Here is a 142,026-nt window from a genome sequence, read left to right on the forward strand (position 1 = left end):
TCCTTGGGGAGAGCATGGGAGCTAATAAGGCAGATGATGTTGAGTATTATAAAACAGAAACAAAGAAAAATGGTTTGGAGATTCAGAGGAGGGATAAATGTCATCTGGATAAGGTTATGAATGTCTTCCTAACAGGGGAGACTTGTAGTTTGGGCCTTAATGGAATAGTAGTATTTGGACATACAGAGATGCACTTGAAGTAATTTCAAGTAGAAGAAGAAGCACATTAAAGATATGGAGAGCAGAATTCATGTATTATTCTTTATATCCCTGCCTCAGTGCATAGTACAGAGGTGGGCACACTATAATAACCTAATTATACTTGTTAATTGATATTTTCTGACACAGGCAACCCTCTTTACTTGATCTGGATAGGATGTCATCTTTAAGAGGACCCTACTAGATGGCCTTGGACAAATCACAGAACCTTTCTGGGCTTCTGTGAGTTTGTGGTTGTGTTTCTGTCTCTATCAGGTGGTTCTTTCCCCCAGTTTTTAATTATTTCTATCATGCTCTGCTTTCTGCTGAGAGATAAGCATTTCCATGTATCTTAAAATTTTTTAAATATATCTTATTGATTATGCTATTACAATTGTCCCATTTCCCCGCTTAACTCCACTCCACCCTGAACACCACTCCCACCCACATTCTCCCCCTTTAGTTCATGTCCATGTGCATAAGTTCTTTAGTTTCTACATTTCCCATACTATTCTTTCCCTCCCCCTGTCTATTTTCTACCTACCATCTATGCTACTTATTCTCCAGACCTTTTCCCCCTCTATCCTCCTCCCACTCCCCTGTTGCTAACCCTCCATGTGATCTCCATTTCTGTGGTCCCTGTTCTAGTTGATTGCTTAGTTTCTTTTTGTTTTTGTTTTAGGTGTGGTTGTTAATAATTGTAAGTTTGCTATCATTTTACTATACATGTTTCTTATCTTCTTTTTCTTAGATAAGTCCCTTTAATATTTCATGTAATAAGGGCTTGGTGATGATGAACAACTTCACCTTGATCTTATCTGAGAAGCACTTTATCTGCCTTTCCATTCTAAATGAAAGCTTTGCTCGATAGAGCAATCTTGGATGTAGGTCCTTGCCTTTCATGACTTTGAATACTTCTTTCCAGCCCCTTCTTGCCTGTAAGGTCTCTTTTGAGAAATGAGCTGACAGTCTTATGGGAACTCCTTTGTAGGTTACTGTCTTCTTATCTCTTGCTGCTTCTAAGATTCTCTCCTTCATTTTAATCTTGGCTAATGTAATTATGATGTGCCTTGGTGTGTTCCTCCTTGGGTCCAACTTCTTTGGGACTCTCTGAGCTTCCTGGACTTCCTGGAATTCTATTTCCTTTGCCAGATTGGGGAAATTCTCCTTTATTATTTGTTCAGATAACTTTTCCACTTGCTGCTCTTCCTCTTCCCCTTCTGGTACCCCGATAATTTGGATGTTGGAACATTTAAAGATGTCCTGGAGGTTCCTAAGCCTCTCCTCATTTCTTTGGAATTCTTGTTTCTTCATTCCTTTCTCATTGGATGTTTCTTTCTTTCTTCTGGTCCACAGTGTTGATTTGAGTCCCAGTTTTCTGTCCATCACTGTTGGTTCCCTGTGCATTTTCCTTCATTTCACTTAGCATAGCCTTCATTTTTTCATCTAATTTGCAACCAAATTCAACCAATTCTGTGAGCATCCTGATCACTAGTGCTTTGAACTGTGCATCTGATAGGTTGGTTATCTCTTGGTCGCTTAGTTGTATTTGCTGTGGAGCTTTGATCTGCTCTTCTGTTTGGGCATTTTTTTTTCTCGTGCCTGTTATGTATGAGGGGCAGAGCCTTAGGTGTTCACCAGGGCGGGACAACCCAGTTGCTGGGTTGTGACTTGTATGTGGGTGTGGGGTCTGAGAGGGAACAATGGCATTTGCTCCGCGCTCTGTCAGATCCCTGTCCCTTCTGCTGCTTCCCCCAAGCAAACTGGTCCCTTCTGGTACTGATTACCGTGTGGGTGAGCTTGTGTTCATTCTAGGACCCTGTGGGTCTCTCCAACAAACTCTCCTGTGAGGCTGGAAGTCTCTCCCGGCACCTCAACCCCCACAGGTGTTTTCAGTTGGTGTTTTGAGGCTTTATTTCCTGGCACTGGGACCCTGGGTTGCATGGTCTGTCTCACTCCCCAGTTTTGCCTGGTTTATCTGTGCATGTGAATGTAGGACTGCCTAGTCAGCCAGCTGCCTTGCACGCCATGCCCTGCTTCACAATTGCTGCCTCACTGGGTCTCCCCGTTGCCATCCCACGCCCAGGGTCCACCTGCTGTCATCTTGCATGCCCGGGGTTTGTCAGCTGCTGCTTTGTGTGCCTGGTGTCACCACTTTTTTTTTTGCCATGACCCCTCTCTGCCCGGCTGCCGACTCTGCCCCTCCTACCTGTCTGGACGAATGTGTCTATTTTAACTCCTTGGTTGTCAGACTTCCATACAGTTCAATTTTCTGTTAGTTCTGGTTGTTATTTTGTTTCTAAATTGTTGTTGTCCTTATTTTGGTTATATGAGGAGGCACAGTGTGTCTACCTATGCCTCCATCTTGGCCAGAAGTAAAATTTATTTTCTTTTGTCAGCACCAGTGAACTCAATTCCACCTGTCTTCAACTTCCTCAGCTTCATACCTAGGCAATGAAGTCTGTGATGTGGATGAAGGGAGAAATTCTGTGCAAGTGAAATAGGGTTGAAGTAGACACCAGGAGCCACAAATTCAAACCCAGCTTTGCCATGAGCTTGCTCTGTGACCTCAGGCACCTCTCTTTCCCTCTCTGTTTTAAAGCTCCCTCTTCACAGAATCTTAACACTGAACACAGCATTTAAAATTGTCTAGTGTAACACCCTCATCTTACAAATGGAAAAACTGACTCATAAAGGCCATGTGACTTGCTCTAGGTCATATCTAGATTAGTGGCAAAGCCAGAACTAAATTTCAAATTTCCTGACTTTTGGTTCAAGGTTTTCTTTACCCAACTACCACATTTAAGACCCATTCACAGCTTCTGTTTTTCTCAGGGCAAGTTTCCTCTCCCAACTCCATTCCCCAGGATAAAACATGTGACTCTTCCAAGTACGTGTTCTGGCTGTGTTACTGATTCATGCCCGGGTGGAGGCTGGGCAGGCAGTGTTTAAGAGCAAGTATTCCCAGCCTGGCAGAGTTAATTATGTTCATCAGGAAGAGAGAAGAGAACGGAACAAGGCGCTCTGGTTATCTACTGGTCTTTAATCAAATTGAGAAACAAGGAAATCCATCACCCAGAGGCTAAGGGAGTTGGAGAGCTTGGCTTCCGCTGGCTGCGGAGTCCTGTAATGGGTTGGGCGCTGTCCAAGGTGCTGACATCTTCACTTAATGCTCTGAATTGCTGGGAGGAGCTGGGAGGAGCTGGGAGGAACACACTTTGACAGAGGGCTGGCTTGTAGGAGATGGCCCAGATTAGAGCGAGTAAGGGTCTGGACATATTGGAAAGAGGCTTGAATTCCTACTCTGCCTGCCAAATCTTCCTCTTTCCATTCATTCATCTATTGGCATTAGGAAAAATATCCCTTCTTATGGCCAGAGTCCTGGGTTGGGATTGAAGGAATAGAAAAAGAGGAGAGAACTCTACACCCTTTGCTTTCAAGGAGACAACCCCCAATATGAGGATAGAAGCTTAGTCCTTGGCCTTGGGGACCTCCCCATTTTAAAGGGAGATGTGGCATCTGCTTTTATAAAATCTTCAGTGAAGATGAACTTGCTTTTGAGAATGTATTCATCTGGTAGAGGAACATCATTCTACCTTTAACTCTACTTCAAGTGTGGTACAAAGAAGTCATGGTTCATGTCTATGTGGAGCCACCAGTCTGATGGGGAAGACATGGTCTTTCTCTAGAAAACCCTCAGTCTGGTTGAAGAAGACATACTCTTGATTTAGGGGGAAACCTCAATTATGATCAAGGAGACAGGAAGGACAGATATAACTTAAAATGTGCAAAATAGCCAAACAAAGAGCTCATATCTTCACACATGTAATTGCAGTTATTGGTGCTAGATATTTAGTATCAATCAGGACATCTTCCTGGTAGAGGTGAAACTGAGTTGAGCTTAAAGAAAAGGAAGGGACTTGGGTCCTTAGATCTTAGGCCCCCTGGAAATCATGACCATACCTTGTCATTCCCTTATATCCCCTTTGTAGTAAGCACAAGCTGGGCATAGAGAAGGTTCTTGTTTAATGAACAATCACCAGCAGATAGAGAGACAGCAGAGTGGGAATGGAGTAGAGATCAGGGGGGAGGGTTGGTTGGGAGGGAGAGCCTGAGGCTGGTGGGGGCATGGGAGTGGAGTGATGAGAGGGACAGAAGGAGTAGCCCTGGGCATGTGCAGGTCACTGAAGCACAGCATTTAGAGCAACTCCCTCATGTTTCTGGAGTCGGTGAGAGGCACTTTATTGAATCTTAGATTGTTAAAGCTAGAGACTATTAAATTACAAAATCATAGACTGTTCAGCCTCTAGAGCCACACAATCATGGAAAGTTGGAGTATTAAAATCATAGCATCTTAACAGCAGAATCACAGTGTGTTGAAATTATAGAACTGTAGAATCTTAGAGCCAAAACACCAAAAATTCATATTAGAGAATCTAAAAATCCAAGACATCTCAGTGCCAAAGAGGAAAAGAAACACTTTTATGGACTTCCTCTGTATCACTTATGGTGCTGGGAGTATTCTAGTATGTTATCCCATCTGATTCCTATTACAAGTTTTAAGCCATTCAGTCCCACCACCTATTCAGTGCAGCCCTTCTGGCAAAGGTTTATCAAGCACAGGCTTCCACAAGCTTTACAGGGGAGTAACTACCTCACCTCTGTGCATAACCCTACCCCTCACAGAATAACAGCTGGAAAGTTCTAACTTATGTAAGTTATACTCTGTCTCCTTGTTCTGTCCCGACATTGGTCCCATTCATGTCCTCTGAGCTACACAGAATAAGTTTAATTTCCCATTCACATGACAGCCTTTCAGATGACTAAAGGCATTCCTTATTTCTTTCTTCTTTAGGATAAGCTGGTTTGTTCATCATGTAACTAGAAATGGGACAGCAAATCATAGAATATTTGAGCTGGAAAGGCTCTTAAGGTCATGTCGTCCAGAGACTGCCTGGCAAGGCAGTACAGCATTATGGTCAGAAGTCTGGGCTTTAGAGAGAGACAAACTTGTATCCAGAGATACAGCACTAACTTACTATGTAGCCTTTGGCAAATTACCTAGTGTTTCTGTACCCCTCAGCTTCTTTATCCATAAAACAAAGAGAATAATAACATTGACATAGCAGAGTTGATGTGAGGGTTGAATGAGATAATGCAAGGGAAGCTCTTAGCAGAGCGTTTGGCACACAGTAAGCAGTCAATAAATATTAGCTATAATTATTAGAGGCCCAAAAGGGCAGGGACTTGCTCAAGATCACAGAGCAACCCAGAGGCAGAGCTGGAGTTAGACCGAGGACTCCTGACTCCCAGGCCAGGGCTCTTTCTTGTTCCACATTTCCACTCTACCTTCCTCAGGAAAGGGGAATAACCCCAGAGGGAACTGGAATACTTTGCTCACTGAATGAGTTAGAATGCAAGTAAGAGAAAACCTGGTTTAGAGTGACTTAAACCTTTTATTTCTTTAAGAAGAGGGCCAGAGGAAGGTTAGTCTGGTGATTCTACATGTTTCTGATGACCCAGACTGTTCCCATCCTTAGCCTTGAGGGAGACCCCCCTCGTGGTTGCAAAATGGCTGATGTGACACTGAGCACCATGTCTTCCCACACAGGAAGAAAGGGCATGGGAGCAAAAAGGGTCTCCTCTTCTCATGCCTCTCTTATCCAGGAGGGGAGCTTTCCAAGCAGACCATCCCCTTATATGTCATTAACCAAAATGAGGTCACATGTCCACTCTGAGACCATTCACTAGCAAAGGAGACAGCATTTCCATGAACGGCTTGGATCATCCCTGTTGCTGGGCATCTTGCTACTGAAATAAGGAAGAGGGGATTGGCTGTGGGAAGGCAACCGATTGTGCCTGCCATACGTAGATTGGCCTCCTGTTTTTTCTCCATCGTCTGCCAGGAAGTCCTCCCTGATTCATACCCCTTTGTCCAGCACACCCTCTTCTATCATGTAATTGAGCAGTGCTCAATTCAAGTCAGTCTACTTTGACAAGGTCTCTCATCTTTTTGTGTCCAAATCTTGTTTTCTCAATCTATCAGCACTGGAAGACTAATACCAGCTACTACTGCATAAGTACCTATTTTATGCCAGGCACTGCCCTAGCCACTTGTGTAGCCAGCTCCACAATGTCTCCAATGATCCACATCTCCTGGTATTCACACCCTTTTGTATTCCCCTCCCATGTCTTACCAAGGTTAGTCTGTACGGCCAATAGAATACATCAAAGGTTATGGTATGTCATTTCACTTCATCTGGGTAACACACATTCCCTTTCTTGACTCATTTTATTCTAGGAGAAGTTAGCTACCTTGTCACGAGCAGCCTTATGGACAGACTTGCATAGGAAGAAACCAAAACTTTTGTCCATGGTTTGAGAATAAGCTTGGAAAAGGGTCCTTCTGCCCCGGTCGAGCCTTCTGATGACTGCAGCCCTGGCTGACACTCAACTGCAACTTCCTGAGAGATCCTGAGCCAGGATCTCCTAGTCAATCCACCTCTGGGCTCTAAGTCCCCATAAACTGTGTGAGATAATAAAAATTATTGTTTTAAGCTGCTAAGTTTTGGGGTAATATGTTACTCAGCAATAATTGACTACTTACTCTGGTGCCACATTATCACATTAAATCCTCATGACAACCTGGAAAGGTGGAGTTTGTTTCTTCCATTTTTCAGATGAGAAAACTGAGGCTAAGATGAGTGTAGTGGATTCCCACACCTAGAGAGTGGCTGGGCTGGGGTTTGCCCCATGTCTGTCAGATTCCAAAGCAGAGGGGAGCTGGTTCTGTTTTTCAGCTGTGGTGTCTCCAGTTCCAGGGTGAAGGTTGAGGAATAGAGGAAAGGAGGAGGTGGTCTCTTTGTCTGAGGTGTTTTCTCTCCCTTTTTCTATTTCAATCACACTACTGTAGCAGCTATGACATCTATTGTTTGTAAATGATTCAGTGACAAGTTTATTAGGAAAAGCACCAGAGTTTTGAGTGACCTTAGACAAGGTCTTGCACTTTTTTAGGCCTCAGTTTTTTGATGTACTACATGGGCATAATAACCCCTGTTCCACATTCCTCACCAGGAAGCCATGAGCACCAAGTACCAAGGGACTTTGTAAAATGTCAAGTGGTGTAATCCCAGAAAGGTTTGCCTTGAGTAAGGAGCACCCCTCCCCCATCACCCCCACAGTCTGCAGAGAGGTAGCCTTGCACAGCCATCTTTGTGCAAGTGGCCAGGGCTCCCTCTTCTCTCCCACCTAAGCCCAGGCTCAGAAGATTGAGAAGACTAGGGAAATTGAGGGCTCCAACCCACTTCTTCAACCTCATCCCTGACACCATGACCTCCCTCTCAAGCCACACCACTGCCCTACTGAACTAGTGGAAATTCCCCAAGCCTGCCAGGAGCTTTCTGCATGCTGAGCCTTTATCTGTGCGGTTTCTTCTCCCCGGACACCATTCCCAACATGTCCACCTGGTGTGCCACTACTCATCTTTCAAGACTCAGATGTCCCCACTTCCAGGATACTGCTCTTGACCTGGTTCAAAGTGTCCTGCTCCTCCTCTGGATTAGTGCACCAGGCTCCTGCCTGAGCACTTGGCCTCCAGCTTCTCTTTTCCACTCGAAGCCCTATGGTGCAGCCTTTCTAAAACACAAATCTTGTCATTGTCACTCCCTGCTTAAAATAACCAGCCAGTGAATGACCCATCAATCAATGCTTTAAGAGCTCTTCCTTGCTCTCAGGAAGAGCTCTTCCTTGCTCCAGCTGAAGGCTTGCTCCCTGCTGGTGTCTCCAAACTCAGCTCTCTTCTCTCCTGATAGCCCAGCACAGGCTGTGCTCTTGTTCCGTAACTCAGACCCACTCACTCTCTCATGCCTTCCTATCTGCTGGTCCTATTGTTTTCATGTCCATTCCCACCTTCCCCACCTGGTGACTTCCTGCCTAAGCTTGAAGGCCAACTCTGATTTAACCTCTTCTGGGAAGCCTTCCCTGGTGGCCCCAGGAAGAGTATGTGGCTTCTGCCTCCCTCTCCTATATGACTGCTCAAGTTTTTGTAACTGTTTGTCAGCTTGCCTGTGCATACTGGGAGTCCGCCGTATCTGACACATGGTCGTGTCCCCTGCAGGGTCAACACAGGTGCTTGGAGCAGCCATATAGGACTTTTGGTTGAATGAATGAATGAATGAATGAATGGTGAATGAATTCATCTTTGAGCCAACACTCCATGGCCAGCCTCAGACTGCTGTTTCCTAGGGGAAGCCCATTTTATAGCAAAAGAGGATGCAGAAGGAAGGGACTGCTCTGGATGGGAGAAAGAAAACCAATAAAAATGTGAATCTGGTTGAGAAAAGCTGTCCCAGGAAGACCAGGATGGCTGAGCCCTGGTGGATGGTGGAAGAGAGATTAGGGGATAAGCAGAGCTACAGCCAGGGCAGGGCAAAGGGAGTGTGTCCCCCTCAGTGGTACCTCCTCCCTCTGACTTCACCACTTTCCCTGTCCCCATGCTCTATGCACTCCTGCCATTCTCTCAGGGATCTGGGACAGAAAAGGGAACTTCAAGTGTTGATCGTCAGGTGCACTGCCTATGAGTGAGTCTGTGACATGATTTGGCCTTCACAGCTTGTGGGAGTCAGGAAATAGGAGTGACCAACCCCACTTTCCAGGTGAAGGAACTGAGATGCCAAGAAGTTAAATCACCATGAGCAAGTGGCAGAGGCAAGATTTGAATTCAAATCTGGCCCTGAAACTGTTCTTTTCCCTCCACTCCACTGGAGTCTGGAGTCAGGCTTCAGATGGTCCCCAGCCTCTGAAATCAGATGCACAATTGTGTGTGTGCCTGTGTCCATTTTTTATGTAGAGTCCTTATCTTTTATCCCCTAAGGTGATTGTCACCCACCCCCTGCCTATACCATGGTACCTCCCTGGAGGTGGTGGCCTTTGAGCTGGGTATAGAAGGTTGGGGTGCAGTGGGGTGGGATGAAGAAGGCTGCTGGGTAGAGAAGAACATGCGTAGGGGCATGTTAGGGGAAGGAGTTCAACAGGTCTGAAGATGCTGAGGGTGCTGTGGTTCTTGTTCCTCATCTATTTGTGCTCCAGTCATGGCTCCTGGCTCCCAGCTCCTAAGAGGCATCTACCTGCCCTGCAACTTGCCAGCATGGGTCTACAGGCCAGAGGCACTCCAGGCCAAGCATCGGGATATTCGTTCCAATCACAGTCCTGTCTTCTGCTGGATTTTATCACCATTCATAGAATCTAGCAGGGAGATGTCGCAGCTTCTCCTTCCAGAATCCGAGAACAAGGTGGGAAGACAGCACACAGGCACAATTGCCTGTGGCTCCTCATTGGCCAGAGGCCAACATCAGGGAAGAGGACTGCTTCCTGGGCCCTTCCACCCCTTCCGCCCTTCCCTGCTCCACTCCTGGCTCGCAGCTCCAAGTCTCTACTGCTCTGGGGTCTCCCCACCCTGAGCAGCCTGAGAGGTTTTAAGCACAAGGACCTGATCTTCTCCTTCAAATCTCAGCTCAACCCGGAGGTGGAATCGGTATGAAGCCAATTGAGCATCCGGGCCTCCGTATGTGGTTATGTCGTCCTGTTCCTGGGAAACTCACAAAGGTAAGATCTTTAACCACATGCTGATTCTTTTCACTCCAACTTCCCTCATGCCCCAACTTCCCTTTATGTGAGGGGGTTGGAGGGGCCCTCAGCACATCTGGGGTCTGGCTAAGGGGGATGAGTTGAGCCGGGGGTCAGTTTAATTTGGATTAATTCAGACGTGTTTATGTGGTTCTCAGTCACTTCTGCATGGAGATCAGTCCTGCCGGCCACCTCTATGTTCAGAACGGCTTCTAGGAATTTTCCTACCCACTGTCCAACTCACTCAGAATTGTGACTTCAAGGTGTCCTATCCAGCGGTCGGTCTCATGACATGAATGTGTTTTATGTCACCTGGCCCCGGAAGCATATGGACAATGGAGGAGAAACAAGAGAAACAGGCTTGAAATGTACAGAAACAGAAGCCAGTCTGTGGGAAATCCTTCCAATTATCAGGGGGAAATGTACTGTAGAGGTGCACACAGCAGTTGGTATAAACTGTGGTATTTTTCTAAATTGTGTGACGTAGTTGTTCTGACTTCTTTTCTCATCCTAGGTAAACAGTCACTTCCTTACCTCATTCTGTGTTCTTTTTCTTAGAGGGTTCTCCAAATTGTATAAGCTTCAGTTCCCAGAAAATCTGGACCTAACCCTGGTGATGCCTTTATTTCCCATGTGATCCTGGGCAAGTTACTTAGCCTATCTGAACCGTTTCCTCTTTGGTGAAACCTAAATGAGTTTGGGCAGGTGAGGACTCAGAAAGCCTCACGCCCTTGTTCCAGTTCTAAAACCGTCGCTGGAGGAAGCAGCCCAGCCTCATGAAGATGAGGCCAGAACACACGGGTAGGGGAGGATGTAATACACGAGAAATAATGGTGAGCAGCGAATCCAGTAAACCTTAAATCCAAATAATTGGAAATAATGTGGTTGTTGCAAATTCTAATGCAGTCTGTAAGTAGGGATTTTTATAATAGGAGAGACATTATTGTAAGAACAAATTTAATAACAAGCTGTATCTATAATTCCAGATTATTTCTGCCAAACTTGGGAAACAGGGAAGGAGAAGGAATATAAACATACAAAGTCCTTCATTTTGATGAGGATTTGAAATTCTTGGCATTGATAAATACAGGCTCAGATATTTGTTAAACATGGAAAGTATCAAAAATAGTGGAATGAAGCAGGAATTAGAATGTCTGCACGTCCCTCCTCTTTCATGTGAGGCAGCCTCAAGGCCTGCTGCTGGGCACACGCAGGGGTCCCAGCCGCTTATGCCCCCTGTGCCCTCAGCTCCCCCCCGCCCCCCGGCTGTCAGCACGTGGCTGGACACAGGGCTTGGGGAGCGGCTGCTGATGGCTCTGTGCCTCCTGCCTCTGGAGCAGCAGGTCCCAGCCAGGTCAGAGAGCTGAGGGCAACAGACTGGCTGGGGGCAGATCAGGGAGATGACCAGGCCCGGCCAGAAAGTCAGATAAGGCCTAACATGCACAGGCCCACCCTGCTCAGACCCAAACATTCCACAGACCGACCCATTCCACAGAGCTGGGCGTGACTGCTCCCAGCATTACAGGCCGGGCAGGGCAAAGAGCAGGTCCTTATACCAACCCGGGCATCACAGAGAAGCAGATGTTACCCCCAAAACATGGGTATCACAGAATGAGCTGTTATCTACATAGCCCCAGGTGACCCAGATTGAAGCACCCAGGAGGAAATGGTGAAATTAGGATTCTAGTTACAAAAATCACAGTGACTTATGTGGGGGTCACGGTCAAATGTGTGAAGTCTTGGCAATGCATAGAGTACCAGTGAGTGTGTGCAGGGTGCGTTTGGTCTTTGAAGTCAGAAAATGCCCACGTGAGGGGCCTGGGTGCCCCTCTCCACCAGAGTCCCTCACCCAGACTGTGGCTCCCTGAGGGCAAGGTTTGGGACTTCCTGAGTCCAGAGAGCAAGTGTCCCCACTGAGCTGAGACCTCATGGGGCCCTCACAGCAGATTTCCTACAGGCCCTGCCCCACCCGATGTCCTGAATGTGAGGCCACCTCCATCCGCAGTGGATCTCCCCTCACAGCTCAGGTCTCTGCCTCCAGGGGGCGCCAAATGGACACTTCTTGACAAAGGCTGTTCAGCCCCAGTTCAGGTTACCTGGGGCTGGGGAGGAGATGCTAGTGCTTCCTGACTGCACAGATGGCCACAGCTGAAGGGGCCCGAAAGCTGGTTAAGTCCATGTCCACCTGGCAGAGGTGGTGGCTGAGGCTCAGAGAGGATGCTCCAGGAAAGTGACAAGGCAGGGCTGGGATCTGGTATGCAGGGCAGCCTGGCTTACTGGTATCTACTTTGCTACCCTAAGGCCCCAGGAGGAAAGGTACACAGTCCCTCTGCCCAGGAAGGCCTGGTTTCAGGTCAGGAGGGGAGACCCTCTTGCTTCAGAAGTGGTCAACACAGCAAAGCCCCAAGTAACTCCTTGGTGCAGATGAGCAAACAGAGACCCAGAGAGGGTCAGCCACTTGCTTGAAGTCACACAGCAAGTTAGTGGAGGAGTCAGATTGAAAAATAAAGTTCCTGACAATCTCAAGGCTAAGGGCCCAGAGGAGGTACTTGCTGTGGCTGCCTCTCTTGGCCAGGGCGGGGCCCTGGGATAGCTCACACTCTGAATTCTTCAAGCTTCTTTTCTGGTCCCGACACGAACAATTGCTGCGGTGGGTCAGGGAGTGCCACCACCTTGGTCGCCTCTTCTTTGTCCTGCTGCCTTAGGATGGCCAAAATCAAGGCAAAACAAACCAGGGAGCCCGTCTTGAAGAAGAACTGGAGTCCAATGAACCTGGGAAAGAGCAAGGGACCCTTGGGCTCAAGACCTGCCCAACTAGGGCTTGGATGTCTTCCAGCTGGGGGCAGAATGGGGTCAGCAATCACCCCCCACTGTCAGGTCAGAGACACCGAGGCCCTGAGGGGAGGAGAGGCCTCCAGCCCAGGGCAGCGGACTCTGCGTCACGATAGCCTGGGTTGGGGAGGTGAGGGAGCCCCTGGAGTTGGGCCAGGGTGGCCCTTCCCTGGAAGAGGGGGTACACTGTGCAGGAGGAGCCCTGGGTGAGCAGCAGAAGCCTGGGCACCCTCCCCGTCCCACGCCTGGTGGCCTTGTGGCCGGGGCCAGCCCTGTCTCTCTCCAGGTCCTCTGAGGGCTCAGGGGGCCTACGACAGCAGCGTTGGATTGCACCCCCTCTGCCAAAGGAAAAAGAGGGTTTATTCTCCCCTGTTTGTCCCACTCAGGAATTTTCAACCAGTGTGCTGCAAGGATTTTCAAAATAGTTGGGGACACTGACTTCTTTTTCCTTAGATTGTCAGCTAAAAAAGTGACCACAGCCATCACAATACCCATCTGATGTGAATGAATCATAGCTATCACTTTTTTTTTGTCAGGTTGGCAAAAAATCTATTTTTTGGTGTGCTGCAAAATTTTAGTAATTTGTTTATGTACCATGAGATGAAAAAGGTTGAAAACTGCTGGTCTGACTCACCAAGTTTCCCATCTAACTGCCCCTGGCCTCCAGGATATCCCCGGACAGTCCTGGCCCACAGGGACCACGCCCCGCCCAGAGCTGCATGCAACCAGCTCCATGCTTCCAGCCTCGCTAGCAAGCGCCCCAAACCTCTCAACCCATCCCAGGGCCAGCAGCCTCCCTGCCTGCAGGCTCCTGTGGGCTTCCCACTATATAGGTGGGAAGACGGAGCCCCGAAAAGGCAGGTCTCACAAAGAGGGAGAAAGAGCTGGGCCTGGACCTCAGGCCTCCAGTGCTGCAGATGGGGCCTTCTTCCCACCCCACCCCGATTTCCTGTCCCTCTCGCTGCCAGGCTGCTCCCCTGGTTCTTCCCACACGCAGCCGTGATGATGCAGTTCCTGCACGGACTGCCGTCAGACAGCTTGGGTTCGAGGCCCAGCTTCTCTGGTTATCAGCTGTGTCTTTAGGCCACGTTAACTCCTAATCTTCCATCAGCTCAGCACTGGATACAACACTTGCCACCAGCAAGACTTCCTCCCCCAGCTGGTGTCCTGCCCTGGACCCCTCCAGTACTTCCAGCACTCTTCCCACAGCCCCCTGGCAGCCCCCGCCCCAGGTCTTACCGGTTCCGGAGCAGGTCATGGTCATAGTAGCGGCAGACGGCCCGACGCCCGCAGCTCCGGGCCCAGTGCAGGCAGGTGGTGTCGATGGCGCTGCCGTGGATCACAGGGCTGGGCATCCAGGCTGGAGGAGGACAGGCTCAGGACACAGTGGGTCTGGCATTCCCGCACTCTACCCCCTCACTCCCTGGCATACACAACCCCTTGGGGGCTCCAGGCTGCTGGAGAACTCTTGGCCCATGTCTTTGGCCCTCAAGCCCAACCCTCACCTTGCTGCCTCCCTGGGGGGCTGTCTAGCTGCTCACACACCCATCTCCAGTACCTGGGCCCGACCTGCCTCCCTATGGCCCTGTGAACCCCAAGGTCAGGACCTGGGTCCCACTCATCCCAGTGCCCCAGGCCCGGCACATAGTGGGGTCTGGACCAGTGGTCCCAAGAGGGCTCTTTACCCAAAACTCTCAGCAGCATGAACTGGATTCCCACGGCCAATGTCTTGTCTTCTTTCTTCACTCCCCTAACAAGCAGGAACATGGGTGACATGAGGATCCAGAGGGCTCCAGCCCTCACGGGACTCCCACCATCCCCTTCTCTCCCAGCACCCGCCAGCCTTCCCCTGGCCTCAAGCTCCTTGAGCAGGATGGGGCCAGGCCTCAGGCTCCACACTCCATTTCTGATCAACCTGCAGAGCTGGGTCCCCACATACCGGGCACAGCCACTGACAGTCAGGGCCGTGTTCTGAGCTCCCTGTGCTGGTCACAGATGCCTCCCCTCCCTCCCCACGCCCCAGCTCCACCAGCGTCTCCCCTTCCCCCTACACTTGACAGAGCCTGGAGCTGGACACCAGATGGGCCTCATCCACTGTGATGCCACAGCTCCGGGGGCCCTGACAACCACTGGCTCCTTTCCTAGGCAAGACCGGTGGCTGGCGTTGGTGGAGCGCTGACTACGGGCTCAGTCATTCTCTGCTGCAGCCCCCCAGGCCCCCATGAAGTAGGTGTATCATCAGCCCCATTTTACCAATTAGGAGGCTGACAGATTCTTGGACCGGTGAAGTGACCTGGCCGAGATCCCACGACTGACGGCCGTCAGGAGCTAGAGTTCGTGCAGCATATTGCCTGCCCTCGCTCCTCTTAAGCAGGCTGCCTGCGGGGCACCTGCTGACCCTGCTTCCTCTCTGCGGCCAGACTACGGTATGGGTCTGCTTGTCTTCTAGTGTTTGTAAGGGGCTCCTTCCCCATTCTAATTTTCTAGAAACCATGAAATAAACCAATCCCAGCATAATGAAAAATTGGAATCATCCCTTCTATGAGGTCTCCTTATTCAGTCCCCAACCTGAGAGCTACTGACTTTGGCCTCAGATGACAATTTGTCAGTCCCAGCAGGCACCCTCAGGACAATAGCCAGAAAGATCTTGGCTACTGCTCAGCCAAGAGGCAGTGCTCAGCATGGGCTGGGTCCACAGTGGGCACTTAATAAGTGCTTGTTGGCTAGAAGTGGCATTCACATTGTGGACAATACCGATAGGATTTGGTTTCCTGAACGAACCTCTCCCGGCCTGCCCAGAGCGGTAGGGTGGGGGCTGGGAGTCACGTGACCCTGTGTCAAGGAGGCAAGGGCAGGGCCTTAGGTGTGGTCTCCCCTCCCCTGGGACCAGTAAGGGTCTGGGCTCTGGGCCCCAGCACCAGTATGCTCCCCTTGCTACCCAACACTTGCTATGTGACCTGGGGTTAGCTCCTGAATTGCTCTGAGCTTCAGTTTTCGTATCTGTAAGGTGGGAAAAAACTTCATCTCCGCAGCTTGTCATGAGGACGAGGCAGGACAGCGGGAGCCTGGGCTGTTGTGGGGGCCCACCCGCAACCCTCCCTCTTCAAAGCCCTCGCTCAGGATTCTTTGCCCTGCCTGCGGTTAAGGACCTCTTGGTGTCCACCAGCTCTGGTCCACCCCTGCTCTCACCTTAGGATGAGCATGAAGGAGGGCGTGTGGGTGATGCAGGCCAGGGCTGCACTCAGGCTGACCAGGAGCATGAAGGGCAGCACCAGGTGGCTGCAGGCTGAGTCGCAGGAGCCTGCGGACACACTGCCGTCCCTCACCACGCAGCTGCAGTTGGTGTAGAGAACCTGGGGTGGAAGAAAGGAAAAGAGCCCTCAAGAACCTCCAGGGGCAAGTAGCTAGCCAAGGGCCCGATGTGCCAGGAGGCTGGTGAGAGACCCAAGGGCACCAGCCGGCTGAGTCAGAGCTGACAGGGGGATTTCTGACCCCCTGGCTGAGCCAGGGTGGCTGAGCAGCCAGGCAGGTGCCCAGACTCAGGCCATCTGCACCCAAATGGGTTGGGCCTGTGCTGCGGCTGTGAGGAGAGGGGAAGTGGCAAGGAGGGAAGGGGGAGGGGCCTAGAGGAGCACCACCCCCAACACTGCACACATACACACTCACACCTTTACACACACGGTCACACATACCTTCACACATGCATAGTCACACACATATACACGTACACGTTTGTACATACACCACACACATACATGGTCAACAGTCACAGAAACATTTACATATATATGCGCATGCATTTACATGTACATGTTCACAGATACCACACTGATGCACACTCACACATACACATTTACACATACATGCTCACACAGACACTGTATACACATATACATTAACATACACATTCACACACCATAGGCACACATACACACACCGTACAGAGTGAGCAAAGGTGTGTTTACAGTTGTTGGTATGGAGTACGATTATTGATAAATAAAAATACAAGAACAGACTCTGTTTTGTATACTCACAACTCTAAACCTACTTTTGCCCTACCCAGTGTATACATACACACGCACAAACACACCACACACACCACACACTCGCACGCAAACACACCCACACACAACGACACATACACCACACACACACAAACTCATTCTTTTACCGGGTGATGTCAGATGTTCAAATTCCTGACCATGTGTGCAAGGAATCAAAACAAGAAAGAGTTTTGGGGAAGGAACTCAGATTTTTTCAGCTGTGTTCCCCACTTCCCGCTTCACCGAGGCCTTGCAGTATGTCGGGCTCCACAGTGGACCCTCAAGGAGAGACGAAGCCCAGGATGCAGAGATGCAGCCTGCACTGCGGGAGGCCTGGTTCGGCAGGTGAGGGCCAAGGAAGGCTTTACTGGAGGGGGCCGTTGGACTTGGGTCTCAAGGAAGGACAGTTTGCCCAGAGGAAGAGTAGGATGAGCACAGGGAGGGACAGGTGCAAAATCACCGAGGAACGAGGAACGAAAGACCCAGCGACTCTTCCCGTCTGCCCAGAGGCGGAGTGCAGGAGCGCGCAGCAGAGGGCAGTGGGGCAGGGCTCGAGGGTGCGCTGGGGTGACATCGTGAGAGAAGAGTCCGGACTGCTGTCACCAGAGACACAGCGGACCAGGTGCCCTGCCAATTATCCTGCTGGCAAGGACCTAACATCCTGGACGAGGTACTGGACGTATGGCCCTGAGTGCACCCACAAGCTGGCAGGCAGTAAAAAACGCTGAGCACTCAGGCCGGAGCGCAGGAGGATGAGCAGACTCCTGAAAGCAGCTTCGGCCCCAGAATCTGGTGCAATGGAAGGCAGCCTTCTGAGGTTCGGGGTCTTTGGGGCCTGAGGACGAGTCCAGGCCCTCCCTCCTGCCAGGGTGAGAAATCTAACAGGGGGCTCCCAGGAAACTGGGGCCCCTTGAAGGACTGAAGTATGAATGAAAGCTGACCTCTTTCCAAACTGCCAGGAAATGCCCCAGGCTGGCTGAGGGTGTATTTCATTGCATTCCCACCCTCCAGGTGGCCTGGGAAACCTCTAGCCAAAGATTCTCAGACAAGTGGTCTAGACTGACAGTGCCCTCAGGTGCCCAACAAGAGCAAATCCAAGCCAGGAAGCCTCGCTTTCCCTTTTTCTTTTTAAAGATTTTATTTATTTTTAGAGTGAGGGGAAGGGAGGGAGAAAGAGGGAGAGAAACATCAATGTGTGATTGCCTCTTGTGCACCCTCTACTGGGGACCTGGCCCACAAGCCAGGGCATGTGCCCTGCCAGGAATCGAACCAGTGACCCTTTGATTTGCAGGCTGGCCCTCAATCCACTGACCTGCGCCAGCCAGGGCAGGTTTTTCTTTTGTTCCCCATATATCAGTTTCCTGACCAGTGTGCCCCAGGGACCCTCGGGCTTCAGCTGGGAGTCAGGTGTGCAGGGATTGATCCCAGTGTGGCCTGGCTGGCTGGCTGGGGACAGCTGGAACCCTCCGGGCCTCTCACCTTCAGCCCTGGCAGCCTCAGATACTTCCCAAAGTGAAAAGGTTTGGGGAGCCCTGAGGTGGATCACTGGGAGCCTCAGGAAGGTTCTAAGCACGGGAGAGAAAGGACATGGTAGTACAAAAGCTGCTCTGGCAGCTACAAGGGGAGAGGGATTGAGAAAGGGGTGCTCTGGAAAGGGGGCGGGGCTGGGAGGTCAGAGACCTGGGTTCTAGTCCCAGCTCTGGCACTAAGGCTCTGGGCAATGCCTGGTCCTTCCCGGGGCCTCCGTTTCCCATCTGTCTAATGGCATAAACAGGAGTGGCCATTCCTGAAGGCTTAAAACTCCCAAGGCACTAAGTGTTTTCCATGCATTATGTCACGTGGCTCCTTACCATTTAAAGAAGTCATCTGGGGAAAGCGTTTAGCACAGTGCCTAGCAGGTAGTAGGCGCTCACTGCCATCACCTCCATTTTACAGACCAGGAAACAGAGACACAGACTAATTTGCCGAAGGTAACAGAGTGGGTTAGAGGAGGAGTGGGGATTTGGGATTTGAGCCGTGGCCTGGCCTCCGTGCTAAAGAGCCCATATGAACGGGAGTACACTGTCCTCTGGAGGATTCTGCCTCAGACACTGGGGCCTGGAGGCTTCTGGAATGGTCTCAGGGAGGTCAAACCAGGTCAGGACAGTGAGTGATAGGAGGCTCCAAAGGCCGGATCACAATTATTCCGAATGTAAACAGTTTACACAGCCCGGGTGCCGCCTGGCTGACTTCTGAAGCACCAGCAGCCAGGTGCTTGGCTCTGGGGCAGCCAGTGGGGACCAGGCCTCTCCCTGCAGGAGCTGCAGGCTGGGATGCGGATGCCAAGGAGAACACAGCAGCAGGTGGGGGACTCTGGAGAGAGGGAGGTGTTGTCATAACAACAGGCCTGACACTGCAACCCCCACACACAGGCTTTACAACCTGGGGGCCAGATGCTGTCCCCATGTGTCATTCGGTGGGACTGAGGAGAAAGGGGAGGAGGAGCCCGCCGGTCTCGGTGGCGGCCTCTCTAATGTTCACACAGGATGCAGGACTGCTGGCGACGCTGCCCCCTTTTCCACCCTGAGAGCTCCTGGAGGGCAGGGCCCCTGCCTCTGGGTCCCGGGCCCAGAGGATGGCTGACTGAATGGGCTCCCTGCGCAGCCTCCCCTCTGGCCTCCCCATCTCCCAGCCTGCACTCTGCTCACCTTCCTCCACACCCAGGCCTCCGTGTGATCAAACCCAGGTCTGACGCTGTCACTCCCCTGCTTAAAAGTCACCCAAGTCTCTCCATGTTCTCTGCATAAAGTTCCCCCTGGTGGTCTCACACTGCAGGCCCTTCCTGATCTGGGCTTTGCTTTTCCTCCACGGACCCTTGCTTCAGCTCCAGCAAGTTGTTTGCAGTTTCATGAAACACTGTATTTGCATGTATGTGTGTATGTGCCATGTAACTCTCTGCTTCTGCTCCTCCCCCTGCCTGGAGAGCCCTTCCCTAGTCTGCCTACTCACCCTTGAAGCCTCTGGACCCTCCCAGGTGGGCTGTATCTCTTTCCATCCTCATCTGTATTTGTGGGGACCACTTCTCCTGCCCAGCAGCATCCCTGAGCTCTTTCTCTCTGCATCTCTCCTGAATAGACAACTGGGGCCAGATCTGTTCACCTCTGTGTTCTGGGCACTGGCACGTGGCTGGGCCCAAGCTGGCAATAAAAGCTTATGGAGAGAATAACGTTCTACATCTGCCAGCAGAAGGAGACAGACAGAGAGCCAGAAAATGCGAATGTTCAGAGTGGGAGAATGTGACAGGCATTCAGTGACAGGGAAGGGCAGAGCCCATGAGAGGCAGAGGGAGCATCTGGAGGCCTGACCCACCTGGCTTTTGTTTGGAGCCTCCTGGACCACCTGGCGGGCGCAGCCTGCATGGCAGGGTGTGAGGAACTCCACGCGGGTGCTGGTGTGGCAGACGGGGTTAAAGTCGTTCGTTGGGCAGGAGCAGGGCTCCATGCAGCCTGGAAAGAGCTCCAGCTCCAGCTGGGCACTGCAGGGAGAGAAGGCCAGAAGGGTTGGCCTGGCTCTGCCTCCCTCGGGCCACGAGCCGGATGTACCTCGCCCCCAGCCTGGCTCCCCACCAGAATGAGCAGCGGCCAGAAATTCCCACCCTGTACAGGTTTTTCACTGTCCGTGCTGCTCCCTGACACGGAGGTCGTGAGCTCCTTGCAGTGGAGGTGCGCAAGCAGGAAGATGGGCTGGAAGCTCCAGGGGACCTCCCTCCCGATGGGAGAGATGGGGAGCGGAGCCTGGACCAGAGGCCTCTGAGACCCCTTCCAGCACCACGGGCCTACGGCTGTTTGCACTGCTTCTGTGGCCATCTCTGCTCTTCGGTGGCCCTTCTTCAAGGAGCATGAGATAAATCCCGCCCAGAAACTAGTCTCAAGTGAAAAGTGCCTTTTTTCTCAACATAGATGGGCTACTTTTTTCTCAACATAGATGGGTTACTTCTTTTTCTTGGGAAATTAGAGCTATGTGTGTGGGACTCAGGATACCTGACCAGCTGGGGGATCTCTGACCCGCTCCTGACTCTCTCTGGGCCTCAGTTTCTCTGTCTGTCACTTCTGCGGAGGGTCCCCCACCCCATCATCCTCCTTCAGTCTCATGACCTCTCACTCACTGTCACTACCCTGTCACTGTGTCTAGGGCACGTTTTTGTCCCACCTGCCTTCCTTCTGAGATCCTGCCCCTCAAATCCCAGGAGAGCCTCCACCTCAGTCAGCCAGGACCAGGTGGGGCAGGAGATCAGAAGAGAGGCTGAGTCCCAGCAGCAGGTCACCCTGGGAGGGGCAGAGGTGCCCTGGGACTCAGAATTCAGCCTGGCTTCACAGCCTGAAGGGAGAAAATCTGCTGCAGAGCCAATGGCCCAGCTGCAGAGGGGCAAGCTGGAGGTGCTGCGGGCCTGGGGTGGGTGTGTGCGGGGCCCAGGCGGAGGGGCTGGCCTGGCCGGCTCCGTGAAATCTCAGTTCCTTGGAGAGGAGAGTCAGCAGGGGCTGGGGAGGCAGCCAGGACAACAGCTGAAACAGCCCATAGCCAGAATCTGGGGTGGGGGCAGGGAGGTGGAACAAAGGCCAGCTTGCTCCCTCCTGGAGGTGGGGTCTCCATCCGAGAGCGGACAGGCCTTGCCTCCTTTCTCCTGCCCCGGGGGAGGGGGGAACAGACTGGCACTGTCTGAGTAGAGGGCCCATCAGGAGGTGGCACCGGGGACCTCTGCCCAGGGTGCAGCCCTTCTCAAGAGCCCCACTGCCTGCAGCTGGAAGGCTGTGCGGGTGAGACCTGGGGCTCGTCCTCGGCCCCTTGCTGCTGCTGCGAGAGCCCTGGCTCTAGGCAGCCCTGGCTGCGTGACTTCATCTTTCTGAGCCACACTGTCCTTATCTGTGGCATGGGGATGATGGCAGGACCCTCTCTCAGAGATCCCGTGAGGGTCCAATGAGGAATATGAGAAGAGCTGGGTGGGGCACTGGGCGAGGGGTAGACCTCTGCTCTCGGCAGCTTTGGGTATTGTTAGTGGGAGCAGAGCCTGAGAACTTCTGCTCAGTTTGTTCCGCTGGTCCCGAAAGGTGTCTTCAACGAAACGGGACCCAAAATGCAGTGAGTGAATTGCAAGAATACAGATGTGAACACGAATGAAATGAGATGTCAGGGTCAAGGTGAGAGGGAGAAGAAAAGAGAAATACGGCATGTGGTGTATAGGCTGATTTTTTTTGGAAAATGGTGGTAACGTAGCCATTTACTTTTTATTCCAAAAACCAGTTCAAGGCCCTGGCCTCATCCTCAGACCTAGGGCCTGGCCGAGGCCTCCTGCTGCACCAAGAACAGGGCCCTGCACACAGAAGGCCCCGCCCTGGCTGGCAGCGATGCCTCCCTGGGGGGAAAGGAGAAGGAAAAGAAGGGGGAAAGAAGCGGAGAGGTCCATGAGGTGGGACCTGGGACAGAGAGGGCCAGGGCTGAGCACTTCTGGAACCTGAGCCAAGCCCCCACCCTGACCCCTGTCCCATGGGAGGAGCCCCAGGTGCAGAAAGCTGGCACCTGAGACGCCCACAGAGAGGCAGGAATGCAGAAAGCTGGGGAGTTCTCGCTGAGTGCTGGGCCAGCCTAAGCCTGGAGAAGTTCCCAGGAAAAATGAAATCATTCTGGAGAAGAGGCCTCGACGTAGCTTCCCACATCCTTTCCAAGATGCTCCCAAGGGGAGAAGGTATGTGTGGGGGTGGAGGCAGGCACTGCCCCGCATAGGTAGAAAAGTAATTCTGGAACTTTAGGGCTAGGGGACAACAGAATTTAGCGCCCAGGCTCTACAAACCAAGAATCTCCGAGGTCTCCAGGCCAATCCCTTCCCAGAGCACAAGTCCTCCCTGCAGTGTCCCTGATAAGGGCCCCCCAGTCCCTGCTTGCCCCCCAGGGATGGAGAGCCTGCTCCCTCCTTCCTTAGGCTGAGCTGGGCTCGGCCCCTCAATGCGCCCCACCTGCACTGGCACTCAGGGCTTGCTCACTCTGGAGGTGCTGTGCCTGCAGGTGGCTGTGCCCTGACCGAGCCTCCATTCTTCCCCAAGCTGGAGCTGTCCTGCAGGCAAAGTACCTTCCACCCCTGCCCCTTCCCCCGCTGCCTGACATCTCCACTGGAGAGACAAGTCCCAGTGAAGGGACAGGAGACAGGGCTACAGGGGAGGTGAGATTTGAGGTACCCCGCTGGCCTGGCCTTGTCTGGGCTGCCCCCCTTCCCTGTCCCACCCTCTTCCATGCTTTTGCTCACATGTGCCCTCTCTCTCTCTCTCTCTCATACTCACCCAGGCTGGTGGTTGATGCCCGCGATGTGGTGAGTAGGGCAGCCCATGAAGAAGAGAGGCAGGCTGAAAAGTAGGCAGGACAGCGCCCCCAGCAGGCAAAGGACACTGCAGTGCACAGGGCCCAGGTGGAGGCGCTTGATCAGGATGCCCCCCACTATGATGCCCACGATGGCCGAGGGGAAGGAGAAGCAGCCAATGAGCATGTTGGCATAGGACGCTGTGACGGAAAACTGGCGCTCCAGGAACTTGGGCAGGAAGGTAGCCATGCCTGCCGCCATGGACGACAAGCACACCTGGGACAGGACCACCAGTAGGAAGATGGGGTGGCGCAGGGTTCGCAGCAGCACGCCAGGAAAGACTGTGGGGCGAACGGGGAGGAGGTCAGAGTGGGCACTGGTCATTTCTGTTCCCTCCAGCCCGTTCAGTTGAAACTGTCCCTTTCCTTCCACCCGATCCCATTCCATGTGATTCTGTCACATTCAGTTCTATCTGATTACATCTGACTCCTTTCCATCGATTTCTATTTTATTTTTGAAATTCTGTTTCATTCTATTCCATCGACTTAGATTGCATTTTATTCAAGTGTGTTTCTTTCCTTCCTATTCTGTTCAGAATTCTATTCCACATCCTTCTGTTCCATCCCACCCTGTCTGATTCTGTTTGGCTCCTGCCATCCCATTTCACTTCATGTCTTCTGTCCTACTTACTCATCTCCTCTTCCTTCTTTTCACCCAGCTGTTCCCACCCTGTCCTGCTACAGCTCTTTCCAAGCAACCCAGGCCTTTGTCTTCTGTTCTGTGTCCCCAACAGGGGCCCACCCCCTCCCCTGCTTTCCCCATCCTTATTTACGTTTCTCCACAGCACTTCACCTAACATACTACACACTTGACTCATTTAGCCACTTTTTGGCCATGCCACCACAATGCCACCGTCACTGAGAGCAGGGATTTTTGTCTGTTGTGTCACTTGCTGGATTTACAGAGCCAGGGGAACAGCAAGCACTCAACCAAAGTTTACAGAATAAATGAGGGAACCCATGTGTGGACACACAGGTGAATGTGTGATCAAATACCCAAATGTTGGGGTGTCATCTAGACCTCAAGGTCAGGTGAAAGCTGAGCAGGCTGGCTGCTGGGCGGCTTCCTGCAGGTGGGCAGGGGTGGGGTCTGAGCACTGGGAAGACCTGGGGAGACTGGGCAGAAAGGAAAAGGAATTCCTAACAGGGGCACAGCAGGGGCAACCGCATGGAGACAAGGACAGAAGTGATGACCTCTCCAGGCTCTTCCTGTCTCCTAGCCCAGAAGTTCAGCATGCTAAACAGAAGGGCACACAACACTGGGTAAGTCCCGAGCTCTGGGCTGCAGGGCCTTCATCAGCAGGGGCAGCCAAGGTGACAGCCAGGAGTGCTTCTGTTCTGACATGTGTGACGCTCTCCACCACCACCAACAGAGAAAGATGAGAGGCGGAAGTTACACAGAAGGTGTGTGGGACAGAGGTGGACAGTCTGTCTAAGAAGAGACATCAGAGGAGCCAGCTGCTTGCCCGGCTGGGCTGGTCGGGAAAGATGGCCACGGCACTGCCCTGGGCCGAGTCCCCTTCTGTCCCTGCAGCGGCAGGGCCAGGGCCTCTGTCTTGGGAGATCTGTGCCCGTCCTCAGAGCACAGCCAGAGCCAAGCCAGCGATTCCTTAGCTCCTGGGTGGTGCCTGGAGCTGTTTTCTTGGGACAAACAGCCCAGGCAGGGTAGGTGGGAGCTGGGGCTGTGGAATTCCCCCTTCTTCACGTCCAAGGCCTGCCTCCTGTCCCTAGTCTCTCGTCACATACACGGAGCATTCAGCCAGGATTTGAAGCAGGGACTGTGACACTAGGCTTTCACCCCAAGTCACTTCCTCAGTCTCCCTCCCTCCGTCCCTCTCTCCACGAGCTGCCCTGTCCAAGATCGACCCGAGTCTGGCCCAAGCTGCACCGGTGCCCTCATTGTACAGGTGGCAGGGACTCACCCAAGTTCACCTGCAGAGGCCAGGGCAAGGCCAGAAGTTTCCGGGGGTTTCCTGACTCCTAGTGTAAGGGCCATTCACCCTTCTATACCCCAACCCCACATTCCTGGGCCTCTGGCTGCCTGACTCCATCTTTTAGTTGCTTCCATCCTGTTTTCCTGTGCTATTCCCCTGCAGTGCAGCCTGCACCCATTCTCTGTCTCCAGGCCTGCAGCCTGCAGCCTGTCCCTGGAACAGGTGGGAAGCTCTTAGAGGGCAGAGCTGAGCCTTTCACTTAGACAGAGATACCTGAAGGGCAACTTCAGGGTACACCTCTAACTCAGCGGTGTGTCTTCTCCACTAGATGGGGGCTTCCCTTGGCTTAGCACAATGTCTCCTCCCGCAGACAAGCCAGGGCCTCTCAACTCGATGCCTCCCCCATCAGACAGGGGCCTCCTCCAGCACAGAGGCCAGGTCTCCTCCATTGGACCGGGCAGGTTCTCCTTCCACTCAGGGACTGTGGATCTTCCATTGGACAGAGACCTCCCCCCAGCATAGACTCGTCTCTCCCCGCAACCAGGGCCTCTCCCAGCTCAGGGGCTACGTCTCCCCTATCAGACAGGGGCCTTCCTTCACTCAGGGACTGTCTTCCTCCAAGAGTTTCCAGGCGGTCAAGGCCAAGCCTCGGGATTAGACTGGCCCCTCTGGAGCTCAGCAGAAAGCCCAGCAGCCAGGTTGGCTGACCGGCCACAGGGTTTGTGGCCAGCACTGCCTCGGTTTTCTCTAGACTCATGTAGAAATTGAAACTACCAGAGACTAGCTGGCCCAGGACACCCACTCCAGGATTCAGTTTCAGCAACTGGTTCCAGCTTCTCTCCGGGCAGGAGCCAAAACATGATTAATAAGCTCTTCCACGGAGCCGCGTGCCAGAGCCCTCCAGCAGCGGAGGGCAGTCAAGGAGTCCAAGCCCCTGCCTCTAGGCTTAGCTCTAGGGGGTCCACCCCCACTTTCCCCGGGGCTGCTGGACAACTGGGAGCTAAGTTACTGGTATCCCAACATCATATTTTAGGAAACACTTCCCAAGAATTGGGCTGAATTAACTTCCTGTTGCAAAAGCCCTCCCTGAGGATATGCAGTAAACCCTGTGGTTCTCATCCTCAAACCGAAAGCAGTGCAATCAACTGTCCCAGGCACATCAGAATAGTAGCAGGAGGGCAGGCGTGATCATTGAAATAATAATTATACCTTCTATAAGTACAGTTTTTAAAAATAATATACAAAGGTCTTTCCATTCACCACCCCATTTGACTTTCCAATGGTCCTTGAGAGAGGCAGAGCAAGGATGAGAGGCTCCATCTTTCAGGTGAGGAAACTCAGGTAGGAGATGAAAGAAACTTCTGTAAGTTTACACGCGTGTCAGGGTGGGGAGTGGGCCACTAACCCAGGCCTCTGACTTGTCGCGCAGGGCTGTACAGGAGCCTCGCTCACAGCGGGCAATCAGTGGTCATGGGGTCAGAGTCTTTGGAAAAGGGACTGCCTGCTCACAACATGGACCCTGGTCACCGGTCAGCTGAGTTCAGAGTCTCGGGATCAGAGTGATCATTGAGTGTACCCCACACGGCACAGGCGGGGAAACCGAGACCCAGAGAGGAGCAGTCACCCAGGTCCAAAGTCCAAGTTTCTGCTCTTTAGCCCAGAGCTCCTTCTCCACATATCACGGTCCAGGAATTGAATGAATGTTTACTGAGAGCCTTCTGTTTGCAGGCTCAGCGGGAGCTGAGAGAAGGGTCCAGAAGGGCCTGGCCTTCAGGAGCTCCCTGCCTGGGGGAAGGAGTGGACAAGCATGCAGCACAGATCTGAGCTGACCTAGCAGCCCTAAGCATTCAGAGAGCTGAGACAGGGAGAACTAGGCTAGGTGGGCAAAGGAGAGAAGTGGCACTTCATTTTGACCTAGAGGGACAAGGAAGATTTTTTTTAAATCCTCACCCGAGGATATGTGTGTTGATTTTAGAGAGAGGAGGTGAGGGAGAGAGAAAGAAACATCCATCGGTTGCCTCCCCGATGCACCCCGACCAGGGATCAAGCCCACAACCTAGGCATGTGCCCTGACCAGGAGTAGAACCCTCAGCCTTTTGGTGTATGAGATGATGCTCCAACCAGCTGAGCCACCCGGCCAGGGTAACAAGAGAGATTTTGATGGATGGCGATAAGAAATGATGTTCCAGGCAGAGGGGATCATATGATCAAAAGCTCACAAGGAGTCTATGGTGTTCATGAAGGACCTATAGGGACAGGAGATGAATAAGGAAAGCAGGAATGGGCTAAACCCTGTAAGGTCTCAGATGCCCCTCTACCTCCGCTTCCCCATAGCTCGGCCTACGCTCACCTACCTTTGATGAACTGGATCACGGTCAGGTCTGGTGCAATCTGGGCTAGGCCATCCCGCTTCTTTGGAGACTCCTCAGGGCTCTGCTCAGAGGAGGAGTCTTCACCCTGAGGAGACACACCATGGGCAGTCAGCTGGATGAAACACTCCGTGCACAGATGCTTGTGGGCAGGGAAGGGAGCTCTGGGAGTGGAGAGGGTGGGGGCCTGTCACCTCTGCAAGGGCAGTCGGGGCCAGCAGTGCCCCATTTGTTCTTGGCCTAAGGGTATTTAAGAAATAGGTTTCCTTTTGTAAGAAAACAGATTTTATTGCCCATCAACTAAAAGTATTCAAACACATAATTTCTACATAATTTATTGCAAGGTGATCAATGTTAAATAAAATATTAATTTTCATCATGTGTTTCAGTTCATGTCTTCTTCACCAATTCTTTATTTTTCCTTCCAAAATGTCGCATGCCACACCTCTGAGGCAACGAAGAATTTTTGAACCCCACAGCTAAGAACATGAACATCCACTCCCCCGAGGTCACCCATGTGCCTGCTACATGCAGTGGTGCACCTGGTGGTTTAGTCATCTTCTATGATGAGTTTCTGGAGAAATTCATCATGACAGTGGTTTTGAAAGAAGAGCTAAAATTCCAGTGGCTCCCTTCTGTCATCACCACCATCAGCATCACAGTAATCACCAGCATCACCGAACATTACCACCACAACTGCCACCATCATCATCATTCCCATCGCCTTCAAATCACCCCATTCACACCACCAATTTTATCATGATAAATGACCAACATTGTCCTTACTATTGTCATCGTCTCTGTCATTGTCACCCACCACCAGCACAATCATTATCATTGTCACTGTCACCTGACATAATGAAATTATGAGTATAAGAATCACCAACATCGTCATCTCTGCCCTGACACCATCATTACCCCCACCGCTGCCCTTACACCATCAGCATCACCAACCTCTGCCCGGGGTTAACGCCACACTGCTCTCATGGGTTACTTTCACTCATGGCTATCATCACTTGCAAAGTCACCATAAGCAACAGCCCCCAGTGAGCTGTGCCTTCCTAGAGGTTGGGATGGTTGGAGCCCACAGGCGTGTCTGTCCTATCCTGTCCACTATGGGAGGAGGAGGACGGGCTTGGTGGAGGCAAGAGGCAGCGGCCCCTGTCCTCCTGCTGGGTGAGTCAGGCCACACTCAGGGCTGCTCTGCGCTACCACCTCACCACGCAGAAACTCATGGACGCCCTGGGGCGTGACCTTCCAGGTGTGCATGGATGGCCGCCATGCGAACGTGCCGGAGAGGTCTTTTATCCTGCAAAGTAAAAGACTTTGGGGACACAATCACCATCTCCAGACTGTCAGAAAGAAAGGAGGAAATGATGGCAATGATTAGTGGTTACTAAGCACCTATCACAAGCCCAGTGCATTACCTCATTGAAACGTCACTGCAACCATCTGGAGGAGATACTATTACAATCCCTATTTTCCAGGGATAAAATTGAGACCCAGAGAAAGGAGGTAACTTTCATGGTCACGCAACTTGCAAGGGATCTGGCTGTGATTCGAAGTCAGTTTGACCCCAGATCCTCTGTGCACTTGGCTGGTTCACCCTGAGGGCAGGGGGTAACTGGGGACACCGAGGCCTAGCTATTCTACCTGCCTCCCTCTAATACATTTTCACGCAGGTGTTATTGTGCACATTTCTTAGATGAGGAAACTAAGTCTTGGAGAAGTCTCCACTGGCACAGGGTCATTTGAACATGAAGTGATTGAGTGGGTCTGATTTGACTGCCTTTCTCTGTGTACCTAAGACCAGAATTAGGAGCAGTAGGTTCTACAGAAGGAGACTACAGACCAATGCACAGAGCACTCTGAGGAGGCTGTCCTGAGAGGGAGGGAGTTCCCCATCACTAAGAGCAAGCAAGCAGAGGCTGACTTCTCCATGGTCATGGGGGAGGGCAGGGTGGGCTGGAAAACATATGTGGGGGCCCTCTCATTCTGCCTCTTGTGGAAAAAAAGTGTGTGTGGGGGGGTGCTTCTGTAATAACACTGACGGGCCCAGTGAAGGAAAGTCACCTCACAGGGTGATCTGATCACAAATTCCTAACTGGGCAGGTCATGTGGTTGGTCCTGCCCAGACCTGTAACTTTTTCAGTAAAAGGTTACCTTTGCCTTAAGCCAGCCCTGTCTATTGTTCTTGTGCGTCTGGGTTAACATGCCTTAGCAATGCCAGAATAGTCCTTTTTCAGACAGCTCGGAGACATCCTCAAGGCAACAGGCAATCTTGTTAACTATTCTGTACCTCGCTTTCCCTGCCTTCCTGTAATCTTCCTTGCCTTGCTCCCTAATTCCCAATGTATTTCTAAAACTGCAGAACTGTCACTCTCCAGGGCACTGAGTTCTCTCTTCCCGGCAATTGTCATCAGGTCGGCTCCAGTAAGCCTTGTCATTCTTTACAGGTTTCGCTGTTTCTCATGGTGACACTCCTCTCTTCCCACGGAGCCTCTGTCCCCACAGGCCTCACCTGGTCTGTGACTTTCTCTTTCCTTTCTCACCACTTTCATTTTTAAGGGAATCTCTGGAGGCAAATACTGGACTTTCCCCCATATCAGAACCTCCTGCCGCCCCCACCCCAGGTTATACCGCTCTGAGCTCCTGCCTCCTGGCTCCCTGCTGCTGGTTGGCTCCAGGCTCCCGCCTCGCCCACCAGGGAAATTCATTCAAACGTCAATTCCTGTGTGTTTTTCCCTCTTGGGTGTTTCCCTTTCTTCTCTCTTTTTTTATTTCAGCAGGTAGCAAGGATTCTGGGTTTCCTGGCTTCCGGGGAAGTTTGTGGCAATGATACAGAGAGATCTGACCAGATCACTGGGGAGAAGTAGGAAGGGGCTGTAGGAGGAGGTTGCCTGAGGCAATGGTAAACGGCCCAGGACAGACCTGGCTGAGAAGCTGAATGCCTCCAGAATGCATGGAATTATGGGATTTGGAATAAAAGAAGGGCTCTCGGTGGGGTGCAAGCTCTTTCTGGCTCTCCAGCTCCCTCCCTCCACAATGCCTGGATGATGGTGCTGCAGCTGCCTGCATGTCCCAATGCACAGTATTCTGGATGGGAAGGAACTCTGGGCACAGCCTTGGATCAGGCTGGCCTGGCAGAGGGTGGCAGGTTCATTCTTTCGGTGTTGTAGAGGGGACAGGGTCTGAGGCAGAAGCCTGCCGTTCTTCCAAAATTGTGTAGCTTTTGTGTATTATGTTGCTTAAGTTTGTAAACTAACCCTATAGAAATAAGATAATTAAAACTAACAGGGGGAATGCTAGGAGAACTCAGGTGTTAAAGAGTTTAGCCTTAATCGATACGCTTAAGTGACTAATGCCTGTGGAAAGCTGTTACTACAAACTTGTGCAGCTGTTGAATAAAGACTCTTTTCCTTTATCACCAAACCTTTGCCTCTGGGATTTTGCCTAGAGGGTGGGCAGCAGGACCCAGATTGCTGCTCGGTAACAGCAAGAGGGAAAGCATTCCTGGGCTGCCAGGTTTTCCTTCCCTGCATTTGTTCCCAAAGGTTGAGTCCACTGAGACACTTTGCTGGGTGTTGCGGGGGCGGTACACAGAGAGAGGGCGGCCTCTGAGATGGGGGTGCAGAGGGGTGGGGACCGGGCAGTCTGTGGGTTCTGTGAATAGCCACCTAGCCTTGGAGACTGCCAAAGGAAGCAGTCTACCTTGAGGGGCAGGCTACGGGCTGGCCTGGGAAGGCTGGGCTCCCTCATCCTCAGTTATGCCAAACTCCCATGTGCCAAGCACGCTATGGGGGACCACATATGCCAGGAGAAATTTATACTGATGCCTTTTGGGTTGGGGCGGGTTCTCTCTGGTGCTTGGGCATCCTATAAGACTTCAGGACCTTTGCTTCATCCTGGGGCGGGGGCTCTGAGAAAGGCCGAGGTTGAATTTCTTGTTGATCTGTCAGGAGGGGCATTCACATTGGAAGTTAAGTGGATTTGCAGAGACAATTAAGAACTGTTTACCTTTCACACACTTGAGTCTGAGTCAAACCTTGTTCATTGTCTCTCCCCTGCTAGCCTCTGAGATCTACAAGAGCAGACACCACGTTTACCTTGTTTTCTGTCAAAACTCTGGTGCTAGCCCAGGGCCTGGGGCAAACTAAGCAGATATCTGATATTTATCTATGGAAAGAAGAAATGCAAGAGCTGGCTCCAATGGGCAGTGGGTGCAGCTCATGCCAGGCTCTTGGAAGAAACACGAGAACATCAATGGGAGATTCTTTCATGCTGCAAGCAAGCTCTCAGACTGCTGCTGGCTCAGGGGCGGGCAGAGGGCCCATGCTGAGCACCCCGGGGGCCTAGAAGAAGGGAGAGTCCAGGGGTGCCAGGCCACTGGCTCTGCATGTCTGCGCCTGCTCCATCCTCACAGGGACCTGCAAAGGAAGTACACTTAAACCCTCCACACACAAGCAAACAAGCAGCGTGGTTAGGTGACTTGCTTGACATCACACAACTAGAAAGTGGCAGAACTGAGATCGGAGCGCAAGCGTGCCTGAGTAGGAAACTCACGCTTTATCCGCTGAGCCCTGTGAGTCAGCGGCCCCACTGCAGGCCTGGCAGAGTCAGGAGGCGCCTTTGTGGTGTGATGCGAAGGGGTCTGAAATCCCACCGTTCTGTGTTGTTTCTCCTGGGGAGGTCCTGAGGGTCTGTTATTCGTTTGTATCTTAGAGCTACGCTGTCTGAGGCAGCAGCCGCCAGCCACACGAGGCCACTGAGCAGTGGAAATATGGCTGGGCCCAACTGGGATGTGCCATAAATAGAAAATACACACTGAATATCACAGACTTAGTGTGAAAAAACAAAGAATGGGTGATATCTCATTTTTAATGTGGATGAGAGGGGGCTCTAACCAAGTAACCTCATAGGGCAATCTTATAATAAATTGCTGACTGGACAGGTCATGATATATATTCTGTTTTTATTAAAAAAGATTTTATTTATTTATCTTGAGAGAGAGAGGAAGGAAGGGAGAGAAACATTGATCAGTTGAGGACGCCAACGAGGGACCTGGCCTGCAGCCCAGGAATGTGTGCTGACCGGGAACTGAACTGGTAATCCTTCGGCTCACAGGCCAGGGCGCGATCCACAGAGTCACACCAGCCAGGGCGATAACTTCTTTAGTAAAAGTTTGCCTTTGCCTTAAGCAAGCCCTGTCCACTGCTTTGGTTCATCTAGGTTAACACACCTTTGAAAAGCCTTTTTTTTTCAGACCCCTGGGAAGTGTAACCACCCTTAAGGGAGCACATAATCTTGGTAACTATCCTGTAATCAAATCCCCCCCTTGCTTCTCCCACCTCCTTCAGGCTTCTTCACTTTCCCTCCTGAATTCCGAATGCAGAACAGAAGCCGCGAAACTCTCCTTCTCCAGAACATTTGAGACCTCGCTCCTCGGCATTGCTGTTGGTTTGGCTCAAATAAACATGCAAAAATTATCTATAGGTTTGGAAGTTTCCTATTTGATGTTAATGTTTTTATACTTACAATATACGAAAATGAGGACATTTTAGATACAGTGGGTTAAAGAAAATATATTATCCAAATCAATGTCTTTTAGCTTTGAGTGTGGCTCCTAGAACATGTAGATTGAGCACAGGTGCCCACACAGCCTTTTGGACATGCTGCCTGGGGAGACCGAGAACCTCCTCATCCTGCCTCAGTCCCAGACAAGCCAGGAGGGGGCAGTGTGGGAGGGCCACCCCAGCCTGGTGGCAGGGTCCCGGGTACCTGAGGGAGAGGGGTGCTGGGAGTGAGGTGCTGCCCCAGGAAAGAAAGTAGGAAGGGCTGTGCCACACTGATAACTTCCCAGCCTTTCTTATCTCGCAGGGGCGGGCTTTCCCTGAGACAGGCAGAATCCTGTGAGTTCCACCGAGAGGCTCCTTATCCTCAAGTAAACAGTTAAAAAAACAAACAAACATGATGTCCTCTGCGGCAGATGGACGGCCAGCCCTGCAGGTTCTACACTGCACTTTCACTTCCACAGGGTCAACTAATTCCCTCAACAATCTGGGGCAGGGGTTGTTACTATGCCTACTTCACAGGAGAAGAAACCGAGGGCCGCGTGAAGAAGAAAAAGGGGCGTGTGACCCAGGGAGTACCTGGCAGAATCGGTGCTTGGACCCAGGCCCTCCAGCAGCCCCGCCCCGCCTGTCTCACGTTGTGAAAAGGAACCTGGGACTGGAGATGGAAGGGGAGGGACAGACTTTCAGGGGCCGGGTTTCAGGGAGGCGTCTAGGGAGAAGTGAGGTTTGAGGTCTGGACAGACAGGAGGGGAGAGGTTATCTGAAGCAGGGGACCAATGAGACAGGCCAGTGAGCCAGGACAGGCGGAATAAGGAAACTGGGACAGACAGTTAAATGGCCAAACAGTTTGCAGCCATGCAGTACATTGCAAAATCCTACGTTCCCTAACCAAGAACACTTAAGAGTGAGTGATTTATACTTCTCCTCCCAACTAGAGGGTAAAATAGCTTCAATCACCTTACTCAGAGAGACAGATAACAAAAACCCAGTCAGTGCCGTATGTGCCTCCACAGCCCAGGACGGATGAGGTCAGGAGGATAGACCTCATCTCGGGACACCTCCGGTCTGGACTATTCTATTGTATCAAGACCCTCCTCTGAGATCTCCCCTAAACTCCCAGCCTTTAAAACCCTCAAGACACAGCCCCCAGTGAGTGAGCGCGTTCCCTCTGGGGAGCACAGGCGTGCCTTCCCTTCCCCCCTTCTTCCCACCAGGCACGTCACCTTAGCCTTTCTCTTCCCTCAACTCCAAGGGCCCTTCTTTGGCTTCTGTGACTTGTTTCCCGAGCCTCTGCAGCCAGGCTGGCTCACTTCTACCACCTCTGTAACTTTCTAAATAAACCTTTGCTTATAATTTGAGTTCTGGGCTCTGAATTCTTCACCAAACTCAAGAACCAAGGTCCAGTTTCGCCACCAGCACCTCCAGTAACAAGAGCACAGCAAAAGTGTGAGGGAGGCAGTTGGTAAACCCACCCAACTATGGCCAAGGGTCTCTGGGGCATGGCTGAGTGGTGTGGAGGGCCGGGCTAGGGGACTCGGGCTTTATCCCACGGGTGCCGGGAGCACTGATCATCCCTCGCTCCCGTGCCTGTGCTCTCCACAATTTCTGCCCTGTCAGCCCCAGATCTGTTTTGAGGACTCCTGACTAAGAGTGGGCCCCAGAAACAGGAAATGCGCTTTCACTCAGAGCAGGGCTTGGAGGATGACCCATCTGGCTGTGGTTTTCCCAGGTCAGCAGGCCAGGATGAGGGAGCTGGTTAGAATTTCCCCTCTTGGGCCTATATGCTGACTGTTGCACGCCTGCAGGACGTGGGACACGGTGTGGCCTGGCGCACAGAAGGCCCCACTGTTTGTGAGGCCATCAGGGATCTGGGAGTCGTCCTCAGGAAAAGCAGATTCCTAGAAGGCTCTGACCTGGGGCTGTGTCCCCTGGCCCAAGGATCCGGGGCTGACCCTGGCGAGTGACGTGGAACCCTCTGTCAGCCCTCAGCTTCCATTCATTACATGTGGCACCAAGGATGGGGCTATCCACCGAACTTCCTGTCTCTTACAGGAGGGAGGCGGAGTGCCTGGAGATGCGAACTTCAGCGAGGAGCGGGACATGCTTCCACTTTCTTATAATGTGATACGTGCGCCTGGCCCTGCCTCTCTGTTCCTGTGGCTGCCAGGAAGCTCAAAACCGAATAAGAGGTTCAATTATACCAACCGAATGTATCTTTACGGTCCACGCTTCAGTGTTTCTGCCTCGCATTCTGATAAACTTTGCTGTTATTTCTCTTTCCTGCTCCTCGGTCTTGACTGAGTGGTGGGGCACAGCTCCGGCCACGCTCCGCCTGGGTCTGATTCCCAGCTTCAACCTTGACTAGGCGTGCGATCAGGGTATTCAAGCCCCCTGTAGCCCAGCCCCCCCCCCCCCCCCCCCCGGGTATCGTGGAGGTAGTAACCAAACCTACTCTACAGGTGGGCTATGAAGTTTAAGTGAGAGGACCCATAAAGCACTTCGAGCAGCGCGTGCACGGAGTGGGCGATGTATGCCAGCCTGATTCCCCGCTAGTGTACCAGGACCGTGCAGCACACGTTTGGTGCGAGCGGCCTGAAACCTTCTGTGGAATATGGAGAAGGTAGAATACAGAAAAGCACATAAAAAGAAAATCAGAAATAAAAAGTAAATTTCCCACTATGTTTCCTCTGAAGAGTTGGCCCAGTCAGAGGAAGGCGCTAGGACAAGCACTTCCGGTGACGGCACCTGCGCGTCAGGCGTCACACCGCCTGCCTCACCAACTGGCCTCCTTTCATTCGCACGAAACACTCAAAATGTGGACTTTATGGTTGTGCCCAGTTTATGGACAGCAGAATTAGTAAGTGGCGGAGCCGGGGCCCACAGCCGGCCAGTGTGGCGCAGACACCACGCGTCTGACCCCTGCCGCGGTGGGCCTCCCCCAGCCGATGCTGGGCCCCTGGCAGCGAGCTGGCTCCCCCATGAGCCCGTGGGCCAGACCAGCACCCGCCAGCTCTCTTCCTTAGCCTCAGCCTCCTCCTTCGTCAAATGGGGGCATTGAAGTAGACCAGTGTTTTTAAAACTGGGTTTTAGTAGCAGAACCTTTTGGTAATAAAAATCTCACTCGAAAGACTGGAATAAAAACACCTAAAAGTAGAACTTGTCTGACTGAAGTGCGCATGCGTGTCTAGGGCGCTAGAAAGTGCTCAGCTTTGCTGGGGGCCACCTCCACTCAGTCTCCTCATGGTGACAGGCTTGGGTGCCGTGGGGAGAAGTTTGAAAACCACTTGGGGTTCTGTAGGGAGCATGTCACCCAAAGGGCCCAATAGTCCCCCAGGAAGCTCTCCCCCAGGCTGGAGAGGGGAAGCCTCTCCCTAGCCCTTTGGGGCCAAGACCTGACCTTGTGCATACCGGTGCAGGGGAGGTGCTGCTGGCCACGCTCTGGGCACAGCCTCCACCACTCTGGGCGTCCGCCCCTTCATCTGTAAGAGAGAGGGGGCTGAACTGAATCATCCCACAAGACCCTTCATCTTAGAGAGTTGAGATGGGGTGAGGGTGGAGTCACAAGGCCTAGAGAAGGAACCAAAGGATTCTCAGGCCAGGGGAAAGGGGTCCAGAGGGAGTGATACTGGGCACAAGGAAGACCCAAGTCACCTCAGACCTCTCAGGGCCTGTGGAGGGAGCGCAAAGTCCCGGGAACAGGGTGTCCTGGCTGGGCAGACCTCAGTAGACTCATCACACGTCTCTGGTGTCAAGGGCCATTGTCGCTGCCCACCCTGCTGCCGTTCTTGACCACTCTTCCGACAAAGCATGTTGAGGTTAATGACTGGGAGACAGTGGCTTTCACAAACTCCTTGGTCAAAATTCTAGTCATTTAGAAATGTGAATTTTGGGAATCACACATCATTTGAGTCATAAAATCTTAGAATAATAGAACATAAGTACTTGAGAATCTCCAACTACTAGAAACACAGAACTTTAAAACCTGCCTGGTGTGACTCGGTTGGTTAGAGTGTCATTCCAAAAAGTGATTCCTGGTCAAGGCACACACCTGGGTTGCAGGTTCAGTCCCCAGTGGGGGGCATATTCGAGAAGCAACCGATTGCTATCTCTCTCTCTCACATTGATGTTTCTCACCCTCTCTTTCTCCCTTCCCCCTCTCTAAAATAGGTAAATAAGTAAACAAATACCTTTTTAAAAATAAAAATAAAATAAAATCATATAATTATAGAATCCCAGATTCTAGGAGATACTCCAGAATAACAGTGGTGCCTAGAGGCTGGGCAGGACCTGGGGATCTCAACAGGAAGGCCTCCCCAGTCCCGAGGGCAGGCTCTCAGAAAGACCTGAGGGTGTGGGGGGTACAAGACGGGGGCTGGCTGGATGGGGCCCTACCACCACAAGGACAGGTGGGGTCAGACAGCCTCCTAGGGAGCCCCTAAGAGACCATCTTTACTCCACAGGTTCTGCAGAACCACCTGCCAGGAGACCTGGGGCTTGACAGGACCTTAGAGATGGGCTGCTTGTAGATAGGGAGACTGAGGCCTGGAGAAAGGGACAATCTGTCTCAGTTTACTCCTAGAAAGGTGTCTGGCTGGCCACCAGAGCTCTGCAGTAACAGATACAGGGACAGAGCCAAAGGCAGGAAGACAGAGCTCCTGTCCCCTCCCATCCCCCATCTCACAGTCTTCTCTGTGGGAACTGTTCATGCTCCCCTTCCCCCAGGCAGAGAACATGAGCTGTCACTCCATCAAGCCCTGCTGTCTGCCCCCGGCCTTCCTTCACTACCTGAGGGCTCTCTGGGGCAGAGGCTGTGGGATGCATCCCTCTGTCCTGCTGTGAAAGTGCTCTAGAGATGGGGAGCCATTCTGAGGAGACATTATTGAACCTGCCCAGCCTCCTGCCCATTGTACAGACAGGGAGACTGAGACCTCGAACCTCATCTGGATGACACAGTCCTTGTATTATATACCACCATCTCCCAGATTCCATTAGAAACTGCACTTCCATCTAGGAGGGCATTTGGGGAACCCCAGAGTCTGGGAGGGGATGCCTGAAGGAATTTCAGAAGTAGTCCATTTTTCACTTTGTTCCCCCACCTGTGCCCACTCCCTGCAGAAGATAACACATCTCATGTCTGGGGACCTGGACTTTCTGACAGCCGAGTGCACCCAGTTGGGCCCTTCCCCTGGTCCATCCACCTCTCCATCAGCGGCCTGAGCAGGCCAGGCCAGGCCAGGCCAGGCTGAGTAACTGTAAGCAGACACAGTCAGGGTGGCCTCAGGAGGCAGGGGAACAATTCCTCCCACATCAATATTTATTGCCTACGAGCTGCTGGAAGATCATCGTGTTCTCAGCCTTTGCTTCTTTTTTAAGAACCTCTCACCCCCTTCCCTCTCCACTCCCCATCCCTGATGTGCTGGCAAAATGAATGCAGACAGCCAGACAGGTTCACAGCCTGGGAACCAGGCATCGCAGGGACACAGCTCTTAAAATCTGAATCTCTGCATCACAGCAGCTTCAATTCAAGGAGCTACGCATTCTCAGAATCCAAGGCGTTCAGAATATGCTCCAGGAATCTAACCTCAGCATCTTACAGGACAGAACAGAATAGGGAAGTGACTTGCTCAAGGTCACATGACTGGCATGTGGCTGTGCTCAGCGTAGACAAATCCGTTTCCCCTATTCCACCCCGAGGCCCACGTGGCTGTTCTTTCTATTCAAATTTAGGTCTCAACTTGGAGATTATCCATAAACAGCAGCCCAGGTTTTCCCTGTCATCTATGATCAACCCCAGCTTCTAAGAACATGTCCACAAGTTCTAGGAATTCTAGCTTTCAAAATTTTGCCCTGAGCTAGGCAGAACCGGGAAGGACCATCTGTGGTTCTAAGCTTTCTTCTTCCCCGGAAAACTGGTTCCTCTCCAGCGCCTGCCTCCCCCGACTCTGATTCAGCAGCAGCCTAGCCCTTCACTGTCTCTGGGATGTCCCTTAGTGCGGCAGCCCCCAGGTGTGTGGAGTCCCCCTCCTGGGTGGCTCCTGGACTCACTCCCATGCCCCAGCTCACTGCTGGTGCACTGGTTCCTCCCTGGACCAATGGCATGCTCCCACCTCCGTCTCCCCGTCTCCAGCCGCTCCCTGCCCACTCCCTTGTCTGTTACAGACCAGTCTCTGCCTCCCATCCAGTGCTAGAGCTACAGGACCCCCTGCTGCTGTTAAAGCTGATAGGCAAGGCTTGTCCTGTTTTGGCCCCTGCTGGCTGTTCCAACCTCTTTTTCCTTTGGTTCCCCCCTCAACACACCCTGTGCTCCAGCAGGAAGATGAGGTGGTGAGGCTCCTCAAGCAGCCTGGTCTGAGCTCAGTCACACTCGGGCCCAAGTCCCAGCCTCTCTAGGCACAGGCAGTTTCAGCCCTTGCCCCCAGGCCCTAACTTTCCTGCTCTAAGAAGGAGACTGTATGGTATATTACAGCAAACGTTTAAATGCACCAGCAGCCACATTAAGTAGAATTATTTTTGCTGCAAAATATTCAACATGATTTTTATAAGTGTCTCTTGGAAAGTGTCTCTTAGAACTAATTTAATCTATGCTTGTGATTTTTCAAAAGTGACTTTCCTGTGAAATAATTATATATTGTGTATTGTACATATGCAAGCCGCTGCCCCAGTTCCTGACAGAGAGTGCCTAAAATTCCTGTAAATGGGCATGCTAGAACTGTTCCTTCTAACATTTATTCTCTGACCCTGGTTCCTGACACAGGGCTCCTAAGATCTCTGGAACTTCCCGAATGACAGGAGTCTCTTTTGTTTTAGATAGGAGATTTGGGTGGGCTCCTGGATAAGGGCTGGTCACCAGAAAGACCAAGTTATGATTAGAAGCTTGAAACTTTCAGCCCCTTTCTGTCATACTTCAGAGAGGGCACAGTGGCTGGGAGCGGAGCCCATGCCTACTTGATGAAGCCTCCCAACGATACATGGCTTGGAGCTCCCAGGTCCCGTCCGGGAGCGCAGCCACGTGCCGGTGAGCAAAGCTCCTGCGCTCAGGGTCCCCCAGACCTTGCCTGTGTATCTCTTCACCTGGCTTGCATCGGTACCCTTGCTCATGTCCTTTATCATGTGATAAACTGGGGAATGTAGGTAAGCGTTCCCTGAGTTCTGTGAGCTGTCCTAGCAAGTCCCCGAATCCAAGGAGGGCGTTGTGGGCGGCTCCTCTCTGCAGCCAAGTTGCACAGAAATTGTGGGTAACCGGGGGCCTACTCCTTGTGATTGGCAGTCCTGTGGGACTGAGCCCTTCACCTGTGGGATGCGATGCTATCTCCAGGTAGATAGTGTCAGGGTGGAGTTACATCACAGGATACCCAGAGGATGTCACACAAAATCTGGTCACAGAAGTGTTGTGTGTGTGAGTAGGGAGAGGCCCAGGAGTGCTATGTCTTTACACCCCCATGCTTGGGGAAAGAAAAAATCTAACACAGACTTTCAGAGTATAATAGAATGTGCATGGCTATTTAAAAATGGATGAGATTGACATTACTAGTGTCATTGAGCATTTATAAAATTTCTATTTTGTCATTTTCTTTTGTATTTTGGAGCCAACTTATTGTTTTCCAGGCCTTATGTTTCTGTGGGTCCCTGGGAAATTTAAAGGCTCTTGGCCCAGAATCATCCCTCCTGCCCAGTGACTCCCACGAGCCCGCCCTCTCTCACCAGCTGTGACGCTGGGCATGTCCCTGCACCTGCTGGGTCTCAGTGTCCTCCTCTGGAGAAAGGCCACCCATCCCACAAACCGAGCAGAGGGATTCAGGGAGATGCCCCTGGAGCACCTCACCCGCTGACCTATTTTTAGTTCTCAGTGAGTCTCTGTCCTGACTGGGCTGTGCCAGTTTTAAGGGCAGAGACCACGTACTGAGCTCCAGGGTCCAGGCTGATGCCTGGTGCAGGGAGGCACTCCATGCATGTTTGTCCCCTCGCCGTCTCTAAGTTTGTCATTTCTATTGCCAAGTCCTTTTCCCAGGCTGTTTCCACACCAGGAATACCCCTCCCTCCCTTTCCAGCCTTCCACACATCCTCTACAATCCAGCTCAATCCCTCCTCTTGGGAGAAATCTTCCCAGACCTACACACCCTCCTCCCAGTTCTCGACATCGCTGTAGAGTGTTTGGAATTTACAAAGAAAACTGTAAGTGACAAGCAGAGAGCCGGTAGTGTAGTGGTTAGAACTAGGGCCACAGGCGCAGGCCAGCTGGGGTTCTCATCCTACTGCTGCCCTTGCTGTCCTTGTGACCTGGGGCAGGTCACTTCCATCTCTGGCCCTTGATCTCCTCAGCTGTGGGAGGGGCAGGAAATACTCACTGTGCAGGGCTGTTGGGCAGATGCAGGGGAGCTTCACATCCCCCAGGGGGCTTTGTAACCTGTGAAGTGCAGTGCTCAGGAGAGATGAAGTTTAATATTACAAGGGAGGACAAGTTGGCGGGGGCTGGAGCCTGCACAAAGGTGGGGACATAAAGGGAGCTTACCCATTTTTTTAATTGGGTTGCCCATCTTCTTAGAGTGGAGTCGTGTGAGTTCTTTATGTATTTTGGAGATTAAACCCTTGTCTGAGGTATCATTGGCAAATATGTTTTCCCATACAGTTGGTTCTCTTTTTATTTTAATACTGTTTTCTTTAGCTGTGCAGAAGCTTTTTATTTTGATGAGGTCCCATTTGTTTATTCTTTTCTTTATGTCCCTTGCTCTAGGGGACATGTCAGTAAAAGTTTCTGCGTGGAATATCTGAGATTCTCCTGCCTATGTTCTCCTCTAGGACTTTAATGGTGTCACGACTTAAGTTTAAATCTTTTATACACCCTAAATTTATTTTTATGTATGGTTTAAATTGGTGCTTGAGTTTCATTTTTTTGCACATAACTGTCCAGCTCTCCCAGCACCATTTGTTGAGGAGGCTATTCTGACTCCATTTTATGTTGCTGCCCCTTTGTTGAATATTAATTGACTGTAGAGACTTGGGTTTCTGGGCTCTCTGTTCTGTTCCATTGGTCTACGTGCCTGTTTTTATGCCAGTACCAGGCTGTTTTGATTACAGTGGCCTTGTAATACAGTTTGGTATCAGGTATTGTGATCCCTCCTACTTTGCTCTTCCTTCTCAAAATTGCAGCAGCTATTTGGGGTCATTTATGGTTCTGTATCAATTTTTGAAGAGTTTGTTCTATGTCTGTGAAATATACCATTGGTATTTTAATAGGTATTGCATTGAATCTGTAAATTGCTTTGGGTAGTATGAACATTTTGATGGGCAAAGGACTTGAATAGTCACTTCTCCAAGGAGGACATGAAGAGGGCCCAGAGACACATGAACAGATGCTCAGTATTGCTAGCTATCAGAGCGATGCAAATTAAAACCAAAATGAGATACCACCTCACACCAGTCAGAATGGCCATCATAAACAAAGCAACAAACAACAAGTGTTGGAGAGGTTGTAGAGAAAAGGGGACCCTAGTGCACTGTTGGGGGGATTGCAAACTGGTACAACCACTATGGAAACAGTATGGAATTTTCTCAGAAAACTAAAAATGGATCTGCCTTTTGATCCAGCAATTCCACAGCTAGGATGATATCCTAAGAGCCCTGAAACACCCATCCAAAAGAACCTATGCACCCCAATGTTCATAGCACCACAATTTACAATAGCCAAGTGCTGGAAGGAACCTAGGTGCCCATCAGTATATGAATGGATCAAAAAACTATGGTACATTTACACAATGGTATTCTATGCAGCAGAAAGAAAGAAGGAGCTCCTACCCTTTGCAACAGCATGGATGGAGCTGGAAAGCATCATGCTAAGCAAAATAAGACAGGTGGTGAAAGACAAATACCGTATGATCTCACCTTTAACAGGAACCTAGTCAACAAAACAAGCCAACAAGCAAAATATAACCAAAGACACTGAAATTGAGAATAGGCTGACAGTGACCAGAGGGTAGAGGGGAGGGAATTTCAGGGGAATTTCAGGGGAAAAGGGGAAGGGTTTATAGGAACAAGTATAAAGGACACATAGACAAAAACAAGGGGGGTAGAAATGGGAGGGAAGTGGGGAGGCCTGGGGGGTTGGGCTGGGATGGGGATAAAAGGCAGAAAACTGTACTTGAACAACAATAAAAATATAAATAAATAAATAAATAAATAATAAAGGGAACTTACTTGGCTGACAACTGCAAAGACCCTTCGCCGGAAGAGAAGCTCATGTTTCTCCTTGGGCATCTCCCTGGGGAAGAAGAAGTAGGGGGTGGCAGCCAGGGCCACGATGCCAGCAGAGATGAGGAAGCCCAGCCACCAGGCACCCACCCATCGGGGGTCCTTTGAGGTCAGATTGATACCACCTAGAAGAGAAGACCATTAAATTCAGGATGGGTCATCACTTCTTGGCCACCACCCCGGGACAGACCTCTGAGATATAAGGTAGGCCAGATGGGGCGTCAGGAGATCTGAGTTATAATCTTGGCTCTGCCATTTATGTCCCGCATGACCTTGGGCAAGTCCCTGACCATGTGCGGGCCTCGGCTTTCTCAGCTACTGAGGCAATGTGTGTAGTGATCAAGGTCATAGACTTTGGAAATGGACTGCTGGCTCTGAATTCCATTACTAACAGAACTCCGGGCAAGTCATTTAACCTCCTTGTGCCTCAGTTTCTTCCTCTGTAGAACACGGATATCGGCAGTGCCTCCATCGGAGGGTTGCTGTGAGAATCACAGAAATGAATACACGCAGGAGCACCGTGTGTCCTATACAGGTGTGGGCTCCTCTTCATTTTACCCCCACTATTGTGATTGCTATTATTAAGCTGAAGGTTAGGACTACTCTTGTGGTTCTCAGGCCTGCAGAATGATTAAAATCACCAGAGGCGTTTATAAAAAATACCTGGTCTTAGCCAAGACCAGCTTAGAATGCCCATGTGGTGGGGTGGGAAGGTGACCAAGGAATCTATTTTTAGCAAGCCCTCCAGATGATTTTGATATCCCATAAGGCGTAATTAGAACCAGATTATTCCAGATGTATCTCCTGTGTGGAGCGCCCCACTGCCCATCAAACCTCTAGACCCCAAGACTTCTTGGGTACCTCCCCCTCCGATCGCCACAGTATCTGCGAACACTGTATGGCAATGGGGATGCATGACGACTCCAGCCCCACGAGTCAGACTGGTTCCCAGGTAGCTGACCCTGAGCTCCTCCTTGGCAGAGGCCAGTGTGCACGGTTGGCACCCAGCAAACGTACCTACACGCTGGGGCTGGAGTAGGCTTCAGCACAAATACCTCCTCCACTTATTATTCCCCCTGCTTCCATGCCAGGCTGGGGAGAGTTCACACCTGCATCTCCCCAGCTCCTCTGCTTCTCACATACGGGTCTGTGCCTGCTGTGGACCCAACCCACCCACCCACCCACGAAAGCCCCCAGAGAGACAGAACATCTAGGTTCACAGGAATGTCCCGTCTGTCTGTGCAGGTGCCACCTGTGTAGGATGACGCCAACAGAGTCAAAAAACACACCCTCTCACCCTGAGCTGGGGTGTGTCTTGGAAACTAGGGAAGCCTTGGCTCCCAAGGGAGAGAGGAGTTACTTTGGCTCCTAGGCCCAGCTTTCAAGAAGAAGAGAGGTGGCAGTGGTGTGGGGCTGTTCCAGTGGCTCTTGTTCAGAGCTGCCCAGACCTGTCCTGGCTGGAAGTTCTGGTGAGCAAAACAGGAATAAGAAGCAGAATCTGCATGTCCTCCCATCTGTACCTGCATCGCCTGAGATTTCTAGGGCTTTCTGGAAAATCTCCAGGTGAGGGATAGGACTTCTGAGCAGCAGAAAGTTTAGTTAGAGTCTCAGCACTGCTTGGTGTGGCAAGCAGGCAGATGAGAAGCCACAGTGACCCATTCCAAAAGGAATCCTTTCCCACTGCCCGCAGGGCACCAGAGTGCCAGGAGCCCCCAAACTCCTCCCTCTTGGCTGCCTTCATACCAAGCTTCGATCCCACTCCTTGGTCCACTCCAACCACTACCTGGATCAAGAGACCACTGTTCCCCAAATGGTGCCCTTGGCCTGTGCCTGTTCCCTTGGCCTGAACCTGTTCCCAAACTCTGAGGTGGTCAGAACTGGAAGCGTTTTTCGAGGCCACCCAGTGAATTCCCACCAGAGAGAGGCCCGCGGGAACTGAATCCTGCTCTAAAAGCTGTCTCTGGCGCCCCGATGTCCTGTCTGCTTCACCTGGTTCTTTTCCCCTAAAGATGGGAGCTCCCTGCAGGCTAAGAGAGCGTGTGCCCCTGTCTGCCCACAGCAGATCTGAGCATGGGGCTGGGGGCCAGGGTGACTCTGGGATGGAACAAGGTGAAGACATAATAACAATGACAACGACCACGGCCCCTCCTCTGATAGAGCATTACAGCTTGTTTCCATCATCGCACTGGGTTCTGGTTGCACCTTTGGGAGATAGACAGGACAAAAATCACCTCAAAGATGGGGAAAAAAGAGAAGTTAAGAGGCATGTCCAAGGTCAGTGGGATTGTGGGATTTGAACCTGGACCCCGTGGCTCAGTGTCTCCTATAAGAACAGTGGTCAGTTAGCTAGTATCTGTGTGCCCCTGGGGCTCACCTTCTGGCATTCGGTTAATGTCCACATAAAGGCTCAGCATGAGGCCACCCAGCCCATAGGCCAAGCCTGGACCCATCATTGTCACAGCAAACAGGATCCCTGCAACACAAAACCTAGGTTAAACCGTTCCGACCCCGGCTCCCCTCAGTGGGTCAGTGCCTGCCCACTGCACAAGAGCAGCCTGGCTCCCCGGGTTGTGCCCAGAAAACTTTCTAGGGTTTCTCTGGACCTTTACTGGCCACATGGGAGAGAGCCCAGCCACCCCACCTTCCCCTCACCCGAGGCCTCTGGTCCTCCTGCCTGAGCCTGGCCCACCCTCTGAGCCCGATGAGCAGGCCCCTTCCTCACCAAGGTAAAGGGGCGAGTTGTTGCTGTGGGCAAAGTCATCGATATAGGAGATGCCGAAGGGCTGGATGGGCACGCTGCCCACCCCGAGCAGGGTCTGTGCCGTGAACATGATTGCCACCAAAGCCAGATGCTTGGCCTCCGTGTAGCCTGAACAGCTGCTGCCATTGGAGGGGGCCGGGACCAAGGATTCGGGCTGGCACAAGGAGGCCTTGAAGTCCCGGGGCATGTCCACTGAGAGGTGATGAAAAGTATTAGGACAAGAGTTAAGATTTTTATATAGCACCTTCTGGATGCAAGGTAAGTGCTTGTGTATTTAAATCATTTGACCCCCCTTCCCCTACCACAAATCTCAGGGAGGGGTGCTCTCATTACTCTTATTTCCCAGGTGAGCAGGCTGATGCTCAGGAGGCAACTAGCAAGGGTAGGGTCGGGACTGGAACCCAGGTGGCCCGGCTCTGCGTCCACACTCTTAAACCACCCCGTGCACCCTTTCTGAGCAGAGCAGGTTTGCACCCTTGGGTGGGGTGGGGTCATCAAAGGTGACTGAATTTGAACTGGGTTGAGAAGAACAAACAAGCTTTTCCAGAAAAAGAAGGTGGGAAGGACTATTCCAGGAAGCAGTCGCCATACATTGCAAACCCAGGGGCTTAAGAAGCTCAGCACCACTGGGCCCAGAGTGTGAGGGGCAAGGCCAGGGTGGAAAGCAGGGCCAGGGAGGGGAGGGGTGCTGGGGCTGAACTGGTGTTCTTGGCCTTCCTGCTGGGGTGGGCTCAGTTTGGGACCCAGACACAAAGTTCAGTAAAGGGGCATTTCTTAATTTAGTACAGCACATGTGTTCCTTGCAGCTCACCAGTATTTGGTGAGCAAACTTAAGGAGACCCTCACGTTATTATTATCCCAAGTGTGGGTCTAGAAGTGGCCTTCCCTCTGTGGCCTGCCCAGCTGGAAGCAGCTGGGACTCGGAGAGAAAGCTGGGTGAACCAAGGTTAAAAACCCGGACCTTCAACCGAGCCTGCCTGGGTCAGAGACTGTGACACTTTTTAGCCTTCTGGGCCTCCGTTTCCTGCCTCTCAAGAGAGTCCCCCCAGAATGGAAGTGCCACAGAAACACAGAATCCAGAGACAAAATGATTCAGTCATTCAGAGCACAAGTTCTAGAGCCAGGCAACCAGGGTGCATCACGGCTCTGCCACTTGTGTGTCTTGGGTGAGTCCCTGCCTCTCTGAGCCTCAGTGTCCTCACTTGTAAAATAGGATAATGATAGCACCTGTGCATGGGGTCATGAACATGAAGAGCGGTGAGAGGTAGCTGGGTGGGTGGGTAAAGGGTGGACGGGAGAAGGAAGGAAGGAAGCAAATGCTCAGGCTGCCCGGGCCACTCTGTGAGGGACAGGCATCCATCTGACGAGTGGGCCCTCGACAAAAACCCCACTGTGCTGAACAGGGACTTCACTATTCCTGTCTAAAATTCTTCCATTTTTAAATTTGTTCATTCACTCATTCATTCTTAGTTTCATCAGCGTCTCGGCTTCTTGTGAGGACTAAATGCATTAATACAAGCAAAGTGCTTAGAACAGTGTCTAGTGTGTAGTAAGTGGTGGGTGAAACTGTTCTTATTCCACAGACATCTCCCAAGGACCTACTACTGCCAGGTCCCAAATAGGCTGTGGTGTCAATTCACCTCACAAAAAGCAGTGACATGCAAGCAAGCCCTCACCAAGACTGGCTCAGAGAGCCTCACCTCAGGACTCTACCCCTCCCCCCGCTCCCCAGAACCACACGAGAGATCCACTAGCACGGTAGACCTGAGGGAGGTGGTGGGCATGGGCTGGGGAGGACTAGCAGGCATCCTGGGAAGCTATGCCCATCCTGCGCGAGGAAGGCCTGGGGATGGCCCCAGTGCACAGATGCTGCTCCTCAGGCTCACCTCCCACCCAGGCCCTCCTGCTCTTACCGGGGCTGGCGCTGTCGTAGCGGTATGGCTCCGAGATGAAGTGTGGAAGGGCCATGAGCAGGCCCGCCAGGGCCACCAGGATAGCCCCACAGCCAATCAGTCGGGGCCGGTGTACCCTGCTGCCAAAATAGCTCACAAACACAATCAGAGCTGTGTTCCCCACCTGCAAAACATAAGGAGACCCGTTAAAGTGGAGCAGAACCCAGAGCTAGGGGCTGCGTCGTCCTTGCCTTTATTGCCAGCCTCAGTGTTCCTAACTGCACAGCGGACTGGCTGGCTAAGTAAAAATCAGATTGTGGGTCCTCCTAAGAAGGGCAGAGATGAGAGCAGAGGGGACAAGTTTGGAAGCTCAATTTCATTCTGGAACATGGGTTGGATCCCATATTAGAATATGAAGGGGGGCCTATCAAAGAAAAGGGTTTCGAGTTTCTGGGATGTCATGAATGAGAGAAACAAATAAAACTTAAAGCCAGATGACTAAGTCTGGGAATTTTGAGCCTCGGAATCAAAATCCTAGGATGGGGCTCAGGAGGGGCTTCAAGAGCTCACAGATAAGAAGCAGGCTCTCCCGTCAGAAGCTGGGGCGAACATCCCACTCCACTGCTTACTGGCTGGCGGCCATGGGTGAGGTCCTCACCCTCTGAGCCCCAGGCCCCTCGCTGGTGGGGTGGTGGAGTTGGTAGGAGGACTGACCCTGAGGGCCAGAGACAGAGAATGACTTGACCAAGGCCCCAGAACTCAATAATGACGCTCTCTTCCTGGACGTGAGGTCTAAGGGACATCTGGGAACTCTGTGTAGCTGGCAAAATTTGGGTTGGAGGAATGTGACACATCACCCCCAGGGGAAAGGATTTCACAGAAATCTCTGGGGTGGGGAAGAGAAAGAGTGATCTCTGGACCGGGCCTTCTGAAACATCTGGTGGGGGAGGGGCTGGGCACAGCTGGATTCGAGCTCCAGATCCACCCAAAGCTGTTTACTCCTCTCTGGCTACAGACCCCAGAGGCAGAGGCTGCGGATCCTTGGACAACTCTGAGGACCAGACTTCCTGCCATGGCATCACTCCCTCCCCACCCACCCCACGGTTCCAGACTTTGGCCTTTGACTTAGTTTAATGCCCTCTCCCTACGGTTAAGTGACTTCCTCTGATTCCGTCCAGGGACAGGCAATAAAGAAAAACAAACCAAAGGGTAGGGGGCTGGATATGGGGACACTGGCTAGCTCTAAAATACCCCACGTCCCCCACTAAAGTGCCCCCCAAGGACAGGGTTGCCAGTACTGTAACTTCACAGGGAGGGGGAGGTCTTCTCATTAGGCTTTGTCCTAACTGGTGGTTCATCCCTTTATTGGCCAGGACAACGCAGAAGGAGCCAGCTAAGGAGGTTTGGGGAGGCAGCTGTGACAGGGTTGCCTGTGGGCACTGGGAGCGAAGGGTTTAGGTCAGGGCAGTGAGAGAGGAGGAAGGGGGTCCGTGGGGGTGCGCGTCTACTCCAGGTTTAGCCCTGTGGCAGGCAGGACCAGTACCTCATTGAAGGCGGCCAGCAACCCCGAGGTCTGGCTGGAGAGGCCAAAGCGTTTCTCCACGGTTGAGATGGAGCTCTTCAGGTAGCCGGAGATCATGAGCTGGGCCAGCTGCAGCAGACTGTGGCACAGGACGAAGAACTGCCAGGAGGAGGGGCCGCGGCGATGGCAGTGGGCAGAGGGACCCCGTCAGAGAGGTGGGGAGACAGAGGTGGAGTTGGGGAAAGGGGGAGCGTAGGGCCATGAGAGGGGCAAAGAACAGAGATGAGGAAATTGGAGACAGACACACAGGAGGAGAGAGAGTAAGGAAGAGTCAAGAACAAGAGAGAGAGAGAGTTATTGGAGGAGCCATAGCTTCCCATATGAAGAGCAAAGCTTTCCTGGGTGCTCTCAGGGGCTCTGGGGTTCACCTGAGACCCACATGACTGAGAGCAGGGCCTCCATAGGCCTAGGATAGTGGAGCCCCTCTGACCCTCAGAACGCCCTCCCGGGGCTGGACTGAACCACCTCCCTGTCCGCCTCCCGCCCCTTTCTCCAGGAAGCTGTCCCACATCCTTCTCCACCTCACCCCACCCCCACCCCCTTCCCCTCGAGCTCCCCTGAGAGAACCTGTACGCACCAAATCCAAGAACTGCCCACTCTACCCTACCCAGCCCTGCCTCAAACATTCCCTCCTGCTTCCAAAACACACACACACACACAAAAGGCAGAAAAGAATTCTGCCGTAGGAAAGAAAAACTAGTGTTAAAGAATTAAAGAATAGGGTTTTATGCCAGAGCTTAATAACATTCACTCTGTTCTTCAGACTCTCATTCCCTTATGCACAATGGGGACCATGTCCCTGCCCCGCAGGGTTATAGCGAGAACCGAACAGGACCACAGGGGAGCAGCGCTCGGCACAGGGCCGGGCGCCCTGTGGGGGCCAGTGGATGCTAGGACGTTAAGGGCTATCCCCGCCAGAGCTGGAACACCCCTGTATCGACACAGGTTCAGGGTCCCTGGGGCCCTTCCCTTTCCCTCTAAGGAAATGAGAGGTAGGAGGCTCGTCCTGTGCTGCCACGGAGCAGCCCCTTTTTCACTCTGAAAGGAGAGAACATGTACTACACATTTTCCACGTGCCCACAATCAAGCTAAATGCTTTCATAGATCATCCCTCTGATCCTCACAGTCACCCATTCTACTGATGAGGAAACTGAGGCTCGGGAAGGCAACAACTTGCTTGGTGTTACACAGCCTGTCAGTGGCAGTGCTTGCTCTGCCGGGCTTGGACGGCCCTGTGCTGCCAGGCCCCGGGAGGCACCTTGATGTTGTGGAACACGCTCGGCTTCGAGTCCTGAGATTCTCGGCTGGCCGAGTCTCCAGGTGTGTCTTCTGTGCCCATCGTGGCCTTGGTGTCCTTGTCTGTCATCTGGGGCTCCTCCCCCACTGGCCCTATGGAACAGACAGTTAGGGGGTGAGTGGGGAGATGGAATCCGGAGAATGGCCCTGACCTGGGTAGCCCAAGGTACTTCAGGGATCGGTGAGGATCAGAGAGTCAAAGCACCTTCAGACTTCCTGAGCCCCAGGAGCTGAAAGGGTCCTTCCTAAGAGGGTGTGTACTCCTTGTGCCCACGCTGGCCAGGCCCTGACTGGGACCACCTGTTTCACACCGTCATTCCATTCCTTGCATAGACTTGCCTTCTAGGGAGAAGCTGCAGACCCGTCACACAACCTCGAGCAGTGAGTGGCTCTAGTCTCAGCTGCCTTAGGCCTACAGCGGTGAGACACTGGTGCCACTGGAGGCCGAGTCTGGTCTGGGTCTGGCTGGATTAGTCTAGGGTCGGATGTCTGGGGCCCCTAGGATCAGAGGTGCGGGGTGAGGGTGTGGTCCACAGTCGGGGCATAAAGACTTTTCCTGGGGCAGTTTGGGACAGCCCCTAATGCCCCCAAAGGGCAGCAGGCTGCACGTAATCACAGAGCTAACCAGCCCAATCCCCAAACCACACATCAAACCATGTTGTCGGTCGGTGCAGAGAGGGCCCTCCTGAGAGGTCACCGTGTAACCCCCTCCTGGGACCGAGGCACCAGGTGGTGGGCTGACCCAGGCAGCAGAGTCGTGACTGAACTGGACACTTGGCCCCATAACACACGTCGGTTTTCTCCCATGGGAGCCGTGGCAGTCACGTCGGCATCGCACTGATGGCTGCGAGAGGAAAGCGGAGCCCCTTCAGAGGCACTTCCTAGGGTCTCCGGAAGTACAATCTCAGCGAGGAGCCAGAAGTTTGGGAAGCTTCACCTGGCCGCTCAGAGGGAAGCCACCTATACCTTCTGGCAGCCCTGGCCTCCTTGGCCTCCCTCCCCTCTTGGGGCCCCACTTCCTTCGGAAGCCTCCTCCATTGTTTCATGTGCCTCTCATCTCAGCAGGAGTTTCCTCTCATTCAGCGAGCTCCTTCTGGAGCCTGAAACTGACCTGAGGACACTTCCGACCAGAGAGGGGCTGGGGCTCTCCACGCCCAGACCTGGAGGGCAACCCCAGGGGCGAGGATGCAGAAGTGGGGCTGCTGCAAGCAGAGGTTTGGGGCTCCTCGCACGAGATGCTGGGAGGCTACCGAATTTTTTAAATTGACATATAATTCACACACCATAAAATCCACTCTTTTAAAGTACAAGTCGGTGGGTTTTAGAATAGTCAAAAAGTTATACATGGCCACCAAGAATTCCACAGTGTTTTCATCACCCCAGTGAGAAATCCCACACCCCCCAGCAGCCACTCCCCGCACCTCCCTCCCCAGTCCCTGAAGCGAAGTCCCCAAGGGCTTTTGATCTCTACGCCCCCCAGGGCTGATGATGTTGAACAATTTCTCACGTGTTTGTCGGCCACTCGTCGGCCATCTTCTCTGGAGAAATGTCTGTTCAAACACCTAGAGGAGCTTGACTGAGGAAGTGACCATGTGTGGCTGGGGAGGAGTCCCTTTTAGGGCCATACACACTCAGAGGAAACAGGAGATGGTGAAAGAAAGTGACACCTGACAGGGAGGAGATGAGGGACTGGCTTCGTGAACGGGAGTGGCGAAAACCCTGCAGAGCTCACTGAAGGGCTTCCACACACACCAACCCAGGGGATATTGGCGGCACCACTTCTAAGCCCCAGATCCTCTCACCGGCAGAGACGGTGAGCCACTCCAGCACAGACGCTGCGCTAAACTCTGCCTGCTCGGGAAGGTTCTCCACAGCTCCATGCTTCGGAGGACGCCGCCGAAGCGCAGACGTAACTAGCTCTGCTGGTTGACATCAACGCAGGGACTCAAGCTCAGGTCTCAGCCTCAACACCCCTCGATGCTCCTTGTGCAGGTTTGATGAGGGAGAGAAGCACAGTGCTCTAGCCCAACCAAACCTGGCCACCTGGAGCACAGCAGTGCCTGCAAGCCAAGGGGCCAGGCCAGTCAGAAAATGGGGCTGGACCTGAGGCTGGGAGGGCAGAGGTCACTGACCTGGAGCCCCAGCTCTGAAAGAAACCCAAGGATGGATGAGGGAGAGAGACAGGCCAGTGAACCAGCTCAGAACCTTCCACCTCCCTGTGGCCCATTCCATAGCCGTAAGCTCTGAGCAGAAGAGGGAAGCACTGGCCCTAATGCCCCGGGTTCTGAGAGCAACCACCTGTCACTGCATTGAGTGGTCAGCTGGCCACTGAATGTGGCTGGTCAGGCAGGTTTCCAGTTCCCTTTGAGCCCTTCTTGGGGGCGGAGGCCTCTACTGAGGGATTGGCCGCAAACACGCCAACTCCCTGGTAGAGAATGAGACTCCCCTCTGAACGAGGGTCCTGAGTCCAGGGCTGTGTGTTCTCTTCCTACGACATCCTTGAGGCCCTTCCTGTCCTGTGGAGACTGTCAGGGGCCAGCCTTGACAGGAGGGGAGCAGCTGTGGCAGTGAACCTGGGCCCTGCTGGTGTGACTTGTAGAAATGAAGGGAGAAGCAGGGAGCCAGATCCCAAGAAAAAATATCCCAGCCCATTTCTCTCCAGAAAGGCAAACAATTTTTTTGTCCCCAGGTAGGCCAGGTGGTTCCAAGAGCTGGAGCCACAGCCCCAGAGCTGGCAGGCAGGGGGTCTGTAGCCCGTCAGCCGGTGCATGCTGGCCATTCACACAGGCACTGTCATGTCCATCAGCCGGCAAGTCCCAGTCTGGCTCTGTCTCTTTGCTCTTTGCTGCTCGGCAAGCTGGTCAGACAGTCACCCTGAGACCTGGTTTACCGGTTAGTTAGAATCATCTTTCTTCACACCAGCTGAGTCTGGGGTGACGAGGGCCAAGGTTTCAGAGTGCTGTCAGAGAGGGAGAGGCGCCTTTCCCAGCTGCTCTTTGCTGGAAAGGCTTGGAGACCTGCTTCCCCCACCCCTCCCAGCTGCCAACAGCAACTCCCAGGGGGATGGCAGCTCCCCAGGTCCTCAGACCTGGGTCTGAACCCCAGCCCCACCACCACCGGCTTGCTGTATGAACCTGGACAAGACCCTTCATTTCTCTGAGCCTGTTTCCTCATCTGTAAGGTGAGGACGCAGCATCTACCGCAAGGAGAGAAGGCATCCAGGGTGCCTGGCGCAGGCCTGGCACAACACAAGCCCCACTGAGGACCACTGCCCTCCCGTCTCCTGGTAAACTTCAAGTGCCTCAGAGACTACAAGGTCCAACTGCTCCCATTCCCTTCCACGCACACCTGACTCCTCCAACTCAACACCATCTCTGGATTATTGCTCTCTCTCTCATCCAAGTCTTGGTCACCCAGAACACTCCAGGACCTGGACCCCTTCCCTCCATGCTCATTCACTGTCCTGGGAGGTAACTGTCCAGGTTTGAATTCCGCCTCAATCCTGCTTCAGGGCCTTGGACCAGTGGCCCCCTGACCTCTTCATCCTCGACGCAGGGATGATTATCTCCACTTCCCAGTGCAGACAGCATCCACTGGGAACCAGACCCTTCTGCCCCACATTCAGTATGGACTCAAAGCCAGAAACCACTCCTTAGGGTCCCATTAACTTGACTTTGATATTGCAGTTTTTGTTAACACGTTTCCTTCTTACTCTTCCCTGATTGGCCAGACCATGCAAATGGCTTGATTGTTCATTACAGGAACTTCCTGAAAGACCGATCAACTTTTCCAGGGAAGCCATTAACAGAGTGTACCTGCAAATTCTTGGAATCTCTCTTCCCAAATTCTTACCACCCTGTTTCCACCCACAAATCCTGTACTGTTGGATCACGATTCCCACCCACTCCCAGTTGGGATCCCCTCAACCCCTCCCCCACTGCACTGAAGGCCCACCTTAGTGCAAACTTTCAATTCTCGGCAAGCACTGACCTTTCCTCTCACTCTGGGACTCGGCCAAAGTGGCTTTGTCCCTCCTCGTGGTAAACAATAGTCCTGTTAATGGGTTGTGTCCGTAACATGCATAGCAGGTGTTCTGCCAAAGTTGTTGTCCTCTCAATCATGCAGCGAGCCTTTCTGTCAGCTCTCTGTCCTGACACAAACACCCTGCCTGCCTCCATACTTGCTACATGACAACAAGGGCCACTGTCATTTCTAGAACATGAGAACTGGAAAAAGTTCAACCCAGCGCTGAGAAGGTGGGGGGCTGGGACACCCCACTTTCTGGCTCCCCTCCCCCTTTAGAGGAAGTGGCCTGGATGGAGGAGCTTGTTCTAAGGGAGACCATAGTCGAGCAACACTGCGTCGGGCTGGGCTGGGCCAGACTGGGCACACGCACCCACCCTCCTAGCAATCCTTTCAGGCGGCTGCTATGGCTCCATAATACAGATGAGGAAACTGAGGCACAGAGAGAGGAGGGGACTTCAGGGTCCCAAGGTTGGTAAATGGAAAAACCTGGACTGGATCCCAGATCTGTCTGACTTCTGGTACCTAGCAGCAACCGCAAGATGGTGGCTGTAAAGATGGCCTTAGAATAAATGCAAAAATAATCTCCATGTAGCCATTTCTTACTCCGGCCTGGCGTCCCTCCTGTGACATGTCAAAGGTGGTTGCATGGGGACACTTTGCCATTCTACTGGTGGGGGACTCGAGAGCTGGAAAGTTTTAGTTTAAGGTAATAGTTAATAAGCCTAGTAGTTAATGCATGTTAACTCCAGGAGACCACAAGTAATTGACTTTTGTGCTCCAGAAGAGACCATAAGCAGTCAAGGTGGTATCCGAGCCACTGTGTTCCAGGGAGAGACAGTCTACCACCCAGGACACAGATAAAGAAAATGACCCAGGACACAGGATATAGGACACAGATAAAGAAAATGATGGGTCAGAGGATGAAGGGATGTTAGGGAAATTGCTGGACTATGGCTTTTATCTGATTAACCTCTTTCCTGAATTTTAAATCCTTTACCTACACTTTTTTTCCGCTTGAATTCCAAACCCCATACCTGCACTTTTCTTCTCCTTATAAAAAGTGTCAGTTTAAAATGGAATTTAAGATGGCCTGTTAGGGTACAAACCATCATCTTCTCAGATCTCCAGCCATCCGAATAAAGCCCCGATAGAGATTCAATACCTGTCTCTGCTTATTGGGTCTGGTAGGTGACAGGCAGCATGAATGCCGGCTTTTCCAGGTTCACTACTAGCTGGTTTATTTTTTTAAGATTTTTTTTGCTTATTTTTTTGCCTCTCTCATACCCACAACTGGGGACTTGGCCCACAACCCAGGTATGGGTATGCCCTGACTGGGAATTGAATGAGGGACCTTTTGGTTCATAGGCTGGTGCTCAGTCCACTGAGCCACACCAGCCAGGGCATACCAGCTGATTCTTTAGCTGATCAGTCAGTCAGTCAGAGCACTGGTCAGTCGATTCCCCATTCTGATGGCCTCAGAGAGCACGGTCAAGACAAGGCTGCAGAGAGAAGTGTGGTGAGAAGGTGTGACCCCCAGTCCAGGGCACCTGAGTATGGTGAGAGTCCAGGACTCATAACCGAAGCCCAGACTTGCACTTTCAAGAGGGACATACTGAGAAATGGGGAAGTTCTCACATCCTGAAGATGAAGGAGAAGGTCTTGGATCAAGCAGGGACAAGGCAATAAAACCTTCTCTCTGGAATGTGCCAGCCTGCCTCTTTGTAGAGAGAGCAAGACCAAGGACCACTTAGACCAAGGATCACGTAGACCTGGTGTGGCCTTGGGCCAACAATGAGACCTCTCTGAGCCTCTAAAATAGAATAACAGCCTTACCTCTCAGGCCTGTGTGATGGTCACACAGGATAACGCCCTCTGTCAACTCCAAGATGGCTCATAAATGCCAGTTTTGTCAGCTTTTGCCTCAGACTCACTGGGGAGTCTATTTCCAGGTCTGGCCACCAGGCCTCAGAATAGCTTATTTTCCTTCCTGTGGGGAACTCAGCTCCAGCATTACTCTCTCACCTCCTTCTGATCCCTGAAGTGACACCAACTGCTCTGGATGTTTCTCTCTGCTCCTCTGCTGTCTCTTCTCCTTCCTCCCAACCCCATCCCCACAAGCTGCATTCCAAGACTTTTTTTTTCTTTCCCTAATAATTTTCCTGTGCAAGAAAAGAAAAATCTCTCTGCTACACTTGCCACCACACACACTTGCCAGAACCATCAAAGGAACAATAAGGCAGAGATTACAACTGGGAGACCCTGGCCCATGGGCAGCTGTGTGCGGTGTGCACCATGAGGTAAGTGGTGCCCTCTGGAGTTGCGCAATGCATAGCAGTCCTGTCTGGGGGCACATCTGACTCCTAGAAATTGCTTGAAGGCTTGCCCAATGCTTGACTTGTTGAGTGTTTTTAAGTTAATTGCCAGAATTTAAAAATCAGAAAATTTCACACAAAACACCAGATTTGGGTTGTTTTTTTTCCTTAGAAGATTAGCAAATCGGGCAACAGTGGGCCCACATTCCCATATGGCAACACTCAGCTGGTCCAAGCTGCTGGGATGCACGTGGCCATCTGCCCTTTTGGAGCCTCTTTGCGGGAGCCCACCTGGCCTGCTTCACGGACCCTCTTTGCCTCCCTGGAGGATTCCCTGTCTATGACCCCACAGCAGCACTGGGCCTGGAGAGTGTATTGGACAGGAAGCCAGGGCAGGGTTAATCTTTTACAGAGTGAGGGAACAGAGCCAGGTAGGACCATGACTTGCCCAGGGTCCCCATGCCGGTGACAGAGCTGGTCTCTGCTGGTTTAAGAGTGAGAATGAAAATTTTTCCACACACACTGAAAGTTTCCCAAAGCAGGCTGCTGGGGACTCAGAGGCAAGCAGCTCCAGTCCCTGCCCTTGGGGAGCTCCCAGTGTGTGACACACTAACACAGAATCACAATGAAATGTGCTCACTGATGTGATGCAAGGAGTTCCAAGACTATGGAAATGCAGTGTAGAGGCTCTAGCTTAGATTGGAAGGTTTTGGAGGCCTTCCTAGAGGAAGAAACATCAGAGAGAGGAGCAGAATTATGAAAGTGCAAAGTCATCCAAGGAAACAAATAGTCTGGCAAGGCTGGGGTCAAGGTGGGGAGGTGAGGCTGGAGTGGCTGGAGGGACCAGGGAGAAGGGCTGGGCTTTGTTCTGAACCCAGTGACGAAGTCTGATTGGGCCTCGCGGGAAGACCTTGGTGGGTGCCTGTGGATGGAGAGTGGAGAAGCTAGGCTGCAAGCGGGAACCAAGGAGAAGACAGCAATGGGGTCTAGGGGAGCAAGTGGCAATAAGACTGGGCCAGGGAGCATCACATGGAGAGTGATGAATGGATGCACCTCAGTGGGGAGGGTGGGGTGGACAGGGCTTAGTGGAAAAACAGCTGCAGGGAGTGCAAGAGGGTACAGACTCCTGGAGGCAGCAAGAGGCATAGCTTTCCATCTGGGAGAGCCAGCACTGAGGGCCAGAATTGTAGGGTGGTGGTGAGCACAGCCTTAGATGTGGTGAGTTTGGAGTGGCACAGGGGCACCCAGAGGGAGATCCCTATGGGGACATGGGCTCCAGGAGCGCCCACGAAAGAATATAGCCTTGAGCCAGACCTCTGGAAGTCTGGGAGGCATGTGTGGAAAAACAGGAATAGAAGCCACAGGTGAGCAAACCTGCCCAGTGAGCCAGAGGAGCCCCCACCTTGTATCCCAGCTGAGGAGAGCAGAGCAAAAGGAGGAATCATCCTAAAACCCCATTTAAGTGCCAAAGGCGGGGGGGTGGAGTGTGCAGTGTCACAAAGGAACCAAAATATTTCTGGAAAATTCACCAGCCTCCAGCACTAACACACCCACAGCCCAAGCCTACAAAAAGAATGTTCCCAGAACCAGATATTGCTTCATCAGGGATGAACTGACCAATATCACCATGGTGTCACATACCTCTCTCTAGAGGGGCTAAGGTGGAAGGAGGTGGCCTCATCATGGCCAGCCCCTGCCTGGAGTCCTTCCTACTGCCTGCATTGTCTGCTGGCCCTCCCACCTTACTCCTGTGGCCCAGACCAGCTATCCCCCCATTCGTAAGACCTGCCTTCTAGGCCAGTTCTCTCAGCCCGTTCTTTGGGCTGCAGAGCTGGTCATTCCTTTGCATTATCTATGTCCCTAGTTTCTGATTAGATAGTGACCAATACAAGGGGGCAGAGGCTGTCCTGACCTGTGCCTTGAAGGACCATGTCAGGTCCCTGCTGAGACCCTCTAGGTTGGAGATTTTGGATTCAAATGTTTATTTTGCCCCATTGTAGCTATGTGACCTTGAGCAGCTTATTTAGCCTCTCTATGCTTCAGTTTCCTTCTCTGGAAGTGAAAGAAACATCTCACATGAAAATGCCCTGCCAAAATAAAGGAAGAAGCGAAGACTATTCAAAGTGAACTAAAAATACAGAAAAAATAAAGAAAAAATATACAGGGAACCAACAGCAAAGGGAAGGGAACTGGGACTCAAATCAACAATTTGTAACAGAAGGAAGAAATAAACATTCAACCAGAATGGAATGAAGAAACAAGAACTCAAAAAAACAAAACAAGGAGAAGCTTAGGAACTTCTGGGACAACTTTAAACATTCCAACATTTGAATCATAAGGTGCCAGAAGGAGAAGAACAAGATTGAAGCACAGAAAAGCAAGAAATTGAAAACTTATTTGAAAAAATAATGAAGGGGAACTTCCCTAATCTGGCAAAGGAAATAGACATGCAAGTTCAGGAAACTCAGAGAATCCCAAAGAAGTTGGACCCAAAGAGGAATGCGCCAAGACACAATATAATTAAATTACCCAAGATTAAAAATGAGGAGAAAAGCTTAAAAACAGCAAGAGAAAAGGAGACAGTTACAAAGGAGTTCCCATAAGACTATCAGAAGATTTCTCAAAAGAAATCTTATAGGGAAAAGGGGGCTGGAAAGAAGTGTTCAAAGTCACAAAAGGCAAGGACCTACACCCAAGAGTACTCCATCCTGCAAAGCTATCATTTAGAGTGGAAGGGCAAATAAAGTGCTTCCCAGATAAGGTCAAGTTAAAGGAGTTCATCATCACCAAGCACTTGTTATATGAAACAGTAAAGGGATTTATCTAAGAAAAAGAAGAACATCAAAACTATGAATAGTAAAATGTCAACAAACTAACAACTATCAACAACTGAACCTAAACGATAACAAAAACTAAGCAAACAACTAGAACAGGAACAGAATCATAGAAATGGAGAGCATGTGGAGGAGTATCAGCAGGGAGGGGGAGGGGAAGAATGGGGGAAAATGTACCAGGAATAAGCAGCATAAATGGTAGGTACAAAATTGACAGGGGGAGGTTAAGAATAGTATGGGAAATGGAGAAGCCAAAGAACTTATATGCACAACCCATGGACATGAACTAAGGTGGGGGAATGCTGAAGGGAGGCAGGGTACAGGGCAGAGGGAGATAAAGGGGAGGGGGAAAAATGGACAACTGTAATAGCATAATCAATAAAATATACCTAAAAAGAAAATGCCCTTTCCAGTTACCCTGCAGTCCTCAACAATGGTCAGCCCCTCCTCCTTCCCAGCCCATGTGCAAAGCCTGAGTACAGAAGTCTAAGCCTCAAGGAGGTCAAGACCACTGGGAGCCACTCTGTCTCATCTTCCCACCCTTAGTAAACACTATTCTCTGGACCCTGTAGCCGGTCATTTCCCGAGTTCATTCTGTTTTTGCCACCTCTCAGCATTTGCACGTGCTGTACTCAGTCTGGAGTGTCCTTCTTCCTGGCAAACAACTTCTCATCTTTCAAGGTCTGGCCCAGCTTAAAAAATATGATTGTTGAATCGAGGCAAACTGAACGAGGGGGAAAACAGTCTGGGGGTGGGAGCTGTAGGGGGAGACTAAGGTGGGGTGGGGGCTCTGTGGGGGCCCAGTGTGGCAGGCCTGGGCTTCTGGAGGGGGAAGAGTTAATGGCAGGAAGGGGAGTCTCCATGGATGGATCTTGGCTGTCATCTTTGGGAAATTCCTCCTCCCAGCAGGGCCCTTGTAGGGGGTCAGCTGCGGGGACAATGGCGTGCTTGAGGTCCAGCTGTTGCAGACCTCCCAGTTGTTAATTCTTGAGGGAGATCTGAGAAGGCGCCAAGCACTTTCTGGTGGTTTCCAAGCCAGGTCAGGGACCCTGTGCTGGGACTTTCTGTTCCCGGCTCTGGCCCCAGCTGCCCATCTAGACCTAAAATGACCCTAAAAATAGTGGTGAGGGCTTTGGGGGCAGGTGAGCCCTGAGCCCCCAGGGGATCCAGGCCAGTTTCCTTGGGCCAAAAACACACGCAGAGGGTGAGGTGCAGAGATACACGGCCCCGGCCATGCTGCCTCCTCCCACCACTAGTCCCAGCTCATCTCTCTCTGTGTTTACATTTACTCCCTCAGAGCCCTGCAGCCCACCTCCCTCCGCCTATCGTGAGTCTCCAGCCCTCCACTAGAATAGGCTTTCAAAACAGGTCGGAGAGAGGGAAGGGCTGTCATCAGGGCAGGGGAGCGCGGAGAGGAAGGAGGGCAGCTCAGTACTTCCCCAACACCGCCTCCGCCGGCCTGGGCTGAGAGCAGGGGCCTTAGGAATGAATCAAACCAGGTCCCACCCCCAGGGGGCTCCCAGTCTGCTGAGGTGGGTGGCGTTCTCCACAATTTCAAGCATAGTGCTGATGGGGGAACATTTTAGTTTTAAGTAATAATTAATCAACTTAGTAGTGAATACATGTAAAAAGCTATTATTTTGGGAACTGAAGATATGGCCCACCCTGACTACAGGAGGCCGCAAACAATTCGACCTCTGTGCCCCAGAGGGGACAGCAAACAATCCAGAAGGCATCTGGATTTATTTTCCTCCTTAAAAAAAAGGTTGGCTCAAAAGAAAAATGTAAGATGGTCTTTTAGGGAACATAACCCACCATCTTCTCAGATCACCAGCTATCTGAATAAAGTGCCCGTGAGCATTCAATCCCTGCCTCTGTATATCAGTTCTGGTGGTGACGAGCAGCACGAGCAAGGACTTTTTCGGTTTCAGTGCTTAGGGCTCTGAGTTGCAGATAGACAAGGTCCCCTAACCCTGATGGGATACCCAGCCCAGCCCCTAAGTAGGGGCCTCTGCTCTGCTGCTCCCTCCAGGGACAGTGGACTGAGCTTGTCTGCATAGGAAAGGACCAAGTGACCCCTTGGTCGACACTGTACTGATGGAGAAAGCGAGTCCCAGGAAGGGACGGAAGCAGACTGGGCATCGGATGTCTATCACCCAATGTGGGGCCTAATCGCAGCTGCCTGAGATCTGGCCCAGCAGGCAAGGCCCCGCCTGGGAGGAAATAGCACCCACCACACACATTGCCTGCTGCTCGGTCACTGGCACCCAGAGAACGGCTTGCTTTGTCTGGAGCCAGAGGAGAAGTGCCCTGCGTGGGTGAAGGCTCACCAGTGTGGGGTCTGTAGGAGGGCAGAGGAAACCCCAAGGGCATTGACACAGAGAGGAAAGGGCTCTGGCGTCAGGCACAGCTGGGTTCTGGCCCCCCAGTCTGCTGCTTGCTTGCAGGGCGACCTTAGGCAAGTTACTTGCCCTCTCTGAGCATCTGTTTCCTCATCTATTAAAAAGGGTGAGAGTGTGTCACTGCATTCTCATAAAGCCAGTGATGCAGAGCTAAAATTTGAACCTAGGGTCGTGGGGTATTTCTTCCCTTGCTCCACCTATCCGCCCTGGATTGGCTCACATTTGAGCCCAGAAGAACTGGTAAGAGCAATTAAAATAACACCAGGAACAAAGAAGGATGAACCACAAAGAAAGGGTCAAAGAGCAAATGGGAGAGGTTGCTGCTAGCTGGGAGAATCAGTCTGGAAGGCTTCCTGGAGCAGTTGGTGTGTGGAGGAACGGGAAAACAGGGCAAATTTCACCAGAATGGATGTGGGTGGGGCAGGGGGGCACTTCCAGGTGAAGGTAAAGCTGAGCAAAGGTGTAAGAGATGGGACAGTAGCTTCTCTTGATCACAAGTGGGACTGGCCTTAGGAGATCACTCCCTCCAGCCCCTGCCCCCATGCGGTGAGCTGGTGGCGGGGCTTGGCTGAGAGAGCCAGATGCGACCCTGACTCCTCTCTCTCTTATGTCTGCCCCTGGCTGGGCGAGCTGGCACTTCTCCCTCCAGCGGGCTGGACTGAGTCTCTTCTCAGGCTCCAGGTACACATCCCCACACACCTCAGAGGGCTCTCAGACCAGAAAGAGAGCCTGGGGAAGCCTGGCCACAGCTCAGGTTGGGGCTCTCGAAGACAGGCCAGGCGTGGCTTCAGGTGGCAGCGTGGACAGACACTGGGGTAAGCCTCCTGCTGTATGTGTGTACATGGTAGTGTGTATGAGGGGTGCACAGCTAGAAAATATTCTAGAACTGAAACTTGCAGGGGTCAGAATAATAGTCAGGGGTGGGGCAGGGCTGGGGCAGGCACAGTACAGCCTAAGTCTTTCGTCTCTTCCCATACCCATAGCATTGCCACCACCCCCCTCCCATCCCACAGCACGCCAAGGCTGATTGGGAAATTGGTTTGTCAGTGGCCCATCTTCAGAACAACCCACCCAGATCTGACCTCATTGTCATCTCTCCTGTGAGGCCCCCCGAGGAAGAATCCATCCCCACGCTTTCTGCCATGTCACGGTCCCCAAGCCGTGGCTGCTACATAGCTGAGTCTGCCTGCTGGGCTCACAAAAGCCCTACTCAGCCCTCAAAGGCCTCAATGCCCTGCTCTGGGGAGCAAGTCTGGCCTTGTCTGAATGGGAGTGAGGCTAACACAGGAGAGCACAGGGAGCTGGAGGACGCCAGAGGTGTTTGCTGCAGGGTGTCCAGCCCAGGGACCACCCTGTCCAAAGACCCTTTATTTCTTCCACCTCCTTCCACCTGCCTAAGAAATGCTCAGGTGGGTGCTCTGTTCAGAACCACCACCCTCTCCACATGGCACTTCAGCCACTCTCCAGGCTTGGCTTCTCGAGGCTTCAACACATTTCCCGTCTGGCCTCCTCCCCAACCCATGGCCGACACACATATGTCTCTGTATCCTCTTCCGTGGTGATCTTTCTGATGCTCCCTCTGCAGATTTGTGTGTCTGTCCTGTACCTGAGATGCGACACTCAGAAGCTAGGAAAATTTCTGGGTAAGTGGAATAGGGAAACCGACACAAAAAAATTAAACAAGGCCCAACAGTTGGAGCAACTTACTGCCAACCGATAAATCAAAAGACCTTACCTCACCTAACCAAGGGCACTTGAGAGCAAATGGTTTATACTTCCCCTCCCCACCCTAATAGGTAGCTTTGCTTGTCATAAAACCACAGGTGTGGCTGGCCATAAACCACGGGTGCCTGGGAAGAGAGAAATGCTAAGTGCAAATGGAGAGATGTCACGGAGCAAAGGGAAGAGCTTGGGAAGAGGCTGCAGGACTCCCCTTTCAGCTCCCCTTCTTTTTACTCCCAAGAAAAACAGCATGTCTGCACTCACCCTGGGAATCTTCCCTTCCCAGATTCCCACGTTACCCCTATATAAACTCAAGGGAAGGTGGATGTTAGGGCTTTTACTCTCCACCTTCTCAGATTGCTGGTGTCTGATATTAAGAAACGCACAATTTGAACCCAATCCCTGCCTCTGCTGTTTGATTGAGCAGTGACAGGCAGGCAGTCCTGGACTCAGTTGCCCTTCGATTTCCATTTCTGGCCCTTGCCGCCTCTCCAGGCAGGGGGCGTCCCGGAGGCTGCCTGGACAGGGAAGCCCAGACCCCCAGCCAAGATATCCAGCAGCTGCCTGGCGATTTTGCCAAGGGAGATCTTTGGTCCCAGGACCCCAGCGCTTCCCATCACCTCACCTGTCAGTAAGAGACTGGATTTGTGCTCAGAAAGCCTGTCTGGTTTCCGGCCTTTGGCCATCTGATGGTCTATGGATACAATCTTGATAAATCCATGTTGAATTGGGCTTTCCGTAACAGACATCTAGTATCTGCTTTCTCTGGGCAGTCAACAGACTCCAAACTGGGTAAGTCCCTGGTGTGCATGACCAGGAGCCCCGCCCTGTCTCTTGAGTTCTTTGGACTATCTGGGTTTCTGAGGGAGTCAATAGGCACCACTAGGCGGTGTGGTAGGCATGGCTCAGTGACGAGAAAAATCCCAGTTCCCCAATGTGGGATTTGGCTGGACCTTTCTGACTTTGGTATATGGATTTTTGGGTATTGTTTGCTTTTCTTTTTGCAACTGCCTTTTTACTTGTCTGTTAGTTTTGTTTCTCTGTTCCTCCATAGGAGGAAGTCGGTTTCTATTTGAGAGCTCTCCTCCATGAAAGGTGGTGTGAGATAAGATTCTAAGCCTAGTCCCAGCCCCTCCTTTCAGATAAATACTCATTTATTTGAACTTTCTCTTCTGCTTCATATTTTGTTTCTGTTTCTGTTTCGAAAGGGAGTGGCTTGGTCTCTATCCCATCAGAGTCCATTAGGTTGCATTTTAGCTGACTGTTCAACTTCCAGTGGGTCCCTTGAATGCCTTGGGGATTTGTTCTTTCTCCTTATTAAGAAGAAATTTTGGCCCTGGCTGGTGTGGCTCAGTGGACTGAGCACTGGCCCATGAACCAAAGGGTCGTCAGTTGATTCCCAGTCAAGGCACATGCCTGGGTTGTGGGCCAGGTCCCCATTAGAGGTGCACGAGAGGCAGCCACACATTGATGTTTCTCTCCCTCTCTCCTTCCCTTCCCTTCTCTCTAAAAATAAATAAGTAAAATATTTACTAAAAAAAGAAATTTGAACTAATTATGCCTATTTAATATGCTTGAAGTACATGGGAAGCTTTGTCAAAAAGAGAAATAATAAGTATGTTCTATTTATATACACATATTTTTATTATTAAAGTAGGTGTTCTGGAAATATAAAAAAATCTCCAAGATTCTACAAAGTTCTGATATACTTTCACATGCAATTCTAGTTGTTTTCTGAAAATGCTATTGCAGGGAAAGCAAAGTCATTTGTTAATTGCATTATAATCAAATCTGTAACCATGTCACTTTAAGGGGTGTTTTGGTCATTTGGAGACAGCCATTGTTTTACTCTAATGCATTTGCAAAAATACATTATGTCTTTGGAAAGGTTCATGGAAAAGACTCTTATTTTAAGTTACATATTTCTGAGAATAAATTTTCAGATCATACCTTTGAACTGAATAAAGATTACTAGAGCTCTGTGAAATAACTGGACTTATAGAAATACTTGCAAATAATCAGGATAAACAAAAATTAATTATGGGACATACCAAACTAAAGGCAATTGTGGCTTTTATAACTTTTTGTTAAAAATATTATTAATTTGTAATCTTTTGTTTCTCAGACATAAGAATACATTTTTTTTTCTCAAAGCAGTTTGGTAAATTATACTTTCATAAACAATACTGAGGCATTTATATTTTTCTCCCAACTTGATCCCTCTGGAATTTGGAAACCCTTAATGAGTGAGTATTATTATCCCCATGGCAATATGTTTGTTTGCATAAATCCAGTAGGAATCTGATTTCTTCATAATAGAGCATAAAAAGCCAGTTTCCAATTGTGGTTTTATTAGCTAAGTCTTTGTCTGGAATGTCATAATTAAAAGAGACATGCCTGGACTCTGGGTGTCTGCAGAAAGCTTTAAGGAATAGATTGACCTTGAAGCTAATAAAAGCCCCTTGGAGAAATGGGCTGGTACCTTGCTTATTCAGAAGGTTCACCACAGTCTTTCCAGGTAAGGAACAGAGGTTGTTTCCCTGAAAGATGTCAAGGAAAGAATCTCAAGATATTTTGGGGACCCTGAGAACTTGAAGAACTCACCCAAATCTGTGGGTATTTGTGGATAAAGTCTGATAACAACTGTTGGCTTGGCTGCTTTGCCCTGAGGGGCAAATTAAAGTTCAATCTCAAAATTGCTTGTAACATTCCAGGAAAGCAGATTTAAGAAAGCCTATATGATCAATTGCTATTCTTGTTGTGTTTATGCAGATGATCAGGCCACATTGAAATTAGATTTAATGCAGTCTCTTTAATGAAATATAAGGATAATTTAAGCGGAAACATTGTATTCAATAAAATCTATAATACACAGTTATAAATATTAGATTTTAGTTAAAGTTTTATTCTTCACCTACAAACTGAGTTGGATCCTGAATTTTTTTAGTTTTCTTTGAAACTAATCTTCATTTTTCTTTCATCCTTTGATTTGGAATTACTGAGAGCTACTGATACAGTGTCAACCATACAGAATTTACCTGAGAACTTGATGATATCACCAGTCACATTTAAACTACAGATAAAGAGGACCTTTATCTGTAGATTGTCACTGCTTGACTTTGTTCCAGCAAAAGCCTCACATTTGGAAGTCTTCTCATTGCAGACTCAGAAACTAGTTCATGGTTTGCTGTGTTCATTAATCTTTGTGTTCTTTCTGTTTTCATAGAGTGTATATAATGACCTTCTTTAGATGGTTGCTTGTTTACACAGTACAGCCCTCACTTTAGAAGCCCTATTCTGCATCACCACCTCCTGAACTGAGACCCAGTAGTTTGACTGAATGGACTTGTTATCAGCACTAGATGGTTGAATTGGATACAACAATTCCACATCAAGATGATGATGCTTCAGGGGTTCCAGCCTATCCCTACTTTGGAAGAATCAGCTCACAGCCTTTCTGGCCCAGTCTCAGGTCCCATTCCCTTGTCCCCCTTAGATCAGGCAGCAAGAAACTTCCATATCCTATGCAGGCAGGGACCATGACCCTTGTCAGCATGAAGCAGTTACTGATAATGAATCTCCTCCCTCACCCTGACTGGTGTGACTCACTGGGTTGGTCAATGTCCTACAAACCAAAAGGTCTCCAGTTTGATTCCCAGTCAGGGTACATGCCCTGGGTTTTGGGCCAGGTGTCCAGCTGAGGGTATGTGGGAGGCAACCAATCAATGTTTCTGTCACACATCAATGTTTCTCTCCCTCTCTTTCTCTCTCCCTTTCCCTCTCTCTAAAAATAAATAAATAATCTAAAAAAAAGAGAGAGAATCTCTTCCCTAATCACCCCTAAAAAATTTTAGGGATAGAAGTCTCTGAGGAGGGAATATGACAGGGTAGTAAGAAGCCAGGAAAATTCCTGAGCAAGTAGAATACGGAAACTGAGACGAGAAAATTAAACAAGGCCAAACTATTTGAGCAACTTACAGCCAGCTGGTGAATCTCAAGACCTTATCTCCCCTAACCAAGGACAAGGAGAGCAAACAGTTTATAGCTCTCCTCCCTAACCAGGGAATACATAGGTTTTTCTGGCCATAAACCACAGGTTCTTGGGAAGAGAGAAATACTGATGCAAGTGGAGAGATATCACAGAGCAAAGGGAAGAGCTTGGGAAGAGGCTCCAGGACACCCCTTTCACCTCCCCCTTCCCTTACTCCCAAGAGAAACAGCACATCTGCACTCCCTAGGAATCTCCCCCTCCTAAGTTCCTACCTTTTCCCTATATGAACTTGCTTTTGAAAGCTTAAGGGGAGGTAGATATTAGGGCTTTTACTTGCCACCTTCTCAGATTGCTGGTGTTGAATATTAATAAAAGCACAATTATAACCCAATCCCTGCCTCTGCTGTTTGGCTGAGCAGTGACAGGCAGCACGGGTGCTGTATTTGGTTGTGCTCTGGTTTCCTGTCTCTTTCTGGTTCTCTCTCTCACTGCATAGGCTCCTCTTTATCTCCCGTGGTCTTTTCTGCAGCCCTCCCTCCGGGGCTGGTCTCTGCATGCTTCCAGGTCCCTGCCCCTGCATGCTCTCACAAATACCTGCTGATCTTTGTCTTCTTCCTCCGTCTCTGTCCTTCTGTCTCGGCCTTGGTCTGACTCTGTATATCTCTGGACTTGCTCCATCTCTGACTACAGTTCTCTCTACTTCTGTTTTTCTCTGGTGTGTTTGTCTCTACCTTCGTCTGCTTCAGAGAGGAGCTCAGGAACGTGCTCAGGGGGGCTGCCTTTCCATTGCCCTGTCGGTCATTCTGTCTTGTCAGGGAGGTTTGGCTGAGTTCCCTGCCTCCAGCTGAGTAAACAGCATCCCTTCCTGCCCCTCCGGCAGTTCATTTATTTTGACACACTCCGACTAGGTTTAGCCATGTGCGGGGCTCTGTGCAAGGAATCACAAGCCCTCACCTCACCCCAGCACACCATATTGGCTCAACAGCCACACACTCCACATTGAAAATGTGGCCCCCCGACTCCCTCCCAATGCCCCTTTCTTACTTTGTACAGACTTACCTATCCTGGGTCCCATGACTGCTGCGGTGCAGAGTTCCAGCCCCTATTTCAATCCCAGGACCGGAGCTTTGGAGGACAGAGGGAATGAGCCCTTATCAGGGATTCCCAGAGACAGCAGCCTCAAGCCACAGCAGGGATGTGCTAACGGGAGGACCAGGTACTGGGCCGATGTTTCTTGGACCGCAGTACACAGCAGCTTGTCCACTTATGGATTAGGAAGTCTTGCTCAAACTTGACCCCATTCTCCAAGTGCCTGTCTACCTCTACCACTTGTTTTTTTCTGTCTTTCTCTGCCCTAGTCCCCTGTCTGTGCCCTGACTTACTAACTCAAAATCTCTGTCTCTATCTCTGTCTCTGCCTCTGTCTCTGTCTCTCTCTCAGTTCCTCTGATCCCTGGCTGGAGCAGCTCAGAGTCAGTTGTGTAGGAGGCTGGGTTTGTGTAGATCCAGCCCCACTGATGGGAGGAGGCTGCTAGCACTTCCTTTGGATACTCTACTCTGTTAGCAGAGAAGAGGTGGGGCCAAAGGGAGTGTCTCCAGGCCTTGGGGTCATTCACTGCTGATTCTTCTCTCTTCACTGTGCTCCCATTCTCCTTCTGAGCCCCCGATCCACCAAGTTCTTATCCCTCTCATTGAACTTCTGTTATTGCCCATGAGCCCCATAGAGACCCCCTGTTCCCCCACTGTCCTCCTTCACTGAACCCCTGTCCTCCTCCAGCTCTGGTTCTTCCTCACTGAACGCCCATCTCCTCCCTGAGCTCCAAGGATTTAGAGCAAGGAGGGATTCTGTCCACTGGGAATCACAACGGCCAGCCCGCCTGGTAGGGACTCATGGTAGCCATTCCCTGAAGCATGGCCATCTAGATGGAGCAGGATCGGGGGGAGGAGGCGGGCAGAAGGGCAAATATGAAATCTCCAGAGTTTCCTGGACTGAAGCTGAGGATGGCGACCTTGGAACCAGACAGACCTGGGTCCCATCTCAGCCCTGTCATTTGCTGGTCGGGCGGCCTTAGGCAAGTCCCTGCACCTCTCTGAGCGTCAGTTCCCTCATCTATAAAGAAGGGACAATATTCCTCTCTTGCGGGACTGCCGTGAAAGTTCAGTGAGCAAGAAAGAAGCCAAGTCTGAGTGTCTGGAGCTCAGAGAAGGGAGCGGCCGAGGGAATTCAGAACAGGGCAGAAAGAGAGAAACCAAACCTGGGTTGCCTATTCATGCTTACTCAGCACTTCCACACGTGCAGCCCCACCGGCCCTCCTATTGAACTGCAGGCCAGGAGTTGATTCTCTCATGTTACAGATGAGACATTGAGTCGCCAGATCTGGGCAGAGGTCACCGAGCTAGTGCTTAAACCTGATCCAGTTCCAGGAATAGGGTGCTTGCATGAAACAAGAAGGTGGGTTTAGAGCCCAGCTGTTTGTGATGATTGAGAAACATCATCAGTTCCATTTGGCTCTTAGTAGCTGTATGAGGATGTCAGGAGGAAGTAGGAGTATTTGAAATAATCACAGACTGGCCAGGCACATAGTAGGCACTCAGTAGATACTTGTGTGGATGAGTCTTTAGGAAACTAGAAATGCGAGCACACGACCACTGCACTGTGAAAGAGCAATAGCTGGGTTGATAGAAAGACCAGACCCTGTTCCTGCCCGAGGAAACCTGTGTCTAAATCATCCAGACCAAAGGCAGTACTGCAAGTCCCCACTGAGACTATGGAGGTGCAGCCTTCCAGATTCCAAACGGGAGGTGAACAGTTGAAAGGAAAGTTCCTTTTAAACTTTCTGGAAGTCCAGCAGCCCCTACCTTGGCCCTGGGGGATAAAGAAATTATACACATGGATTGGTCTGGGTATGTGCTAAGACTAGCTTACCTGGCGAAGTTCAACTCCTCAATGCACAGCACGCTCAGGGCACAGAAGATAGAGGACCTGTCTTCACTTATCTCCTCAGCCTCCCCAGGCTGACACAGCTGGTCCAAGAATATTGCTGAACTCACTTGTGGATTTGGAGCAAGGATCAGGTACCCAGGGGCCTCTGGGAGTTAGGCTAAAAGACCTCTGGATGGCTCGTGGAATAATCCTGCCGTGAGGCGCCACTGCGGTTGGCGCAGGCTGCGGTTTGACCAACCTGTCTGCACCCCAGCATTGCCACTTGCCAGCGTGGTGTTTGCTGAGCCTAGTGCCTTCACAGAACCCCACAACGTGTGTGGATCACAATACCATCTGCAGATCCCCCAGTTTGCAAACTTGATGCCATTTTCGAATCTGGTGCTGTTGGCAAAGCCTGGCACAGCTTGCAGCTTCCAGGGCCCCGTGATGTTCTCACAGCCCTGCGTCCTCGTGCTGAACCTGAGTCTGTTTGTGAAACCTCAGATGGTTTGCAGAACCCAAGCCCTTCCCCCTCTTCACATCAGCCCCCATAAGGAAATGCCTTTTTGCAAACCAGGCAAAATACTAGAATTTATTTTAAAGAACAACCTAAGTTTGGGTACAAGGGAAGAATCCTGGGCTCCAGACTCGGGAACTCAGTTCTGGTCCCAGCTCTGTCACTACCTTGCAGTGGGTCTTGGAGCAAGTCCTTTCTCCTCTCTGGGTCTCAGTCTTCTCCTCTGTCCAATGGAGATTGTGAGGTCAAACCTCCCACCTTCTGGCCTGCTATAAGTATCACTGTGAGGATGCCCCAAAGACGGGGGATGGGGAGTGGAGGGAAGGAAGAGTGCCCAGAGGCTCCTTCCTGAAAAAGGTCCCAAACTGCCACCTCAGCACCTTTGTGCCCACTTCCCCAGGCCTGGCAGCCGGGGAGCGGATATCTATAAATGAGTCCTCATCCTGGCAGACAAGCGAGAGGCTCAGTCAGAGCCCCAGCCTTCCTTCCGCACCCCCAGACGCTGCCTGGGGTTCAGGCCCCAAGCTGTGCAGACATGCTCCCATGTGTGGCTCTTTAAGGTAACGTCATAGTTATTTCACCCATGAGGACTCTGACAGTCAGAGAGGCCATGTGACTTGCCCGGGGCTGCCTGTCAGGTTACAGCAGAGGTTGGGGTCTGAGCTAAAAAAAGCAAGGATGACGCATGACGTTCAGAAGGTCAGACAGAGCAGGAAGGAACTTGAAGCTCATTTAACTCAAATGGTCCGTTTTTCGGATTGGGAGACTGAGGCCTGAAAAGAGGCAGGCTCTGCTGTGTGTGTCATGACTATATTTCCTTAGGTTTCAGTTTCCCCTCTGGTGGGTGAGAAACAGACCCCATCCTGCCAAAAATTCAGGACTTTCCTCCTCTTTATTGGTGCACCTCTTGGATCAGAACCTAGAAGATTTCCCAACCCTGTGAGGAGAAGCTCAGCTTGGCCGGCACATGGGTGGCCCCTCAGCCCCACCACCTTGGCTCAGCGCCCCGGCACTGCACAGCTCATGCCGCGTGCTCTGTCTACAGCTCAAACCCCTCCCGGAGGTTCCTCCCCAGGAAGCCCTTTTTGCCCCAACAGCAGCCTTCCCCTGGGTCCAGCTGCCTCCACTGGCCACCAGCCTCTCTCCCCAGCCCAGGGAGAATGTATACCGTGCTAGGGTCTCTGCACACCTCTCTGAAAGTGGCAGTCCTATGCCTCAGAAAGAACGTGAGCTTGGGCATCAGACAGCTCAATCCTAACACAGTAAGAAGATCTCTGGGACTCAGTTTCCCACCTGTAAGATGACAGGGGACCTCCTGGCAGAGCTACACTAAATCCCACCACCTTGTCCTATCTTCAGCTGGGCATGTGCACAGCTTCTCTCTCCCCGGCAACTGTAAACTCCCCCGAGGCCTGGCTGGGTGACCTGGGGCTGGGTACTAGCCCTTTCTGACCCTCAATACCCTTGTCTGTGAAATACCTTCCCAGGGCTGTCACTAGGCTCCGATGAGCTGATGAATGGATTAGTCCTTGCTAAGTTCTGAGAGCTGAGCAGATATAACCCATTATTAATATGGTGATGATGGTAATGGTGATGACTTGTAATTCTGGAGGCACAGCATGAGGGAGAAGTAAATCAGGGGTGTGCTTGGTTGGTCTGAGTAAATCACAGGGACAGGCCCCCTGAGACGGGAGGGAGCTCAAGGACAAGGCTGGGGTTCAGCAGGCAGGCAGGGTATTAGCAGGCCATTGTTAGCAGCCACTGTCCTGTGGGTGCAATGGGGCCTGGCCCTCTAACTCGGTCCTGACTGGGCATGGGCTGGCCCGTGGCCCCCAGCCCCAGCTCTGCCACCAATACACTGGCATTGGCCAGGTTCCATTTCCGGCCTGGTCCTCAGTTTCCTTATTATAAAACGGTTGGGGGGCAGGGGATAAAGGAAACATCTCATTCTGCTCCATCCCTGCCTTTTGAAAAGGACCCTGTGAGATATCGGATGTACCATGGCTTTGTAAAGTGTCAACTGTGGGACATGAGGGATTACAGTTATTAATAATTAGGCTCCTGGGAGGGGATGCTGGGAGGCCGGAAGAGGAGACGGGGAGCAAGCATTTGCCCCCGGCTTCGGGTGAGGAAGAGCCCCAACCACCCAAAGACTTTGCAACACTGCCCCCTGGGGGCCAGAGGAGAGGTCTGCGCCCCAGGCATTTTCTGCAAGATGACATACAGGGCAAGGGGGCTGGAAGGACTATGCTGTCAGAGGACACTATAATGCATAGGCTACACGAAGCCCTGTGAGGACAGGTGCTGCCTGCTCCTCCCTCTCCCTGCCCATCCCACGTAGAGTATTCCACTTCACAAGTCTCTCAAACAGTCCCACTTCTTCCCACTGCTGTCACCGCCCTGGTCTCCCCTCAGCAGGGCTGTGCCCCACCTCCACCCCACCTCCTCTTCACCTCCTATGTCACCCTCCAGCCCATCTCCCTGGGAACCAGAAGAAACTTTCCGATCCCTAAATCTGACCATGCCCTTCCTCCCTGAGTACAACCGTGTCCCTGCCCCCCACCCCAGCCCTCAGCGTAAACCCATCTTCCTCAGCCTGGGACTGGGTGCCCTTGTCTCTCTGTCTGCCTTCTGCCAATGTCATATCTTCATCTGCAAGTGAGATGAGACAGTGGGTGGTCAAGAACAAGACTTTGGAGTAGGACCTTGTGTGTGTATCTCCTGGCTTCTCCACCTGGGAGCTACGCTACTTAGTTCTTTGTAGGTTTTGTGGTGGTGGCAAATAACCATAACATCAAAGTTACCATTTTAACATCTTAAGGGGACACAGTTCAGTCGTGTCCAGTCCATTCACACTGGTGTGCAGCCATCTCCACCATCCCTCTCCAGAGCTCTTTCGTCTTCCCAAACTGAAACTCCATCCCTACGTGTTACTTAATTCTTCATGTCTCTGTCTTCTCATCTGGAGGATGGGGCTAATAAATGGACTTGCTTGGTACAGTGCCTGATAGGTAAGTAGGTTCTCAAAAAAATGCTACTATAATTTTTTCTCTTTCTCCAGCTGCTCTGGAACAGAGGCACAGCAGCATGCCTGGGTTATCTATAGAAATCCAAAGGCCAGTCCTGTCCATGTCACTGGGACTCCAAGACTGCTGAGTGGACCCTCGCTGACCATGCTGTCTCGGTGGTACTTTCTGCTGCCACCACAGTGGCCCCCTCTCTGAAGAGTGCAATCCTCCTTGGTCCAGGGGAGCTGCAGGCCACAAGGATCTTTCACACCGGACAGCCACGTCTTGCCCCTGTGCCACCTCTTCCTGCATACAGAGGAAAATTTTGTCATGGGCTGATTCCTGTGGAATTTCTCCAGTTTCTTTATTCTAAAACAGGTATAACAGGGCCCTATGTGCTCAGAACTGAACTTATCTTATATTTTCCATCCAAAGAAATATACGTGATTAATCCAGAGACCATCTCTGCCATATCAACAATAGGGTTGATCATCTATGTAATTAAAAAATATGGTGCCTCTACTGGGGAATTTGCTGATAAACTCAATGAGCAAAAGTTGCCCAACTAGAGGAGGCAAAACAGGTTTCCATCAAAAACATCCAGGATACAACTGATCTGGAGAAGTTCCAGCAGGCACTGGTTCAAAAATGCCATTACCTTTTCGATGTCCAGAGGAATAACATTGCTATGGCCTTGGAGGCAAAGAATCACCTGGGCCATCATATCTCTGTTCAGAATACGATGTGTCAAAAGAAACAAGAGCACATGATAAAATGGGCGGAGAAGCATGTGGTGCAGAGCATCTCTGACAGCAAGAAAAGGAGACAATTGCCAAGTGCATTGCAGATCTAAACATGCTTGCAAAGAAGGTTCAGCACAGCCAGTTCTATAAACACATCTGTCTCAACTGGGACAGCTAGAAACAGTTGACTGACTGAATGGAAACTAGGCTGTGTGGCAAAAATCTCTCCGTATCACCGCCTACTGGAGGTACAGTTTACCCCATGTAAAAATGGAAGGCTTGAGTTTCATCTAGTGAGAGAATTAAAGCAATCTATTTGCCAGTGGGGTGGAGGGGGAATAAAGCCAAAGGCCGTTACTGCCTGGATTCATTTCTGTGACTGAGCAGAGTTTGGGACAGCTGCTGGGGCAGTGTGCGGCATGCTGCATCTGGGAAGATGAGTCACTTCCTCTCCTGGTTGAGACCGGGAAGATAGGAAGCAGAGTGAGCATGGGGAGCTGCTTCTCAGCCAGGCCAGCCCTCTGCAGATGCTCCAGTGAGAAGGGCACGGGCAAGGAGAATTCGGCCCAGTAGCAAGGCTGGGCTAGCAGAGGACCCCCAGCATGCCGCTGTTCTAACTCTGTTGGGAGGGGCTGGAACAAGCTAACTTGTTTTCATCAGTGTTGTTATTCAGAGGATTGGCAGCTTGCATTTTGCTTAACTTTCTTCTCATGTTCTACCCCCAACACAACCACTCCCTCCTCTCTGCACACCATTTTCCTAGATTCGCTCACTCTGACTGTTCCTGGCACTCATGTCTAAAATTCTCTGACCACCCAAGTGGTGCTGTCCTTATTTAAATTTTCCTCCCTTCTTTTTTTTCTTTTTTGTCCTCAGGGTAGGACACAGATGTGTCTTCCTACAGGAAGTGAGAGACCAGGCTTGAGGTCCTACACAGAGAAGGTCTAGTCTCTGGCAAGGGCAGGATTGGATCTGTCCAGCCAACAGGCTTCATAGCAGTCTTGTTAGAGGCCAGGGACCAGGCCTGGAGCTGGTCTGCCTCAGGCCAGCCTGTAGCATGTGGGTTCTTGACTTTGTGCAGGAAAGATTTCACAACTCATCCAGGTGATTTTGAAAGTATGTTTATTAAAGCTGGGGGGAGTGAAACAAAGCAAGGGCTTATGATAGCAGAAACAATAGGACGTGGGGTTGCTTTGGCTCTCTATAAATGTTATAGGAAAAGTGAGCCATGCTAGGCTGCATGAATTCACCAAGAAGTAAGAGTCACAGTGACAGAAATAAGCCAAGGTGGGGCTACTTTTAGCTCATTGGAAAGTCAGAGGAAAAGGAGGTCTTGGAGACTAGTTCAGTGGGTGAGCCCGGGACGAGCTGCCACTGCCCACTGCTCCCCTAGTTACAAGTCTCCTGGGAACGCTTAGAGCTTAGGAGAAAGTGAAAAGTTCATGCCTGAGAAAAGGAACGGGCATGCTCCAGAGAGAGCCCATGCTAGGCCCTTTGCCATGAGGCTTTCCTCTTCTGTAGGCAGGAATCCTAGGGGAGGTCTCAGGGGAGGGACTTAACAGAATATGCATTAGTCTCCCAGGTGTGCCCTTCAGTATGTTGATTCATCAAAATGAATGTATAGAGGACTCGTGGTCATTCCCTGGTCATTCCCAGTTTTGTCTTTAGAGAACATCATTGAAGAGGGACCAGGACCAAGATGGGTCTGCCCTGGCACAGTCTGGAATGTGAAAATCATTTGCTCCTAAGTGTCCTTGGTTAGGGAAAATAAGACCTTGTGATTCACTAGCTGACTGTAAATTACTTAATATATTTGGCTTCCTTTAATTATTTTTGTCTCAATTTCCCTCATTCTACTTGCCAAGGAATTTTCCTAGTGCCTGTCTATTGTGCCTCAGTGTCAGAATCAGAGGTGGGCCCAGACAGGGAGCATAGAGGGCCACAGGGTCTCCCTGAGGGTCCTTAAGTTGGGTACTGCTGTCTCTCAGGTTAAAACTACCAACCATCTTCCAGAAATAACCATGAAGGAAGGGACTTCACCATAAGCAAACCAATGCAATCTCTGGAGTCACATAGGCCTGAGCTGTGCCAACAACTAGCTGTGTGGCCTTGGGCAGTTAGTTCATTTTTCTAAGCCTCAGTTCCCTCACCTGTAAAATGGATATGATAATTAGGACAGACATTCATTACATGTCATTGCATTAACTCAGTTAACGTTCCCAACTACCCATTATAAGCACCAGTTTACACATAAGGAAGCCGAGGCACATAGAGGTTGGGAGACTTGCCCAAGGTTACACAGTTGGTAAAAGGCAGAACCAGGATTTAACCTAGACATTCACAACAGCCACAGAATTCACATCCTGAACAATGGGGCTTAATTGTCTCCAAGGTCTAGTTTGAGGTCTTAGTCATCTGTCCACAGTCCCCAGGTCATGGGATTGAGTACAGAGTTCAGTACTAAGCTAGGCACCTTTGGGTTCCAGGTCCTTTCTACCGATGACCACCTGAGTGGCCTTAGTATGTCATTTTCTTCCTCAAATCTCAGATTTCCCTCCCACAACAGGAAGAGCCTGAACCCCAGCTGGTGACCCCTGGATTCTGCTATAGTTCAGACTGCCTCCTGATGTCCACCTGTTCCTGGGGGTCCCCCAGGCACCCCTGGCTTAGCAAGGAGTTCATCACTGGCCTGGAAACCTGCCCCTCCCAGGCCCCTGTTCTGAGAGCTCCCAGTCTCATTGGAGTCAGGCCTGTCCCTGACTCTCCTCCTTCCCCCTCCATCTTCCTCTCCCTCTCTCCCTCCCTTCCTCCCTCCCTCCCTCCCTCCCTCCCTACAGCCTGTGGAAACTGTCTGGTCCTTCACGTTCCTATCTCCTCCTCCTTCCACTCTTCAATTCAGAGCCTCCTCCTCATTTCTCCTAGACCCTTGCACTGTCTCCTTACTCTTCTAGGACTCTAATTTCCCTGTCCTAATCAATCTCCCACATTCTACTAGAGTCATCTTTCCAAACCCTGATCTTACAGTACCCAGCCCTGTTCCTCAGAGCAAAGTTTATTTTGTAGCCTAACAATTGATGCTCCTCATCACATACCTACAACCTGCCTGACCAGCTCCCTCCCCTCCCCTGGCCTGGCCCCTGCCCAGAGCATACCATGCACTCGGTGCTGCATGTTCCCCCTGGTTGAACACCCACCCTCCTTTTGTCACCTTTCAGGGTCCACCTCCAAATCTCCTCCAGAAATAAAGTGGATGAGGTCAGGATCATATCCTAGTTTTCTCCATGGCCTTGGTAAGCAAGCATGGTACAGGCTGGCCAGGCCTTTGGGAAACTTCTCATCAGCCAGTTCCCCTGCCTCCAGCCAAGAGACAGCCTTGAGGGTGAAAAATCACAGAGTGGAAGACATCCAGGGGGTCACCTCTCTGGACTGTGGTGGTAGTGATGGCAATGGAAATCTTCATAGCACTTCACAGTTTTCAAAGTACTTTTTTACCCAGAACATCTTACTGAACCTTCACTGTAGCTGATCTTGCTGGCATTGTCATGCCTGTCCACAAAGGGAGACAGAAGCAGAAACAAGTCAAGTCAGTCGTCCAAGTGGAGCTGGCAAATAAAGGAGCTGAAATTTGAACGCAAGTGTGTTTGGCCTCCAAAGCTGATGCCGCTCTGCCTCCTAGTGTCAGGGAGAATGGTGCCAGCGATGAGCATGCAGGAGGCCCCAACAGTGGGCCCTGCTTCTGGACTCTCCTCCACAGAGCCCCATGGGACCTCTGCCCATGGCCAGGAAGCAGCACAGGCTCTCCCTGGACGTATTTACAGTTTCCCTCTTCTCCTTGGCACTTTCTTTTTCCAGACACTTGTGTCTGTCACAGCCTCATACTGATGAGGGTGAAGAGCCATGGGGATGAGAAGGAGAGAGACAGAGTGTCACTGGTGACTTTCCAGGGCAGGCAGCTGACCTCTGCTCTTGCAGGACCTTCAGAGGGCTGGTTGTTTTCTGTTCTGAGCTCCAAAATGTTCCTGAGATCCATGGCTCCTCCTGGAGACATATCTGGACCCCTGTTCTCTAAGGAAGGTAAGACCTGGAAGATGAATTACTGTCCTCCCCTGGCCTCAGGAGATAGGGACAGGGCTTGTGCAATCTCAGTGGGAAATGCTAATACCACCTGCTTGTGACCTTCACCTCTTTTCAACCTGCACCACACTAGCACAGAGCTTGCTCTCAAGAGATACTTTCTCAACAAACAAACCCATTTCACAGAAGAGGAAACAGAGTCTTCAAAAGCTAAATGCCAGGCTTGAATCCACATCAGTCTGGCACCAAGATCTGAGCATGTGTTCACCATACAGCCTCCCAGTCCCATTAGGTGGAGAACAAACTCTCCTGCAATCTCAGTGTCTTCACAAAATCTTCCCGCCACTTTTGTCATAACTGACACTTGCCCCCTACCTGGGCCACTAAATCTGCAAACTTGTCTTTGTCCCATTTTTTAAGACACCTTCTCTCCCACCTGACTCAGGAGGAGTCTAGATCCTGGGCTCAGAATCTCCTCTTCTCCTTCTCTTTTGACCACCCCTTCCTGTCCCACTCCTCTACTGGCTAATTCCCACCAGCAAATGGTGGGAAAGCTGCTCAAATATCTCCAATGTAGAAATACAACAAAATCCTTCCCTCAGTACTTTCCAACCAGCCACTTCTCTTTACAGTCAAACATCTTGAAAATGTTGTCCACTCTCTACCTACTCACTCCCTAACCTTCCATACCCACTATTCCACTGGACCTGTTCACCAGTGACCTGCTCCTGGGTGGATCCCCTGGTCACTTGTCACATCTCATCCTTCCGGTCACACCAGCAGCTTTTTCTGCTGCTGCCCACAGGTACTCTTTGGAGCTCCTCTGGGCTGTCACACTGCCCTGGTTTTGCTTTACTTTCTCCTGCCATTTGTTTCTCAGCATCTTTTGCAGGCTCTTCTTGTCCTGCCTCAGTTCCAAGCTGGTTTCCTCCAGGTTCTGTCCTTCTTACTCTACATTCTCTGAAAGCCCCTAGAGCACAGACCTCCCAAGTCTGAGTCTGCAATTCAGCTCTCCACTGAGCTCCAGACAAACCCAGAAATATCTGCCAGACATCTTTACCTGGATGTCCCACAGGTTCCTCAAATGCAACACGTCCAAAGCCAAACTCAATGTCTTCCTTCTAAACCTTCTTTCCATCTGCACTGCCCACCACCCACCATCATGTTCCCCATCTCAGTCAGTGTGGCCGCCATTGGCCTTGTCATCCAAAAAAGAATGCTGAACATTGTCTTGGATGCTTCCATATTCAGTTATTAAATTCTATCTGTTCTGCCTCAAACTGTTCTGTAAGCCTTGATAATTAGGAGGTGTGGGCCTTGGAAATAGGATTCTAACAGTGACTCACTGTCGGCCCAGAGTCGGAACCAAAGCAAACTCAGTTACTTAACCTCCCATGTTTCTATAAAGCAAGAGTAATAAAAACCACTGCTCAGAGGGACTGAAATGAAGTATCTGACCGCCTGGACACAGTCCTTGGCACAAACAAGCTCTCAGTGAAGGGCAGTGGCTTCTGTCACCATCACCACTGTTACTCCTCCCTGTTCCTTTCCTGGCAATCCAGCTCCTGGACAGGTTTCCCTGAATCTAGCTTCTCCCGCCAGAATCCTTTCTCCCCATGGCAGTGAGTGTGATATTTTTGAAACATGCAGCTGACTGTTAGTCCCAAGCCTATAGGCTGGCCCTGGCTGTCCAATATCCTCATGCTGAGTTCTTATTCCCTGATCTAGAATTCAAGATCCTACTCACTGTTGATCCTGCCGGCCTCTTTAGCCTCATCTTTTGAGACTCTCTATCTCGCCCTCAATATTGCATCCCAAACACACTTTTATGTGCTCTCTAATACATCTCCTGCTTTTTTCCCCACTCCTTCCTGACTTTTTGCCTACTTTATTGGCCAAGTGCCCTCCTCATGTTGTTAGAATTCATGACCCACCCAAAGATATCTCCCATGAAGCAAGTCCACTCTGTTGCCTCCTCTGAGCCCTTTAACTCTGTAGTAGCATAGGTCACACCGGATAATTAATTGGTCGTCAGTTTTCTCATTGGCTCTCCCACTAGGTTGTGTCAATTCATTGTGACCAGGTACTCAGCATAAAACTGGCTTCATTCAATGTGGAATGAATGATGATTCTCGGTTCTCCTAATCTTTAAAATGGGCTGCATACACAGCCAGACCTGGATGATCCAGTGGAGGGGAATAGCACTGGGGGCTGGAGGAAGATGAAATCACAGAAGGTTCCCTGGAAGAGGTCGGACTTAGAGGTCTAAGACATCTAAGAGAGAGCAAGAGAGTGAGTGGGAAAGGGCAAGTGAGTGAAGATTTGGGAAACTGAGGGGTTCTCCACGCTGTCACACTGGTTCCTCTAGCTCCAAAACACTCAAAGGTATGTCCCCACCTTTGCCACCATCCCCTGAACAACAGCACAGCACTTGACATTTACACAAAAGATGTTCACAGTAGTTTTTTCTCACTTGTGTGGCTGGCTGGTTCCGAGGCTAGACTGAGACTTAGCAAACTCAGATCCTGTCTTGTCCTTGGCTTGCTGTGTCACATGGGCAGTCCCTCTTACCTCTGAGCCTCAGTTTCCTCATCTGTCACATGGGGATACCAACTGCTTCTCATCAGGTGGGAAAGCCTCCATAGACCACAGAGCTCTGTGCCCCAGTGAGGATTATTAATCTTCTTGTTCTAACATCAACAAAGCCCAGTGGTAGCTGCTAACCAGCCACTTGGGAACCACAGAAAAACATGACTCAGGGCCCCAAGAGAAAGACACCCCAAGGTACAGGGCCCTTGCAGGCTAAGGATGGGCAAGGCCTGGGGGTTTAATGGGACCAGGCTCAGCTTCAGTCTGTTCTTCCCCATTGAGGCAGCACTGGCTCGGGAAAGAGGGAGCAGCTGGAGTGGCCTAGGTTGCAGGTGGGTATGAAGGCTACAGGGAAAATGCCCAGAGCCAGTCAGAGCCCAAGGAGGGACAAGGTTCAGGGAGAGCAAGGTTCAGGGAGGCAGGCAGTTAAAAGCCCTCACATCACTATGACAAAGGCTCTAAAGGAAGGGAGATGGGCTAAAACATTTCTGCCCCAATTATAGCATTCTGAGCTGGCTGCCTCTGCTGCTGGCTTGTTAACTGTGCAATGTTGGCCAGGTCCTAGCCCCTGTCTGGGCCCCCATTGCCTGATCAGCAACAATAAGGGAGCAGGACCAGCTCTCCATAAAGCCAAGTATTGTCTGATTCTGCAGGAATGCTGGAGAGAAAGGCCTGAAGTTGTCAGGATGACGATGCTCCAGTCTCTGCCTGTGGAAACACTGAGAAGCAAGGTGCTGGGCCCCACTGAGACTCTGGTTGTACAGCAAAGGAGTCAGAGCCAACCTCCAGCCCCGTGGAGCCCCCAGGCAGGTGAGGGAAATGGGACGACAACACTCAGAATGACCTGGGCTGCCAGACAGGGGCGCTTTGGTGCCTCTCCCTTGGTGGACCCTTAGGGGCCCTGCGCACAAGCCAGGAGTCTGGCTTCTAGTGCAGCTCTGCCAACAACCCCCTGTGTGACCTTGAGCAAGTGACTCCCTTCTCTGAGCTTCTTTTTTATTTGAAAAATGGGGACAACTAGGGATGACACTGCTTGCATTTGCGGGACGATTCTGGCTCTGACATTCTGATTGCCTAGCAAACCCTGCATGAGCAGCTTCGTGGGCCCACTCAGTGGAGGGAACGGCCTCTCAGGGAGATGTGGTTTGTATCAATTTAGATACTAAAACAGAAGAAAATAAAAATCTCTTCTGGCTAGTCCATTGTGGGAAAAAGCTCAGTGTACCTCAGGTTAACCCATTCGGTCCTTAATTCACTTACTTAAAAATATTTGTGAAGGGTTTATCATGAGCTGCGTTCCCATGCATCAGGTGTACCAGGACATGGGGCCTGGCTGCCATGACCATTCTCCATGAAGAAATGCCCAGTCTGTCTCTTTCTTAAGTCATTTATTGAAAAGAGCATTTTTCTAGCCACACAGAGTTTCTATTTAGTCACCAGACCATCCGAAACTGTTTGAAAATGCCTTCAGAACAAAACAGAAATTATAGTTGTCTCTGGCATCAGCCTAAGGAATGGAAAGAAGAAAATACAGTGGAACCTCTGTTCTCAAACTCAATTTGTTCTGGGAAACTCCTAGAGAAGCGGTTCATTTGAAAACTGAATCTCCTTTGTTGCCTGAGAGACACGTGACTGATCATACAGGTACCAGCATGAAAGGGTTGTTGGGTCAAGAATTGAGAAAGAAGTTTTGTTTAACAACCAAGATATTTTTTCCGTGAACAACTTGGTTGAGAAATGTGATTGTTTGAGAACCAATATGTTTGAAAACTGAGGTTTGACTGTAGAACCTTCGGTCTAATTTTTCTCCAGGTGGAAACCAGAGTTTCTGGATGCTCCAGGTGGCCTGGCTTGGTGGGAAGAGTCCAAGGCCAGAGCCAGGAGGCCTGGCTTCCAGGACCAACCCGGACACTGCTCTGCTGCTGATCTGGGGCAGCTCCCCACCCCAGCCCGGGCCTGATTCTTCATTTGTGAAGAAAGGTTCAGGGCCCGAACTCTCTGCAGGGCCATCTCCATGCTTACACACTCTGTGACATGAGAAAGGTGCTGTTAGAAGAGGGAGAAACGGCAGGTGGCTTTGGAAAACCAATAAAACTGCTCCAGGTTTTGCGGGGGCAGAAAGGCAGTGACCCGAATGTCAACATAACCTGGCCCTGGATCGCTCAGTCAAGGTGAAGAATGAGTCAACACTTCCCTCCGCTCAGGTCAGTGAGTCAGAAAGTCCCACTTGGTGTATCTTGGGCTGCCATGCATGCGCGGTAACCTTTTCCACCAGCTTCCAGGTATCAGAGTTATCGCCTGCAGAGTGCTTGGTCTTCTCTCCTGGCACTGGTTCTGAGACTTTCCAGTTCTCTGTGGTGCCCTCTGAGCTGGAGCCAAGAAAGGAAGGCTCCAGGGTGTGGGCATGAAATGGCAAACAGTAACGCCTGCCGAGCTGCAGTCGCCAGGAAAAGGAAGACTTACGGAGTGACTTGGGAGCTACCCTGAACTTTGTTTTCTCCCAGTAGGGGCAGAATCCATCTTCAACTTGGGTTCCATTCCAGAAATGACTCCTTCTACCAAAGTCATATACCATGCCTCTGCCCTCCTAGGGTGACCAACACCTGAGTTGATTGGGAACTAAGTGATTTCCTGGGATATGGGACTTCTAGTGCTAAAGCTAAGCAGTTCTGGGCAAATCAGGATGATTGGTCCCTAAATATGACCAAGAGACAGAATACAGCCCTGACTGGTGTGGCTCAGTGGATTGAGTGCTGGCCTGTGAATAAAAGGGTTGCCAGTTCGATTCCTGGTCAGGGTATATGCCTGGGTTGCAGGCCAGGTCCTCAGTAGGAGGTGTGCAAGAGGCAATCACACATTGATGTTTCTCTCCTTCTCTTTCTCCCTCCCTCTCTCTTTAAAAATAAATAAATAAAATCTTAAAATTTTTTTACAAAATACAAAGACGGGTCATAGGGCACCCAGGTTAGACTGAGACAGAGAGGCCCAGAGGAATGGGTTAGGCAGACAGTGTTCTGGAGTGCTCCTTGGAGGAAGAGTCCCCCCTACTAATACCACGATAAGATATCACAGAATGGGAATCCTCAAGTGAATGGAAACGTAGAAACAAAGAACCCTGATTCAGGAGACACAACACCCCGGCTCAGAAGGAGCGACAGAAGAATGGAGTGGGGCATAGAAGAGGAACTAAATTCAGAGCTGTGCAGAAGTGGTTCTCCCAACGATCCCAAGAAGGGTTCCCACCAGTTCCTTAGAGCACACAAGCTGGAGGTCTATCAGAGGCCCCTGACAATCATCTAGGTTCAGAGGTTCATAAGTAGAGTCAATGGAACTTTCGAGTAAGAGATGTGGAATTTCCACTCCTGGGTTTTCACTCTCAGCCACTCATCCTGTTGTCTTCACAAGGCTTCCAGTTAAAGAGCTCCATTCAGGAACTACTATGTAGAGCTATCTGGACTGGATGGGCTTGTGCCAAAGGACAGCAGTCAACATTCTGGCACTGACAGCAGTCAAAATCCAGTAAGCGGTTCGTCAACATTACCACGCCCAGTATTCCTGCACCTGTGGTAGCAGGAACTAGGCTACCATGTCAGACATCCTTAAAGGGGCCAGTTCAATGAATAACAAAGCTACTGGATTTTTTAACTGAACATAAATGGGTACTTCTCAAGAATTTTTCTCTCAAACAGAATAAATGTGTCCCCCAAACCCTGGAATCTGATGTGATTCATTTATGTTATGTTTAAAAAAATGTTTTTATTTGTTGATTTAGAGAGAGAGAGGAAGGGACAGGGTGGAGAGAGAAACATCAATTTATTGTTCCACCTATTTATGTGTTCATTGGTTAATTCTTGTATGTGCCCTGACCGGGGATCAAACCTGCAACCTTGGCAACCTAGGATGACACTTCAACCATCTGAGCTACCTAACGAGGGCTATGTTAACTTTTTTTAAAAGAATCCATGGATGTAGGTTTGGAAGGTTGCTTAAAGGACTTTACTCTAGCTCCTATCTGAATATTAAACTTCCTCTGTAGCATTTCAGCCAAAAAGAGCCCAGTTTTGCATACCTCTAGCTATACAGAATTCACTAATTTTCAAACCACTCTTTTGCCTAATGGGATAGTTCTAACTGTAAGAAACTTACTCCATTGGTGGGGCTGAACTCTGGGCCCCTGGAGCTGCTAATACTGGCCCAAGTTCTATGTAAGTGTTGTTCCTGTCCTTTGACAGGCCTTCAGGTGTTTGTGTCTACCTGTGCTCTCCACCAGACGGGACCAGCTCTTTCAACCATTGCTCATTAGACACGTCAGCATCTTGGGCATCTTAGTTGTGCAATGAAATTCCAAGCACAAAGAAACTGTCAGGGTTGAGGTCCATGATTGGAAGGAAAAAGATGCTAGTTAATGTGTACCTGATTGTTCTGGTTTCCAGATGTGTGCCAATGCTCCCAGTGTCTGTCTGCAGACGTCTGACCCTGACCCACTATGGAAGCCACCCGTAAAAGATTGGAGGACTCCTTACCTGTCTTCTATCTGGTGGGCAACCCCTCCCTGCCCGAATCCTTCCTCTTCTCTGTCTTCTTAATTTTCATCTTACTCTATCTGCTCATCCTGAGGGTAACACCCTGATTCTAGCAGCTGTGGTAGCAGAGCCCAGCCTTCAAAAACCCATGTACTTCTTCCTAATCAATCTCTCAGCCCTGGACATCCTCCCCACTACAACCACTAACCCCAAGATGCTGTCCCTATTCTTGCTTGTGGATCGCTTCCTCAGCTTCCCTGCCTGCTTCCTGCAGATGTATCTCTTCCATGGTCTCGGCTGCTCTGAAGCCTTCATCCTGGTGGTCATGGCCCTCGACCATTATGTGGCCATCTGCCACCCACTGCACTACCTTATCCACATAACCGCCCTCCTCCTGCCCATCCCAGCAGTGGTGCAGACATCCTACATGGCTTTTGGTTGTGTAGCCTATGTCTACCACTTCTTCTGTGACCACAGAAGCTTGGCTGTGGTCCAGGACTCCTGCTCTGAGACTACACCTTCTGCTGATACTTCTCTCCTACGCCCACATCCTGGCCTTGGTGCTTTGCATCAGCTCCTGAGAAGGTTGCTCCAAAGCCCTCTCCACCTTCTGGTGATTGGCCCCTGCTACTCTTCCATCGCCATAGCCTATGTGGCCTATAGGGCTGACCTGACCCTGGACTTCCACATCATGGGAAATGTGTGGTTCACCATTCTCATACCTGCTCTCAGTCCTCTCATCTACATGCTGAGGAACAAAGATGTCAAAGCAGCCATCACCAAAATGGCATGTCCTCGGGACTCAGGGTATTCTGGGCCTTAATCTTTAGATGCAACTAAACCAGCTCCCCAGACACCAATGACAATGCCTAGCACCAAACAGAAACACAATAAATATGTTTAAATGTATTACATTAGCTTAAATTGGCTTCACTCAGTTGAACAGACAGCTAAAACCTGGCCCTTAAATGCTGGACCAAGAAGGCTTCCCACTGATGCTAAAAATAACTGTTGATGTGAAAAATAAAAGGTAGATCATGAGATTATTTATAAATAATGTTTACCACATGCTGGAGACAGACATAAACCAGACATAGTTGCTACCTTCAAGGTATTGATAACCTAGTGGGGGAGTCAGACCTGGAGAAATAATGTGAGAAGGTGATAGGACAGAGAGAAGAGAAGGGGGTTGTGGGAGCCAAGAAGTTAGCATTTAATTCAATGTCAATATTTTTCCAGTAAGTTCTTATAATTTTGGAATTGGTATCACTTGTTTGTTAGCAAGTACTCACATATCAGCAATTTAGTTGTGGGTGTGTAGGAGGCTTGAAAAGGTTGCATAAGAAAACCACTAGCTGCTCCAGTCAGAGAATGCTAATGAGGTTCATGTTCATGTCCAGTGGGAATGATCCATTTGTAGCATGATTGCATATTAAAAAGGGATGCTTCTTGCCAAGAACCACTGGGCAGAAGTTAGAGTGGCTTCATTCACCATTACCCACGGTGACCCATTTGGTGGAACTGTGATTCAGTCCCACTGACTTTAACCTTTGTGGATTAAGCAGTTTTGATTCCACAGGAGATACAGTACATCTCACTAAATTTAAAGTTACAACTGCTGCCTGGTCATTTTAAGCCCACTGTGCAAGTAGACCAGCAGTCAAAAAAAGGAGTTACCGTATTTACAAGGGTAATTGACCCTGATCTTCAAGAGAAAGTAAGACTATTCATCCATAATGGGGGCTTGGATATTGGCATTCAGGCATTGGAACACTTCTTGTTTCTACCGTGACCAAATTTAACTATAAATGGGCAATTAAAGCAAACTTAGTCTGACAAGGCATAGTAACCAGGGGCCCAGGACTATCAGGGGTGAGGGTATGGGTATGTTAGAAGGGAATCCATCTAGACCAGTGATTTGCAACCAGTGTGCTCTAAGAATTTTTAAAACATGCTATACCTGACCATGTAGTCACAGACATGACCTCTTTTCCCTTAGACTGTCAAACTAAAAAATGACAACAGCCAATGCAACAATAGCCATCTGGTGGGAATGAATCAAAATTATACCTACTTTTTTTGTCAACTTGGCAAAAAATATAATAAGTTTTTTGATGTGCCACAGAATTTCAATAATTACTTTATGTGTGCCATGAGGTGAAAAAGATTGAAAACTGCTGATCTAGACCAACTAAAGTGACTGGATGTGAAGCCAAGGAGAAGGGACTGGAATGGGTGGTGGTGGAGATGATGCTGATCACGTGCATCCTGGGAGCTGTCTATGGTTGGAGCAGCAATAGTTAATCCCATTAATCCTTACTTTAGAGATTTCCCTTCAATTTGTGGAAACCCCATGTTCAAAAGGAGTAAACTTCTTGTGATGAGCAGATGCATCTGAAAGGTTCGAGGGGTAGACTGTAGTGGATACAATCGGTGGCCTGCTCCCCCCCAACAACAGAGCACTGGCTGCTAACAGCTCACACACACACATCCTAAGATGTAGGTACAATGGCACTAACCCTATTGATCCCCCTTTGGGGGAAAGGAGCAAGAGAGTAGCTTTATGAGCAGAACAAATCGACTATTGCATAATAAGCAGCCTAAGCTTAGGTGCCAACTGTTGCCTGCAGTTCCTGGTGAAGCCAACTTTCAGCATCTAGAGACCATGAGAACCCATGAAAGTTGCATCACCTCTTGCAGGAGACAGATGCTCACAGTCCCTGGGGAAATTGAATATAAGCAGGAAGGCTGTCCTCTGGCTCTCAGCAGGCAATACAAACAAAACTCCTGGACCAATTTTCAAATAATTGTGTTTCACTCCAAGTACCCTATATCCTTTATCTTATTAAATCCCCTCAAACACTCTCTGAGATACGTAATATTATGTTCCCTTTTACAAGTGGAGGAACTCAGACTCAGAAAGCCTAAGTATATTACCTAAGGTGACATAGATAAAACATGTTGAAACTGGTATTCAGATCTAGAACTTTCTACTTTAGACCCTAGGCCCTTACCCACATGAAATACTGCAGAACACAGGTCTGGGAATAAAGCCCTGGGTCTGGCTTACAGCTCTGATACTAAACATCAGTGTCAGCACTGATTAAGTCCTTTTACTCTCTGGACTTCACTTTCCTCCTCTTGGACTGCTGTCTCCCTTGGCTGTTCTGAGGGCCAGAAGAAATAATGTCAATAAAATTGTCCTGTGCATTGTAAATTCTGGAACCCCTGAGGCTTGTTAACAATGCTGTTCTCATTATTAGCAAGTCCCAGAGGGAAATCCCCTGTCAACACATACTCTAGGAAGGGCCAAGAAGTTGATCTTGGGTGAGGGCAGAGGGACCACAGTGCCCCAAGAAGTCCCATATTGAGGGAGAGGGTCCCAGCAGACCTGGCTAAAGAGAGAGGTTAGAAGGTTTAATAGACCACTTGCCGGGTTCTGCTTGAGGAGGCCAGGTTAGAAGACGCAAAGGGGACACCACAGGAGGCACCTAGGTGGACGATGCTTGGCAGGTGGGTAAACTGGGGGTAAAAATGCCAAATCTCAGCAAAGACCAGATTGGTGAGACAGGGTCAAGTTGTGGGAAGAAGGATGTAAAACTGGGGTCAGGGGCCCAGACTGTCATTCAGATGTGATTCAAAGAAAACAAGAACCCTAAACTATAAAATAAGTATAAGAAAATCCAGCCAGATTCAGATATTTCATATTATCGAATTCAACAGTGCTTTGAAATAGGAAATGTGAAATTCTTGCAGGAAGTGATTTTGGTGCCCCTGCCTTATGGAGACCCAGCACATGCCTGGCCTACCTGTTGGGTAGTCCAGTACCACCTGGCAGTGAAAAGCATGTGCCACCTCTCCAGCAGGGTCTCAGCACCCTTACCTCCATCTGCAAAGCAGTGGGACAGAGGGGGCAGGAGAGGGGCAGCTCAACTTGATGGCCCTGTAGGACCCTTCTGGCTTTGGCCCTTGTTTCTACTCTCATCGGGGACCATGACTGCCTCTCTGAGAGCAGACATGTCCAGAGGAGTGCACTTTGCATACCTTGAGGTGTGAGAAAAAACTTGGTGGCCAAACTTGTTGGATAGCATTCTGGTGAACCAAGGAATAACTGTCTAAAGTGGAGACAATCAGGTTTACCTATTGCCTAGGTCAAGGGTGGAGAGACATCTGAGGTTTTCTTTCAAGGAACACACATGCATGTTGGCTACCTATCCTATGTTCATTTTAGATTAAACATTGGCCACTCACCACTTCCAAATCCAGAAGCCAGACTGCACAATCCAGATCAATATCAGAGCAGAATAGGAAAGACTTAAAAGGTGGTGGGCAAGTGGGGTTGGGAGAAGAATTGTGTTAGAATTAAAGATTTTTTTTAAAATCATTTTTTCCAATTCTGACAGAGTATGATTCTAGGACATGAGAGGTGGTTTCTGTTCATTTGTTTAGAAAAGAAAGAAGGATGGTGTAGTTTTAAGGAATTCAAAGGCAAACTGTCTGTGGAATCACGGGCTCAAATAGCACTGATGCAGACATGGGTGGGAGGCTGTCCAGAACACTCCTCAGAGCCCTTCTGAAGTGGGAACCAGCCAGTAATGCCTCAGCTCTGGTCCAACTATCCCGCTGTAGACCCCAGCCCAGCCCCACTTTAGAGTGTGTTTTTCTTTGGAAAGCCACAGCTTTCAGGTCTCTGGGTCCCTCCTAGCAACAAGGCTCTCATGATAGCTCCCTGTGGCTTCTTGTGAGTTGGTAGTGAGGATCCATGAGCAGGCTGGGCATAAAAGAACTAAACACAACACCCACTAGGCTGTAGTAGCCAGGAGGAAGGCAGATCACAGACCAAGGATGCACCCCGAGTGGTGGGAAGATGCCCCAGCAGCTTGGGCTCCATGGAGGAGAGAGCTGTCCCACAAGAAGCATTTGTCCCTCCCACTGCTGAAACCTGAGTGGGCACACACCCAGAGAGCTCAGTAGGGAGAGAGGCAGGCAGAGCTTCTGCACCTGGAGAATGAGAGGGGAGGCTCTCCCTGGGCAATCAGTGGACTGAGACACAGCATGTTACAGAAAACCTTGGAAAACTCAGTCTTTCCTAGTGATGTGATGATACTGATGTCACTCAGTGGAACTTTAGGCAAGAACAAAAGAAAGTACAGTAATGTGGGGATTTAAGAGCTCAACTAAGATCTGAGCCCAACAATAATGGAACAGACAGAGGCAGAAAGAAGTTCTTTCAATGCACTTAGCACAGTTGTCACCAGATAATTAATGCTTTTCCACACACCACCCTGTCAGTAGGATGTCAGCCATGTGAGGGCAGGAGCCACAAGTGCCTTGTTTCCTTCTCACAGCCTTGCACAGTGTAGGTGTTTGCTAAGTGATCCATAGAAGAAGGGAGGAGTGAACCATAGGTTAAGATGGAAGAATCTACATTGGAGGGTAGTGCCATTTCTCTAAAATTGGTCATAAGTGATTTAAACTGTACAGAATTCTTATTCCAAACTCCTGGTTTTCCCTGCATTTTCCAGATATTCTGGCTGCCTGTCACCCTGGAACACAGTTCAGTCCTACCATGGATGCCACAGCCTGTAATGGATCAAGAGACTCTTCACCCATCTTCTACCTGGTGGGCATCCCTTCTCTACAGGAGTTCCTCTTCCTCCCTGTCTTCTTCATCTTCCTGTTCTTCTACCTGCTTATCCTGGTGGGTAACACCCTGATCCTGGTGGCTGTGGTAGCAGAGCCCAGCCTCCACAAGCCCATGTACTTCTTCCTGATCAATCTCTCTGCTCTGGACATCCTTTTAACAACAACCATCGTCCCAAAGATGCTGTCCCTACTGTTACTTGGGGATCGCTTCCTCAGCTTCCCTGCCTGCTTCCTGCAGATGTATCTCTTCCATGGTCTCGGCTGCTGTGAAGCCTTCATCCTGGTGGTCATGGCCTATGACCGCTATGTGGCCATCTGCCGCCCACTGCACTATCCTGTCCACATGACCCCACAGACCAATGCTGCCCTGGCAGCCAGTGCCTGGCTGGCTGCCCTCCTCCTGCCCATCCCAGCAGTGGTGCAGACATCTCACATGGCTTTTGGTTCTGTGGCCCATGTCTACCACTGCTTCTGTGACCACTTGGCTGTGGTCCAGGCCTCCTGCTCTGACACCACACCCCAGACCTTCATGGGCTTCTGCATTGCCATGGTGGTGTCCTTCCTGCCCCTTCTCCTGGTGCTTCTGTCCTATGCCCACATCCTGGCCTCGGTGCTTCGCATTAGCTCCCAGGAAGGACGCTCAAAAGCCTTTTCCACTTGCAGCTCCCACCTCCTGGTGGTTGGCACCTACTACTCCTCCATTGCCATATCCTATGTGTCTTACAGGGCTGACCTGCCCCTGGACTTCCACATCATGGGCAATGTGGTGTACGCTATCCTCACACCTGTCCTCAACCCTCTCATCTACACACTGAGGAACAAGGATGTCAAAGCAGCCATCACCAAAATGGCATGTCCCCAGGGCCCAGGGCATTCTGGAGACCTTTGACTTCAGATGTTGTTAATTCCATCCCCAAGATACCAATGTGCTAAGAACAGAGAATGACATCAAAATGTTTTTTGAGAGAAAGAATGGCTTACATAGCAGGGCCAAAAATATACCTTTGAGAATTCCATTTCTATTAATGATAGGCAAGATTATGAAGTCAACCCTTCAATGGGAAGATTAACAAGTGTCAAATAAACAAATATCCAATAAATATAGGAAAGTGTGCAACCTCTTTAGTTATAGAAGAACAAATTACAACAACAAATAGATACCACCAGAAACCAATTAGACTGCCTAAAATGTCAGATAAGATACAAGAAGTACGTACTTAAAGGTACCAAATATCTTTTTCAAAATATTAAGGCTAAATGGTAATAAAGATGAGAACACAGACAGGTCAGTTATTAAGACATAGGTTGACACACAGATTAATAAAACAGAATAGTGGCCAAGTAAGAGACCCTTAAATATATGCGTAATTGACATATAAAGAAATGACACTACAATCAGTGGGGAAGATGAACATGTCATAAATGGTATTAGTCTATCAAGTATTCATATGTGGAAAAATGAAATTTGTCTGTTACCTCAAGTGAACATAAAAATCAATCTCAATAAATACCTAACTATGAGCCCTGACAGGTGTGGCTCAGTTGGTGGGACATTGTCCCACAAAGTGATAGGTTGGCAGTTTGATTCCCAGTCAGGGCACAGGCCTGGGCTGTGGGTTTGGTTTCTCAGTTGGGGAGCATACTGAGAGGCAACCAATCAATGTTTTTCTCACATGTTAATGTTTCTCTCCCTCTCTTTGTCCCTTCCTCCCTCCCATCTCTAAAAATAAAGAAATATTGAAAAACCTTTTTAAAAAGGGCCTTGAAAGGCAAAGCTATAAAAGTGTATAGAACACTAAAGTCTCGATCTTGGGATGGAAAATTTTCCCTTTGTGTGTTTGTTTTAAACTATTTATTTATTTATTTATAGAGGGGAAAGGAGGGAGAAAGAGAGAGAGAGAGAAGCACCAATGTGAAAGAGAAAGATCAATTAGTTTCCTCTCATATACTCCCAACTGAGGGACCAAACATGTAACCTAGGCAGGTGCCCTGACCAGGAATGAAACCAGTGACCTTTCGCTACACAGGATCACACCCAACCAACAGAGCCACACTGGTAAGGGTGGAAAATATTTCTTAAACAAGATTTTTTTAAAAGCTCTAAACCTAGAGAAAAAGAAAGTATAAGTTTGCCTGCTTTAAAATGTAGAATTTTTGTTCATCAAAAGACACCAAAATAGGAGAAGGAGGAGGAGGGGAAGGGGAAGGGGAAAAAGAGGAAAGAAGAAGGAGGAGGAGGAAGAAGAGGAGCGATAGGAGGAGGCAGGGGGAGAAGGGAAAGAAGAGTGGAAAGCAAAGCCACAGAGCAAAAGACGTTATTGGAATACATATAACCAACTAAAGGACTCAGGGTTCATAGCCAGAAGGTATAAAGAATCACTTCAGTAACAAAAGGCAACTGAGACACTAGAAAAATGAGCAAAATAGTCAGGAATGAATAAACAAATATGCAATAAATACAGGAAAAAGTGTTTCACCTCATTAGTAACAGGAGAGATGCAAATTACAACAAGTAGATACCACTAGAAACCAATCAGATTGGCTAAAAAACGTCCAAGTCTCATGGCACTTGGTTGGCAAGGATGCGAGTCATCAGAGCCCATGCACTGACAGTGGGAGCGTCATTGGTACAAATACTTTGGAAAACATTTTATCGTTATCTTATCATGTTGAAGACACACACACTTTGGCATCCAGCACAGCAGCATTTCTCTAATTTGTGAAGTGTTCCTAACATGTAACATGACACACCCACAAAGTATGAAGAAGTCACATGTACATGCAACAACATGGATGAATCTCACATGATGCTGAGCTAAAAAAATCAGGAGCTAAATAGATACATACAGCAGGATTCCAGTTATCTAAAGTTGGAAGACTGGCAAGGCTACACTGTTTTTTTTTAATATATTTTATTGATTATGCTATTACAATTGTCCCGTTACCTCCCCTTCATTCCTCTCCACCCTGCACACCCTCTCCCAACCACATTCTCCCCCTTTACTTCATGTCCATGTGTCATAAGTTCTTTAGCTTCTACATTTCCCATACTATTCTTGCCCTCCCCCTGTCTATTTTCTACCTACCATCTATGCTACTTATTCTCCAGACCTTTTCCCCCTCTCTCCTCCTCCCACTCCCCTGTTGCTAACCCTCCATGTGTTCTCCATTTCTATGGGTCTGTTCCTGTTCTAGTTGTTTGCTTAGTTTCTTTTTGTTTTTGTTTTAGGTGTGGTTGTTAATAATTGTGAGTTTGCTGTCATTTTACTATACATGTTTTTTATCTTTTTTTTTTCTTAGATAAGTCCCTTTAACATTTCATAAAATAAGGGCTTGGTGATGATGAACTCCTTTAACTTGACCTTATCTGGGAAGCACTTTATCTGCCCTTCCATTCTAAATGAAAGCTTTGCTGGATAGAGCAATCTTGAATGTAGGTCCTTGCCTTTCATGACTCAGAATACTTCTTTCCAGCCCCTTCTTGCCTGTAAGGTCTCTTTTGAGAAATCAGCTGACAGTCTGATGGGAACTCCTTTGTAGGTTTCTGTCTCCTTATCTCTTGCTGCTTCTAGAATTCTCTCCTTCACTTTTACCTTGGCTAATGTAATTATGATGTGCCTTGGTGTGTTCCTTCTTGGGTCCAACTTCTTTGGGACTCTGAGCTTCCTGGACTTCCTGTAAGTCTATTTCCTTTGCCAGAATGGGGAGGTTCTCCTTTATTATTTGTTCAAATAATGTTATTTGTCCACTTGTTGCTCTTCCTCTTCTCCTTCTGGTACCCCTATAATTCGGATGTTGGAACATTTAAAGATGTCCTGGAGGTTCCTAAGCTTCTCCTCATTTTTTGGAATTCTTATTTCTCCATTCTTTTGTGTTTGGTTGTTTCTTTCTTCCTTCTGGTCCACTGTATTGTTTTGAGTCCCAGTTTCTTTCGCATCACTGGGAAGTTTTGGTTCCCTGTGCATTTTCCTTCATTTCTCTTATCATACCCTGAATTTGTTCATCTAATTTCTGACCAAAATCAACCAATTCTGTGAGCATCCTGATCACCAGTGTTTTGAGCTGTCCATCTGATAGGTTGGCTATCTCTTGGTCACTTAAAAGTAGCTTTCATTGAATTTTGAAGCTTTCATTTCTGTTTAAGCCATCTTTTTTTTCCCCTTTGGTCTGGTTGTGCCTGTTATGTATGAGGGGCAGAGCCTTAGGTGTTCACCAGGGCAGGGCACCCCAGTCGCTGGGTTGTGACGTTGTATGTGGGGGTGGGGTCTGAGAGGGAACAATGGCACTTGCTCCACTCTCTGTCAGACCTCAGTTTGTTTTGCCACTTCCCCCAAGCAAAATGGGCCCCTCTGGTGCCAATTCTTGTGTGGGTGGGCTTGTGAACCCCATCGGACTTTCCAACGACCTTCCCTGTGAGGCTGGGAGCCTCTCCCTGTGCCTCAACCCCCACAGTTGTTTTCAATCAGTGCACCAAGGCTGTATTTCCCAGCTCTGGGATCCTGAGTAGCTTGCAGCGCCTTGCTTCACAATCGCCGCCTAGCTAGGTCTGCCATTTGCCACCCCTTGGCCAGGGTGTGCCAGGTGCTGCTTGCATGCTCAGGGTCCACCCGCTGCGGTCTTGCCTTCCCCAGATGCCTTACTCTCCCAACACTCTCTGCTCTTTACGTTGCAACCCGCGCCCAGCTGCCCAACTCCACCCCTTCTACCGGTCTGGATGAATGGGACTATTTTAACTTCTTGGTTGTCCGACTTCCATACAGTTCAATTTTCTGTTAGTTCTGGTTGTTATTCTGTTTATAAATTATTGTTGTCCCTATCTTGGTTGTGCAAGGAGGCACAGTGTGTCTATCTATGACTCCATTGTGGCTGGAAGTCTCATTGTGTTTTGTATCAATGCATGCAGATGTAATAAACGATGAAGAAAACAGAAGACATGGTTATTAAGAACAAGAAGCATGGTATTTTTGTAGAACAGGGAGAGGGCTGTTAGCAGGGAGGGTACTGGGGGCCTTATGAGGTGTCCATGTTTCCTTCTCCCCTGAATGATGTTGACATGGTGATTGCTTTCCAATGAACTTTTTGCTTTACAATTAAATATGTAGGCTATATATGTTTGTGCTCTACATGAATATAATATTTCATAATAAACTCTTAAAAGACATTACTCCATTGGGCACATGTGCTGTTTTGGTTCTCAGTGTTGGGTCCAAGTCTTCCCATGAGTAGAGTGGATTGTGGTGGTTTTCACACTCACAGTAAGCATCAAGCTGCTGAATATAACTTCCCCATTTGGTCATTGATTTAAGAAGCCTTTGGAAGGTGCCAGACAATGCCGTAGAAGGGAGAGACGTGGAGATATATCAGGGAAGACGCTGCCCTCAATTTGTTCACAGTCTAGTGGGGAGACAGACATGGGCAGAAATAGCACAGGGGGTTGAGTGACATTTCAGAGGGAAGCGCAGGGCATGGTGGGAGCCCAGAGGATGATATCTAATTCAAGGGAAAAGTGTCTTCCATAGATATTGTAAATCTCCGACATCTGCTACGGTTTGCTGGGGAGTCCTCATGGTGTTAACAACCCGGTGGGTGGGGACTGATTGGACAGAGACATCCTGAGCAGCACCCCCCACACACCAGAGCAGGGGAGATATTATTCCAGTGCCGCCAGGATGTGGTGTGGCACCCTTTTGCTACCTGTCAGGAGGGACTAATTTTTAGTGCCGAGAAATGGAGCTTACACTCAATTAAGCCAAAGAACTTTAACACTCAGTCCTCTGCAGGAATTACCTGAGTCAAAAAGGGGCCGGGGATGGGCAGGACAACAGTGCCCCCAAACAGGCAAAAAGGAAAACCATCTGAACAGTGAATGGAGCAGGCAGCAACATGGTTGTGGCAAACATTAAAGGGAAGAAAATCTTCCTCAGAAAATTTCAATAAAGATGCGGAGCTTACAACTTTATGTAAAGCATTCATTGGCAGAGACTATTTCAGCAAATAGCAATGAGGGTCTTTGTGATCAAGTGAGATTCATACCAGGGTTGCAAGAATGGTACAATATTCGCAAATCAATAAACATAACACACCACATAAACAAAATGAAAGACAAAAATCACGTGATTATATTGATAGGTGCAGAATAAGCATTTGACAAAGTACAGCACCCATTCATGATAAAAACACTTAGGAAAGTGAGAATAGAGGGGGCATTTCTCAGCATAATAAAGGGTATATATGAGAGGCCAACATCATACTCAATGGGCAAAAAATTAGAGCTTTCCCACTAAGATCAGGAACAAGACAAGGGTGCCTGCTTTCACCACTCCTATTCAACATAGTGCTAGAAGTCTTAGCCACAGCAATCAGACAGGAAAAAGAAATAAAATGCATCCATATGTGACTTTAAAAGTCACAGTTATAACAATTTTAAACCAAAATTATGAAACAAGGCATATTTGGTGAATTCTCACCTCCATTCCCATTTCCCCTACCTGTGCCTTGGTTCCCATGAAGTTTTGTAGTTAGCTGCCAGTGGCTTAGTAATTTTACATCCTATAGTTGCAAATCTATGGTCAATGGAGATCAATTCTAGACATCCCTGCTGTGGGCTGAGATGAATGTCTATGCACCGTTTTCCCCTGCTTTGGGCCAGGTGCAGTGTCAGGCTGTGCTGTAACAGGCCCATCTCAGTCATTGCTGTGGTTCCATGTTCTCAAAGCCTCGAGTCTGAAACTGGGAGTGTCCTCGCACATACACATTCCATGGGGAACGCACTTACTGCTTGGCCCAGAAGTTCTACTTCTAAGGATCACTCTATCTCAGAGAAGTATCTGGGCCCATGGGCCCCAAAGTACATGATAAAAAGATGTTAATTATAGTATCATTCATCACACCAATAATTGGGTACAACTTAAATGTCCATTACACAAACTCTGTCAGATCCATACTATCAAATACCAAAAATCAGCTGAAAAGAATGAAGTAGGACAGACATAGAGAAATTCCAAGACTTAGGAAATTGGAATGTAAGTGACTCAGCAAGTACAAAATGACACAGTTCACCTTAAGGGAAAACACACAGACACACACCTAGAGGAAGTCTGGAAGGACCCCACCATGTCAGTCATAGTGATCACTTCCGAGGTGGGAAGGGAAAACAGTTTGTGAAACCTTAAAACTGTTTAAATGTTACGCAGTCAGCAGAGGAGTGACAAAGTCAGAAACAGAGAGCTGTGGAGCCATAGGGAGCATCAGGAAGAGTGGGGCCAGTGCCATCTGCAACCGGGCTCTGGCCCTGCCTGGGGTTGGGGCATGGCCCTCTGCCTCACAGCCTTTCCACACGCCCTTTGCACGTTCCTCATTGCACAGCAGCAGTAGCATGTCCCAGTCAGGCACAGGGGTGTACAATTTGGCTTTATGAAAACAATAGCTCTCACTCACTGAATGCTTACTCTGTGGGAGGCTCTGGGCAAAGCACCAAACCCTTCCCAGGTACCTGTGAGGCAAGCAGCATTGTTCTGCCCTTTTTACAGATAAGAAAGGGAAGGCTCTTTGCAGTCACAGCATGTATGCAAGGTGTCATAACTGGAAAGAACTCAGCCTTTAGACCATGTGCCATTGAACCACTGACCCAGAAATGGAGCCTTGGGTCTAATTCCCAGCTCTGTCACCAGCCACTCAAGTGACCTTGAGCAAGTCATGTCACTTCTCTAGACCTTAGTTTTCTCAAATGTCAACTAGGAGAAACAATCCTGACTCGACTTGTCTTCCCTGGCTGTTGTGAGACCTTTGGGAAAACAGAAATCCAAAGTCCCCATGAGTGATGAACTTCTGGAACCCATGAGGATTGTTAATGATGCTGCTTTCATTGCCTGCCAAGCCCAGGGCCAAATCCCCCACTCCACCTTAGGAAGTTGCTCCCAGCTGGAGGACGTGAGGTCCCATGGGGGAGCTGACTTGAGGGAGAGAGAGGGCCCCAGCAGACGTTGGCTCCAGGGTTTAATGGGCTGTGGCTCACCCCCTACCTGGCTTCACCCCAGGGCCAAGTGCAGTGACTCCACAGAAGACACCAGGGTGGATCAGGCTTGGCAGGTAAGTGAACTGGTTGATCAAAGTGCCAGAGGTCAGCAAATACGAGATGGTGAACAGGCGCAAGTTGTGGGAAGAGGGATGGAGAACCGGGGTCAGGGGCCCAGAAAGCTTGATTGCATACTTTAGACATTAAGCACAGGGATGAATCACTGAGATGCATATTAAGAAAAACAAGAACCCTAAACTATAAAATAAGTATAAGAAAATCCAGCCAGATTCAGGTATTTCCTATTATCGAACTCAACGGTGCTTTGAAATAGGAAATGTGAAATTCTTGCAGGAAGTGATTTTGGTGCCCCTGCCTTATGGAGACCCAGCACATGCCTGGCCTACCTGTTGGGTAGTCCAGTACCACCTGGCAGTGAAAAGCATGTGCCACCTCTCCAGCAGGGTCTCAGCACCCTTACCTCCATTTGCAAAGCACTGGGGCAGAGGGAACGGAAGAGGGGCAGCTCAACTTGATGGCCCTGTAGGAGCCCTCTGGCTTTGGCCCTTGTTTCTACTCTCATCAGGGACCATGACTGGCTCTTTGAGAGCAAACATGTCCAGGGGAGTGCACTTTGCATACCTTGAGGTGTGAGAAAAAACCTGGTGGACAAACTTGTTGGAATAGCGTTCTGGTAAAGCAAGGAATAACTGTCTAAAGTGGAGACAATAAGGTCAGGGGTGGAGAGACATCTAAGGTTTTCTTTCAAAGAACGCAATACAGGTTGGCTACCTCTCCCATGCTAATTTTAGCCAAAGCATTGGTCACTCACCACTTCCAAATCCAGAAGCCAGACTGTACAATCCAGATCAATATCAGAGCAGAATAGGAAAGACTTAAAAGGTGGTGGGCAAGTGGGGTTGGGAGAAGAATTGTGTTAGAATTAAAGATTTTTTTTAAAATCATTTTTTCCAATTCTGACAGAGTATGATTCTAGGACATGAGAGGTGGTTTCTGTTCACTTGTTTAGAAAAGAAAGAAGGATGGTGTAGTTTTAAGGAATTCAAAGGCAAACTGCCTGTGGAATCACAGGCTCAAATAGCACTGATGCAGACATGGGTGGGAGGCTGTCAAGAACACTCCTCAGAGCCCTTCTGAAGTGGGAACCAGCCAGTAATGCCTCAGCTCTGGTCCAACTGTTCTGCTGTTGACCCCAGCCCAGTCCCATTTTAGAGTGTGTTTTTCTTTGGAAAGCCACAGCTTTCAGGTCTCTGGGTCCCTCCTAGCAACAAGGCTCTCATGATAGCTCCCTGTGGCTTCTTGTGAGTTGGTAGTGAGGAGCCAAGAGCAGGCTGGGCATAAAAGAACTAAACACAACACCCACTAGGCTGTAGTAGCCAGGAGGAAGGCAGATCACAGACCAAGGATGCACCCCGAGTGGTGGGAAGATGCCCCAGCAGCTTGGGCTCCATGGAGGAGAGAGCTGTCCCACAAGAAGCATTTGTCCCTCCCACTGCTGAAACCTGAGTGGGCACACACCCAGAGAGCTCAGTAGGGAGAGAGGCAGGCAGAGCTTCTGCACCTGGAGAATGAGAGGGGAGGCTCTCCCTGGGCAATCAGTGGACTGAGACACAGCATGTTACAGAAAACCTTGGAAAACTCAGTCTTTCCTAGTGATGTGATGATACTGATGTCACTCAGTGGAACTTTAGGCAAGAACAAAAGAAAGTACAGTAATGTGGGGATTTAAGAGCTCAACTAAGATCTGAGCCCAACAATAATGGAACAGACAGAGGCAGAAAGAAGTTCTTTCAATGCACTTAGCACAGTTGTCACCAGATAATTAATGCTTTTCCACACACCACCCTGTCAGTAGGATGTCAGCCATGTGAGGGCAGGAGCCACGAGTGCCTTGTTTCCTTCTCACAGCCTTGCACAGTGTAGGTGTTTGCTAAGTGATCCATAGAAGAAGGGAGGAGTGAACCATGGGTTAAGATGGAAGAATCTACATTGGAGGGTAGTGCCATTTCTCTAAAATTGGTCATAAGTGATTTAAACTGTACAGAATTCTTATTCCAAACTCCTGGTTTTCCCTGCATTTTCCAGATATTCTGGCTGCCTGTCACCCTGGAACACAGTTCAGTCCTACCATGGATGCCACAGCCTGTAATGGATCAAGAGACTCTTCACCCATCTTCTACCTGGTGGGCATCCCTTCTCTACAGGAGTTCCTCTTCCTCCCTGTCTTCTTCATCTTCCTGTTCTTCTACCTGCTTATCCTGGTGGGTAACACCCTGATCCTGGTGGCTGTGGTAGCAGAGCCCAGCCTCCACAAGCCCATGTACTTCTTCCTGATCAATCTTTCTGCTCTGGACATCCTTTTCACCACATCCACTGTCCCCAAGATGCTGTCCCTACTGTTACTTGGGGATCGCTTCCTCAGCTTCCCTGCCTGCTTCCTGCAGATGTATCTCTTCCATAGCTTCTCGTGCTCTGAAGCCTTCATCCTGGTGGTCATGGCCTATGACCGCTATGTGGCCATCTGCCGCCCACTGCACTATCCTGTCCACATGACCCCACAGACCAATGCTGCCCTGGCAGCCAGTGCCTGGCTGGCTGCCCTCCTCCTGCCCATCCCAGCAGTGGTGCAGACATCTCACATGGCTTTTGGTTCTGTGGCCCATGTCTACCACTGCTTCTGTGACCACTTGGCTGTGGTCCAGGCCTCCTGCTCTGACACCACACCCCAGACCTTCATGGGCTTCTGCATTGCCATGGTGGTGTCCTTCCTGCCCCTTCTCCTGGTGCTTCTGTCCTATGCCCACATCCTGGCCTCGGTGCTTCGCATTAGCTCCCAGGAAGGACGCTCAAAAGCCTTTTCCACTTGCAGCTCCCACCTCCTGGTGGTTGGCACCTACTACTCCTCCATTGCCATATCCTATGTGTCTTACAGGGCTGATCTGCCCCTGGACTTCCACATCATGGGCAATGTGGTGTACGCTATCCTCACACCTGTCTTCAACCCTCTCATCTACACACTGAGGAACAAGGATGTCAAAGCAGCCATCACCAAAATGGCATGTCCCCAGGGCCCAGGGCATTCTGGAGACCTTTGACTTCAGATGTTGTTAATTCCATCCCCAAGATACCAATGTGCTAAGAACAGAGAATGACATCAAAATGTTTTTTGAGAGAAAGAATGGCTTACATAGCAGGGCCAAAAATATACCTTTGAGAATTCCATTTCTATTAATGATAGGCAAGATTATGAAGTCAACCCTTCAATGGGAAGATTAACAAGTGTCAAATAAACAAATATCCAATAAATATAGGAAAGTGTGCAACCTCTTTAGTTATAGAAGAACAAATTACAACAACAAATAGATACCACCAGAAACCAATTAGACTGCCTAAAATGTCAGATAAGATACAAGAAGTACGTACTTAAAGGTACCAAATATCTTTTTCAGAATAGTAAGGCTAAATGGTAATAAAGATGAGAACACAGACAGGTCAGTTATTAAGACATAGGTTGACACACAGATTAATAAAACAGAATAGTAGCCAAGTAAGAGACCCTTAAATATATGCATAATTGACATATAAAGAAATGATACTACAATCAGTGGGGAAGATGGACATGTAATAAATGGTATTAGTCTATCAAATGTTCATATGTGGAAAAATGAAATTTGTCTGTTACCTCAAGTGAACATAAAAATCAATCTCAAAAATGACCTAAATATGAACCCTGACTGGTGTGATTCAGTTTTTTGGACATCATCCAGCAAACTGAAATTTTGGCAATTCAATTCCTGGTCAGCACACATGCCTGGGTTGCCAGTTCAGTTCCTCAGTTGGGCCATATACTGAGAGGCAGCAGATGGACATTTATCTGACACATTGATGTCTCTCTCCCTCTCTTTCTGCCTCCATCTTCCTCTCTCTAAAAATAAAGAAATTTTAAAAACTCCTTTTAAAGAAGACCTAGATATGAAAGGCAAAGTTAATATATATATATATATGACACTATAGTACTGAATTGGATTGAAAATGTTTTCTTTGGTTTGCTTGTTTTAAACATTTTATTTATTTATTTTTAGAGAGATGGGAAAGGAGGGAGGAAGAGAGAGAAAGAAACATCAATGTAAAAGAGAAACATTGATTGATTTCCTCTCATATCCTCCCAACTGAGGGACCAAACATGTAACCTAGGCAGGTGCCCTGACCAGGAATCAAACTAGTCACCTTTTGCTATGCAGGATCACACCCAACCAACAGAGCCACACTGGTGAGGGTGGAAAATATTTCTTAAACAAGATTTTTTTAAAGCTCTAAACCTAAAGAAAAAGAAAATATAAGTTTGCCTGCTTTAAAATGTAGAATTTCTGTTCATCAAAAGATACCAAATTAAGGAGGAGGAGGAGGTGGAGGAGGAGGAGGAGGAGGAGGAGAAGGGGAAGGAGGAAGGAGGAGGGGAGGGACAGGGGAGGGGGAGGGACGGGGTGGGAGATAAGGGGGTAAGAGTAGAAAGCAAAGCCACAGAGCAAAAGGTGTTATTGGAATACGTATAACCAACTAAAGGACTCAGGATTCATAGCCAGAAGGTATAAAGAATCACTTCAGTAATAAAAGGCAATCAAGGCACTAGAAAAATGAGCAAAATAGTCAGGAATGAATAAACAAATATGCAATAAATACAGTAAAAAGTGTTTCACCTCATTAGTAACAGGAGAGGTACAAATTACAACAAGTAGATACCACTAGAAACCAATCAGATTGGCTAAAAAACGTCCAAGTCTCATGGCACTTGGTTGGCAAGGATGCGAGTCATCAGAGCCCATGCACTGACAGTGGGAGCGTCATTGGTACAAATACTTTGGAAAACATTTTATCGTTATCTTATCATGTTGAAGACACACACACTTTGGCATCCAGCACAGCAGCATTTCTCTAATTTGTGAAGTGTTCCTAACATGTAACATGACACACCCACAAAGTATGAAGAAGTCACATGTACATGCAACAACATGGATGAATCTCACATGATGCTGAGCTAAAAAAATCAGGAGCTAAATAGATACATACAGCAGGATTCCAGTTATCTAAAGTTGGAAGACTGGCAAGGCTACACTATGTTTTATATCAATGCATGCAGATGTCATAAATGATGAAGAAAACAGAAGACATGGTTATTAAGAACAAGAAGCATGGTATTTCTGTAGAACAGGGAGAGGGCTGTTAGCAGGGAGGGTACTGGGGGCCTTATGAGGTGTCCATGTTTCCTTCTCCCCTGAATGATGTTGACATGGTGCTTGCTTTCCAATGAACTTTTTGCTTTACAATTAAATATGTAGGCTATATATGTTTGTGCTCTACATGAATATAGTATTTCATAATAAACTTAAAAGACATTACTCCATTGGGCACATGTGCTGTTTTGGTTCTCAGTGTTGGGTCCAAGTCTTCCCATGAGTAGAGTGGATTGTGGTGGTTTTCACACTCACAGTAAGCATCAAGCTGCTGAATATAACTTCCCCATTTGGTCATTGAATTAAGAAGCCTTTGGAAGGTGCCAGACAATGCAGTAGAAGGGAGAGACGTGGAGATATATCAAGGAAGATGCTGCCCTCAATTTGTTCACAGTCTAGTGGGGAGACAGACGTGGGCAGAAATAGCACAGGGGGTTGAGTGACATTTCAGAGGGAAGCGCAGGGCATGGTGGGAGCCCAGAGGATGATATCTAATTCAAGGGAAAAGTGTCTTCCATAGATATTGTAAATCTCCGACATCTGCTACTGTTTGTTGGGGGCTCCTCATGGAGTTAACAACACAGTGAGTGGGACTGAATGGACAGAGACATCCTGAGTAGCGCGCCCTGGGACATGGGAGATATTATTCCAGTGCTGCCAGGATGTGGTGTGGCACCCTTTTGCTACCTGTCAGGAGGGACTAATTTTTAGTGCCGAGAAATGGAGCTTACACTCAATTAAGCCAAAGAACTTTAACACTCAGTCCTCTGCAGGAATCACCTGAGTCAAAAGGGGGCCAGGGACAGGCAGGACAACAGTGCCCCCAAACAGGCAGAAAGGAAAACCATCTGAACAGTGAATGGAGCAGGCAGCAACATGGTGGTGGCAAACATTAAAGGGAAGAAAATCTTCCTCAGAAAATTTCAATAAAGATGCGGAGCTTACAACTTTATGTAAAGCATTCATTGGCAGAGACTATTTCAGCAAATAGCAATGAGGGTCTTTGTGATCAAGTGAGATTCATACCAGGGTTGCAAGAATGGTACAATATTCGCAAATCAATAAACATAACACACCACATAAACAAAATGAAAGACAAAAATCACGTGATTATATTGATAGGTGCAGAATAAGCATTTGACAAAGTACAGCACCCATTCATGATTAAAACACTTAGCAAAGTGGGAATAGAGAGAGCATTCCTCAGCACAATAAAGGCTATATATGACAGACCTACAGCCAACATCATACTCAATCGGCAAAAAATTAGAGCTTTCCCACTAAGATCAGGAACAAGACAAGGGTGCCTGCTTTCACCACTCCTATTCAACATAGTGCTAGAAGTCTTAGCCACAGCAATCAGACAAGAAAAAGAAATAAAATGCATCCATATGTGACTTTTAAAGTGCCTTGGTTCCCATGAAGTTTTGTAGTTAGCTGCCAGTGGCTTAGTAATTTTACATCCTGTAGTTGCAAATCTATGGTCAATGGAGATCAATTCTAGACATCCCTGCTGTGGGCTGAGATGAATGTCTGTGCACCATTTTCCCCTGCTTTGGGCCAGGTGCAGTGTCAGGCTGTGCTGTAACAGGCCCATCTCAGTCATTGCTGTGGTTCCATGTTCTCAAAGCCTCGAGTCTGAAACTGGGAGTGTCCTCACACATACACATTCCATGGGGAACGCACTTACTGCTTGGCCCAGAAGTTCTACTTCTAAGGATCACTCTATCTCAGAGAAGTATCTGGGCCCATGGGCCCCAAAGTACATAATAAAAAGATGTCAATTGTGGTATTATTCATCACACCAATAATTGGGTACAACTTAAATGTCCATTACACAAACTCTGTCAGATCCATACTATCAAATACCAAAAATCAGCTGAAAAGAATGAAGTAGGACAGACATAGAGAAATTCCAAGACTTAGGAAATTGGAATGTAAGTGACTCAGCAAGTACAAAATGACACAGTTCACCTTAAGGGAAAACACACAGACACACACCTAGAGGAAGTCTGGAAGGACCCCACCATGTCAGTCATAGTGATCACTTCCGAGGTGGGAAGGGAAAACAGTTTGTGAAACCTTAAAACTGTTTAAATGTTACGCAGTCAGCAGAGGAGTGACAAAGTCAGAAACAGAGAGCTGTGGAGCCATAGGGAGCATCAGGAAGAGTGGGGCCAGTGCCATCTGCAACCGGGCTCTGGCCCTGCCTGGGGTTGGGGCATGGCCCTCTGCCTCACAGCCTTTCCACACACCCTTTGCACGTTCCTCATTGCACAGCAGCAGTAGCATGTCCCAGTCAGGCACAGGGGTGTACAATTTGGCTTTATGAAAACAATAGCTCTCGCTCACTGAATGCTTACTCTGTGGGAGGCTCTGGGCAAAGCACCAAACCCTTCCCAGGTACCTGTGAGGCAAGCAGCATTGTTCTGCCCTTTTTACAGATAAGAAAGGGAAGGCTCTTTGCAGTCACAGCATGTATGCAAGGTGTCATAACTGGAAAGAACTCAGCCTTTAGACCATGTGCCATTGAACCACTGACCCAGAAATGGAGCCTTGGGTCTAATTCCCAGCTCTGTCACCAGCCACTCAAGTGACCTTGAGCAAGTCATGTCACTTCTCTAGACCTTAGTTTTCTCAAATGTCAACTAGGAGAAACAATCCTGACTCGACTTGTCTTCCCTGGCTGTTGTGAGACCTTTGGGAAAACAGAAATCCAAAGTCCCCATGAGTGATGAACTTCTGGAACCCATGAGGATTGTTAATGATGCTGCTTTCATTGCCTGCCAAGCCCAGGGCCAAATCCCCCACTCCACCTTAGGAAGTTGCTCCCAGCTGGAGGACGTGAGGTCCCATGGGGGAGCTGACTTGAGGGAGAGAGAGGGCCCCAGCAGACGTTGGCTCCAGGGTTTAATGGGCTGTGGCTCACCCCCTACCTGGCTTCACCCCAGGGCCAAGTGCAGTGACTCCACAGAAGACACCAGGGTGGATTAGGCTTGGCAGGTGAGCTGGGCCTGGGAGGGTATACCCAAAAGCTGGCAAATGCTGGGGCTGACAGATAGGCTCAGTGCAGCCAGGGGAAATGAGAGTCATGAGGAGTCCAGGAGCACACAACAGAATGTGCACATAAACGTCAGGGTCCCAGTGTGCACCCACGATCTATGTGAACCTGGGTCAGGCATTCTGGCAGGATAGGCAGGAATGTGCAACATAATTAAGAGGCTGATAAGTTTATAAGAGTTGTTTTACAAGGAAGCTAGGCCTAGTATATTAAAGGAAATGAAAATATTTAATGATATCTCTGTCAATATTATGAGTCACAGATGAGGAAACTGCAGTTCAGAGAGAGAAAATAGAAGGTGGTGGAGCCAGAATGGAAACCTAGGTCTTTCTAACTCCAAAGTTAATGAACTTGAACTCTGTGATTCACACATATCCTGCTCCTTTTCTATGAGAACAGCACAGCGTGGTGAACATATCCTGAGAGAATCACATGGACTTGGCAGTTGTGGTGAAGTGTAATGGCACAATAGGAATCAAGCACACAAGAGGGGCTTAATAAATGGGGACCCCTCGGGCTCTTTCCTTAGAGGCTTGGGCCATGAGATATCCATCTCAGACCCTTCTTGGGCCAAACAGAGAGGTGACACTCAAAAATATTTATTGAGCTGGAGGAGATCATCTCTTTCAAAGCCCTCATTTTACAAATGGGAAAACCGAGACTCACAGGCCCAAAGCCGCAGCTGTTCCAGGAGGCAGGACTGTTGATTGCCAGGCAGGGCTCAGTCCTTGCAGTATGCTGACTCCAGATTAACTTCTTCTCTCACCCCTCACCAGCCATGTCCTTGAACAAGGACCTTCTCTGACCTTCAGTTTCTCATTTGTGGATGGCAAACTGAATTTCCCTGGCAGGTTGGATGATGAGAGGAGGTGATAACGGGAAGTGTGGCATCAGGTTGGACATTCAGGTGATTGGTTTTTCTGTCTTCTCTGTCCCCCACCAGCCATGTATGTAACAGACTAGTAGATAATCCTGACAAAGAAAATTGTCCCCTAACAATACCGTTAGTGTCCTTGTGCACTGAAAACCACCCTGCAACGTGTATTCAAAATAAATTCCACTAATCTAAACAACAAAATAAATGTAAACAAGTCCAGGGACTTTCTGATTTTTACTACGTCATTTTTACTATGTCATTGGTACATCAATGCTTTTTCAAAAATATCGAACACTAAATTCTTTCAAGAACGTTTCAGTGTTCCTGTCTAGCAGTACCCTGAGCGCATGCTTTGCCTGCTACATGAGCCCACTTGGCCAAAACAGAAGTTTAGAAAAGGAAAAAGGTGAGCACAGACACCTCAACTAGTTGGTCAGTCCTGTGGCCCCAAGTAGGTGGGGCAGCCTGGGCTCATTGCTGTTATCTGAGCTCAAAGTGATAACCCAGCCCTGCTGATAGCCCAGCCCTGCTGATAACCCAGCCCTGCTGGATAGTTCTGGTTGTGTGGCCCACTTACTGTGTGACCTTGGGCAAATCACAGGTGGTTTCCAAGCCCCACTTTTGTGTCTGTCACCTGTATAAGAAAGGGGTGAGACTAAAACTATTCAATTGCCAATGACAGCTTCATTCTGACTTTATGATTCAGCAGCAGAATGAGACATGTTAGGAAATCTGCATTCTGGCTTCTGCCTCTGGAGCCCTGAGCTCCTGGGAAGGGTTGAGTGCATTGTTAAATAGAAATGATCAGGCCCCATGACAGCTCTGTGAGTGCTCCCAGCCTGGTGGAGCCACAGGCACATAAATGCACAGGGGCAACCCAATGTGGTCATAGTGATGGCAAAGGAAAGCACAGGAACTGGAAGAGCCTAGAAAAGAGACCCTCCTTACAGGAGGGAATATTTGAGCTGAGCCTGGCTGAAGAATAAAAGCAAAAAAGTTGCTGTCTGACCAGAATAAGGAGAAATAGGCTGCAAGAAGATGGACTTTTAATGGCAGGCATGAAAACACCTTTATGGACACTGGGTGAGAGCCAGGTCACTGGTTCAGGACCTACTTATGCCATGAACTTGTTGTTTGACCTTGAGGAAGACACTCTATTTCTGGAGTTCAGACTTGGCATCTGTCTCCCTGCTCTTTAATAGAAGTGGGGCAGAGGAGAGAGGAGGAGGGTACAATTGAACCTGATGGTTCTGAGTTGCTTCCCCTCAAACTCCAACTCAGCTTAACTCAATGACATTTAATCCAAAATCAGCTTCTCTGAGCTCTATAGACATGCAGGAAAATGTCATTTGCATCAGTCTTGGTATAAAAAAACCCCTGACAATCAGCTTAGGCAGGCTGGGTCTCGCTAGCTGAGGGTTAACTCTTTTAAGTTGAGATGTAACCATTTTTTGCTTTCCTACCTAGGTAATGGGGGCCGACCTTTAGAACAATTTTTTCTTTCAAAGTGGTGTTCTCAATTACATGGTCTGTTCATGTGTTTTTTTTTAATTGAATTTATTGGGGTGACATTGGTTAATCAGGTTATATAAGTTTCAAACATACAATTCTATAATACATAATCTGTATATTGTATGTCTATTTACCACCCAAACTCAAGTCTCCTTCTGTCACCATTTACCCCCACCCTTTTACCTTCTTCTACCTCCCCCTGCCCACCTTTCCCTCTGGTAATCACCATACTGTTATCTGCATCCATGAGTGGTGTTTTGGGGGGGTTTTTTTTGGCTTAATCCCTTCACTTTTTCACCCAGCCCACTTCTGACAGCTGTCAGTCTGTTGTCTGTATCTATGACTTTTTTTCCCAGCACTTTCTTTTTTTTAATATGTTTTATTGATATGCTATTACAGTTGTCCCATTTTCCTCCCTTTATTCCCCTCCACCCTGCGCACCCCCTCCCACCTTCATTCCCCCCCTTTAGTTCATGTCTGTGGGTCATATATACAAATTCTTTGGCTTCTACAATTCCTAAAATATTCTTAACCTCCTCCTATCTATCTTCTACCTACCATTTATGCTACTTATTCTCTGTACCTTTTCCTCCATTCTCCTCCCACCCCCTCACCCTCTCCACTGATAACCCTCCATGTAATCTCCCTTTCTATGATTCTGTTCCTGTTCTAGTTGTTTGCTTGGTTTGTTTTAGTTTTAGTTTTAGGTGTGGTTATTAATAACTGTGAGTCTGTTGTCATTTTACTGTTCATATTTTTTTATCTTCTTTTTCTTAGATAAGTCCCTTTAACATTTCATATAATAAGGACTTAGTGATGATGAACTCTTTTAACTTGACCTTATCTGGGAAGCACTTTATCTGCCTTTCCATTCAAAAAGATAGCTTTGCTGGATAGAGTAATCTTGGATGTTGGTCCTTGCCTTTCATGACTTCAAATACTCCTTTCCAGCCCCTTCTTGCCTGCAAGATTTCTTTTGAGAAATGAACTAATAGTCTAATGGGAACTCCTTTGTAGGTAACTGTCTCCTTTTCTCTTGCTGCTTTTAAGATTCTCTCCTCATCTTTAATCTTGAGTAATGTAATTATGATGTGCCTTGGTTTGTTCCTTCTTGGGTCCAACTTCTTTGGGACTCTCTGAGATTCCTGGACTTCCTGGAAGTCTATTTCCTTTGCCAGACTGGGGAAGTTTTCCTTTATTATTTTTTCAAATAAGTTTTCAATTTCTTGCTCTACCTCTTCTCCTTCTGGCACCCCTATGATTCGGATGTTGGGATGTTTAAAGATACCCTGGAGGTTTCTAAGCCTATCCTCATTTTTTGAATTCTCGTTTCTTCATTCTGTTCTGGTTGAATGTTTCTTTCTTCCTTCAGGTCTACACCATTGATCAGAGTCCCAGTTTTCTTTCTGTCACAGTTGGTTCCTTTTACATTTTCCTTTATTTCACTTAGCATAGCCTTCATTTTTTCATCTAATTTGTGACCATATTCAACCAATTCTGTGAGCATCCTGATTACCAGTGTTTTGAACTGTGCATCTAATAGGTTGGCTATCTCTTCATTGCTTAGCTGTATTTTTTCTGGAGCTTTGATCTCTTCTTTCATTTGGGCCATATTTTTTTCGGGGGGGGGGGGGGGGTCAGGCCATACATATTATGTAGTAAGGGGTGGAGCCCTTAGATGTTCACCAAAACAGGGCAACCCATGTCGCTGCATTGTGATGCTGTTTGTGGGGAAGGGGTTCAAGAGGGAACAATGCCACTTGTTCCACTCTCTGCTGGTTTTCAGTCACTTCCTTTGCTATCTGCAAGCAAATTGGGCCCTTCTGATGCTGATTCCTGACTGGGTGGGTTTATGTACATTCTAGGACCCTGTGGGTCTCTCCAGCAAACTCTCCTGTAAGGCTGAGAATTTCTCCTGCCCCCTTAACCCCCACGGGTGTTTTCAGTCAGCGGCTTTGATGCTTTATTTCCCCACACTGGAACCATGGGTTGTGCAATCTGTCTCACTCCCCAGTTGTTCCTCCTGGTTTATCTTCACATGAATGTGGGACTGCAATTTGCCACCTCACCAGGTCCACCAGCTGCTGCCTTGTCGCAAGTCCTCTCTGCCCAGCTGCCCATCTCTGCCCCTCCTACTGGGCTGGATGAATGTTTTTTCTTTAACTCCAGGGTTGTTGGACTTCCATAGAGTTCAATCTTCTGTAAGTTCTGGTTGTTTTTTGTTTTTAACTTCGTTGTTGTCCTTCTTTTGGTTGTGTGAGAAGGCACAGTGTGTCTACCTATGCTTCCATCTTGGCCAGAAGTCCTATGACTCTGTTTTTATTTTGTTTGTTAGTTTACTTTGTGCATTAGATTTCAGCTATAATTAAAATCATGTGGTATTTGCCTTTCTCTCACTGGCTTATTTCTCTTAGGATAAAACTCTCCAGATCCATCCATGCTGTCACAAAAGGTAAGAGTTCCTTCTTTTTTTATTGCTGAGTAGTGTTCCATTGTGTGAATGTACACTGCTTTTTTTACCCACTCACCTACTGATAGGCACTTGGCTATTGTAAATAACACTGCAATGAACTAGGGGTATATATATTCTTTCTGATTAATGTTTTGGGTTTCTTCAGATATAGTCCCAAAAGTGGAATGACTGGGTCATAAGGAAGTTCCTTTTTTAATTTTTTGAGGAAGCTCCATACTGTTTTCCACAGTGGCTGCACCATCTGCAGTCCCACCATGTGTCTTTTTAGAAAGACATTTACCAGCCTTTGCTCCCCAACAGGAACCAGGCCACTCACCACACTTAAGAGACTAAAGAATAAATTGAAATTTATGGTTGTTGCTGACCATATCAGCTTGGAAACAGAGGGAAAAAAAGACAAAACCTTTGCTCCAATCTCTCCCCACATGAAAATGTAAGCTTCCAGATTCTATAGGGAACATGACACAAAGAAAGAGCCCTAGTCTAGGAGTCATTGGCCTGGGTAAGCAGTCCAGCCTCTGTGGCTGACTGGCTGTGTAATCTTAGGCAAGTCCTTGCCCTTTTTGTCTAAAGAAAAGGGCTAAATGAACATTTCCAAGTTTGGTATTTTAATGTTTCAATGGCATGAGAAATGTCTTATCAGAAGTAAGAGAAATAGGACAGTTCTAGAAAAATTGGGGGGAACTACTCTTAGAATCATCAGGGTTGAAGAGGCAATGATATAAATGTGGACATGCACTTGCTCCTGGATCATGACCATGGACTTTGTCCTGGATTGCTTATTCAGAAGGACATCCCCAGTCATCAGAGTGGTCACTACTCTCCCACAATTGAAGACCTCCAGCTCTTGGGGTGAACAGAAGCACACATTTCCCTTTCCTTGACAAGAAGAGAACAACCTCTGATGGGCAGGGGGGTGGATTTTACCTTTGGCATTTCTCACAAGAAGTCTGTTCCTCTCTGGCCAATGGCTCACAAGACAAGCTTCCAGGTAAATGTAGCACCTTCTCAGCTGGGGTGAGGGAAGTCTGCAGGCTCTTGGTTCATCAGGAACTTCTGCTGAGTAGCAGTAGCAGCTAGGGTGAAGACCAACAGAAATCTTTCCAAAGCACTTTTCACCACATAATTCAATAACCAACTGTTTAGATTTTATTTTCCCCAGTAAAATATAAACTCTGAGAAGTTGCCTGCCTTTTTCACCTTCTCCACTGTATCACCTGAATGCAGCACAATGACTTCCAGTTGGTAGATTATTACTTAATAATTAACATTTGACCAAAGAAGAAAGGTAGGAATTTGGGGTTGATATGGTAGAACTCAATACCACAGCCCACCACCAGTCTTCCAGAGTTGGTTGTAAATAATTGTGCTTATATGAACTATTGAGTGAACATTATAAAATCTCACTGTAAAATCCTTTGTTTCTATGGTTTTCAGATATTCCCAGTATCCAAATATTCCAGCTGTCAATTTCCCAGAAATCCAGCTCTGTGTTGCTATGGAGGCCACAACTTGTAATGGATCAGTGGATGGTTCACCAGTCTTCTATCTGGTGGGCATACCCTCTTTGCCAGAATCCCTCTTTCTTCCTGTGTTTTTTATTTTCCTCCTGTTCTATGTACTCATCCTTATGGGTAATGCCTTGATCCTGGTGGCTGTGGTGGTAGAGCCCAGTCTCCACAAGCCCATGTACTTCTTTCTAACCAACCTCTCTGCTTTGGACATCCTGTTTACCACAACCACTGTCCCCAAGATGCTGTCCCTATTCCTGCTTGGGGACCACTTCCTCAGCTTCCCTGCCTGCTTACTGCAGATGTACCTCTTCCAAAGCTTCACATGCTCTGAAGCCTTCATCCTGGTGGTAATGGCCTATGACCGCTATGTGGCCATCTGCCGCCCACTACATTACCCTGTCCACATGACCCCACAGGCCAATGCTGCCCTGGCAGCCAGTGCCTGGCTCACTGCCCTCCTCCTGCCCATCCCAGCAGTTGTGAAAATCTCCCAGATGGCTTATAACAACAGTGCTCACATCCACCATTGCTTCTGCGATCATCTGGCTCTCGTTCAGGCCTCCTGCTCTGACAAGACCCCCCAGACCCTCATGGGCTTCTGCATTGCCATGGTGGTGTCCTTCCTGCCCCTTCTCCTGGTGCTTCTGTCCTGTGCCCACATCCTGGCCTCAGTGCTTCGAATCAGCTCCCGGGAAGGACGCTCAAAGGCCTTTTCCACCTGTAGCTCCCACCTCCTGGTGGTTGGCACCTACTACTCCTCCATTGCCATAGCCTATGTGGCCTACAGGGCTGACCTGCCCCCGGACTTCCACATCATGGGCAATGTAGCATATGCTATTCTCACACCAATCCTCAACCCTCTCATTTACACTCTGAGGAACAAGGATGTCAAAGCAGCCATCACCAAAATGTCGTGTCTTAAGACCAAGTCTGAGATAGGAACCCTTGGCCTTTAAATGCAGCTAATCCTGCTCTTGGGATGCCATAAATATTGTTAAATGAATAAATTAGTGAATATAGTATGGTAAAAGAAAAATCAATTAAGCAGACACATTCAATAATGGTTCTCACATTTTGGTCCAGGGTTTTTCCCCTGATGCATTGGAATATGTTAAGCTTTATAGGAAATATTGAATTGTTAAATAAGAACTTCACTACTTAGTAATACAAGAAGCCCTTTCTAAAATTTAAAAAAAAGGCTGAATGGGAAAAAAATCCTTTGTAAGCAAAGTAAAAAGTAAATATAAGACATATCACAGAGAAAGGACAAATAATCATAATATATAAAGAATTCCTAAAACTTTAGGAGAAAAAGTCTAATATCCCAAAATAAAAATGAACAAATACATGAAAAGGCAGATTACCAAAAAAAGCAATGGTCTTAAACAATGAAGATATTCAGTCTACTGAATAAAAAGAGTAAAAATTAAAGCTACACTGAAATGCCATTTTTCATCTAATCAGATTAGTAAAGATCCAATATTTTGACAATCCACATATGGAAAACCACAGCCCTCATAACTTGCTTGAGAGAATGCAAATTGATACAGAACTATAATGCCTACCATAAGAACATGGGCATTTACCCTTTAAGTAATCTCATCTAAGAATCTATCACAAAGATACTGACAATAACTCATTAGGCTATTCATTTATCCCTAGGGAACTGTCTAAACAAACTATAAAAGTGCAGTTATAAAAAGAAATGAGGAAGCTCTTTATACGGTGTAAAGATGGTAATGATATGGTGTAATTCCTAGGATATGTGGTTAAGTGAAAAAAAAGCAAGTTGCAAAACACTGTTTTTGTAAGAAAGTAATAAATTTGTCCGAAATTTTAGAAAAAACAATAATTAAACTAATGAGATCTTTACCTATAAGGAGGAGAGAACAGAGTGGAGGTGACAGGAATGGAAGCAAGATGAACTTAAATGTATAGTCTGACTTTGACTGTACAGTTTGCACATAATTAAAAGAAAGCAAAAAGAAAAAAAAAATCCCAATATTTAAAACAAACAAAAACACTTGACCGTGGCTATCAAATTAACGGCATGACCATGCAGAAAATTACAAACAACTATAACAACAGCTCTTGGACTATACATCCCAGGAGGGATATAAAAAGAAGAAAAATCATAACATCTTAAACCTCATTGATAGTCTTGAAAAGACCGTGTAGTCTTTTCAAAAATGTGTTCTGTGCATCCGGAACAACAAAGTGTGAAAGACAGAGCCTAGCCTCGTGGGCTCCTAGCAACCGGCGGCAGAGACTGACGAGGCTGCACCTCAGCACCATCCCTGTCATCCTTCACTCAGAGGCCACCCAGCATATTGATGCATTCCCTGCCGCCACCCTTTCTTCCCATGGGTGTGATCTCCATGGTGGGAAGCTAAGTTTTTTAACTAACCCAATGAATATAGACAGTGATTTTGTATTGGACATTCAAATTACAAATGTAGTCTGTGTGGTTTTTTTTTTAACAAGAGGCTATTTGAACTTAAGGAAGATTTGCTTTGGAGGAAGCAAAGGTAATTTATAAGCATCATGTTGGAAAAGTACTAATGAAGCTTAGATAACTTAGAATTACGGCTACAATTTGGTCCTCAGGAAAAATTATTTACACTGGAGCAACAAGTGGAGAAGCAGCTAAATTTGCCAGATGCTTAGCCTGTAGTACACAGACACGAGGTTTCCAGGTAATTTTCAGATTTCAAGGTTATCAACGTTTTAGCAGCGTGTAATATTCCATTTGAAACCCGTTTGCCAGAATTCACAAAGAATGATAGACTGCATGCCAGTTATGAACCTGAATTTCATCCTGTGTGTGCTATGAGGTAAAATCTCTGCAAACTACATTACAGTTTTTTTCATCGGGAAGTATCACAGTAACAGGGTCCAATGTGAAGGCTGTTGGTGCTGCTGTGGAATAGGTTTGCCCATTTGTATTTGGAAGCAGGAAAGAAATTTTATAATTCATCCCCTAGTTGATTGGAACCCCTAACTGAGCACCTTTTAAAACCTGCTGCACATTGGACTCAAAACTAAAGGAAAACTGGACCAACAGTAATTGAGGAAATAGACTATTTTCGTCATTGTCGCCACAGTGTGAGCTCCAGTCCCTTTGGATTTTATTTCAGACTTTGCTGTAATAGAAAAAGGGAGTTACAAAAAAGGAAGTTGCTGTTTTTATAGAAGAACATTCACAGTGACCCTCACATCCCCATCAGCGGTGCTGTCCCAGTGTGCATGACCTTGATGTATTTTGTTGTTATTTTTTTCCAGTTTGAGCTACTGTGCTTTACTTGTGAATAGTCTTTTACACTTTTGTGTGCTGAATATGGGCACCAAAGAACCTATGAAAGTTATCTTTTTCAATTGAATGTGCACAAATAAAAGTTTGGAAAAGTTCAAAAATATAAAAATTTTTAAAAATTATAGTTTTATTTCCTTAAAATAGGTTAGATTTAAATTATATATTTCTATAACCAGGACCATTTGAGTGGTATTATATTTAAAGAGACTTGCAAAAATATACAGAAAGTTTCTATTTACCCCTCCTCCAGCTTCCTCTAATGTTAACATCTTACCTAACCAAGGCATATTTTCAAAACTAAGAAAATAACATTGGCTGGCAAAAAGAGAAAAAATGGGACAACTGTATCAGAATAACAATTTAAAAAGAAAATAACATTGGGAAATGCTATTAACTAAGTTTCTGACTTGATTGAAATTTCTGCAGTTTTTCCACTAATGTCCTTGTTCCATTCCATTCCATTTAACCACCTAAACCAGGAAACCATGTGCATTTAATTGTCATGTTTCTTTAGTGGACAGACAGCTTCTTAGTCTTTCCTTATCTTCACAACTGACACTTTTGGAGAGGAATGATAAACTTAAATGCATATTACTAAGTAAAAGCAGCCAATCAGAGAAGGCTACATACTATATGGTTCCAACTATACGGTATTCTGGAAAAGACCGAACTATGGAGACAGCAAGAAGATCCGTGGTTTGGTGACAGATGCTTACTAGGCTTACTGTGATGATCACTTTGTAAGGTATATAAATGATAAATCACTATGTTGTACCACCGAAACTAATAAAATATTCTATGCCAACTATAATTTAAAGGACAATTTTTTAAGGAAGCACTTAAAAAAAGATCAGCTGTTGCCAGGGGTTAGTGGGAAAGGGTGAACAGGCAGAGCACAGAGGATTTAGAACAGTGAACCTGCCCTGTATGATCCTATCATAGTGGATACACATCATTAAACATTTGTCTAAACCCATAGGATGTACGACACCAAAAGTGAACCCTCACGTGTACTATGGCCTTTGGGTAATAGTGATGTGTAACACAGGTTGTAGATCATAACAAATGTACCACTGTGATTCCAGATGTTGGTAGTGGGGAAAGTTGTGCATTGTTTGTGGGATAGCGAATGTATGGGTATTCCTGCTCAGTTTTGCTGTGAGTCTACAACTGCTTAAGATTTTAAATTTGTTAATTTTTTAATAAATTCAACAGAAATAAATTTTTAAATTAAATGAAGTTTGTTAAATATTTTTAAAGTTATGGTTAGGCATTTTGTAGAATATTCTTCAATTTGAAATGTCTGACATTTCATCACAAATGGACTGAGGTTGTGGGTTTTGGTTTGACTGAGATAACGTGCCCTCCTGCCACATTGTATCAGTGGGTAAGTGACTTCAATACAACTCATTAACCTATTGCTCAGTATATTGTTAGTGTATGTTTAGCTTAATAAGAAACTGGTAAACTGGAGATACACTTTGCCTCCTCACACAATCAAAAGAAGAATAACAAAAAATTTAAAAACAAAAACTAACCAGAACTGCCAGAAAATTGAACTGTATAGAAGTCTAACAACCAAGGAGTTAAAGAAGAAACATTCATCCAGACCAGTAGGAGGGGCGGAGATGAGCAGCTGGGGTGGAGGGGACATGCAGCAAGGTGGTGGCTGGAGAACCAGGTGAGGTGGCAGTTTGTGAAGAGGGTGGTCCCACATTTGCATGCGGATAAACCAGGATGAACAACTGGGGAGCAAGACAGACTGCTCAACCCAGGGTTGCAGCAAGGGAAAAGAAAGCCTCAAAGCCTCTGACTGAAAACACCTGTGGGGGTTGAGGTGGCAGCAGGAGAAATTCCCAGCCTTCTGGGAGAGTTCACTGGAGAGATCCACAGGGTCCTAAAATGTACACAAATCCACTCACCTGGGAATCAGCACCAGAAGGGCCCAGTTTGCTTATGGGTAGCAGAGGAAGTGACTGAAAGCCAACAGAGAGCCCAGCTAGTAGCATTGTTACCTTTCATCCCCTCCCCCACATACGGTGCCACAACACAGCTATGTGGGTTGCCCTACCCTCGCGAATACCTAAGACTCACCCCTCACTACAAAGCAGGCATGACAAGACAAAAAATATATATATGGCCCAAATGAAAGAACAGATCGAAGCTCCAATAATAGAACTAAGCAATAAAGAGATAGCCAACCTATCAGATGCAGAGTTCAAAACACTGGTGATCAGGATGTTCACAGAAATGGTTGAATGTGGTTGCAAAATAGAGGAAGAAGTGAAGGCTATGAAAAGTGAAATAAAGAAAAATATACAGGGAACTAACAGTGAAGGAAAGGAAACCGGGACTCATATCAACAATTTGGACCAGAAGGAAGAAATAAACATTCAACCAGAATAAATGAAGAAATAAGAATTAAAAAAAAAACACACACACAAGGAGAGGCTTAGGAACCTCCAGGAAAACTTGAAACATTCCAACATCCAAATCATAAGGATGCCAGAAGGAGAAAAGGAAGAGCAAGAAATTGAAAACTTATTTGAAAAAATAATGAAGGAGAACTTCCCCAGTCTGGCAAAGGAAATAGACTTCTAGGAAGTCCAGGAAATTCAGAGAGTCTCAAAGAAGTTGGACCCAAAAAAGCACACACCAAGGCACATCAAAATTACGTTAGCCAAGATTAAAGATAAGGAGAGAATCTTAAAAGCAGCAAGAGAAAAGGAGACAGTTACCTACAAAGGAGTTCCCATAAGACTATCAGCTCATTTCTCAAAAGAAACCTTACAGACAAGAAGGAGCTGGAAAGAACTATTCAAAGTCATGAAAGGCAAGGACCTACATCCAAGATTACTCTATCCAGCAAAGCTATCTTTTAGATTGGGAGGGCAGATAAAATGCTTCCCAGATAAGGTCAAGTTAAAGGAGTTCATCATCACCAAGCCCTTATTATATGAAATGTTAAAGGGACTTATCTAAGAAAAAGAAGATAAAAAATATGAACCATAAAATGACAACAAACTCACAACTATCAATAACTGAACCCCCAAAAACAAAAACCAAGCAAACAACTAGAACAGGAACAGAATCACAGAAATGGAGATCACATGGAGGGTTATCAGTGGAGAGGGTGAAGGGGTGGGAGGAGAATGGAGGAAAAGGTACAGGGAATAAGTAGCATAAATGGTAGGTACAAAATAAACAGTGGGAGGTTAAGAATGACATGGGAAATGGAGAAGCCAAACGTTAGGTCGGAGTCACCCAAGAAACCAGACGGATGCAGCAAGCTAAGGAGAGCAGGGTTTATTAGCAAGGAATAAGAGGGAAAGGGGAGCCAACCAAGGGATTGGGACTCATTGGGTTGTTCTTAGACCAGGGTTTTTAAATGCAAAAACCCATGGTTGGGGTATTAGAGTCTGATTGGCTAGAGCTGGTTGCTGGGTGAAAGCTGCATCCTGTTATGCCAGATAAGCCAACCCCAGACCCTAATCTTCCTGGGTAGGGTCTGCAGGCAGCTTCCCATGGTGCCATTTTCTCGCCTGGTGATTTTCATTCCTCCTAGGCCTGCCTAGATCTAACACCAAAGAACTTACACGTATGACCCATGGACATGAACTAGGTGGGGGAAATGCTGGTGGGAGGGTGCAGGGTGGAGAGGGATAAAGGGAAGAAAAAATGGGACAACTGTAATAATAGCATAATCAATACAATATATTTTTTAAAAAAACTAAATGAACTCTTTGGTCTAGAAAAAAAAGGAAACTGATAAACTTGTTTACCAAAATGCTATATACCATTTTGCATTCCCACCATCAATGAACAAGAGCCCCTATTGTTAGGCATCCTTGGCAGTGATTAGTATTGTCTGGTTTATCATTTAAGTGTAGTCATCTAATAAGTGTTTACGTATACCACTTCTCCTTTTCTCTTGCTGCTTTTAAGATTCTCTCCTTATCTTTAATCTTGGCTAACGTAATTATGATGTGCTTTGGTGTGTGCTTCCTTGGGTCCAACTTCTTTGGGACTCTCTGAGCTTCCTGGATTTCCTGGAAGTCTATTTCCTTTGCCAGATTGGGGAAGTTCTCCGTTAGTTTTTCAAATAAGTTTTCAATTTCTTGCTCTTCTTTTTCTCCTCCTGGAACCCCTATGATTTGGATGTTGGTACATTTAGTGGTATCTCAATGTGGTTGTAATATAATTTAATTATACTTCCCTATGGTTAATGATGTTGAGCATCTTTCACTTGCTCATTTTCCATCTCTGCCTTCTTTGGTGAGACCTGTTCAGATCTTTTGCTGGTTTTTTGTTTTTGTTTTTGTTTTTCGATATGACCTTTATTGAGCTTATCCACCAGAGTGGAAATAATATCTGTACAAAACCAAATGTTTGTTACTATCACTTCTGCATCACAATTAAAATCCAAACAGTTTTTTAAAAAACAGTTCAATCAAAACCCACTACTTCAGAATCAATAGCTTCTTTGAAGCCACAGTAACATTTAAATATGGTTAAGACTTGAATGCAGAAATTTGGTTGATTGGAATGCTAATTAAACTTCCAACTTGCTCAAACAGAATTATAAAAAGGCAAATTGTGTTTTTCACAGAGATACATTCCACTGGAATCACCAACACTAGACAGCTGTTAGAGTATTTAGAGTCCTGAGATAATAAGAAATCCAGCATCCTTTAGACAGTCTGCTGTTGTCCTTTATTTCCAATCAGAGATTTGTGGATATGTGGAATGACACCACCACCAGCAACTGTAGCATTGAAGAGAGAGTCCAATTCTTCATCTCCGGGAATAGCAAGTTGCAAATGACGAAGAATAGTACACTTTACCTTTAAGTCTTTTGATGCATTTCCTGCTGATTCAAGTACCTCTGCAGTGAGGTACTCCAGAGTGGCTGCACTGTACACAGCAGCAGCCGCGCCCACACGTCCATGACTGGTAGTCCTGAATTTCAGGTGTGGATGGACAGCCCGCCGGAAACTGTCTCTCTGCGAGCAGGAAACCGCCTTTGTCTTGGCCTTTCCGGAGTCTTTCTCAGCCTTACCACCAGCCATTTCGAATTCTGCTGAAGCTCAAACAAGCAAGGCAGAGAAACGATAGTCAGACACCCATCGAGATCCCACTGTCTACTCCGTCACACCGTGATTCAGACTGCCCTTTTGCTGGTTTTTCATTGGATCATTGGTTTTCTCACTGTTGAATGTTAGTTCTTTATATATTCTAGGTGCAAGTCTATCAGATATATGATATGCAAATAGTTTCTCCCAATAAGTGGCTGGTCTTTGCATTCTCTTAATAGTGTCTCTTGCAGGGCAAAAGTTTTTAATTTTGATAAAGCCCAACTCATCGATTTCTTTTATGGATTGCACTGTTTGATACCATATTTAAATATTCATGACAAAAGATCATGCAGATTTTGCCCTATGGAAGAAAGGAAGTTTCAAGAAGTTTCTAATTTTATAACTTCCACTTTAGCCTATGAACAATTGTGAGTTAATTTTTGGATATTAGATTGAGATTCATTTATTTTTGCATATACACATCCAGTTTTTATTAGCCTATTCTTAATCTATTAAATTGCTTTTGCATTTCTGTCAAATACAAGTTGACTACATTTGTGTCTATTTCTGGGCTCAGCATGTCTGCCCTTTCACTGATACCACATTATCTTGATTACTATAACTGGATAGTGTTGAAATAGGATAGTGTGTATCCTCCAGCTTTGTTATTCTCTTAGAATTGTTTTGGTGTTCTAATTCCTGATATAAATTTTAGAACCAACTTGCTGGGGTTTTGATTGGGATTGTGTTGAGTCTACATATCAAATTTGGAACAATTGACATTTTAACAATATTGAGTCTTCTGCTCTGTCAGCATGGGATAGCTCTCCATTTATTTAGAATTTCTTAGATTTTATTCACCGATGTTTCGTAGTTCTGGCTTACATATCTTGCACAAATTTTGTTAAGTTTATATTTAAATAAATTTTTGTTAGTCTATTAATATAGTGGGGTTTTATGACAGATTTTTGAACATTAGACAAATTCTGTATTCCTGATGAACTCTACTTGCTTACCATAAGCAAGTATATTGTCTTCTTTAAATAGTGCTGGATTTTCTCTTTTATATTTTTATTTAATCAAACAATGTTAGATTTAATTTATAAACACTTGCTAAGGATTTCTGCATTGACAGTCATGAGAGATATTCATCTGTAGTTTTCTTGTAATTTCTTAATCTGGTTTGGTATTAGATTAATGCTGGCTAGTCTTATAAAATGAGTTGGGAAAATTTTCTTTTTTTTCTATATTCTGGAAAACATTGTGTAGAATGGTGTTATTTCTTCATTACATATTTGGTAAAATTTTCCAGTGAAGCCACCGTGCCTAAAATTCTCTTTTTAAGGGAAATTTTAAAGTATAAAATAAATTTATGTAATAGATACAGGAGTTTGACATTATTTTTTCTTGAACGAGTTTTGGTAGTTTATGCCTGTCAAGGAATTTATTCATTCTGCTCAAATTATAGAATTTATGGGCATGGAACTGTTTGTAATATTCCTTTATTACCCTTTCAATGCCTGTGATGTCCCCTCTTTTATTTCTGATATTGGTAATTTGTGTCTTCTATATTTTTTCTTGGTTAATATGGCTATAGGATTATCAATTTTATTGATTTTTCAAAGAATTGGCATTTAGTTTCATCAATTCTTCTTAGCTGTTTCTCTGTTTTCAATTATATTGATTCCTGCTCTAATATCTGTAATTTTATTCCTTTTTAACATTTTGCATTTAATTTGATCTTTTTCTAGTTTCTTAATGTGGAACATTAAATTATTTATATAAGACTTTTTTAATGTAAGTATTTAGCTATAAATTTCCCTCTAGCTACTGCTTTAGCAATTTTCTACAAATTTTGATATGTTGTATTTTCATTTTCATTCCATTCAAACTGTATTTTCAATTTCTCTTGAGACTTCCTAAATGAACCACGGGTTATTTAGAGTATTTTGTTTAATTTCAAAATATTTGGAGGAGTGTTCCAACATCCTTCTGTTACTGTTTTCTGGTTTAATTACATTATGGTCTGAGAATATACTTCTATGATTTGTACACTTTTAAAACTTTTGAGGTTTATTTAATGGCTTAGAATGTGCTCAATCTTGGTGAATGTTCCATGTGCACTTGAAAATGTCATGTGGAGTGTTCTATTATGTCATTAGGTCTAGTTGTTTGATAGTGCTGTTTAGCCCTCCTATCCTAACTGATTTTCCATCTACTTGTTCTATTAATTATTGAGAAGGGGATAATTGAAGTCTCCAGCTATAATTGCATACTTGTCTATTTTTCCATCAGTTTAATCAGTTTTGCCTCATGTACTTGGAAGCTCCAGTGGTAGGAGCAGATATATTTAGAATTGTTATGTTTTCTTGTACAGTTGAACCCTTTGTGATTATGTCATATTCCTCTTTACCCCTTATACTTTGTTTTGTTCTGAAACCTGCCTTTCCTGATATTAATATAACTATTCTTTTCAGCAATCTCATGAATTTTCAGCAGAGGTACTAAGAATCTTCACTGAGGAACAAAAGTCTTTTTAAGAAATGGTGCTGGAACAACTGGATGGACATTGTCACTTCCTTAATGGCCAACGTTGCAGACCTTAATGAAAAATAAACTCTTGGAATGTGGCAACAGGCACCTTTCTTCCCTAAAATTTATTTGCACATTGTCACCCCCTCACCTTTGCATTATAGCCATAGCTCCCACAATGCCCTCCTAAGGATAAAAATTACACATTTATTGGGGGGGGGCGGCGGTTGGGAGAACAGAGTAGGATGTGTTTCAGACAGGCTGAAAGTGTCGAGTGTTATCAGTTCCTCTAACCGTTCTTGGATATCCACCTTCCAATTGTCAGATTGCCAGTTACAAAATTAGCACCAACCATAAAACACACTGTATTTGGGGAATGTACTCAGGCCGCAGTTTGACAATACTGTGATCATGTTCTGGACTGGTCATCTGTTCTCTTGTTGTAGCATTTCATGACAGGTCTATAGTTTCTTGTTTACTTCCAGATGACCAATCTAGTACTGGAGCTTTTAACTGCACTTGGTAAGAAATAATCAACTCCCACCTCTCTGAATGCATTCTTTATTCCCCTGAAATTGTTCTAGGCAATAGTTACCAGGTTTATCAAAGCTTTGCCTTTGCTTGGTAGAAATATAATCCCAAAGACTATAGGCAATAGCCAAATAGGATACCTCATCACCACATCCTCTTAGCTTATGGCAATTTATCCCTGGATTCTCATTAACTCTATCCATGGCCAGTCAATAACCCAGATCAAATGCACCCCTAACTTCTTTATTTTACCTCCTTTTTCTCTAGATGTAGTTTTTAAAAAATCAACTTTATTAAGATAAAATATTCAAGTAATAGAATGTACCTACTTAAAGTATACAATTTGATGGGTTCTAACAAATATATATATATATATATATATATATATATATATATATATATATATATATATATACCCTTGGACCCAGCACCACAATCAAGAAATAATCTATCTCCATCAACCCCAAAATTCACTTCTGCCCATTTCCAGTCATTCCCTCTTCCTACCTCTGGCTCTGGGCAACATCTGATTTGATTTCTATTGCTATAGATTAAATTTATCTTTTCAAGAATTTTGGGGAGATCCAAGATGGTGGAGTAGGTAGATTTTATACTCACCTCCTCCCAGGACCAAACTGGAATTATAACTGAAATATAGGATAATCAACCTGAAAACTAACTGAAGACTAGCTGAACAGAAGTCTTATAACCAAGGATTTCCAGAAGAAGCTACATGGAGACTGGTAAGAATGGCAGAGGCCTGAAAAGGGCTGGCCCCTTACCCATGTGCAGTAGTTGAGAACCTGAAGGGAAAGCTCAGCTGCAAAGGTCCCCACTAAGGAATATGGGGTCTCAACTCCAGGCTGGGATCCCCAGCCCAGAGCACCACAGCTGGGAAGGGGAGCCCATATAACATCTGGCTGTGAAAATCAACAGAGATTCTGTCCACCAAGAAGAGATGAGAGTCTGGTAGAAACCCAGGTACCCTCTGAAAGGACAAGTGCACAAAATCTCATTTGCAGCCACCCACTCTGAGCTCTCTGGCAGAGGGAAGGTAGCTCAGAGTGGACTACAGTGGTGGGTTGTGTGGCTCCAAGGAGAAAGCTGAAAGAACAACTTACAGGGTCCCTGTTCTGTGTCCCTCTCCCACATCATCATTCTTGGGTCAAGCACTCCCCTCCATACTGCATCAGCCTTGGGGGAATGCAATAGCCCCACCTTCCCAACTCAATGTAGCCCCACCCTTCTGAGCTCACACTGTCAGGAGTCAGCCGCCCAGGCCCTCAGTGTACAGGCCCTTAATGTATCATGCTATCTGATATTAAACTATACTACAAGGCCATAGTAATCAAAACAGCATGGTACTAGCATAAAAAGACACGTAGATCAATGGAACAGAATAGGGAGCCTGGAAATACAGTGGAACCTTGGTTCTCAAACTTAATTCACTCTGGAAAACTATTTGAGAAGTGATTTATTCAAAAACCTAATCTCCTTTGTCTGTCACCTGAGAGACCCATGACTGATCATAAAGGCATCATCATGAAAGTGTTGTTGAGTCAAGAATCAAGACCTGAAGTTTTGTTAGACAACCAAGATATTTTTTTCTGTGAACAACTTGGTCGAGAACCAAATTGTTCAAGAACCAAAATGTTCGAGAACCGCGGTTTGACTGTAAATTCAAACCTATATGGTCAATTAATATATGACAAAGGAAGCAAAAACACAAAATCAGTAAAGACAGGCTATTCAATAAATAGTGTTGGGAAAATTGGACAGATGCACGCCAAAAAAATGAAAGTAGACCACCTCTTTACACTATATACAAGAATAAAATCAAAATAGATTAAAGACTTAAATGCAAGACTTGAAACTATAAAATTTCTACAAGGAAACATAGGCAGTAAATTCTCTGACATCTGTCTTAGCAATATTTTTTCTGATATATCTCCTTGGGCAAGCAAACAAATACAACAAATGGAACTATATCAAACTAAAAAGTTTTTGCACAGCAAAGGAAATGGTCAACAAAACAAAAAGACAACCTATTGAATGGGGGAAGATGTTCACCAATGATATATCAGGTAAAGGGTTATTATTCAAAATTTGTAAAGAACTCATCTAACTCAACACCAAAAATAAATAACCCAATCCAATTAAAAATGGGCAAAGGACCTGAATAGGCACTTCTTCAAGGAGAACATACAGATGGCCTATCGACCATATGCACATCACTTATCATTGGAGAAATGCAAATTAAAACCACAATGAGATTATCATCTCACACTTGAAAGAATAACTATCATCAATAAATCAATAAACAACAAATGTTGGTGAGGATATGGATAAATGGGAACACTTATGCATTGTTCATGGGAAAGCAGATTGGCGCAGCCACTGTGCAAAACAGTATGGAGGGTCCTCAAACAATAAAAATGGAACTGCCTTATGACTCAGTGATTCCACTTCTGGGTATATATCCAAACAAACCCAAAACACAAATTCAAAAGAATATATGCATTCTTATGTTGATTGCAGCATTATTTACAATAAACAAGAAATGGAAGCAACTTAAGTGTCCATTAATAAACAAGTGGATAAAAGAGCAGTGGTACACATATACAATGGAATATTACTTGGCCATAAAAAGGATGAAATCTTACTATTTGCAGCAGCTTGGATGGACCTAGAGGGTACTATGCTAAGTGAAGTAAGTCAGTCAGAGTAAAACAAATATATGATTTTACTTATGTGTGAGATCTAAAGAATAAAGTGTACAAACAAAACAGAAACAGACTCATAGATACAGAGAACAGACTGATGTTTGCCAGGACAGAGGCAGGCTGAAGCAATGGGTGAAAAGGGTAAAGGGGTTGAGAAATACAAATTGGTAGTTACAAAATGGGGGTGTAAAGTACAGCATAGGAAATATAGTCAATAATATTGTAATGACTATGTATAGTCCCAGGTGGGTACTAGAAACATCAAAGAGGACACTTTGTAAAGTACATAATTGTCTAACCACTATGCTGTAGGCCTGAAACTAATACAAAATATTATTGAATATAAACTATAATTTTTTTAAAAAAAATTAACAACATTGCAGTGATTCCAGGGTTTGGGGGATTATAAAGGGACTAGATGGTAATGGAAAAAGAAAGAGAAAAAATACAATAAAATAAAATTATTTTAAAAAGTAAACCCAATTAAAAAAAGAGTTTCATGTAAGTGGAATCATAGAGTATGTGCTCTTTTGTGTCTGGATTCTACTCAGTATGTTTTTAAAGTCACCAATCTCGTTGCATGTATCAGTGCCTCGTGCTTTTTAGTATAGGAATTATTTCATTGTATGGACATACATATTCATGCATTGGTTGATGAACATTTGTTTTTTTTCCAGTTTGGGGCGATGGTAAATAAAGTTTACAAGAATAGTTTTATGCATATGGATGGAAATAAACTCTCATTTTTGTTGGGAAACACCAAGGAGTAGAATTCTGGATCATATAGTAGGTGTCCTTCATTGAAAAGTAACTGTTGCTGCTTTCACAGCATTATATTTTTACAAGCCCCATATTATCATTCAGATGCTCCACATGTTCACCATCACTTGGCATCATCAGTCTTTTTAATTCTAGCCATTCTAGGGAATGTGTAGTCATAGATCGTTATGGTTTTCTTTGTACTTCCATGATAACTAATGATGCTGGGCATCTTTTAAGGTGGCCATTAACCATTCATAGAGTATCTTGTTTTCATAGTGTCTGTTCAAATTTTCCTATTTTTTAAAAATCTGTTTTTTCTTAATGAGTTGTAGAACACACACACACACACACACACACACACGCTATTTTCTCTCAGTTTTGGGCTTCCCTTTACATTTTCTTAGTGATGTCATTTGAAGAGAAGTTTTTAATTTTGATAAAGCCTAGTTATCTTTATTTTCCTGTTATGCATTGTGCTTTGGAGTGCTTAAGAAATCTTTGCCTACCTCAAGTTTTCAAAGACATATTCTGTGTTTTCTTCTGGAAGTTTTATAGTTTTAGTTTTTAATATTTAGGTTTATGATGCATTTTAAATTAATTTTTGTACATGGACTGAGCTGAGGATCAAGTTTTACTTTTTTCTACATGAATATCTGGAAAATCATATATCATATGTCCTTCTAATTTTCTTCTTTTCAAAATTGTTCTGGCTCTTCCATGTCCTTTCCATTTCCATTTAAATTTAGAATCATCTCTGCAGTTTCTACAGAAGATGCCTGCTTGTATTTGATAGAGACTACATTGATTCCATAGAACAATTTGGGCACAGTTGACCTCTAAACAATGTTGAATCTTTCAACCATAGTTATGATTTATCTCTCCATTTATTTAGGTCTTCTTTAATTTTTCTCAGCACTGTCTTATAGTTTGAGCATGTCTTGCATATATTTTATTAAATTTTTCACCAATTACTGTTTTTGATGCCATTACAAATTACATTTAAAAATTTTTTAATTTCCAATTGTTTATTTTTTGTATACAGAAATAAAATAGATATTTTGTACAGTGATTTTACATATTGTTATCTTGCTAAACTCACTTATTAATTCTAGTAGCAATTTTAGGTTCCTTAGGATTTTTGACATATATGATCATGTCATTTATGAATAATTACTTTTATTTATTCCTTTCCCAGATTCATGCCTTTTATTTCTTCTCTTGCCTTTTTCAGCTGGCTAAGACATTCAGCATAACATTGAACAGAAGTGGTGAGGGAAGATAGGCTGTCTGCTTCCTCATCTTAAAGTAAGTAAAAGACATTCAGTTTTACACCATTAAATATGTTAGCTGTGGATTTCTCATAGATGCCCTTTATCAAGCTGAGGGTGTTATTTTTGATTTCCCATTTTGCTGAGAGACTTTAACATGAACTCCATTTTTATGGAGTATTTTGGCAAGTATAAAATTCTAAGCTAGGAAGATTTCTCTGCTAGCACTGCTAAGAGGTCATCCCATAGTCTGCTGGCTTCCATAGTTCCTATTGAAAAGACAGCTCTCAGTCCTATTGTTGCTACATTAAAAGAAAAATTTTTTACTTTCTGTGGCTATGTTTTAGTTTTTCCCTTTAACATTGGTTTTCAGAAGTCTGCCTATGAGCCAGTGTGGTTCCTTTGTGGGTGTTTTTGGTTGTTGGTTTGGGATTTGCTGAGCTTCTTAAATCTGGAGGTTGATTTGTTACCAGTTTTGGAGATTTCTCAGACATTGTCTCTGTACAAATGGTTTCTGCATCAATTCTTTTTCTCTTCTAGTTCTGGGACTTGAATTGCATGCATGTTGGAGCTTTTGAATGGGTATCACAATTATTTGTGCTCTTTTTAATTTCTAATTATTTTTCCTCTGTGATTCACTTTGGTTATGTTCTACTAATCTGCCTTCCTTTCACTTATCTTTTCCTGTTTGTACCCATCCAAAGAGTTCTTAAGTTCACATACTATATTTTTTAGTTCTGAAATGTTCATTTGCTCTTTTTTATAGATTCCAGTTCTCTCTTGAAATTCTTATTTCTTATATTTTGTCTATCTTGTCCTCTACTGGGGCAGGGGAGACTCTATTCATCACAGTTAATTTAAGATCCCTGTCTGCTAATTGCGATATCTGAATGATCTGTGTCTCTGTTTCTACTCTTTTTTCCCCTCCTCATTTGGTCTTTTTCTTTTAATTGTTGTTCAAGTACAGTTTTCTGCCTTTTACTCCCATCCCAGCCCACCCCCCAGCCCTCCCCACCTCCCTCCCATTTCCACCCCCCTTGTTTTTGTCCATGTGTCCTTTATGCTTGTTCCTGTAAACCCTTCCCCTTTTCCCCTGAAATTCCCTCCCCTCTCCGTTCTGGTCACTGTCAGCCTGTTCTCTATTTCAGTGTCTTTGGTTATATTTTGCTTGTTTGTTTTATTGATTAGGCTCCTGTTAAAGGTGAGATCATATGGTATTTGTCTTTCACCGCCTGGCTTATTTTGTCTTACTTACCTTTTTAAACTTTGCCTCATACTTTTTGATTGGGTACTGGACATTGAAGATGAAAAAAATTTCAAATTTCTAAATGATTTATCTTCCTCCAAGAAGGGCTGTATTCTAGCAAACTGAATACCAATGGACCATCCTTGTTGTGACTTGGCTGTAGGCTATGTTATGCCGCATCTCCTCTAATATGATTCTTATATTTAGGGTTTAGCCATTACTCCTTAGATCCTGGCATTTCTAGGGTCTCAACCAAAGTCCTAGGGAACTTACCAAGGTCCATCCACTTAGGTAGGGCCTGGATTCCAACCTCTGACTCTCCAGCGTCATGTGGCTGCTCAAACCAGCAGCTCTGTAGTCTCTTTCTTCACACATGTACACTTAAGAGTTGGCCAATGACTTGAAGGGAATTTGTACACAGATTGTGATGTTCTTTCTCTGCAATACTTCTCTCTAGGATTTTGCCTCTCAAATGCCAGTCATTTTGGTTACCCAAAATTCCAGCCCCATATATTCTCAGCCTAGGAAGACTTCTCTTCTCTAATTCAGCTCTATTCTCCAGGCTTGCAGATTGGGAAATGCCCTCAGGTAAAAAGCCCGAGTCCTGTAGAACAGACCTCATGAGCCTTCCTCCTCTCAAGGACTGCAGTTCTTCAAGACCTGCCATTGGTTGCTCTCTGAAGCCTTCAAATGATTGTTTTCTATTTTGGCCAGCTTTTATATAGTTGTTTTCAGAGGGAAGTTTAGTTCCGTCATAGCTATTCTGTCACAGCCAAAACTTTAAAGTCCTCTGTGAATTTTTGAGGTAACATACCCCAGTAATAGAAGAATCACAGTGCCGGTGCTAGAAATTTAGAGTGCAGCCATACTTTTTCTGTAGACAACTGTTCTTCTTTTGAGAAATAGTTCCTGGTCCTGTGCAGACTGAATGCCTGGCCAGGGAACAATTAATGATTATGGGTCCTAAGCTATCCCTTATCTGTTGGGCATTAATTTGAACAAATAAAATATAAAATTGCATATGTACAGAAGTATCCCATCATCTCTTGCAAGTAATAAGTGTTATATTAGGTCAAGCAGACCCTGAAGGCACAAGCACACTGCACGAGCGGTTGGCTCAGACTCCCCGGACACGTGGTCTTGCTACATTGACACTTTCCCATCAGCTCTAACATACATCCTCATGGGAAGTGTCCTATAACCAACTCCCTCAAGAAGAAAAAAAAATTACAAATAGTTTTTCAAAATATGCTGAGGTCACCCAAAGTGGACTGCCACTGCTCCGCAGCCCCATTCAGGAAGGCCCTGCATGGCCGACAAGAAGGTCGATCTAGTCAGTGGGCAGACACTTGGGCAGTGTATCCGGCTTTTTGCCTGGTAGGTGCAGAAGGCAAAATGGAAAGAGGTGTGGATCTACACAAGCTTATGGGCAACAGCTAATGATTTTGCTGGAATATGAAGGAACTCAGAAAGATCAAGCTAAGAGAATTGGTAAAGAGGAGATAAGGCATGAGATCTCTCAGAATGGGCACAAATTGTGAGGACATTTGTGTCCCATGTAACTATTTACCAGAGGGTATCCATGGTAGAGAAAGCTCTCCTGAATCATCAAGAGTAGGCAAAGTCAGTAGACAAGTGATCCGTCCCATGGATATCAGTCAAATTCATAATGAGAATGAAGGCTACACCATCGGAGCAAAGTGCTGACCTCTTGAGGGCTGTTAAATGACGTTCTCATTTTCAGCAAAGCCTAGGGATGTCCTCCTTCCCTATATCCAAATATACCCTCTGTGAGATGCCAGGGAGTTGAACCCTGGGGGATGGTGGGTATAGTGCCCCATGGGAGCACCACCTTGAGGAAAATACCCCAGGAGGCCTCCCTGAAGGGAGGTGAGGAAGGTTTAATGGGCCATGACTCAGCCTTCAACAAGGCCTTGCACAGAGACACCACAGGAAACACCAGCGTGGTCCAGGCTTAACAGGGTAAGAAGGGCTAGGGATGGAGTGCCCAGAGATAGGCGGAGAAAGCTGGGGTAGGGGAGCAGGGGCAGGGAGGCCAGAGCCTATAAAGCAGGAATCAAGAAGACATACTGGGTGTACACAAGAGGTAGGTAACCAGGATCCAGGTGGGCTGTGCATACATGGGCTGTGAGACCTCAGACCACATATCCTGGCAGGTCCCAGTAAGGGAGTATATTCACAGGTGGGATTCAGATCGCCTTGGCCAGTGGCTTCCCACAGGAAAGCAAGGCTGATGACAGTAGTAACCATTGGAAATGCTAGCAAACTTTGCACCCTTACATGTTGTGGGTCCTGTGTAAGCTTTGTCCAGCATTCTCTCCAGGAAGACTCACACCAACCCCAGGAGGTAACAACAAGGGAAAAGGGCTCAGAGAGGGGCAAGTAATTTACTCAAAATCACACAGCTGAAGGTAGGAGGTGGGATTGCAATCCAGTCCTTTCTGTCTCACAAGTTCACACACTTAACTACTAAGGTCCACGTAACCTATGTAAAGAACCTGGCCGGCAGCAGGTGCTCACTAGGTGGGCTTTTCCTCTAAGCTCCTCCCTGAGCAGATGAGAAAACCAAGGCTCGGGGCCCAAAGTCACAGCAGCGAGTGGCAGAGCTGGTCCAGGAGCCAGGATGCTCGCTACCAGGTGGAGCTCAGTCCCGTATGGCAGGTCGGCTACAGAACCACCTCTGCTCTCATGTCTCACCAGCCATGGCCTTGGACAACTGCCTGCCATTCTTTGATCCCCACCTTTTCAATTGTTGAAGGGGCACAGCCACTCCTGGCAGGGCTGGATGCGAAATGATGGTGGACGTAAAATATACAAAGTGGACATTCGGGTGATGGGTTTTCTGTCCTTCTCTGTCCCCACCAGCACTGTAACTGGTTCTCAGCCAGTTCTGACAGGGAGGACCTTCTGGGGCCAGTTCTGTGCCCCGAGAAACAGCATGCTTCAGGCCCTAAGCATGGGGCTGTCACACTTGGCAGTAGTATATAATTCAAAATGCAACAAGAATGGTGCTTTGAAATATGAAATGTGAAATTCTTGCAGGAAGTGTTTTTGGTGTCTCTGTCTTGTGGTGACCCAGCACATGCCTGGTCCACCAGCACCACCTGGCAGTGAAAAACATGTGCCACCTCTCCAGCAGGTTCTCAGCATTGGGACACCAGAGGCAGGAGAGGGGCAGCTGGATTCGATGGCCCCTAGGGCTCCTCTGGCTTTGGACTTCTGCATTTCTGCCCCTCAGATCCCCCACTCTGCCTCACCAGGGACCATTGGCTATGACTGCCTCTCTCAGAGCAGAAATGTCTGGGGCAGTGCAGTTTGCACCCCTTTGGGTTTAGGTAAAAGTTGGTGACTGGACTTGTTGGATGGGGTTTGGTTAGCTAAGAGATAACCCTCTCAATTTGGGTCAAAGCAGGTTTGCTCTTTTGCTAGGTCCTGGGGGCTGACTTTCGGATCATTATTTCAAACAAGAATTTTCATTGCCAGGTACCAATTCCTAATGTAGTACTTACTTATACTGACTCAGATAAAAATCTGAAATATAGATTTGTCTCATGTTAGCAATGAAAAAAAAAACAGAAAGGAAATAGAAAATCCAGATCCTAATATTTTCTCCCCTGTAAACTTGAACTTCTGGATTCTCCAAAAAACATGGCACAGAAAAAAGAGTCCCATCCTGAGAACAAAAGACCCGAGTTCTGGTGGCGACTCTGCAACCAATGCCGGTGGCACATGAGAAAGCCCCTGCTCGGTCTCTGACCTTCAGGGGGAAACTGGTCGGCCTTGAAAATAAAAGCTTTTTCTAGTTTTTACTTTGGTGGTTTTGTGCATAAGGGGTGTTGTGAGAAGAGAAAGAAATTAGAGGTGACTCTGAGACAATCGCAAGGATGCTGCTCATGACATCATCAGGACCAATGAGGCAGTCATACCGGTTTCAACATGAACTTGCTGGGGGTGGGGGTGGGAGGGTCGCTTAGTCTGAGGGACAAGTCCAAAGCGGAGGGTGAATCAGTACTTCCCCAAGCGCAAAGCCCCCAGGTCACATGACAACTCTGACCAGGGACTAGGGCAGCCCGCTGGGTAGTGAGCACCCAATGGTTAAACAGAAGTACCTGCGAAGCTGTGGCAACCAATAGAGGGGCGAGTTCACTGGAGTAGCACAGACACTGTCTCGGATTCTCTGCTGCTGCCCAGCTGTGGGAGAATCCGTATCTGTTCAGACTCCAGTCAGGAATGACTTCCCACCAAATGCACGTCCAGCATCACAGCCTTCACTGTAACATGACAAAGAGCCCCACACCCAGAGACAGGACACAGAGTACTCAGTGTAGATGGAGACAAGCAGAACCACAGCACCAAGCAAATGAGAGAAAGAGCCATTCCCTGGCTAATAATTTTAGTGGGAAGACAACATGTTGCTATAAATCTTGGAGAAGTCAGCCCTCCCTAGCAACATGGTGACAAAGACGTCACTTTTTTAGAAAAGATTTTATTTATTTATCTTTAGAGAGGGAAGGGAGGCAGAAAGAGAGAGAAAAAAAAAAACATCAATGTGTGGTTGCTGGGGGCCGTGGCCTGCAACCCAGGCATGTGCCCTGACTAGGAATCAAACCTGCGACACTTTGGTTTGCAGCTCACGCTCAATCCACTGAGCTACGCCAGCCAGAGCTTTTTTAAAAACTTAAAGCAAATGCCAAAAGAGAAAGGAGTTTAGAGGCCTGGTTTAAGAAATCTGATACCCCCAAAAGGATCATATGTGGAAGAGGAACAGTGAATGTTCTTCCATCACACTTAGCACAATTACAATTAAATAATTATGTGATGTATTGCTTAATGTCTTTCTCTACCACTAAAATTTCAGCTCCATGTGGTTGAAGACCTTCTCTGTCTTGTTCAACATGTCTGGTACACACCCAGTGTTATATATAGTGTTATATGTGCTTTGTATATCATAGGTATTTTTTTTCCATACTTGACTAAAAAAGAACAAGGAATTCTGGGATAGGATGAAGACAGGGCCTGTCATCTTTCTTTTAAGATCACAAATAAATGTGGTTACATTCACTATACAGTGATCATTATTCAATTCTCATTCCAGAATCACTGATTATTCTGGTGCCTGGTTACCACGTTTTCACTGCTCACCTCCTGGACACCCAGGTTAGTCCACCATGCAGCCCACAGCCTGTAATGGATCAGAGGATTACTCGACCATCTTCTACCTTTTGGGTATCCCCTCTCTGCCGCAATCCCTCTTCCTTTCTATCTTCTTCGTCTTTCTCCTCCTCTATCTGCTCATCCTGGTGGGTAACACCCTGATCCTGGTGGCTGTGGTGGCAGAGCCCAGCCTCCACAAGCCCATGTACTTCTTCCTGATCAATCTCTCTGCTCTGGACATCATTTTCACCACAATCACTGTCCCCAAGATGCTGTCCTTACTGTTACTTGGGGATCACTTCCTCAGCTTCCCTGCCTGCTTCCTGCAGATGTACCTCTTCCAAAGCTTCACATGCTCTGAAGCCTTCATCCTGGTGGTCATGGCCTATGACCGCTATGTGGCCATCTGCCGCCCACTACACTACCCTGTCCACATGACCCCACAGACCAATGCTGCCCTGGCAGCCAGTGCCTGGCTGGCTGCCCTCCTCCTGCCCATCCCACCAGTGGTACAGACGTCCCACATGGCTTTTGGTTCTGTGGCCCATGTCTACCACTGCTTCTGTGACCACTTGGCTGTGGTCCAGGCCTCCTGCTCTGACACCACACCCCAGACCCTCATGGGCTTCTGCATTGCCATGGTGGTGTCCTTCCTGCCCCTTCTCCTGGTGCTGCTCTCCTATGCCCTCATCCTGGCCTCGGTGCTTCGCATCAGGTCCCAGGAAGGACGCTCAAAAGCCTTTTCCACTTGCAGCTCCCACCTCCTGGTGGTTGGCACCTACTACTCCTCCATTGCCCTAGCCTATGTGTCTTACAGGGCTGACCTGCCCCTGGACTTCCACGTCATGGGCAACGTGGTGTACGCTATCCTCACACCTGTCCTCAACCCTCTCATCTACACGCTGAGGAACAAGGATGTGAAAGCAGCCATCACCAAAATGGCATGTCCCCAGGGCCCAAAGAATGCTGGGAAACCCTGATTCAGAGGTATAACTTAACCTACTCACAAAGGCCAATAACAATAAAGGGGAAAGTGGACAATTCAAGCAGCCAGACAGTTAGAACAATAATTCTGAAAATACAGTTTTAAGTATTCCTCCATTGTAATAAAATAATGATTTTTCCCTCCTTAACTCACAGACAAAATGGAGTTTTCTGTTTAATTTTTTAAGCTGTGAATCCCCAATTTCACAAGACTGTGAATACAATTATGGTCACATTTCCATTAATTCAAACTATTTCGATTCCCAGAGACTCCAAGTATTTGACCAGCAATAAATCCAGTCTTTTCCCTTGTATCCCTTCTTGCAGTGTTTCTAACCATCTCAGGATTGTTGGCTCATGGATGTGAATCAGTCTTGCCCTTATTGCCAGAACAGGAACTTAGAAACTGCCTTCTGAGTTAGGGATGAAGCGTGACACTGCTACCATTTCAATTCTTATTACCTAAAAATTCACTGCCACCAGCCACACAAGAAACCTTCCTCTGGTGTCTAGATCCTCATGGAGTCATGAAGAGCCTGCCCTTCCTCTAGCTTGTGCTTAGGCAAGTGGTGTCCCTTACCAAGCCTGTATGGGCACCAAAGCATTACTGTTCTCACTCACACCTGAGTTTCCCACCCATGACAACAGGGAGCTAAGTAGAGAAGTTTCCCCTTATCAGTAGGATCCCGTGTCCAGGACCTCTAGTCTTTCTCAAAATACAGCCCTAGGAATTCCTCCTTCTGGCCTTAGTGCCAGCCCAGGCCCCTGTTCCCTTCCCCTCTGCTACATTTCTTCTTGAAGAACTGTCTGGTTTGTCTATCTAGGGACATATAGAACATACGTATAGTTAAAGGCATTTGAGGGGAACCAGGGTGACAAATATCCTCATCTCTGACTCATTAGATATTCCTATTCCAATTTCTAGGGTCCAAGTTTTTGCCAATCAAAGAATTAACTTTAACCATCTTCCCAATGCCTGAACCCAATATCAATGAAAATTCAATTGATGATGCAATTCAACAAAGGGTAGGATTTGTGCCTGGACTCAGTTTTCAGCAGGCTTGGAGATCCTGCTGTGGTCAGAAAGGGCTTCCGGAAGTAGAATGACAGAAAGGCTCTACGTTTTCTTGCGTATTGACCCTGGGCAACTGGAATTGGGACTCATGTTCTTCTATCCGAACCTTATTTAATCTGCAGCACTTCTATTCCTCAATCCTTGAAGCTGACATGCAGACCTCAGTAGGACCACAGTCCTCAAGGTCTAAAGGAAACCTTAATGAATTGCCTGCCTCTGAGTTCCTGAGCTACTAGAATTTAACCCAAGGACTTGAAGAGGAATTTTTTTGCTCTCTACTCCACTACCACCCAATAAGCAACTCCAAAAATTACCCCTATATTACCAAGTTCTGTTTTCTGTGACTTTTCTTCTGGTGTCAATTTCTGTTTCAGTTCAGGACTTTGGTTCCCTGTGTCCCTGGGTGAGCCTCATGACATCCTTTCATGTTCGGTTCCTCTTCTAGATGGAACAATGAATTAATCACATGGAGAGTGGGTCACAGCAATATGGAATCCCAGGCTAGTTCCACCCCCACCCACTATTTCCTTGTGGTTCCTCCTAAACATTTCTCATGAGTGGACATAAAATAACAACAACAATAATGACGTTTTTCACCTGTAGCTTTACCTAATTGGTTCAATCTCCCAGTATTTCCCTATTAAAAAATAATTTCAACTTTCATGCATCAAAGGATACTGTCAATAGAATAAGAAGAAACCACACAGAGTGGGAGAAAATATATCTGATATATTTTCTTGCAAGCCATATATCTGATAAGGGATTAATATTCAGAATATATAAAGAACTCCTACAGCTCAACAAGAATAACCAACAACCTGATTGCAAAAATGGGCAACAGACTTGAATAGATATTTCTATGAAGAAGATACTCAAATGGCAAATAAGCACATGAAAAGATGCTCAACGTCACTAGCCATCAGGAAAATTAAAACCATAATGAGATACCACTTTACACCCATTGGAGTGGCTATTATAAAAAATAGAAAGTAATGAGCATTGGTGAGTATGTGGAGAAAGGGAAACCCTTGAAAAAATGGTACAGCCACTGTGGAATACAATATGGTGATTCCTCAAAAAATTAAACATAGAAATACCAAATGATCCATCAATTCCTCTTCCCAGTATATATTCAAAAGAATTAAAAGCAGGATCCTAAGAGGTATCTGTGCACCTATGTTCCTAGCAGCACTATTCACAATAGCCAAAAGGTGAAACAACCCAAATGCCCATCAACAAATGAACAAATGAACAAAATGTGATATATCCATGCCTGCTACAACATGGGTGAGGCTCAGACATTATGCTCAATAAAATAAACCAGACACAAAAGGACAAATATATGATTCCACTTATGTGAGGTATGTGGAATAGTCAAATCATAAAGACAGGAAGAAAGGGCTCAGTGGGTTGGGCGTCATTCCGTAAAGCGAAAAGACAGAGAGGAAGACAATGGTTACCAGGGGTTGGGGGTGGATGGGGAAAGGGAGAGTGATTGGTTTATGTGCACAGAGTTTCTCTTCAGAACGATGACACACTTTTAGAAATGGACAGTGGTGAAGGCTGCACAACTTTGCAAAGGGACTTAACGTCACTGTATGTTACACTTAAAATGGTTAAAATGGTAAATTTTATATTGTGTACATTTTGACATAATAAAAATATATTTAAAAAATAGTTTCACCAGGCCCTGGATCACAGGTCCCTGTGTCGCCAAGGACCTGGCTGTTCTTTTGTCAGATGCTCTCCTCTGGATCATTAAGCTGTGGCCAGAAGGAGATGTAGTATGTTGTTCAATCACACGGTTTCACACAGACACAAAAATCAGTGGAGCAGTTTGCCTTAAAAAGTCTGGGGGAGGGCAGGCATTTGACATCTGGTACACTTAGGGGAGTCCTTTTCCCATCTGTGTCAGGTGATTGTTGTGAAGATTTGAGTGAGAGCAGGTAACTTCATCCCCCACATATCTCGAGACGGCATTCGCTCCTCTGCATCCCCACTTCATCAACCCCGGTGCAGGTGTTGCCACCTTCTCGGTCCCGAATGAGCACAGGAGTCTCCTCATGGGTCCCTCTGACTGTGTGTCCGGCCTCCATCCCAGAAATGGGCAGAATGGGCTCTCTGACATATACATCTGGTCATCTTGCCATCCTCAGCATAATTCAAAAGCTCCCTCTGATCTGGCCCACAACGGCCTCTCTGACCTCAAATCTCACATTGCTTCTCATGACAATTCTGAACTTCCTTCCTTCAGCTCCTCACACACCCAAGTTCTCATTCTCACCAATAACTCACTCTTCTCTCTTCCCAAAGCCCTCTTCCTCTTTGTCTATGTCAGATGAAATTTAACTCAGGCTCCTCTTGCAACATCCCCTTCTCGGAGGAGCATGCCCTGATGCCCGCCCTGAAACGTGAGGTGGATGCCATTCACATGCTCTCCCTCAGCACTTTCTCATTCCCTCATCACAGCACTTTTTTACGTTGGCGCCTTAGGAGAACAGAGCTCCGAGCAGGTTATACCCACTAATCTATGCACACTCCTCGCTTATTTTATTCATCTTCCTCTTTACCTCCAACTCCTCAATTCCCATCCCATT

General features: G+C 47.7%; 7 protein-coding genes, 1 long non-coding RNA gene and 2 pseudogenes across 11 annotated transcripts; 8 read left to right on the plus strand and 2 right to left on the minus strand.

Annotated features, from left to right (window-relative positions):
- Nucleotides 1-10,751: 10,751 nt before the first annotated feature.
- Nucleotides 10,752-69,494, minus strand: SLCO2B1 (solute carrier organic anion transporter family member 2B1). Of its 4 annotated transcripts, none has more exons than XM_036028811.1 (14): nt 69,080-69,494; nt 50,696-50,826; nt 49,399-49,536; nt 47,877-48,039; nt 45,925-46,155; nt 45,577-45,675; nt 43,149-43,327; nt 27,370-27,472; nt 23,006-23,363; nt 20,046-20,214; nt 15,844-16,007; nt 14,340-14,404; nt 13,894-14,014; nt 10,752-12,594 (listed from the first exon to the last, which is right to left on the minus strand). In XM_036028811.1, the coding sequence occupies exons 1-14, from the start codon at nt 69,093-69,095 to the stop codon at nt 12,417-12,419; spliced, it is 2,115 nt and encodes a 704-aa protein (XP_035884704.1). In that variant the 5' UTR covers nt 69,096-69,494; the 3' UTR covers nt 10,752-12,416. The 4 variants fall into 4 exon arrangements, with proteins under 4 accessions (XP_035884704.1, XP_035884702.1, XP_028373462.1 ...); XM_036028809.1 differs by lacking the exon at nt 69,080-69,494 and adding an exon at nt 64,655-64,960; XM_028517661.2 differs by having other exon boundaries at nt 10,779-12,594; nt 20,046-20,211; nt 69,080-69,488.
- A 2,643-nt stretch (nt 69,495-72,137) lies between these two features.
- On the plus strand, nt 72,138-75,423 carry LOC114498859 (ATP synthase F(0) complex subunit B1, mitochondrial-like). The gene is given in 4 exon segments (XM_036029990.1): nt 72,138-72,158; nt 74,566-75,022; nt 75,025-75,273; nt 75,276-75,423. Coding segments are annotated over 4 exon segments (840 nt in total). The 3' UTR covers nt 75,389-75,423.
- Nucleotides 75,424-83,926: 8,503 nt separating this feature from the next.
- Nucleotides 83,927-87,219, plus strand: LOC114498860 (annotated as a pseudogene).
- Nucleotides 87,220-91,861: 4,642 nt separating this feature from the next.
- Nucleotides 91,862-93,560, plus strand: LOC114498861 (olfactory receptor 2AT4-like). The gene has a single exon (XM_028514874.2). The coding sequence runs from the start codon at nt 91,966-91,968 to the stop codon at nt 92,929-92,931; it is 966 nt and encodes a 321-aa protein (XP_028370675.1). The 5' UTR covers nt 91,862-91,965; the 3' UTR covers nt 92,932-93,560.
- A 3,216-nt stretch (nt 93,561-96,776) lies between these two features.
- LOC118501262 lies at nt 96,777-123,295 on the plus strand. Its single transcript, XR_004903885.1, has 3 exons — nt 96,777-96,922; nt 108,948-108,951; nt 123,281-123,295. It is a non-coding gene; the product is annotated as an uncharacterized LOC118501262 (long non-coding RNA).
- On the plus strand, nt 101,944-103,265 carry LOC114498862 (olfactory receptor 2AT4-like). Its single transcript, XM_028514876.2, has one exon. The coding sequence runs from the start codon at nt 102,207-102,209 to the stop codon at nt 103,170-103,172; it is 966 nt and encodes a 321-aa protein (XP_028370677.1). The 5' UTR covers nt 101,944-102,206; the 3' UTR covers nt 103,173-103,265.
- On the plus strand, nt 114,620-115,950 carry LOC114498863 (olfactory receptor 2AT4). The gene has a single exon (XM_028514877.2). The coding sequence runs from the start codon at nt 114,658-114,660 to the stop codon at nt 115,699-115,701; it is 1,044 nt and encodes a 347-aa protein (XP_028370678.2). The 5' UTR covers nt 114,620-114,657; the 3' UTR covers nt 115,702-115,950.
- On the plus strand, nt 116,951-118,149 carry LOC114501016 (annotated as a pseudogene).
- Nucleotides 122,386-123,203, minus strand: LOC114500449 (histone H2A.Z-like). The gene has a single exon (XM_036028812.1). It carries the CDS (start codon nt 123,125-123,127, stop codon nt 122,750-122,752), a length of 378 nt encoding a protein of 125 aa, XP_035884705.1. The 5' UTR covers nt 123,128-123,203; the 3' UTR covers nt 122,386-122,749.
- A 13,634-nt stretch (nt 123,296-136,929) lies between the features above and the next one.
- Nucleotides 136,930-139,733, plus strand: LOC114500996 (olfactory receptor 2AT4-like). The gene has a single exon (XM_028517733.2). The coding sequence runs from the start codon at nt 137,385-137,387 to the stop codon at nt 138,348-138,350; it is 966 nt and encodes a 321-aa protein (XP_028373534.1). The 5' UTR covers nt 136,930-137,384; the 3' UTR covers nt 138,351-139,733.
- The last annotated feature ends 2,293 nt before the right edge of the window (nt 139,734-142,026 follow it).

Source organism: Phyllostomus discolor, chromosome 6 (genome assembly GCF_004126475.2).
Source record: "Phyllostomus discolor isolate MPI-MPIP mPhyDis1 chromosome 6, mPhyDis1.pri.v3, whole genome shotgun sequence".
Taxonomy (NCBI): Eukaryota; Metazoa; Chordata; class Mammalia; order Chiroptera; family Phyllostomidae; genus Phyllostomus; species Phyllostomus discolor.

Excerpts from the sequence above, each read along its gene's own strand:
- SLCO2B1 (XM_036028809.1), bottom strand. The coding sequence starts at position 64,778 with ATGTCTGTTACGGAAAGCCCAATTCAACATGGATTTATCAAGATTGTA. Across the intron at positions 43,328-45,576 it reads CATTAACCGAATGCCAGAAG|GTGGTATCAATCTGACCTCA; the intron begins GTGAGCCCCAGG and ends CTTCTCTTCTAG. Across the intron at positions 12,595-13,893 it reads CATGACCTGCTCCGGAACCG|GTTCATTGGACTCCAGTTCT; the intron begins GTAAGACCTGGG and ends GCTCTTTCCCAG.
- LOC114498861 (XM_028514874.2), top strand. The coding sequence starts at position 91,966 with ATGGATGCCACAGCCTGTAATGGATCAAGAGACTCTTCACCCATCTTC.
- LOC114498862 (XM_028514876.2), top strand. The coding sequence starts at position 102,207 with ATGGATGCCACAGCCTGTAATGGATCAAGAGACTCTTCACCCATCTTC.
- LOC114498863 (XM_028514877.2), top strand. The coding sequence starts at position 114,658 with ATGGTTTTCAGATATTCCCAGTATCCAAATATTCCAGCTGTCAATTTC.
- LOC114500449 (XM_036028812.1), bottom strand. The coding sequence starts at position 123,127 with ATGGCTGGTGGTAAGGCTGAGAAAGACTCCGGAAAGGCCAAGACAAAG.
- LOC114500996 (XM_028517733.2), top strand. The coding sequence starts at position 137,385 with ATGCAGCCCACAGCCTGTAATGGATCAGAGGATTACTCGACCATCTTC.